Below are 138,711 nucleotides of genomic sequence, written 5' to 3'. Positions count from 1 at the left end.
GTTATTTACAGGTGATCATCTCAGAATATTGCTATTATATTTTATGTAGTACATTTCACTTTATTTGAGTTCATGGAGGATTTTCCAGTTTTTTTTCTGAGATCATCCTGCTCATAATTTCCCATAGAGCAATAATATTCCAGCATAATCACATGCCACAATTTATTCATCTATTCCCCAATTGATGGGCATCTCCCCAATTTCCAAATTTTTGCTCTGAGAAGAGAGCTGCTATAAATATATATATAGGTCCTTTTCCTTTTAAAATAATCTCTTTTGTGATTCATGCCTAGGAGTAGTATGAATGAATCTTTAGCCCTTTGGGTATAAAGTACATCTTTTAATCTTTTATTTTTTATAACTTTGACTTAGTTCCCTCTATATTTAAGAAATGAGACTTTATCAGAAAAACTTACTTAAAAATTCTTTTTACAATTACTATTGCTAACTATACTCCCACACACACTTATTCTATTCTCTTTCTCTTCTTTCACCCTATCCCTCCTTCAAAGTATTTTGCTATTGACCATTCCCTTCCCCAATATGCCCTCTCTTTTATCACCCTCTCCTTTTCCTATTTCCCTCCTACTTTCCTGAAGTATAAGATAGAATTCTACATTCATATTGAGAGTATATTTTATTTCCTCTTTGAGCCAATTCTGATGAGAACAAAGTTCATTCACCCACCTTCTCTTCCTCTTCTTCTCCTCCACTGTAAAAGCTTTTTTCTTGCCTCTCTTTTATGGCAGATAATTTACACCATTCCACTACTCTCTTTTTCTTTCTCCCACTCCTTAATTTCATTTTTAAAAATAGTATCCCTTCATATTCAACTCACACCTGTGTCCTCTTTCTATATATAATCCTTCTAACAGCCATAATAATGAAAAAGTTCTAGTGAATTACAAATATTATCCTCTAATGTAGTGATGTAAATAGATAAGCCTTATTAAGTCCCTTATGATATTGCTTTCCCAATTACCTCCTTATGTTTCTCCTGAGTCCTGTATTTGAAAATCAAATTTTCCATTCACCTCTGGTCTTTTCATCACAAAGGCTTGAAAATCCATTATTTCAGAATTTTCACCTTTTCTCAAAATTATACTCAGTTTTGCTGGGAAAGTGATTCTTGATTATAATCCTAGCTCCATTGCTCTCCACAATATCATTCCAAACCCTCTGGTTTCTTTAATGTAGAAGCTATTAAATATTGTGTTATCCGGACTGTAGCTCTACTATCTTCAAATTATTTCCTTCTGGATGCTTGAAATGTTTTCTCTTTAACTTCAGAGTTCTGGAATTTGGCTATAATATTCCTTGGAGTTTTAATTTGGGGATTTCTTTCAGAAGGTGATCAGTGGATTCTTTCAATACCTATTTATCCTCTGGTTCTAGAATATGAGGACAGTTTTCCTTGATAATTTCTTGAAAAATAATGTCCAGGCACTTTTTTTATTGTGACTTTTCAAGTAAACCCAATAATTTTAAAATTATCTCTCCTAAGATCTATTTTCAGGTCAGTTTTTTTCCAATGAGATATTTCACATTTTTTTCTATTTTGTCTATTTTTTTTGTTTTGCTTTATTGCATCATCTTGATTTCTCAGAAAATCATTAGCTTCCATTTGCTCGATTCTAATTTTTAAGGGATTATTTTCCTCTTTGAGTCTCATTTGGCCGATTTTGCTTTTTAAGGCATTCTTCTCATTAGCTTTTTGTATTTCCTTTTGTACCACTCTCAATTCTTTTCCTAATTTTTCCTCTCTCTCTTGATTTCAAAATCCCTTTTGAGCTTTTCTGCAGCCTGAGACCAATTCTTATTTTTCTTTGAGACTTTGGATGTAGGAGCTTTGACTTTGTTATCTTCTTCTGAATATGTTTTGATTTTCCTTATCTCCATAGTGACATTCTATGGTCAGAAACTTTTTATGTTGCCTGCTCATTTTCTTAGTCTATTACTCAGCTTTTAACTCTTTGTTAAAGTAGGGCTCTGTTTCCAGGGTAGAGAGTGCATTTAGGGGGATTTTTGCAGCTATTTTTAGAGATCCACCACCAACACTGCCCATGGCCACTTTTAGTTTACTGACTTCGCAAGATCCTCTCATTCCACTGACAAACCTTTCCTGCTGACTTTGCTGTCATCTTTGGTGTCTCTGGGCTGAGAAGTCTAGAAACTACCAATGTTACTACTGATTCAGAAGTCTCTAGACCTGTTCCTACTTTACTATCATGGTTAGGGCTGGAGCAGGAGCTGAGGCTATGCCAGGATTATGAGCTGCTCCCACCCTGATTCTACAGATGTTTTCCGCTGGCCTTCCAAGTCATTTTTGCTGTCTCTGGGCTGAGAGGTCTAGAAACTACCAGTACTGATGCTGATTCAGAAATTCCTAGACCAGTTCCTGTTTTACTGGCCTGGGGCTGGGGCTGGGGTTAGGAGCTGGGCTGTTCTGTCCCAGTCTGCACACTGGACTCCCATTATGTCACAGACTTTTTCTGCTGACCTTTTAAAGTGCTTTAACTGTAAAATGTTCTACTCCATCTTTTGGTGTGTTCTGATACTCTAAAATTTGTTTATTGTCATTATTTAAAGGAATTTGGGGAAGAGATTGAATGAGTTCCTGCCTTTACTCTGTCATTTTAGCTCCATTCATTTGTCAATCTTTTTTTTATTATTATTTCATCTTTAATTGGACCTTTGTGAGTCAGTCTGCCAGAGATTCAAATAGACTACCAAATATTAATAGTTGTTGTGGTCAATAAAAATTTTTTGAGAAAGACTGTGAATAAGTATAAATGTTATTCCATGGAAAGTTACCCTCCATTCTCTTTGTGAGACAGAAGCAGAAGGAATTAACTGACATACTTAAGAGTTTGTAAAAGGAGTACAGATGATTTGAGAGAATTATATGTAACTCTAATTCTGCATAAAACACTTTCTATAGAGAAGTAATCTTGAGGGGAAATTCTTAGGAGACCATAACTGTCATCCTTAGAATGTTGAATAATTAGTTTATCCTTCAAGCTCTATAGAAGAGTCAGCAATTGTATTCAGTAGACACAAGTTACTCTGGTTGTAATCCTTCGCATAGCTGATACATTGTTGGAATAGTTCACTTTGCTTCTCTGTATTGCTTGTTTTACTGTTGATACATTATAAAATCAGTAATGTTGATTATTTTGTCTATGAGACCAGAAATTTAGACATGAAAGAAAGAAAGTTAATTTAAAAAAAAGAAACTTATCTAATTTGTATAATTTGGAGTGGGGGATTCAAAGTTGATAAACTGATTAGAAAGATGTAGAAATTTAAGTATTTTGTGAGGAAATATAAGAATATACATTTTGATTGCCTTCAAACCCAATTTGTGATCAGTTAGGTAATAAATCAAATAGTAAGTTATAGTTCCAATATTTTGCCTGTGAGAGCCCCTGAGAGCTCCTGAAAGGTGTGGCTTTTACTTTCTAACACACATTTATACTCTCATTCATGGGACTGGAAAGAATTTGGATGTATATATAAAGGTGTCATTCTTAAGCACTCCTGGTAGAGTAGAGCAAAGTTCATCCTTAACACTACTAGATTATTCATTTGTTCCTATCTCTAATTTTATATTCCTTGATCCATTTCTTTGGATATATATGTATAAACATTATGTATTGGCATATGTATATAGACACATATTTGTGTGTCTATATCTATACATATATGCTACAAAATAATTTTTCAAGAGAAAACATTAGTGTCTAGGAAGATCAGGAAAGGCCTCCAGTAAAGGATAATAAAGTAACAGGAGAATTGGGCTCTCATGTGTAAAGGAGAAGTGAGCAAGAAAGTTGCCAATGAGAGTATTGCCACTGTTCCTATGACCTAAAAAAATATAAGTGAGCAAAGAGTGCATTCTGGGCCTAGAAGAGGCTTGGAGATAGGAGATGGAATGCAGTGTGTGAGAAGCCTCAAGAAGTCCAATTTGCTTCTTTTACTGTAGAAAAAGAGTCCTTCAAGGGACAGATAGATGGTACAGTGGACAGAGTTCAAATCCAGCCTCAAATACTTAACACTTATTAGCTGTGTGATCCCTAGGCAAGTCACGTAATCCCAATTCTGTGTCTCTTTCTCTCCCTCCCTCCCTCCCTCTCTGATCTCTCTGTCTCTGTCTCTGTCTATGTCTCTCTCTCTCCCTCTCTCTCTCTCTCTCTCTCTCTCACACACACACACACACACAAGAAAAAGACTCCTTTCTAGAATAGTTCTGGGAGTTTTAAACCAGGTTTTCATCAAAACTCTATACATATGATTTTTTTCATCAGCAACAGGTTATCTCCTTTGTTCATTTAAATTAACAATCCCACTCTGCTTTTTGCACTGGACTGAAATTGATACTTCCCAATTTGACATTTCCAAAGGGCAGGGAAGAAGTGCAACCAGAGATAGTGCCAGAGACCCTCAGATACATCGGTCTTTAGATAGAAACAGGGAGTCCATTATGGCTTTAACAGGGCTGTCCTAGGAATTAATCCAAGTTTTTCCTAAGACCATCTTCACTCTATGCATTAGAAAAGCTCAAGATCAGGTAGTCCCAGTAGTTTTGTGTGGAACGGTGGTCTCCCATTCAGTAGAATCTAGATTGGTTTGCTATCTCTGCAGTCACAAGAAGTGAGATACCAATCACTGAGGAAATGGAAGCTTTTAGCCTGGAAACTTAGAAGTATAAAAGATATTGACTATGGTAGAGATAGAAGGAAAAGGATAGAAGGGAGGTAATACCAGGCACAGTTGTGGTGTATCCAAGGCAAAGAGAGCTAATTTGTCAGACAGTCTTTGCTTTTGTGGACACTACTGTTCCACACATACTTAATATATACCAGGCACTGTTTTAAGCACTTTATAATTATAACCTCATTTGATCCTCATAACAATCCTGGATGCTATCATCATCCCCATTTAACAGATGAAGAAGTTGCCCAAAGTCAAACAGCTAGTAAGTAGCTAAGACCATATTTGAACCCAGGTTTTCCTGACTAGCGCAGCCCTGTGCTATCAAGTGTGTAATCAAATAGATTACAGACAACTGGTAACATACAGCATACAGAAAAGATATAAAGAAATGCATTGATTTGCTTCCCCACTAGCTGGTCTAGATGTTCATTCTGGTCCAGAGAGATGGAGCAACAGAGTCCCAGGAAACCAGCTCTACTACTGACAAATGCAGGCTGGTCCTAAGTGACTCTCCTCCATTAAGGGAACCATTGTCTTATATCCTATAGAACAATGGAGCTATATGTTTTTACAAATGTAACAATCTAGAATAAGCAGGACCCCAGAACCTTTGAATGCACCAATTATGGGTAGGCCAGATAAGTATGAACACCAAGGTTAGTCAAATCCCTTTGGGATCAATGAATGCACTTCTGGACTCATTTATCATTCTAATAGTTTCTGTTTGTCTGCCTTCCTTCCTCCCCCTGGGAACAGGGACTTCATTTGGCCATCCTTCATAATTGGGATTGCCGCCAAGGGAGCCAAGATGGGAAAAAACATTGTTGAATCTCACCAGAAATATGATAGATGTTTACCTCATGTTCTTTTTCAAATTGTTGACAGCAAAAGGCATTCACTGCATACATAGTATTTTCTTTTAGTCTACATTCTACACTGGGGGCAATAGTTTGGTGGAAAAAAAAGCTTTGAGCTGGGGAGCTGAATCTTTCTCAAATAAGCTACCTCTACTCTGGATACACCCTCTTCTCCTGCCAGGCAGCTCTCCCTATTCTGGAATATGCCATACCTGAAAGGAGTTTGGAGGAAGGGCAAGAGGAGAATGGTTATTCCCACAATGTTGCCTCTCTTTGGATGACTCTCAGTCCCTTCTTGTCCTAATCTCTTGTTCTGAGTTCCATGCTGGCACCATAGTTGTATACAACAATTCTTCTTAAACTGTGGGTCATAATCCCAAAGGGGGCCTCATAACTGAATGTGGAGGCTGGGAAAAATTTGGCAGCAGTAAGAGGGATCAGGACCCATCCTAGAGTCAGAAAGACCTGAATTCCAATGTAGCCTCAGACACTTAACGCTTCCTAGCTATGTGGCAAGTCACTTAGCCCCAATTATCTCTCAAAAATAAATAAATAAATTAGATTTAAGAATGTCTTAATTTTTATTTTTATTTTTTTTGCTGGGGCAATTGGGATTAAGTGACTTGCTACACAGCTAGGAAGTGTTAAGTGTCTGAAACCAGATTTGAACTCAGGTCCTCCTGATCAGGACTGGTCCTCTATCCACTTCCCCACCTAGCTGCGCCTGAAGGATGTCTTAAAAAAAAAAAAAAACAGTAAGAGGTATCAAATATTTCACCAAGATTTATTTATATAAAAATGAACAAACACATCCATCTCATTAATGTGCAAATTCTTAGTGTGCTTTCTACTTTAATAAATGGTAAAATTATGTTTACTAAAAAAAAGTTTTAAATTTCTCTCTGATTTATTATAAGTAAGTGTTTGATTTGTATATCTACTTTATATATACCTCAGTCTATAAGACCTTCAAATCCCGGTGACACCCCAAATTCGCCAAGTTCAAAATCTAACCTAATAGCTTTCCTTTTCAACTTGACCCTCTATCTTACTTCACCTATTACCTAAGTCTCCTATATTTGAAACCTTGAGGCTATGAACTTTCCTCACTTTCCCTTACCTTTCAAATGGAATGGGTTATTAAATATCATTATTTTCATTTCTACAACAGCTCTCATATCCATCCTTCCACTCTCTATTCCCATGGTCATCAACCCAGTCCAAACACCGTGCTTATACAGTTTTTGCATTTTGTCTCTCCTATTCAACTTCAAGCTCCTTGAAAGAAGTAACTATAAGGGGGAAGAGGGGAAAGTGACTTTCTTTGTATCACCAGTGCTTGGCACAGCGCCTGTCACATTGTAGATACTTAATAAATGCTAATTGGCTAACAATGGATCATACTGTTCCTAATGGCTTCCACAATGGTGGATTCTTCTTATACCTTTTAGCCTGAATCAGTTAATGATCATGAAGGCCACCCAAGTCTCCAAAATAATACTGAGTAAAATAAGCAGAATATGCATGACTGTATGCACAATATACATAATGACTACAACAGTCTACATTGAAATTCTGGAAGGTGTTCAGACTCTGATTAGTTGAATTTAAAAGAGGGGATTTGGGTGATCAGAGAGCTGCTTATCAATTTGATGAGGGCCTGATCAATTCAATAGTATTTTAGGGCATACATCTTCACTTGGAGGCATCTGAAAAGCACTTCTCAAAGGACAGCATGAGCATGTTCACTGGCACCTTATTAAAAGAACACAGAGAACTACTAGTTAGGTTTTGGAGACCTGGGCTGCCTCCAAGATCACTGACTAATTCAAGTTCAAGGATAGAGAAAAACTCAACATTGTGCCAGCCATTAAGAACAGCATAGCTTACCATTAGTCAATTAGTATGTATTAAGCCCTTATTATATGCCAGGAATTATGCCAAGTAGTGGGGATACAAAGAAAAATATATAGATAAATAGAAATATTTAGTGAATTCTTTTAAGGAGCTCACGGTTTAATGGTGAGACAAAATGCAAAAACCAAAAAGATATATGTTTTTAATGAGTAGTAATTTCAGAGAGAAGATGCAAAGACCAAGGAGAACAAGGAAAGGCTTCTTAAAGAACACGAGACTTTAGGTGAGGTTTGAAGGAAGCTAGGAAGCAAAGATGATGAGGAAGAGTATTCCAGGTGTAGAAGAGAGCCAGCAAATAGGCTCAATCAGGAAGTGGAGTATCATGTACAAGGAACAGCAAGAAGGTCACTGCCACAAGACACAGACTAAGATATAAGAAGACTGAAAAAAGTAGGAGAGGGCTAGGTTTTAAAATGCTCTAAAAGCCAACTGAGGTTTTATATTTGTTCCTGGAAGCCAGAAGATCAACTGCCAGGATGCTTCAACAGTCCAGGCATGAGGTTTGATGGCCTGTATTACAATGGGTGTAGTCTCAGAAGAGAAAAAAGGAGCATATTTGAGAAATGCTAAGAACTTAGAAATCAAGGGATTTGATAACTAATTGAATGAAGGTGGGGAGGGAAGGAGAGTGAAGAGAATAAGGATGACACCTAGATTTCAAGCTTTGTTAACTAGAAGGATGATGGTACCTTTGACAGAAATAAGAAATTAGGAAAAGAGGAAGGTTTAGGGAGAAAGGTAAAAACGAATCTTTAAGATGTCTACAAGACATTCTATTTGCCATGTATATACTCTGCCTCCTTTTGCTTTCCTCAGGTCAGAAGATAGAATAGCATACACTCATGGCCAAATCTTGCAGAGAGGTAAACTCAGTCTCTCAATCCCAGAACCAGGAATGGCTGTCTAAGAATGCATGGAAGTTTTATGTATATACCAACAAGGCCTGGGAGAAGAGATCCTGAGAATGGATCTTCAAATCAAAGAAAGGCAGCAATCATCAATCTAATAAATTTTCAAGTACATGGAAGAAATAGATACATGCTTGCCTCTATATATCACCAATGTCAGTGGTTAATTGGCAATGTTCATGCATCCTGACCTCTTGTGTAAAGGATTTTGAGTTCCTAGACTGTGAGAGCCTATCCTTCTACCCAAAGGGAGATTTCCAGGAAAGCAAGGACCTTTAGGATTGTATCACTGGAAGACAACACAAAATTTAAGATTTCCTAGGACTGAGAGTTTAAACCCAAGATCGTGTAAAGAAAGAAAAAGATGGAGGCAACTAGTAGATAGAGCACCAGTTCTGAAGTCAGAAGGACTTGAGTTCAAGTCTGGCCCCACTTAATACATCCTACTGTGTGACCCTGGGCAAGTCACTTAACCCCAATTGCCTCAGCCAAAAAAAAAAAAAAAAAGAAAGAAGAGGGGTCACCTACTTAGTCTTTGCAACTAAAGTCAAGTCAGTAAACATTTATTAAGTCCTTACTATGTGCCAAAAATTATAATAAACACTGAAAAACTAAAGGTGTTGTGAAGGAGCAAGACACCTTGTTGAATCTTGGCTCTTGTGTTTTATTACACATGTTGGAACTTGCAGATTCTCATCGTTAGAGTCATTTGGAAGCTGCAGATCCAAAAGGAAGGGAGTTCCTTGTTTCTGAGTTTGTAAATCTGTTTAATGGCTATTATGAGTCTGTTCCTTTTTTTTTTTCATTTTCTGTGAAATAAAATAAAGACATTTTGAACCAGATGTCCATTTTATACCTGGAAAGTCTGTACGGAAGCTGAAGACATCCCATTATTCATATATAAGAAATAGATTAGACTCAAGCTATACCTAAATTATATTTGAATTTCTCCAAAGCAAACTCTAGGGTAAAGGCATGACAAGCCAAAATGGAGAAATTGACCCATTTTGAAGTAAGTTCATAAGAATAGATGCAATCTGATTTACTCAAGATTACTAGAGGTTCCTGGGCTATTGGTTACATAATGACCCACCTTAATCATGGTGAACCTATGATAAAATATATCTTTTTTCCTATTGTGGAAAGTGGAGGGTTTTCTAGATGGCAACTAGAAAATTTGGGAAACAACCATAGCCATAGTACAGGCCAGACGAGTGACAAGAGCTATTTCATGGTGGCCACAGCCTCAGTTCCAAAAAACTTCTTCACTGGCCCCCAAACTACTGTCAACCATTGGGGTGGGGAGAGACAATGTGTGGCAATCACTGGGAGCAACGGTGGTTTTTTGTTCTATCCACAAGCAGGAGGGAATGGAGGGAATAGCAGCAGAAGTGGTGGTACTCTGGGCTTGAGTTGCATCAACTGCTACTTTTTCCTTTCCTCAGTTTCCATGACAACATCTTCCTCATCAGCTGTCATGTAGCAGCCAGCCAGCTTTGGCAAGGATAGAAACCTATGTCTGCACAGAATCTTCTACACCCATAGACTAACAGGATCAATATCAATTTCAGATAAAAATTCTAGAATGTATTATAAGGAAATGATTTGTGTTCTTGTCTCCCAAATAGAATATAAGTTGCCTAAATACAAGAACTCTTTTACTTTATGTATACATTATATACATTCAATGCCTAGCATGGTGCCAGCACATACTAGCCACTTAATAAGTGTTTATTGATTGATCACTTGCCAAGGATAAGCTTCTCAATCTTAGATATTCTAATAAAGTGCTAAGGAAAGACATATAGACTTTTGTAAGCCTAAGTACATCACTTAGTACTTCATCACTAAGTACATATGAAGTCATGTTAGATAAAAAAAGTTAACACAAATTCATCTTTACACATGAGTTACAGGTCTAAAAACATATATACACAAAATAATGATAATCAGAAGATAATGTGAAGCCAAAAGAGTTTAATTTTCATTATTTTTCTTTTTTGTTTTAATAAACTATATATGTATGTATATGTATATAAATATATATGTATATAATAATAATATACTATATATGTATATATACATGTATATATGTGTATATATATAATATGTGTATATATGTATATATAATGTATATATGTATATAATAATAATATAATAAATGTATAAATGTATATAAATATATATTATGCATGTGTTCAGATGTTGTTCAATTGTGTCCAACTTTTTGTGACCCAATGTGCCATAGCACATCAGGTCTTTCTATCTCCCACTATCTCTGGACACTTGTCCACGTTCATATTCATAGTTTCTATGACACTATCCATTTATCTCCACTATTCTCTTTTCTTTTGCCTTCCAGTTTTCCCAATATCAGTGTCTTCCAATGAGTATTTAAACATCAGCTTCAGTACTTGACCTTCCAGTGAATAGCCTGAATTAATTTCCTTAAGTATTTACAGATTTAATCTCCTTGCCATCTAAAGGATTCTCAAAAGTTTTCTCCAACACCACAATTCGAAGTGTCAGTTCTGTAACACTTAGTTTTCTTTATAATCTATCTTTCACAGTCATATATTGGTACTGAAAAAAACCATAGCTTTGAGTATAAAGATCTATTTTTTTTAATAACCTTTTATTTACAGGTTATATGTATGGGTAACTTTACACCATTGATAATTGCCAAATCTTTTGTTCCAGTTTTTCCCCTCTTTCCCCCTGCCCCTACCCCTAGATGGCAGGATGACCAGTAGATGTTAAATATATTAAAGTATAAATTAGATACACAATAAGTATACATGATCAAACCGTTATTTTGCTGTACAAAAAGAATCGGACTCTGAAATATTGTACAATTAGCCTGTGAAGGAAATCCAAAATGCTGGCAGGCAAAAATATAGGGATTGGGAATTCAATGTAATCGTTCTTAGTCATCTCCCAGAGTTTAAAGAACTATTTTTTTAGTATGCTGTCTAGATTTGCTATAGCCTTTCTTCTAGGAAGCAAGCATCTTTTAATTTCATGGCTGGAGTCACCATCTACAGTAATCTTTGAGGTCAATAATACAAAATCTTATAACGCTTCCATTTCTTCCTCCTCTCTTTGCCAGGAAATGATAGGACCAGGAGTCATGGTCTTAGTTTTGTTGCTGTTGTTTTAATGTCAAGCTTCAGGCCAATGAAGTACATATGTATATGTATACTTTATATATATCATATAAAATATATGTGTGTATGGGTATGTGTGTGAGGATATATATACTTAGAAAGAGGGATAGTTACAGTTACAGATATAACCATGGAGCAGCATGGAGCTGTGAAAAGAATGCTAGATCCCGAATCAAAGGATCTCAATTGAAATCCCAGCTCTATTACTTATAAAACAAATAATCCTAAACTTAGATAACCCTACCTCTAGGGTTATCAAACCCTATACAAGCCCCTTCTTCTTGGGGGCCAGGTTTCTTTATGTGCAAAATATATAGAATTAGAAGTTGGACAGTGTGACTTCTAAGGGACTTTTCACTCTAGATAAATGATCCCAATCATTTCATATTTTAAAGCCTGAAAAGGCCATTGGCCATAATCCTGAGTCTGTTATAGGGGATTAACTGTGTGCAGCTGGGACATGGATATGAAGGAGGTAATCAGACCCATGATCATTGTTAGAATCCCATTCTGTTGCTTTGCCTGGGTAAACATAACTCAAGACATTCTAGAATCCATTGAATGTGGTAAGAAATTTCTTTCTGGTGGAGTTGTGAATTGATCCAACCATTTCTGAGAGCAGTTTGGAATTATGTCCAAAGGCTATAAAACTGTACATACCCTTTGATCCAGCAGCATCACCACTAGGTCTGCCATCCAAAAAGATAATAAAAAATGGTAAAGGACCCACATGTACAAAAATGTTTATTGCAGCTCTCTTTGTGGTGGCAAAGACTGGAAATTGAGGGGATGTGCATCAATTGGGGAATAGTTGAACAAATAGTGGTATATGAATGTAATGGAATACTATGTTGTATAAGAAACGGTGAACAGGCAGGTTTCAAAAGACCCTGGAAAAACTTATATGAATTGATGCTGAATGAAGTGAACAGAACGAGGTGAACAGTTTACATAAAAACAACAACATTGTCTGAATGATCAACTTTGATAGACTTTGCTCTTCTTAGTATTATAATTCTAAAAGACTCACAATGGAAAATGCTATCCACATTTAGAGAAAGAACTATGGAGTCTGAATGCAGATTAAAGCATATTATTTTCACTTTTCTGCTTTTTTTCTCTTTTTCATGGTTTTTCCCTTTTGTTCTGATTCTTCTTTCACAACATGACTAATATGGGGTGGGGACAGAGGGAGAGGAAGGGGAAGAGATATCTCTCTTCACCTATCCTTCAAAGGTTGGTTTAGTTCTGCTCAGCCTCTAGAGTGGACTTAGAGAAGTCACACCAGCTCAGTGACTTGGTTCAATTTTATGTTTTCCCTCATCCAAGAGACTCTATAACACCAAGAGACTTCTTTGAAGCTCAGTCCATATTGGATGAAGCAGAGACTCTTGGAAGAAAGCAAACTCTTGATCTGAAAGCAACCCTAAACCCCTAGCCCAAACTCCTAGTGATGGTCTTCAGCTGCATGATGACCTAACAAGGCATCAAGGCTATGAGAACTAAGTGCTAAGGCCCAAAGTGAACCTTTCCCCCCTACTTTGATCTACTCACCTCATAGTAGGATTAGCTCAGGGCTCATTGTCACATTATGGAATATTCTGACCCAATCCTGGTCCTTGAAATTAAATTGACATCCATCTTGCTGGATATGGCTGAATCAGATATTGTAGGGAAGAAATCAGTGACCACAGATTTGTCATAGCAATCTGAGGCCCTTGGCAAGCAAAGAGTTGAGACAGGACCATTTTCTAGAAGGGAAAGTTTCTACCCTAAATCTGAACATTCATCTTAGAAGAGTAAGCCCTGGGTCCAACCCACAGCTTCACTTAAGAAAATCGACAAGTAGATTTCCCCTCACAAATCCAATATGTGGCGGTATCACAAGATGCATCATTCCACTGACCATCTGGCAGCATGAAGCCACAGTCCTCATTGAATCTATTATTGGGCTCCCCTTCTTTCCAGAAGCTAGAGAAAAGAGAGAAGAGTAAAAACAATAAAGATATTCATGTTTAGTGACCTTAAACTTCGGAACTAAATTTTCTTGATGAACACTTCTATCATCTCCTGCTCCAATTTATTCTCCCTAGCTCTTGTCCTTCCTCTGAGTACTGCATAATTCTATCTCAGATCATTTATTCTCTCCTCCCTGAGAAGCACAGTGGTGGTATGATAGACTCCAGGTCAGGAATATCTGAATTCAAATCTTTAGATACTTACTATGTGACTCTAGGCAAGTCGGTTAACATTTATATTTTTAAAGTACTTTGCAAATCTTAAAGTGCTATATAAACACTAGTTATTAGAGCTAAAAGAGATCTGTATCAGCCCAAGGCTGAACAGGAACCCCCTTGTATAATAGTAGTAGTCACACAATTAGTAGTAGTCATGTCGCTTTTGATGATATCCATTGTAGAGTCTAGGAATTTCACCAGACATACCAAGATAATTCATCCCACTTTGGAGCAGTCTAATTGTTAGGAAATTTTCCCTTAATTCAAGTGGAAATCTGTCTATCTCAAACTAATTTATTCTTCCCCCTTCTCCTCCTCCTACTCTTTCTCCTCCCCTAATTCTCTCAAAACATTGCTTCTAGGAAGGATAATTTTTTTAACAAGAAGTCATTGTCAGAACTCCCCTGAGTTTTGGTTGTCTTGAAAGGGTTATCTCCATTCTATTAACCTTATTTAAGTATCTCTTTTGTTCCCAGCTTTGCATCATTCTCTGTGTCAGCAAGGATAATATTGGCTCCTCATTCTGGTATTTAAAGCCTCTCATAATCTGGCTCCAGTCTCAGTTATAATTTCTTCACATTGCTCCCCTTCAGTCAAACTACATACTTTCCCAAATGGGAAGACAAGCCATCATCTGAATTAATCTTGCCTTCTTTAACCTTTCTGTATTTGATACATCCTCCATCCCTGAAATGCACTTCCTACTCAACATATTGATGGACTAATCAACTTTGCAAATATAAAGTCTTTTTATATATACTTTGCATTAACTTATCTGTATATTTGTTTTCCTCAAAATTCTTCTATCCACACAATCTGGCTCCATTGCAGGAGAGGTAGAAACCTTGGAGATAACAGAACTTGCCTTAAAATAAGAGAAGAACCATCCAGCCATTGCCACTTCCCTTCCAGTTCTCTGTCAGTCAGCCCCAGCCAATAGGTTCTGAATGAGCTACGGGCCTGGGTCACAAAGTTCTGGAAGTAGAAATCTGGATGAGCCAAAAGCCAGAGCATTGGATCAAAAGTATTATCCCGTCTTCCCTTCCTGATCCTCTAACCACCTTTATTCATTGGTTCTGTTTTAAGAGAATGCTTTTGAGAATTTCCCAAGCCAGTTTTGGACTCCCCTTAACATAGCAACTCAGCATTGCCAGTAATGCCCTGTACACTCCCTTTTATTCCTCTGTCTATATGATGGATCACAATTCCCTTGGCAGCAACTACACTGGATCCTCCAATTTGTATGGTTTTGTGGTTTCTAACATGTCTCTTGACAATAACAAAAATGAATATGCTTTATTATAACCAGAAGATTGCTTTTGCAGAATCTCAGTCAAAACTGAAGGAGCTTTCAAAGACAAAGGTTCTGTGACTTCAAAATAAGTTTTCATCAAAAGCCTTTACATATGGTTTTTAACTACCAGTGAGTTTCTAACTTTTCTTTTCTTTTTTTAAATTAACCCCAGAAGGCATCTAAAAGATAGTAACTCTGTTCCATACTACTTTAAGGTTGATGAACTATTTTCTTCACAACTATCCCATCAGAATCTAAGAATCATGATTGAAGTTCTGGGTTATGACTCCAAACCCAAAGGTCATTCTTTTACTATTGTTTTTCCTTAACAAGGAGGTAATTAGTACTTACTATCTTTCAGGCATGTGCCTGAAATATTACTTCATTTTATCCTCATGACATTAGGAGATTGATTATTATCCCCTTTTTTACAGATAAGGAAACTGAGAAAATAGTTAAGTGACTTGCTCTGGGTCACACAGCCAGTAAATATATGAGCTAGATTTAAACATAAGCCTTCCTGGTTTCAATGCTTTATTCATTATGCTGCTTTACTAAGGTAGTATAGTGGACTTGATGGGGTGAATGGACTCCAGCAAAATATATGTATGTTTTATATGAAACATATGTTTCATACACACACTATATATAGTATCTAAGTGAGCCCCTATGAGAAACAAATTGATCAGGTGGAATTATCTTGCCCAAACAGAATTATCTTGTATAGACAGAGCTATCCAGTACTGACACAACAATATGGAGGTTAAGCGATAGACCCCACCTCCGAGGCTATCTTATATAAACAGGACAACTATGGCCATGGATGATGCACACAATTAGCAAAGTTAGCACACCTTGCTCTGAGCCCTTTCTCCTAAAAGGTCCCACCCCTCCCCTTATTAATTGTGAGTTCCACTAGAGAACTTGGCCCACCTTATGGCAGCATATTAAAGTTTGACTTGAAGATGGCTTCTTTCTGGAAACTCCTCACCTTCATGACTTCTTGTACCTCATCAGATCCAGACAAAATCTGGGTTTGAATCCCCTACCTGACATTCATGGATGACACTGGGCAAATCATTTAACTTCTTTAAGCCTCAATTTCTCTACTTATAAAATTGGAATAATAGTAACTTCAGGTAGTTTTGGGGCTCAAATAAGATTTTTGTTATCATTTTTCAGTCCTATCCAGTTTTGGGTAACCCCATTTGGGGTTGAGTTGGACAGATTAAATAACTTGTCCAGAATCACCCAATCAATAAAGGTCAGAACAAAAACTGAAATCCACATCTGGTGACTCCCAATCCAGAATTTGTTTCACTATATCAGCATATATGCCCCTGGAGAATCAAAAGGTCTGGTGCCTACCTAAAATACTTCCCTCTTCCCAATTACCCCAGCCTCTGGAATGGCTCACCTGCTCCTCAGTGCTGCTGATGATAAGCAGATGAGAGTAACTCTCCAAGCAAAATATACTGGCAGCATCCCAACTCTTGGTTATTGTTGAGAAGAAGTAGCAGCTGTTCCCAAAAAGAAGCCAGTTCTTTGGACAGGATTTTCTGGTGCAATCTGGAGGACAAGATGTTGCCATAGGTAGGTCATTCTTGAACCCCAGCCAAGGTGGTATCAGTAACAGCACCAGAGGATTTAGAGTGAGGATGGTCCTTAAAGATGAAATTGTCTGATTGTTGGGCCATGGGGAGGGGTCATGCTGTTGTCTCTGAAAGAGCTCAGGTTCACATGGTCTACAATCCAAGCAAGCACACTTATTGTATTTGGAGTGATGCACCTTCAGGCTGTTCTCCTCAAGGGAGGCAGCAGCTACCCAGCAGAGTAAGGTGAGGACTGATATTGAGAAGGGAGAGTGAGAAAGAACAGGAGAATTGGGCAACACAGAAAAAAATTGGATAATCTCAGATTAGATGAGCAAGGGAAAAAAATTCTCTGTGAATAGATATATTTCAGATAGGATGTGCATGGGAAAATGCTTTTGTTCTAATGAAGTTAAAGAGAGAGACAAAGGGGGAGGGAAAGAAGAGAGGAAGGGAAAGAGGGAGAGACAGAGACAGAGACAGAGAGGGAGAGAGGGAAGGCAGGAGAGAGAGAAAAAGAGAGACACAGAGAGAAAGAGAAAGAAAAGAGAGGGGTAGGGGGAAAGAAAAAGAGATGGAGAGAGAGAATCAGATATTGCAACAAGATATTCATGGAAAAAAGGTGAAAAGTCATTTTGTTCTAATAAGGTCCATGAGGGAGAGAGTCAGGTATTGGGCTGGGACAGCAGCTAAGATTCCATCATCATTACCTTATTTTACAGATGAGGAAACAGAAGTCTTGAAGGCCGAGTTGGCACCCTGAATGCCTTAGAAGAAGCCAGAGTCCTTGGTCTTTAGGGGCTGAAGTCGAGGGAATGAACGCAGGAGCTCCACAACCTTCCTTTTCCTCGCCTACCACCAAAATGACTCTGACTTATCTTACTCCAAACCCTAGTCCCTCCTACAATTCTCTATATACACCAAAAGATCGAGCTAACACAGAATAGTGGGAAGGGCCATTTTTTAAGCTTAAGCTAATAGAGTATTGTCCAATGGGTAATTAGCCTTAAGTGCTCAGTTGTCTGAATCCAGTGTACCTACTCAAAGTTTCAGCCCTTTACAAAGGCCCAAAGAAGTAAAGGGACCTTGTACAAGATCACACAATTAATAAGTAAGAGTCTGACCCCAAATACAGAGCCTCTGACCCCTAATCCAGCATTCTTTCTTCTATATCACAATGCTTTCATGCTTCCATCTTTTTTCCCCCTTAAGTTGGTCTCAGCAATCTTTTCTCACCAATTATATCTCGAAGTTCAGTTATGGTTCGGTTGGTGTCATCTTGGATTTGATCAATGTACTTCCTTAGTCCAGCCAGATCCCTTGGTCCAGTCACTGAAAATATGGACAACATTCTGATGAGCAGAGCTTCATACCAAAAACTTTGCATTCCCTTTTTGCCATCCCCACAAAAGGTAATAGATCTCCATCTAGCTCCTTCAAACCCAGTTTTGTTCACTCTCATGGCTTCATATCCTTTTACATAATAATCATCATCCTCATCTCTATAGCACTACAAAGTGTATAAGACATGTTATGTCTCTCTTTTTCACTTAATAGTATTTTGGTTTTTTTCAAATATATGTAAAGATAATCTTCAACATTCATCTTTGTAAGATTTTGAGTTCCAAACTTTTTTCTCTCCTCCCCTTTCCTCCCCTCTCCCCAAGTCATCAGGCAATCCAATATAGATTATACCTGTATAATCATTTTTAACATATTTCCATATCAGGAATGTTTTGAAAGGAAAGTCAGAACACAAGGGAAGAATCACAAGAAAAACAGCAAACAACAAAAAAAGGTGAAAATAGTATGCTTCAACCTTCATTCAGTCTCCATAGTTTTTTCTCTGGATTTGGATAGCACTTTCCATCCAAAGTCTGGAGAACTATCTTGAATCTGTATTGCTGAGAATAGCTAAGTCTGTCTCAGTCGATCATCACACAATTTTGCTGTTACTGTGTACAATGTTCTCCTGATTCTGCTCACTTCACTCAACATCAGTTCATGTAAGTCTTCCCAGGCTTTTCTGAAATCAGCCTGCTCATCATTTCTTATGGAACAATAATATTCCATTATACTTATATACTGAAATGGAAAAGCACCCCAAAATGGGGCTATGAGAAACATAATCTTGAATCTTTGTAGTTAGAAGTTCATTACTAGTTCTTCACTCCCTAATGCAGATGGTATTTTTAACAACCTAAATGTACTGTTTTGAGAGTCTTGAGACCTTGACAACCTGATAAGCTTAAAGAAATGCTGATTGCTGCTGCCTGAGAATGATGCCCTTAGAGTGATAACTTTTTTTGCCTTTTGTTTAGAATAGAAATTCCTTTATTATGACAAATGTATCAAGAAACATTTTGATGTCTCTCTCTTCTTTCTATAAATGTATGTCCCTGAGGCCACTCGTTACTGATTCCTCCAGTGTTGGTGTTGGGGTTCAGTCGCTAGCTAGCAATAAATGCTCTTAAAACTTCATTATTTTGGCTGCCCTGTTTTACAATACCACAACTTATTCCCCAATTGATCCTCTCACTTTCCGATTCCTTACCACCATAAAAAGAGCTACTACAAACATTTTTGCATAGGTGGGACCTTTCCCTTCTTTTATGATCTCTTTGGGGTATAGACCCAGGAGTGAGACTGCTGGATCAGAGGGTATGCAGAGTTTTGTAGTTCTTTGGACATAGTTCCAAATTGCTCTACAGAATGGCTGGCTTAGTTCACAACTCCACCAACAATGCACAAACATCTTATATCTCTAATCTCACATGAACTTCACATTTTCTTGGTGAGGTTTGTAATATATTCCAAAAGCACAGAATGTTGGAAAAGCAAGAGAATTCAGTGGTCAGTCTAACATATACATGGAAAAAAAATCCTCAATTTAACATGCCTGACATCTGGCTTCTGTTGGAAGACCTTGCAGAAGAAAGGGAAAGCAATCCATCTATTTTTGTAGATCTCTAAAATGTTACAAGTTTTTCTTGACATTGTGCCCAAAACTGTCTCTTGGTCACTTCTACCCACTGCCCTGGTTTCCATCCTCTAGGAGGGCAGAATGTGCCTAATCCATATTCTACATTACCACTACTGAAATGTTATTTTCATTCATTTCTCCCCAGAAATGTTATTTCTCTGTTCCAGGTTATTCATCCCCAGTTTCTTCAAATGATTCTCATATGAGGATGATTTTCAGGCTCTTCACTAACTCTCCTGGCTGCCCTCTTCTGGACGTTCTCTGCCTTAACAATGTCCTTCCTAAACTGTAGCACCTAGAACTGAACTCAATACTGTCCCATCCCTCTCTAATGCAACCCAAAAGCACATAACCTTTTCTGATTGCTAAATCATAATTACCTTGAAATTCACTAATCTCCCCCAAAAACCTTTTTCAGACAAACTGCAATCTAACCAGATCTCCTCAACTCTCAATTTACTTAGTTGATTTTCTGAACCCCAGAGTAAGACTTCACATTGATCTCTACTGAATTTGATACTATCAGATTCAGCCTAATGCTCTGGCTCAGCAGTTGTCAGTATAGTCCATGGACTTCTGGGAGTCCTTGACACCTTTTCAGGAGGCCTAAAAGGTCAAACCTATTTTCATATGTTATTTGTCTTTTTCATTCTCAATGTTTTAGGGCAACATGATCAGTGAATTAAAAATGTAACTACCAACAAAAAGACTGAGTTAATATTGCATCTATAGAACCAACTTCTCAAGTTCAAAGAAGAATATCCATAATTATCTGAAGTAACTATTAAAAATACTCCTCTCTTTTCCAACTACATACCTGGTGAGGCTGAATTTTCTTCATATACTTTAACCAGAACACCCTATCACAATAATTTGAATGCAGAACTGATTTGAAAACCCAGCTTTTATTAAGCAGTCATGAAAGAGAATTACAAAAACGTAAATCAATTCCACTCTTCTCAATAAGTTCTTGTTTTAGAAAATATAATTATTTTTTATTTTAAAACATTATTTTAATATATTGGATTTTTGTCATTATTTTAAATGAACTAATATTTTTAAATTTAGCTATTTCAATTTCTACATGACAAATAGTGATAGATATATCTCACATAAACAAAAGTTCTTTGGGGAAGCTCTTTAATTTTTTAAAATATAAATGGGTTCTAATACTAAAAGGTCTGTTAACTACTGCTCTAGCTAGTCAGGAATGCCTTTGTCATATAAGGTATAATCTCTCTCATAAAAAGCAAGACTTGTTATCTGCAAATTTGATGAGCAGGACATCTAACCTATTTTGTAAATGAAGAAACTTAAGTCTGGTTAAGTAGTTTCCTAAAGGCCACAGAGCTAATACAGTACATAGTCAGAATTCTCACTCAACTTTCCCAAATCCCAAGTCCAGTGGTCTTCCATTATATCCACACTGAAGAATACACATCTTCCTTCTTATGGCACATTGATAGTTCAATGGAATGGAAATCAGGAAAATCTGGGTTCAAATCTTGCCTTAGACATTTATTGACCATGATAAGTCAGTTAACTGAGTCCTGGTTTCCTTACATGTAAAATGGGATGAGAAAAGCATGACCTCACAGGTTTGTTATAAGAATCAAATGAAGTTATGTGTGTAAAAGTTCTTAACAAAACAAAAAGTGCTATATAGATGCTAGCTCCTTCTAGAAGGTCCTTCCCCACTCCTTTGTAGCCTCTATAGACAAATGGAACTAGAGCAGAGATAAAGAGCAAAGAACCTTCTCATGACTCTTGCCTTCTCTTTCAGTCATTCCCTTTCTCTTGTTTGTCTAACTGAAGGTATTCCTGGCTCCCAGCTCCCCACCTTCTTCCCTCAATTGTTGTGGTCATTTATTCCCCTTCTAATTAATTATCTTCCGATTAAATGAGGAAAAATAGCCTTATTGAGAGGGGACACACGGCTCAAGACTTTCCAGTTAAGAGGATCACTTCTCTGACTGTAAGCTTGCATTTCTCTTGACCTTGCCTTCTCTGGGTAAGCATCTTCAGCATTGGAAAACAAACAACAGCTTCTGAACATTGACCTGATTCAACTATCACGTCTATGGAGTTGCCTTCAAAATTCCCTGCCATCAGTCCTTTCTTCTCATCTAAGTTCCATACCAATATCTTCAACTCCCTCTAGGATACTTTTCCCCTGGATATCTCCCCCACTGGCACTTCAAACCCAAAATGTCCTAAACTGAGCTCATTATCTTTCCCCCTAGGAAAAAATGAACATATTGCTGGGTCTGGAGTCAGGGAGACCTAAATCCAAATTCCAGCCTTACATACTTATTAGCTGTGACTTTGAACCATTCATCTCACCTTTGTCTGCCTCAGTTTCTTCAACTGCAAAATGGAGTTCATAATAGCATCTGCCTCCCAGAGGTGGATTAAATGAAATATTTGTAAACTGCTTAATGCATTGCCTGATATATAGTAATAAATGCTTTCTTCTTCCTTTCTTCCTTCCTTCTCCTAACCTTATTCTTCTCTCAGTCTTCACCAGTTCTATGAGAAGAAAAGTCATTCATCATCTTTCCCATTTTTAAAGCATCAATGTTAGTAGCTTTTGTTTTTCTCTCTCCCTTATTTCTCATGCCTAGTTAGATCCCAAGTCCTATGAATTCCTTTCTCATTTTTATCCCCTCCTCTCTTCAAAGTCACAATCCTAGTTACTAACCTTCACAAGCCAACTACACAATAATCTCCTAATTGTTACCAAAAGTTGAATCCAATCTCACTTCCTTTGGTTCTTCCTACTTTCATTAGCCTTTATAATCTAACCTTTATAATTCCTTGGAATAATCATCCTTACTCTTAAATGAACTCAAGTTACTGCTTTTCCTAAAATTCTTCAATGGCTCCCCATTGCTTTGCAAGTAAAGGTCAGACTGCTCTGGGATTTACAGTCTATCCCCAGTCTGCCATTTTAGCCTTCCCAAGATTGTTATGAGAATCAAATGAGACAATGTTTTTAAATCACTTATCACAATGCATGATACGTGGTACATAGTTATTTTTGTTTAGTTATTTCAGTCATGTCCAACTCTTTGTGACCCCTTTGGGGAGTCACTGCAATGGTTTGCCATTTCCTTTCCAGCTCATTTTACAGGTGAATAACTGAGGCAGACAAGGTTAAGTGACTTGTCCAAAGTCACAGAACTAGAAGCTGGATTTGAACTCATGAAAATGAGTTCCTGATTCCAAATCCAGTGTGCTCTATCCACTGCATCACCTAGCTGCCCATGATACATATTGGGCATTTCAAAAATGCTTATTTCCTTCCTTCCTTTTCTCACATTATCTTAACTTTTACTCCAGCCAAACTTTGTCCCCCAAACACACTCTATACTCTTTCACTTTTGTGCCTTTGTTAATAATTCCCTGCTTCCCACTCTTCGTCTATTTAACTAGCAGTTATCCTTTAAAGGTCAACTCAAATACCATCTCCTCCAAGAAGCAATGTTCCCCATACACACATATCAACTTTGTTTTGCCCCTCTCAATGACATTTATCATATGATTATGTGTAGTATAGCTCAAAATTCTTTAAACTTTGGGTTATGATCCCACAAGGGGTCAAGTAACTGAAAGTGGAAGTCAGAAAAAAAGTCAGAAGGTCAAAGTGATCAGCGGAGCAACTGAACTTCCTTCCCCCTGACAAATCATTCAATCAAGACTCAGAGAATAGAAGAGAAGGCCAAAGTTAAGTTTCTTAGACAATCTGTAAATCTAGATGGAAATAGGATGGAGGCAACTAAAAGGAAAGTCTGAAGTCACTTCCATCCTTCCAGTCAGTCAAGTTCAAAACCTAAGGGTTATATCAATTTTTTCCATTCCTTCAGACTTGTAACTGTTCAGTTGCCAAATCTCCTCGATTCTGCTTCCATTTTTCCTATACTGTCCTTTTCTCTCCAGTCACACAGTCACCTGAAATCCTTAAGAATCCCTGCCTTAAGTCTTTCTAATCTATCTTTCATGTAGCTGCCAAAGTAATATTTCTAGAGCATAAATTCTCAAACATCTCATTCTGACCAATAAATCCCAGCAGCTCCCTATTATATCTACAGCCAAATATAGATTCTTCTGCTTAGTGTCTAAAGCTCTTTACAATTTAGTTCCAATCTAATTTTCTAATTTTATTACACATTACATCCCTTCACCTATTATAATCTAATCAAACTGATCTTCCCTCTGTTTCTCCATCATAGTACTTTATTTCCATCTCCATAACTTTGCATAGACCATGCCTGGAATGAACTGTCTCCTCACATCAACTTCTTAGAATCCCTAGTTTCATTCAAAACTTACTTCAAATATCACCTAAAAATAACTTTTCCTGAAAGCTTTTTCTGATCCCTCCCCATTTCTACTGATGTCTCTTGCCCTCCCTCTACCACTAATACCATCCTTTTCAAAAAAAATTATCTGATATCTATTTTGTATATATCTGTTTATATTACCTAATATCAACTTTATGTATTTCTACATATTAAACATGTTGTCTTCCCTTACAGAATATAAACTCCTTGCAGGCAGAGGTTGTTTCCTTAATGTCTTTATATGCCCATTGCTTAACATGGTACCTGATTTATAATGCATACTTAAGAAATCCTTAGTGACCAATTGCCTGCTTGACTCATGATCATACATTATCCACTATATCTGTTGAAAGGTTGCTATCTTCAGTTCTTCTAATCATCTGATCTAGGGGAAAAAACTATATGAATTCCGACTCATTACAGAATTTGGAATAGGAGACCTGTATCAGACTACCAAAGGAATCCATCAATGACACATACACAAAAGCTTGCTCTAACTTGTCAATGTCTTTCCTAAAACAAGTCCCAAACTGAACACAACATTCCAAATAAAACCAGAACTATCATCTTCCTTATTCTGGACTCCTCGCCTCTTTTAAAGCAGGATAGAATAGGGGAGGCATTTTTGGTTACCAAATCACAATTGATGACTTATATTAAACTTGCCTTCTACTAAAATCACCAGATATTTTTTTCAGGAAGAAAACTGTTATTTAGCTGTAACTCCCCCATCCTTTGTGAGACTAATTTCTTAAATCCAAGTATAGAATTTTACATTTATCCCTAATGAAAAGGATCTCACTAATTTTGTCCTACTGTTAATGTTGTATCACAGAAAACTATAAAGACTAAATGTGGATCAAAGAATAATTTTTTAACTTTTTGTTGTTATTTGCTTATGGTTTTTTCTTTCTCGTGTTTTTTTTTTTACTTTTGATGTGATGTCATAGCATGACGAATATGGAAATATTTGGAAAAATTGCACATGTTTAACCTATATCAGATTACTTTCTGTCCTGGGGAAGGGGGAAGAAGAGAGGAAGAAAAATTTTAAGATTTTGTAAAGATGAATGTTGAAAACTTATCTTTGCATGTATTTGGAAAAATAAAATACTATTTTTAAAAAGAATCAAATGAAGAATTATATGAAAAAAATTTTGTATCTCAGTTCTGGCATTCAGTGGATTGGCTATCCCTTCCTAGTTTCGTTCAACTCAGTAAGCATGCTAACCATGCCTTCATCCAAATCACTTATAAAAATTAGGGCCTATAATTCCATGATAAAAATAGCATAGGATCCTATGATTTGAAACCATAAAAGATTTTAAAGATCATCATTTTAAACCTTAGGAAACTGAGGCTTAAAAAGGTTAAGTGATTTAGTCAAAACTACACAGACGCAAAGTAGATACAAGAATCAAGCCTAAATCTTATGATTCCGTATCTAATCCTTTCCCCCTTAAACTACATTTTGTTTCTGAGCCTCAGTTTCCATATTTGTAAAACTGGGTTATTGGCATTTGTTCTATCTACCCCACAAAGCTATTGGAAGAAAAACATTTCATAAGCCACAAGTCATTATAAAATATGAGTTGTTGCTATTGTAAATATTCTCTACCGCCCTTGACTCTCACATTCTTCTCTGCTTCTCTGGAATGAGACTAGTTCCCCTGTATTGCATTCAGTCAGCTCTCTATGGTCATGTTACAAATCATACTCACACTTCATCAAGGTCACAGCAAGGCTTGTCACTCCCAGAAGCAATGATATCCCCACCAGTATACAAAGACACACTATCATTTTCTCCTTCCGACTGAACTGGAGGATCTTTCTTTTCTGGCTGGACTCAAGCATCTGGGTGAGTTGGAATCCTTGGCTGAGCTGAGGTTCCTGAGTGAACTGGAACCCTTGATTGGATTGGATCACTTGGCTGGGCTGGGGCATCTGGATGAGCTGGGGTACCTGCCTGGGCTGAAACTCCTGCACGTGCTGGGGATTAGGAGCAGCTGTAAAGAGCAAAAGACACCAAAACTTAAGACAAAGGAGAGATATGATTCCTCAAACCTTTCCTGAAAAGAGAAGGGAGGAATCATAGGATCATATTTATTCCAGAGATAGAAAAGACTTTAGAGACCATCTGATGCAGGACATCTTAACCTGAGATGTCCATACCATAGAGTCCAAAAGCCCTGTGAATAGATTTCGGGGAATTTGTGCACTTAGATTTTTTTAAAATTACACTTTGTTTTTATTGAATTCTAAGTGAAAGTTGGCACTTTCTTCAATTATTAAAAAAAAAAAATACACAGGGTGGACACAATGGCTAGAGCACCAGCCCTGAAGCTGGTGGACCTGCTGAAATCTGGCCTCAGACACTTGACACTTCCTAGCTGTGTGACCCTGGGCAAGTCACTTAACTCCAATTGCCTCAGTTAAAAGCCAAAAAATAAAAATAAAAATAAAAATACACACACAACTATACGTTATATGAAAAAGGATCCCCAGGTTTCACTAAGTGTCAAAGGGGTCCAGGACAGCAAAAAAAAAAAAAAAAAAAAGTTGAAAATTCTTATTTACAAATGAGAAAACTGTAGTCCAAAGAGTTTAAAGAGGTTTCCCTTAGTCATGATATAGATAAGATACCAGAACACAAATGGGTTTAAAAAGAATGCTTGACAGAAGCAAAAGAATGATATGCACAGTGACTACACCACAATGAAAACATCACCTCAAGGCAGCTGGACTCAGATTTTTAAATGCAATGAATCATTTTGCTTCTAGAAAACAGATGACATGACATACATCCCTCTTCTTAGGGGAGAAGTGAGATTACAGCTACAAGATTTGGGCTATATTGTCAGGCTTAGTTGCTTTGCAGGTTTCTTACATTTCACTGATTCTCTGTTATAAGAGAAATCCAATGGGTTTGAATTGATGAGAAGAAATGAGTATCATTTTTTTCAGGCATAATTTTTTGGAATGAAATGTGAAAAGAAATGAGAGTTTGGCAGAGGGAGGTCCTGAACTAATGATTCAAAATGCTCCAATGATATTATATCCTTCCCAAGCAAAAGGGATCCTAAGAGCATCTCTTTCTAGGGAATGACAATTTAGCAGAAAAGGGCAATGACAGGAACTCCCCTTTCCTTGGTTCTGCATCTAGTCTCTGAGGTTCTAGAGCTAAGTCAGCTTTGACTAACTTCTTCATTCAATAAATATTTACTAAGCTTCCACACCGTATTCCAGATAATAGTTCATGACTAAGAATATTGCAATTGATTTCTAGGATCCTTGAGCTTTATAAGTGTTGGGGAAACTCAGGGACTTCATGTGCCAGGTCTTCTGAATGTGGAACAGAGTCCACCAGGAAATCAGGACTCACCCATTTGGGATAGTCGATAGGCAGGGGAATTCAGGTGCAAGCCTATGGAAGAGAAAAGTTCATCCAGGTAACTGTGTCACCCAAGAAAGCAAACCCACACTAAATCCACCTGTCTCCTCCCCCAAACTTTGATTATAGATTTAGAACTTGAAAGTCTAAGCTCTGCATTTTACAAATGAGAAAACTCGGGCCCAGATAAATTAAATGGCTTGCCCATGGTCCCACAAGAAGAATCTGAGAAAGGATTTGAATCCAGATCTTCCTGATTCTGAAGCCAGAGTTATAACGATCATAACATGCTGCTTCGTGATCAGAATGGGCAGAACACAGAGAACAGAGGGCTCTAAAGTGAGGTCAGAGAAGAGCCTAAGGATAGGGGGAAAGGGCAGGGAAGGCCTCAAGGATGTTTCTGATACTTATATACATACTTCTCTGCAGAGACCATTGAGACTTACCCATCTGGGGAAGAGTGGGACAGTTCACAACAGCAGGACCCAAGCCTAGAAAAAAGAGAGTTACCTGGGACAAAGCTTTAAGTGGAAGAGGAGATAGGGGGAAAAAATGGGTCAAGGTCTCACCTGCTGCTTGTGGGGACTTGTTGGGAAGTGCTGGTTTCATTATTTTCTTCCCTGGGCAAGAGACAGACAGATAATAGTAAAATCTGTGAGCTGAAAGAGCACTCAGACCACTAGTCTCATCTACACATATCCTCTCCAGCAAGACTTCTTAAATTTTTTCTACTTGTGATCCCTTTTCACTAGAGAAATTCTTACATGACTCTAGGTATATAAGTATATATATATATATAAATATATAAGTATATGAGACAGGTATTCAAATAAAACATTTACTGATAATAAATCAAAATCATTTTATTTTAAGGCAAGTATTTGGTATGCATATAATTTTATCATTTATTAAAGATGAAAGCAAGTTTGTATACTAATGAGATGGATATGCTTGCTTATATTTACATAAGCAATTAAATCTTGGTGGAATATCTGATACCTTTTACTATTGTCACATTATTGTGACCCCCCTCTCCTTCCCCCTGCAATATGGGATCTTGACCCACAGTTTAAGAAATTTTGCTCTACAGCAAACTAGCTATCCAACCTCCTCTTGAATACATCCAGTGATGGAGAACTGATTACCTCTTGAGGCTGTCTATCCTATTATTAAATAGCTTTCATTGACAGGAAGTACTTTTTATGTGAAACCAAAATCTGTAACCTCACACCATTGCTTCTGATTCTGTCCTCTTGGGCTAAGCAGAATCCTTATCACTCTTCAGTACCAGACCTTTTAATTTTTTTCCTTTTCTTTTTTTTTAACTTGTGAATTCTTGAACACAATGATCATGTTTCCACTAAATTTTCTCTTTTCCAAGATAACAACTTTGGTCCAATGTGTTTGGGTGGTAATTCTTTTCTTGGGTGTGGGTACCTTCTAATTCTGAAATGCTGTGATTCTTTGGTTCTATGAAATGATTATATAGTCTGGTCTCAAGTTCTTTCTTTGGGAATCAAGAAACCAGGACCAGCCCCCTCCTGCTTATCTTGTGTCAGTCTTTGCTGAGTTGCTGAACCCTACCCCCATTCCCAAAACACTTCCCAAATCAACTCACCTGCTCGGGGAGGTCTTGGGGGAACTATTGAACCTAAGGGAGACAGTATAAAGTTATTAGTTTGTCATTTAAGAGGCATCCAGATGAAGAAGTAACTAAAATTTGGAATCAAAAAGACTTGAATTCAAGCCCTGTCTCAGACATTTATTAGCTATGTGATCCTGGACAAGTCATTTTACCTCTTTTGATTTCCATTTCCTCATCTGTAAAATGAGAGGTTGAATTTGATATCCTCTATGGTCTCTTTCAGTTCTAACTCTATAAAACAATCTGATTTGGTCTACCTCCCTATTAGCTTATTTCTTCTCCATTTCCTTCTCCTCAGAGTAGAATTCTCTATTCCCTAAATCAGCCATATCAAAAGGGGGGGGGGGGGAGAGGGGGAGGAAAAGCCACATATGACACTTAAGAGCCCAACCAGATTAAAATGTAATTGGAAAATATTTAGCAAAATCAATAAAACTTTAATAAGACTTAGATAACATTACACTTTAAAAACCAGTCAATATGTAGCTCACTAGAATCCTTATGTACAGATTACTGGCCCCCATTTCTGTTTGAGATTGACACCATTGCCCTAGACCAGCCTCTGCAAGCTTCCTCTGGCCCCAAGACCAAGTATCCAGAGCCAGATCTCCAAAAGTGTGCCCACTGATGTAGGCAGTAGTGTGGGGAAAAAGGGAGCAGGGAAGCCAAGGTTAGAGAGGGGTCTTTAGGTATATCTTCCTCCCTGGGGGTACATGGAGGCCCAGCCTACAAAGATTTCCTCTCCCATTCTCTGATTAGTCCTCAGCTGATCAGTTAATGGAAGAGAAAATTAAGGATTTAAATTCAGATCCCAGCTCTGATAGGTCCTGACTTTGGGAATGGGGCCAATTTCTTCCCCTTTCTAGACATTTTCCCATCTCTAAAGTGAAGGAGTCAGACTAGTTGATTTCCTAGGTCTCTGACAAGCCTAAATTATCTGATTCACTAACAATTGAGGTTGGGATAGGGTGGTGAGAAGTCTTCCTTTCAGACAATACCCCTGTATTCCTTACCTCTTAGCCATCCCAGTCTGCTACCTGGACGTGAAAACTTCCTGGTCCCTGGCTCAGGAGGAAGGTCTTCTTCAGTTGGAGCCATGTTCTCATAATCATCCCCTTCTGTGTTCTCAATTACTCCTTCCAGAAAAAAAAAAAAAAAAGTTTCCACTCATGAATATTGCTCCTCTGACAGCCAGAGCAGATGTGAGAGCTGAGCTGGGACACAACAGTGCTCCAAACTCTCACATCAACTTTTGTCATCCTCAACTTCCCCTCCAAACACTCCTCCCAAGTACCCATCCCCAGATCCCCCTTTTGCCCCATACCCCTATTTCAGATGAAGGCACTATATAGACCAAACTATTGACATAACACCTCCCACAGCCACTGTGTCCCCTAACCTCCACACAAAACCTCCCTGAAAATCATACCTGCTTGTCCCCCGAACAGGAAATTTTTATACATACTAGGGAAAGACATCCTGTCTATAGCCAGGAAAGAGAGGAGCCGGGATACCTCTGCTGCTCAGTTCTTGAGTGGTTCAGACTCAAGTTTCACCTTCCTCACCTTCCGGTTCCCATATAACCACATTCTAAGACCCACCTTTTCTCAGTTCCCTCTTTGTCACAGGGGGGGCAAGAACATGCAAATCCAGTCCCCTGCTAGCCATCCTACGTGTAGGTATTCAATAATCTAGGATCCCAGGGGAAAACTGGGGAACCCAGGGCTGAACATCTGTCGTCATAGGACCCGAGTTGAACCCCAGCTCTGTTTTTTGCTACCTGTGTAACCTCAAGCAAAACACTTAAACTCTGGGATTCATTGCCTTCCCCTATGTCAAGTGGCCATTGAGTTGGCATTTATTAAGCACCTTCTATGTGCCAGGACTGTACTGAACACTAGGAGGAAAAGGAAAGACAAAAAAATAAAATCCTTGCTTTCAAGGAATTCCTGAGTCCAAGAGAATATCAACTACAAGTAAGATGCAAGACTAATTGGGAAGGCTCTAAGATAAAGGGAGACTGGGAAGGATTTCCCACAAAAAGGACTTCTGCTGAGACTTATGGAAAGTCAAGGAAGCCAGGAGATGAGAAGGAAGAAGGATTTTAGACTTGGGGACAGCCAATGAAAACATTCAAAATCATGAATTGAAATGTCATATATAAGGAAAAGCAAAGGAGCTCATGGTTATAGATGACAAAGTACTTGGGGAAGAGGTTTAGATCTATTCCCTACTGAAGACTAAAAAAAAAGGAAAAGTTATAAAGGGTTTTAAAAAAACAAACAGGATTTTACATTCTATCCTGGAGGATAGAGAGATAGAGATAAGAGAACCATAGTTTATTGAATGGAGGAGATGAAGAATAATATGATACTTTCATTAACTTTAGTAATGAAAAAAAAAATCAGTTTCACAGCAGAGAGGAGGATGGACTGGAGTAAAGAGAGACTTATGAAAAGAAGACCAATCATCAGGCTGTTGCAATAATCCAGGTGAAGGAACCAAAGAAAAGAGATTTTGAGAAAGTAAATATAATAAGACTTCATCACAGATATCAGATATAGAAAGTAGGGACTGAGAAAGAGTGGGGATTCAAGGATGACCCCTAAGTTGTAAGCTTCTGTGACTGGAAGAACAGTGATACCTTTGACAGTAGTAGGGAAGTTAAGGAAAGGGAAGGATTAGGGAAGAGGAGAAAGATAATAAGTTCAGTTTTAGATATGTTGTATTTACTATATCTATAGGCCATCCAGTTCCACATGTTTAATAGGTAATTGAAGATCCAATACCTCCTGGAGATTGGCAGAGAGAGGCTGGACAAGTAGATGTAAGAATCTTCTGAATACAGATGATAATTGAAACTATGGGAGTTGACAAGATCACCAAGTGAAGTGTACAGTGTACATAAACATAATGTACAGTAAAAAGAGATGAGGGCTCTAGGCAGAGCCTTGAGGAACCTTTAGAATTAGTAGGTACAGCAATAATGAAGATCTAAAAAAGGAAACAGAAGAGTGGTCAGACAGAGAATCAGGAGACCCAACAGTGTTATGAAAAGAGAATATCAAGAAGAAGGGGGACTGACAGTATAAAAGATTACAGAGGTCAGGAGGAATGAGAACTGAGAAAAAGCCATAAAGTTGGTCGATTAAGAGATCTGGTAACTTTGGAGAGACTTGTTTCAATTGTTTGATGATGTCAGAAAACAGACAAAGTTAAGAAAGGAAAGGAAATGGGTGGTCTTTGTGAAGAGTTTAGTCACAAAAGGGGAAAGAGATATACAAGCATAGCTAGTAGGTATAAAGAGATCAAGAGAAGGTTTTTTTGAGGATGAAAGTTGTGGGCAGTAAGAAAGCCAATAGGCTGGGAGAAACTGATGGTAAATGGGAGAGTAAAGATGATAGTGGGATTCAATCTGCTGGAGAAGATCACTGAATGTAAAGGAGATTGCCTTAGTAAGGGGAAAGGCCACCTATCTGTGTGAAACAGTGGTGATGGAGGAAAACAATGAAGGAAGATATTCATATAAAATAAAGGAGTTGAACTAGTTAAAGGGTAAGATCCCTTCTAGCTCTAAGATTCTCAGTTAGAACATGAAGGGAGAGAGTGAAGTGGTAACTTTGCACAGCCTTCCCTCACTTAAGTCCAATTCAGTTGCAAAGTTAACCATTACTTGAAATGAATTTTGGTAATCTTCTAAAGTAGTCCTTTGGTAGTTTGACAGGTATAAGACTAAATCTGTGAATTACCCCCCGCCTCTTCTAGTCTAACTTGTACTGAACAAAAATCCCCTTGAAAATTTGTTCAACAACAGTCACTTTTGGGTCCATTGCCTAGACTTCAGCTTCCTTCTTTGTAAAATGAGAGGGTGAAGAAAATGAGAAGATGATGTGATGTGGTGGAAAATCTACATACATCATCAGCTTTTCTGTATATCCCAAAGGAATAGAGAGGGAGAAGAATTCCATTAAAAATAACTATAAATCATATTAAATATTTGACAGTTAAGCTATCAGAAGATATTCAGAATTTATATAAATACAACTAAAAAGCACTTTTTACAGAAATGAAGGCACTTTAATAATTTGTGAGTAACCTATTGTTCATTCTAAACAGGCCATGTCAATACAATTAAAATTATGACACCACTACATTGACTCACAGATTTAGTCCTATATCTATCAACTACCAAAAGACTACTATATACTACTACATAAAAGATTAACAAAATTAAACAATGGTCTCTAAAATGGGCACCAAAGCCTCCTCAGAAGCCATAGCATGGTTCCAAGGAGTTTGTGATAAACCAGTAGTGGGTAGGGAAATTGTTTGTCCTTCATTCTTGAAGAGGACCATTAACATCAGGAAGGTGATTCATGACTTGTGAGTGAATTGGACTTATGTGAGGGAGGGTTGTTCTAAGTCACTATTTTACTCTCTCATCTGGAGTCATCTAGGTCCAGTGGCAAGATCAGGACAACTGAAGATGGCCCTAAATGCAGTGAGAGACCTTGGACTTTTTAAGCTAAGGTCTCAGTTTCCCAGATCTCAGTTTGATCAAGGCAACACTCATTCAGTGATAAAGGCTTGGCAAGAAATGAAGCAATAGTCAATCTGGACCAAAAAAATTAATCTGGAAGGAAACGATCCTCGGGATTTCTGGCCAGAAGAGATATAATTGTTATTTTCATTCTGTGAACCATGAGGGCCCAAACAATGGCCAAATGAGGCTTGGATGGAATCTGGAGTTGGTGGGAACATGGGTTGCATCTCACTCTCCCACCAATCATGGGGTTTATCTCTAACACTGCTACATCACCCTTCACTCATTTCAGCCCAATACTTCCTCATTCCACCTCTTCCACTCACCAGGCAAACTCTCAACTTTTCTGTTTTTGAAATGGACACTGGCCCCTCAAGTTAGAAAGATAGCTATGTGTTTATAAAAGACAGGTGTTACATCTACATGATTTGTCTAAATGTATAGACAAAGCTTATAGGCAGCATAGATAGATATAATCAGAGACTTGGCTCATTCTCCCAGGAGAGAATCAAGGGCAATGTCTAAATTCTAGCCAGAGCTTGGGGGTATGGTTTTCAGGAAAGCCACAAGGTCAGGTGTTTTTTTTCTACAGTCTCTGCGGAGGGTATTGGACTGCAATTATTTCTCTCTGCCCCTCTCATGTAGTTCTAGTTCAGTTTAGAGAAAGAGTGTTTAGAGGTTCAGAAGAAAAGCTACTTAGCTTAGATTCACCAGCTTATTTCCTTCCCACCAAATAATGCTCACACCAAAAAAAAAAAAATAATAATAATAATAATAATCACAAATAGCAAATAGAGAGTAAACCCATTTATCCAAGCAAAACAACAAATAGAACTGAAAAAATTCAACAGATTAGAATATGCCAGAAAAATACACAAAGATTATGGAATTCTCCATCTGGGAGTGAGATAATATCTCAGCTCAAATCAGGAAAGAAAGAACTCTCATCCAAAGAAGGTTCATTTCAGCAACCTCTAAAACTTCAAGCGAGTCCCAAACATATAACCAACTTCTAAGCATATCTGCTGTTTGCAAGTATTTTTCTTTCACCTCCTTGGTCCAAGTTTCTCTAGATAAGCCCTGGAACTAATTCCCTAAGGTCCTTACACAAATGTTAGTATTTTCTCCACCAATTTACAGTCATTATTTCCTACAAATGTAACTATACTCAAAACATCCTGGGTTTGGATTATAGCCCACTTACATAACCTAATCATAACCAGACAGGCCTAACAGCAGCTGCATAAGTACTATTGGGAAAATCCCCACCCTCAACATATCCTCCCCACCCTCAACATTTCCTCTCTTAGTCCCCCTGATTTCCTTATACTTCAATACATTCCTCAAAGGGTGACTCTCTAATTTGGATTAGTGATCCTGCTCTCCCCTTTTCCCTTTTGTAGCCACATGCATCAGAATTGATCATTGTATAATCTTCTTGTTGCTGTGTACAACGACTGCCTCGTTCTGCTCATTTCACTTAGCATGTAAGTCTTTCCAGGCCTCTCTGAAATCATTCTGTTTATCTTTTCTTACAGAACTATAATATTCTATAATATTCATATACCATAATTTATTCAGCCATTCTCCAATTGATGGGCATCCATTCAGTTTCTAGTTTCTTGCCACTACAAAAAAGGTTGCCACAAACCCAAAATTGTTTATCTTTATAATGTTGATTCACTGTATAAATTATTTTTATCTCTGCTCTTTTCACTCTATATCTATTCATAGGTCTTCCCACTTTCTTCTGAAACTGTCCATTTCTTCATTTCTTATAGATCAATAACATTCTATTACATTCACATTCTATAATATTTAGCCATTTCTTAGCAAGTGAACAGCCATTTAGTTTCCAGTTCTTTACTACTATGAAAAAAGCTGCTATAAATATTTTAAGCTGATGGATCTTTTTCTTTGATCTCTTTTCTCTTGTCCTTCATTCTCAAAGACACAAATGACATCACCAAGTTAGAGTCGAGTTAAAGTGCATCAAACACCATATCAACTGTTTCTCAGTCCCTTCTGAAGTCATGATAGCTTTAGGGTAGATGACCAACTTCTGGTGAGGAGTTAGCCTATTAAGAAAGACCTGGCAAAAATTTTACCCGCAATAACTAAAAGAGAGATTCCCCTGTGGTTGTCACAAGTAAATCTATTTCCTTTATCTTTGTAAAGATGGCATCCTTGAACTCCTGGAGGATGATTCCCTCTTACCATATAACACAGAAAATTTCAGTCAACTTTTGAATAAGCAATGGATCGTCCCCACCCCTTCCAAACCTTGTAAAACTCAGCTGGAATAGAATCAACGTCAGATGCTTTGCCACCTAAAAGGAGTCTAATGGCATTGAACTCTTCTTCAGTTGGAACTTCAGCTAGGGAGGAACTGACTTCAATCTGAGATAAAGTTAATGGCTTCAGCATTGATTGATGATAGTCTGTTGAGAACACTATGGAAGTATTCAGCTCATCTTTCTAGGATCATGTTCTTATCACTAATCAATGTGGCTCTATCAGTACTGAGTATTTGAGATGCACCATAGATCTTTGGCTCATAAATAACCTTGAGGCTTTATAAAAAGCACTTTGGATTATTACTATCAGCATAAAACTGAATTTCATATGCCTTCTTACTGAGCCAAGAATCCTGCATCCCTCTAAGCTTTACTTTTGATGGAATTAAATGCTACCTTCTTAAAGATGGATGAACTATCCTGCTGGTACACCCTATGGAATTCTCATTTTTTCATTAACAGCTTGTGAATGTTGCAATCATTTTCATCAAATCAATCTTGATGCTTGTGAATGTTCTGACTCAGATGAGCAACTGCAGTGCTATATACCAAATCTCTGGAAGCTGCCCACTCCTTTTCTGCTCCACTATTGCCAAATGTGTTTTGGCTCAATTTTTCCTCCAAGTTGGCAACAAACTGTTCTGGCTCATAGAAGCACTCTAATCTATTAAGATTAAGTCTTGCAATAGTCATCTTGCTTTAAGATTGCTGCTTTTGTTGAATGCAAATATTTATCTTGGAAAGGATAAACCTATGATCAGTCTAGTATTCTGTACTATATATTTCCTTTGTCACTCTCAAATCCTATCTGTATTCTCTCATAATCACAGTCTATTGAATGCCAATGGCTGCTGAGAGGATTCAATCATGAAGTTTCATTACGTTTAGGTAAATGGAAGACAGTGTTGGTAATGATCATGAGATGCACAAATCTTCAGTAGTAAGTTACCAGTGCTTCCAGTGAGAAGACAAACCTACGGGCTGGGCCACCTGTGTGCAGGATTATAATTATAGCTCCCAATGTATCTGCAACTGCTTCATCACTTGCCCATTGAAAAACAACTGGAAAATATACCCAAATATACAATATCAGAATCATTGTGAAGCAAATTGTGTCCCCCTTGACTTTTGGGAGTAGCAATGGGAGTGAACTCTGAGAAACTCTCCTCTGACAGAGACCCAACCTTCAGGGCAGTTAAGTGATCTCATTCTGTTGGAAATCTTGGCAGGGACTAGTTGTACCCTCTATTGAATTGAAGATTAGCCTGGGACCACTCCAAGTTGCTCAGACTCCCAGTTAAGTGATTTTATTCAATTGGAGATCTCAACCTGATATTTCTATTGAGTGTCTCAAAACTCCAAGATAAGTACTCTCTTTTCAACTGGAAATCTAGGCCTGGAGGCATTGACAATATTGAGGGATTCTCATTCAATTTTGAATGGAAATCCTAGCCTCAGATTGCTAATAAAAGACAATTCTGAACTCCAAATCTCTGCAGAAGTCTGAAACAGAAATTTGCTTTGCCAATGGAGCTCTCTTCTTGGCAAAGCTGCCTGCCAGGATTCCTGCCCGCTGTGAATATATCCTCTTCTCAGTGTTAACCTTTGTTATTTCTCTGACAGGACTTTGCCACTGAAGAGTCTGTCTTCCTAGCAAAGCTGACTTCTCAGTGTCAATAAAATTTCCTTTTGCCTCAGACTTTCAGGGTTCATGAATTCTTTCACATTGAAGCTGCCTCGACCAGAAAGGATTTCCCACCCCAATTCTCACACCATTAGCACCACAATCAATTGGACTACCTGAAAGTCATAATTAAAATGAGGACTTGGACAGCATCTTTCAAGAAATTATCGAGGAAAACTGCCCTGATATCCTGGAATCAGAGGGCAAAATAAAAATTGAAAAACTCAATCAATTGCCTCAGGAAAGAAATCTCAAGATGAAAATTCCAAGTAACATTATAAGCAAATTGCAGAACTATCAGGTCAAGGAAAAAATACTGCAAATGGCCAGAAAGAAACAATTCAAATATCAGGGAGTCACACAGAACTTAGCAGATGCAATGTTAAAGAACTGGAAGTCACAAAACATGACATTCCAGAAGGCAAAGGTGCTAAGACTACAACCCAAAATCACCTATCTGGTGGAATTAAGCATAATACTTTTTTCTTTAAAGAATGTGAATTCATTTATTGATTTTATTTATAATTTGTTTAATAAAATAAGTCCATCATAAGTTATGCCATAACTTATAAAACCACAGATGCCTACAGACACACTCAAAATTTAGTGAAATTAAATTCTTTTAACATGTGCCTAAAAATCCATGTGTGGCATGTTTGCATAAATTAAGTTTTAATATGATAGGGATAGACTTTTTCAGTATCTAAGTTTTTATTATGGTTCAGACAAAAATATTTGTCTAAAGGAACCTAATCTAACTTCTAATATATTAATTACCTTCTTATCTGCTAAAATAACTTCAGTATAACTGTATTGAACTAGTATAGAAGACTTTAAGGACAATGATGATGTTTCAAAGGTTTTGTTTCTTTATCTTTATTCTGGATAAAAATAGGGGTTAGAAATTCTGGAAGTGAGTCTGTTAAAAAAGGAAGTAAAAGTAGTCTTGTTGAGGGGTAAGATACCCTAACAGCAATGGAGGGCTCCAGGCCAGTGTCACAGGTTTTGCAAAAGAATCCACAATCCCAATTTCCAAGCAAGCTTTTGGCAAAAAAAATGGATTTATTTTCACTGAGCAGCTCTCTCAGAGAGCCACTTCCTGATTAGGAAGATATTAAAGATTGGGATACAAAGTCTTGATTTTATTTAGCTTTCTATGGCTTGGGGCTAGGGAACAATCTCCAGATGAATTGAGGGACTAATTCCAGGTCAATAAAGGATGCTGATTGTTTCCCAGACCAAAGTGATTCCCAGACCAATTGGAGGTGGGAGTTTCCTGTGGGAACCAGGTAGAAAGGTGGGGATGCTCCTAGAGGCCAGGAAGGGTTGAGATTCAAGTTTTTTACACGATCCAAAAGATCAGGGGGATACAGAATCCTATAACATCAGTTTTAAGTTTTAGAACTACTCTTTGTATAAATATTTGAATTCATATAGAATAGATATTTTAGGGAGAAATGACATGAAAAAAACTTTTTTTTAACAGTTTTTCAACTAGACAGATTTTTTGATAGCAGTTTTAAAAATTAAAGTGACTGCGATAATTCATGAACTAATAATGTGGATCAGAAAACATAGATAGCATAACATGATTGTAGAAGAGAACAATTAAAGCCTAACATCTATTTTAAGATAGTATATACTAAGATATTCTGTGAACCAGCCTGACCCAAGTAAATGCTGAGCTAACAGGATGTGCAGTTTTAAATTTTCTCTTCTGATTTGCTTGCATACTATTGGAAATCTTGGGAGATTCTGTTAGTCATAAAAGTTATAGTCCAACAAAAAATGAAGAGAAAATTTAAAATTTGCTTCTTCATGATACACAGGGGAAAATGGGGATAAGAGAGAGAAAATCATTTATCCTTAAACTTTAATATGTATTCATTTATAGTTTTTAAATGATAATATTGAATTTTCTTGGTCCTGCTAATCTGTATATGACATAACTTATGATGGACTTATTTTATTAAACAAATTATAAATAAAATCAATAAATGAATTCACATTCTTTAAAGAAAAAAGTTTTAATTAAGTGAAAGAGGGCTACACTGGATGCAAAAAGAAAGGAAAGTTATGATGGAGTAAAATATTTCATCTGAAGATTCATGAAAAACCTATTACATTGGAAGAAAAGATGGGAAAGTATGTGATGGGCATCACTTGAACCTTACTTTTATCAGAATTGGCTCAAAGAGGGAATAGTATATACAATCAGTTGAAAATAGAAATCTATTTTACCTGACAAGAAAGTAGGAGGGAGGAGATTAAGTAAAGGGGAGGAGGGAAGTGACAGAAAAGAAGTCAAATCTGGGGAAGAGGTAGTCGTAAGCAAAACACTGGCAAAGAGAAAGAGTGAACAAAAGGAAAGAACAAACAGGAGGGAAAATAGGATGGAAGGAAACACACAGTAATTACAACTGTTAAGCGAATGGGATAAACTCTCTCTTAAAATGAAAGCAGATAGCAGAGTGGATTAAAAATCAGAATTCTACAATATGTTGTTTATAAGAAACACATTTGAATCAGAGAGACACACACAGAGTAAAAGTAAGGGATTGGAGCAGAATCTATTATTCTTCAAATGAAGTTAAAAAAAAAAAAAAAAGCAGAGGTAGCGATCTTGATCTCAGACAGCAAAAGCAAAAATAGACCTAAATTTAAAAAGATGAGACAGGATACTACACTTTGCTAAAAGGTACCACAGATAATGAAGTAATAGCAATACTAAATATTTATGCACCAAGTCCTTGCATCCAAATTCTTAAAAGAGAAGTTAAGTGAGTTACAGGAAGAAATAGCAAAATTATCCTAGTGGGGGCCCTCAACTGACCCTTCTAAGAACTTGTTAGAAGAAAGAATTCATATCAAACAAAAGATAGAGTAAGCATTACAAATTTTAAAATAGATAATTCTGGTTATGTTAAATTTTAAAAATTTTGCACAAACACCAATGCAACCAAGATTAGAAGGAAAAGCAGAATAATGGGAAAACAACCTTTGTAGAAAGTGTCTCTGATAAAACCCTCATTTCTCAAAAATATAGAGAACTGAGTCAAACATAAAAATACTAGCCATTCCCCAACTGATAATAATCAAAGAATATGAACAGGCAGTTTTCAAATGAAGAAATCAAAATTATCTGTAGGAATATGAAAAAGTGCACTAAATAATTTTTGATCAGAGAAATACAAATTAAAACAATCTCCCTCCTTTCAGAAAATGATAATTGTTGGAGGTATGTGGCAAAATTGGAAGATTAAAGTACTTTTGGTTAAACCAACCATTTTGAAGAACAATTTAGAACTATTCCCAAAGATTAACCAAGTTGCACATACCCTTTTGATCCAGCAATATCACTACTTGATTTATATCCCAAAGAGATAATAAAAGGGGAAAGGACCTACAGGTATAAAAATTTTATAGCAGCCCTTTTCATGGTGGCAAAATATTGGGAATTGAATAGATATCCATCAATTGGGGAATGACTGAACAAGCTTGGTGTATAAATCTAATGGAATATTATTGTATAATGAGAAATGATGAACAGGCAGACTTCAGAAAAATCTGGAAAGGCTTGTACAAACTGATGCAAAGTAAAATAAGCAGAACCAGGAAAACATTGTACACAATATTAACAACATTTTGTAAAGATCAACTATAAATGACTCAGCTCTTTTCAACAAAACAATGATCCAAAAAAGTACAAAGGACTCAAAAAATAAAATTCTATCTACATCCAGATACAGAACTGATAGATTGAATGAAGATCAAAGCATACTTTTTCGTTTATTTTATTTTTTCCATAGTTTTTTTTCCTTTTGTTCTGTTTCTTCTTTCCCAACTATTACTAATATGTAATTATGTTTTACATGATAGCACATGTATAATTTATATCAAATTGACCTCCATTTTAGGAAGAAGGGAAGGAAGTAAGGGGGGGAGGGAGGGAGAAAATTTTGGAACTCAATTTCTTGTAAAAATGAATGCTAAAAATTTTCTTGACATATAATTGAAAAAAAAGTGCTCTTTTTTGAAAAGTAGATTGCTTAATTAAGATAACTCTGAGATACCACTTCATAGCTCTCAAATTGGCTAAGATAACAGGAAAAGATAATGATAAATGTTGGAAGGATGTGGGGAAACTGAGGCACTAATGCATTGTTGGTGGAGAGCAATTTGGAACTTTGCCTAAAGGACTAACAAATTGTGCATACCCTTTGATCCAGCAGTGTCTCTACTTCAAGGATGGGAGCATTACAGATTTTAAAATATCAATAATATGGCATATTTTGTTCATTTTGAATATAATAACCATGAGACCAATAAAATAAAAAATGACTATCAAAAAAAATTTTTTAATAAAATTAAGCTTTGGACATGTAATTTCTGTTCTCAAAGAAATCCTCTAACATAATCAGACCTATCTGAGACAAATCAGTCTGAAAAACTAATCCTCCAGTTTTCTACATTAAATACCTAGCAGAGTGAGGAGCTTGCTCTATGATAGCTAACTGAAGAAAAAAAGATTTCTAATAGAGTTCTAATAGAGCCTTTGTAGATATCCCTAACCCTTCTTCCTCTAGATAGCTCAGTGAGTCTGATCACATTTAGTAGAACAGGATAGGTTCCCAAATAGAGCTATGAAGGAATCTCAAACATCTATATTTTTTGAGGACTTGACTGCAAAGCAAAGGCAAGACATGTTGGTTTTAATAATCCAACTAGTTGTGCCTGCTCAGCAAACAATTCTTGTTCAATCACAGGAATAACATTTTATTCTAAGCACATAAAATTGACATGAACCTGACATCTCTCCTTAGGGAAATTACAAGAGGATTCATACCGAATAACTCATGGGAAAAGACAGATACTTGTAAATCATTGATGTTTTGTCTGTTGCTATTGTATTGCTGGAGAGCACTTTTCTAAAAACCAGAGCCAGAAGACCAGGCATGGTAATCAGAGATGAATTAAAAGTTCCCCTTCATTCCAATGAACATTGTATTTTAAAAGCATCCACGCACTATGAGACGCTTGCTAATTGCACAGTCACAAATGATCACTGCATTGATTTTTGTCTGTGTTTTTGACCAAACTGGTCTTTTTGGAGATAAAATGTTGTACAAATATTACAGATGGTTGTTGTGAGAGAAAGAAGTTTCTTCAATACATCTCTTTTCAAGCAGACAATCTATTTTTACATGGTGAATGTTGTTAGAAAAAGTCACATGATTATTCTGAGTCCAATACAAATTTATGTAATCCAATCTCACGTGGGTTCTCACTGTTGTATGGCAGTCTTCTTATTCTTCTCTGATTTGCTATACATCCTAGTGCACTGGGACATCCATTCTAAATCTTCCCTTCTTTCCTCAAGTGACCTCTACCATCTCTTTTCAAAAGAGAAGCTCCTGTCACACATACTAGGGGGGGAAATATAAGGCCATCCATTGGCTTTCCCAATTCTATATCTCAAATACTCTCAACATTCTCTTCTCCTTTGCTCAAGTTTCAAAGGAAGAAATGTCTCTTCTTCTTGCCAAAACCAACCCCTGTATTTATGCTCTAAATTTCATCCTCCCCCATTCCTCTCTGACATTTTGATCCTTCAATCATTTTCTCCACTTCTCTAATTATCAATCTCTCCCTATCCACTAACTTCTTCCCTGCTCCCTATAAATAAGGCTAAATTCCCCTATCATTAAAAATTAAAAATTTTTCCTATGTCTCTATGTCTTCAAGCTATCTCCTCTCATTTACAACCAAAATACTAGGAGAAAAAACTGTCTATACTTCTTTACTTCCCATTCACTTCTCAGCCCCTTGCAATTGGACTTCAGACTCATCTACTGCACTAAAATTGTTCTATCTAAAGTCACTCGTGATCTCTTTTTTGCTAACTCCACTGGTCTTTTCCTAGTCCTTTCTGACCTCTCTACAGTGTTTGATTCTTGACTATCCCCTCCTAGATACTTTCTCACAGCTAGTTTCCATGATAGTGCTCTTTCCTGGTTCTTCTGCTAAAATGCTATTTTTTTCTCAGGCTCTTTTGCAGCAAAAGTATCTATATCCCATACCATAGGTGTAGCTGTATACCAAGTGCTCTGTCTTGGTTCCTCTCCCTGTTTCTCTCTACACTCCTTTTTAGTATGCTCATCAGCTCCTGTAAATTCAATTATCTTTTTATAGATGATTCCCAGATCTTTTACAAACAGTTTAGTTCCAAGTTTCCTGATTTCCAACTCCACCCCCAACCCCAACTGACTATTGAGTATTTCAAACTGGATATCCTACAGCCATCTCAAATTCAATATTCTCAAAATAAAATCAATATTCCCCTGAACATCCACCTTTTTTTTGAACTTCCCCATTTCTATTAGTGCCTTCCTTCTGTTGGTTATCTCCACTTTATCCAGTTTGTATCTTATTTGTACATAGTTGCTTTCACGTTATCTTCTTCATTAGAGTTTGAACATACTGTGTTTTGCCTTTGTATGCCATTGTTTAGCACAGTGCCTGACATATAGTAGGTATTTAATAAATTTAATAAATGTTTGTTGACTTACTATCAAGAGCACCATTATCCTTCCATTCAACCAGATTTGTGACCTTGGTATCATCTCAACTCCTCACTTTCTCTTACCATAACCTATATCCAACTAGTTTCTGAGTCTTTTCAATTCATCCCTTCCTTTCCTCTCAATAAATACCTTCCAGGTTCAAGCCCTCATCACCCTACCTGGACTACTAAAATAACCTCTTAATCAGTCTCTATTCCCGTTCTCTCTCCATCCTCCACACAGCTACCAAATTGATATTCTTAAAATACAGGTCACAAGTCACTGGCTTACTCAATACACTCCAAAAACTTTCTATTATCTCCAGGATCAAATGCCAACTCTACAGCAGCATTTTACAATAAAAGATTTTTATAGTCTGACTCCAAGCTACCTTTCCAAATTTATTACCCATCCTTTCCCTTCATACACATTTGAGTCCAGCAAAATTTTCCTAGTTGATATTTCTGTAAAGTTGATTGCCATGCCTAAAATACACTTTTCCTTACATCCACCTTTTAGAATTACTAAGAATCACCTTCTACATAGGGCCTTTTCTGATCCCTCCAGTTGCTAATGCCTTCCCTCCTCTTGCCAAAAAGAAAATTACTTTATATTTATCTTTTATGTTTAAGTGCTGCTTCCCCTGATAAAATGTAAGCTCTTTGAAGACAAAAATTAGTCTCTTCCCATCACCTAGCATAGTGCCTATCACATCGAAGGTGTCTAAAAATGATTATTTATTTATTGGTTGAAAAGTACTTGGCTTTTGAATTGAGCAAAGTTTCAACTTGATAAACAACTTAGATATTTCATTCCCTTGTCGGACTTTATAGTGTCTTTATACAATAATATCTTTCTTTAGATTCAAAGAAAAATGTACTTGAGTCAATTTAGGCTCTTTATTACAGCACCCCAAGAATCACTTAGATTACCTATCCTGTGCACACAAATCCCAGAGACATTATATAAATACAATTCAGAGCATGCTAACTCACTGTTTGTATGAATGCAATGGACAGGGAACTGAGAAAATAAAACTAAAATGGGTTGGGCTCTAAGATAGCTATAGACACCAGATTTAATATGAGAAATAATGGAAATAATATGAGAAATAATATGAAAAATATGCGGCATGAGACATTTTTGGACACAGCTAATATGGGAATTTGTTTTGTTTGAATATACTTATTACAAGAATTTGTTTTTCTTTCTCCCTCTTTCCCCCCAATCAGGAGAAAAGTGAGGGGAAAATAAGTGCTTATTTGTTAAAAAAAATTAATTAATTAATTAATTAATTAATAACATTTGAAGCTATATTCCATTTAATACCTTAGATTAATTTGGATCTGGCCATCAAGGCATTAATCAAATCCAAGAAAAAAAATGAATGAATGAACAAACAAATGAACCAAAGAAGAAAATTCTCAGGATATACAAGAAGATATACAAGCTTCCGTTCCTCTGGTGGCCATCAAGGATACTTCAGCCTCTTGGGAGAATGCTATCTTCCACACGAGCCAGAAAAAGTAAGTTATAGCACTTAGGTAGGGTTTAAATACATTACCACTCAATATCCAGTTCTGATATTGCAATTCCTTGTTAGATAATTAAAATTATGGCATAGTACCTTTCTGCAGGATCCATAACCAAAGTATACCATATGGGGGGAAGAGAGAAGGAAGAAGAGAAAGAAAAAAAAACAAAAAATGAATGAATGAACAAACAAATGAACAAAAGAAGAAAATTCTCAGGATATACAAGAAAAGTTCAAATGAAGTATAAAAGTAGAGGCTTTGGTCTTGGCAAAAATAGAAAGTGAAATGATATTGAGGTTATTTGAAACATAAAACAAGAGAAAAGAGTTTTGACAAATGTTAATTAATTATAGATGGATTTCTCAAGAAGTTTTGCTGAAAAAGGAGACCTAAAATAATAATTTGACAAGATAATAGGATTTGAAAATAGTTTGAAAGGATAGTGAAAATTTTAAGAATGGGGAAAGACTTTAGTGCATTGTAGGTAGTAAGGAAGGAGCAAATAGGGAGAGGGTAAAGATTAAGAGGGCTGATTAATGAGGGTAATGTGTTGTGGAAGACAGTACAAAATGTAAAGAAGTTGGATTTGGAAATAGAAAGGGCCACTGTTTCATCAGAAAATCAAGAAGGAAATAGTGGAGTATGAAATCAGTGCATTAAGAGGAAGAAAAAATAATAATAGCTAATAATAGTCAACATTTATATAATGCCCGGTACTGTCTGCCAGGGACTGTTAAACACTTTTAAAATATTGTCTCATTTGATCCTCACAACAAACCTAGGAAATAGGTACTATTATTATCATTCCTATTTTACGGATGAGGAAACTGAGGCAAACAGAATTTAAGTAATTTACCTAGAGTCACATAGCTAGTGTCCAAAGCTGGCTTCAAGCCCTGAGTTCTATCTATTGTCCTACCTAGCTGCCCTGGTTTGTGGCAAAGGGTCTTAATATTTTTTAAAAGTATGAGCTAATGTGTAAAAGATTTTATATATATAAAAATATATGTGTATGTGATATTAGATATTTCTATTTGTATTATATTATTATTTATAATATATTATGTTATTATAATATTTATACTATTATTTAGATTGTGTATTTTAAAGTTCATATTCTCTTTTCATTTCCCCTTTTCAAAAACATTTGCCATTTCTAATTTTAAATATCACCTAATCCAACTTTGTAAATTTGGAGTTGGGATTCAAATTTCAATCTGAGTATGATAACCCAAATCCAGGGCTTTCCCCCCGATAATTTATTTTTCCTATTGCCTGATTTTTTTTCTTCAAACATAGGCACCATATTTCTTTGTATAATCTTCTAGGTACTTATTTATTTTATAAATACCTAGCTTTGTAAATAGTGTCCCTTCCCATAGCCCACTCCTCCACTGAAAGTATTTCTACATCTGTGATGCTAGTAGTATGTTAAGCCAGGAACCCATTTCTCGTCTCAAGAAGGAGTGTTAAATTTTCAATGGAAGCATTTACCACCTCAGAAATATACAATCAGGTACTGACTTGTTAAATTGACTGCTAGATTTAAGAAAGTTAATAATTTAGACTAAACTTAAAAGTATTTGATCAGGGGCAGTTAGGTGGCGCAGTGGATAGAGCACCAGCCCTGAGTTCAAATGTGGTCTCAGACACTTAACACTTCCTAGCTGTGTGACTCTGGGCAAGTCACTTAATCCCAACTGCCTCAGCAAAAAAAAAAAAAAAGTCTTCTGTGCATACATTTTCGCCCCGCCCCTGCCCCGCCCCCAATCCCACAGAGACAGCCCATTTACTAGCACATCCCAGTTTTGAGCAGTAGAACGCACAGGGAATGAATCTGTAACCCGATTGGATGTTATTAAAAATGACTGCTCTAAGGTTTGCAAAATGCTTTACATCTCACCAGAGTTTCACAAAACCGCTAATCATAGCCATCATTTTGTCTCTCTGATAGAATGTAAGGTCCAAGAGCAGGAGTCGCGCGCGTACACACACTCACACACTCTGCTTTTGAATGCTGGATGATTCTTTAATTACTTATTTACATACTGGGCAGTTCCCAGCGGGATCCAAGCTGATGGAGAGCAGGGGTTGATGCAGTGTTGTCTGTCCGGAGCAGCTCGCACAGAGGATGGGCTTAAGAAATGTGTGTTTAGGGACAGCTAGGTGGCGCAGTGGAGAGAGCACCAGCCTTGAATTCAGGAGACACCATTTCCTAGCTGTGTGACCCTGGGCAAGTCACTTAAAAAAATGAGGAAAGGCAAGACTAGAGTCAGGCCTTCTGTCTCTCTTAATCTCCTACTCTCCACCCCTACTCCCCTCCCCTCCGCCACTACGAGGAAGATGTTTACTTGCTTCCTCACTCTATAGTTAACTATCCTTGCTTGTGCTTGTGCTTGAGCTTGCGCTAAAGCCTGTCCTCATCCCTGCTTTTCTCTCGAGATTCTCAACTGCAGCCTTCCAGAGGTCCCGCAAGAGGGCGCAAGCGGAAAGCACTCTATCGTCGGCAGCGAACAAGGACAGACTGTCCCGGAAGTGGTAGCTCTCCGGAGCCAAGAGCTTCCGGGGTGGGAGGGAAGGCTGAGGTGACCCCAGGAGCCGAAACTGAGGCTGAGGCTGAGGCCGAGGCCTCAGAGACGGCAGCAGCAATGGGTGCGCACCTGGCTCGGAGGCACTTTTTGGACTCGGAGGTGGAGCCCGACCCGTTGCAGATGCCCACTTTTCCCCCGGATTATGGCTTCCATGGACGCAAGGAGCGAGGTGAGGGCATCGGCTTGGGGCTAGGAAAAATTAGGGGGACGAAGATCTGAGGGAGAAAAAAAGCCTCCCGGCGTCCAGTGCGTAAACGCCGGCGGAGAAAGGGTCTGGGACCCCCTGAGGAAGTCTGGTGCAGCTGGGAGCTGATGAAGGGAAGGAGGTGCCTGAAAGCCGCGGGTAATCCCGGCTCTAAGGCTTCTACTTTTGTGACCTTGGGCAAATCGCTCTCCTGCTTTAGTTTAACAGTCACCTTCGCCTGTAAAATGAGAGGCGGGGACTCACTCGCCCCCAAGGTCTGGGATCCATCCGTGCACAGCTCTGAGTGTTAACAAGCATGCTAACTTCCACCCGTAGCTTCCAACTCGGGAAGTCTCCATCTTCCCTCCGATGGCCGTCTATTGAAGGCTTATTATGCACCGGGCACTGTGGGGAAGGGAATGGAATAAGCTCTTACATGGCACATAGCTAACAAAGCTGTGTGCCGGGCTTTGTGGGAAAGGAGGAACGAAGTAAGCATTTATATGACACCTACAGTGTGCCAGGCACCGTGGGGAAGGAGGACGGAGTAAGCATTTATATGACACCTCCTGTGTGCTAGACACTGGGGAAGGGAAACAGTAAGTATTTATGTAGCACCTGTTATGTACCATGCGCTGTGGGGGAAGGGGGATGGAGTAAACATTTATATAGCACCTACTATGTGCCAGGTACTATGCTCGCAAAGCACTTTTTACAATGATCTCATTTGCCTGTTATGACAACTCTGAGAGGTAAGTGCTATTATTGGCTACAGCTGAAGGAGGTTTATGTGACATGCCCAGAATCATAGAGCTAATAATTAGAATAGTTGACAGCTAAAATGTCCTATGTGGATAAACCTTCTCTTTTCCGGACTAAACATCCTCTGTCCCTTCAACTAGTCTGAATAGCTTTACATGGTCTGTTCCACTTTCCAGTTTCTGTGTTTCCTAAAACTTGCCCAGAATAGTTTTGATAATTCATATGTAGATGGTGCTTTATATAAATTATCTCATTTGATCCTCACAGAGACCTTGTGGAAAGGTGAAAGATCATTGGTTTTTCTTGTTCTTATTTCAGATGAAGAAACTTAGATTTATAGGGATTAAATGGAGGGTTAGAGATAGTATTCAAATCCAGCAAAACTAAACACAATATCCCAGAAGTGGTTTAAAAAGACCCAGTGAGGGACACTAATGCATTGTTGGTGGAGTTGTGAACGAATCCAACCATTCTGGAGAGCAATCTGGAATTATGCCCAAAAAATTATCAAATTGTGCACACCCTTTGATCCAGCAGTGTTTCTATTGGGCTTATATCCCAAAGAAATACTAAAGAAGGGAAAGGGACCTGTATGTGCCAAAATGGTTGTGGCAGCCCTATTTGTAGTGGCTAGAAACTGGAAAATGAATGGATGCCCATCAATTGGAGAATGGCTGGGTAAATTGTGGTATATGAATGTTATGGAATATTATTGTTCTGTAAGAAATGACCAGCAGGATGAATACAGAGAGGCTTGGAGAGACCTACATGAACTGATGCTAAGTGAAATGAGCAGAACCAGGAGATCATTATATACTTCGACAACGATATTGTATGAGGACATATTTTGATGGAAGTGGATTTCTTTGACAAAGAGACCTAACTAAGTTTCAATTGATAAATGACGGACAAAAGCAGCTACACCCAAAGAACGAACACTGGGAAACGAATGTGAACTATCTGCATTTTTGTTTTTCTTCCCGGGTTATTTATACCTTCTGAATCCAATTCTCCCTATGCAACAAGAGAACTGTTCGGTTCTGCAAACATATATTGTATCTAGGATATACTGCAACATATCCAACATATAAAGGACTGCTTGCCATCTAGGGGAGGGGGTGGAGGGAGGGGGAAAAAAATCGGAAAAGAAAAGAGTGCAAGGAATAATGTTGTCAATATAAAGTAATCATTAAATAAAAAATAAAAAGACCCAGTGATCCAGGCAAAGATAGTCCAGTGGGTCCATTACTCTTATTGCAACATAAAGGGGTTTTTGGGTTTGTTTTGGTTTTTTGCTTTCCATATTAATTTTCTCCCTATCTAGCCAATTCTCTCCAGACTTATATTTTTTAAGTTGAGTGGTCTTGAATCTAGATATAAAGTTTTTGTATTTAGCTTTATTAAATTCTATTTTATTACATATAGCCTAACCTGATAGAGATTTTTTGGAAGTCAGCTGTTATCCAGCTTGTTAACTATCTCCCCTAGTTTTGTGTCATCCACATAGTTTTGAAGAGTATACTTCTATCCAAATTATTGATAGAAACTTTTAACAAGAATAGAGGCCCTTTATATCGATCCCCTTAATACAATTCCAAGACCACCAGAGTATCTGGTGTCACATACCTAATTTTTATCTTTCACAAGGATGGTATCAGAGATGTTGTCAGCTCAAACCTGAGTAGATTTCCTTGAAAGCTTTCCCTTGAGATGAGATTATTTTTCATTCTTTACCCCTTTTTATATGTTCCAGAATTTTCCCACCACCCTAAGTTTTTTATACTTTTATTCTTTTTGGAAAATTATATTTGCACTTAAGTCCTGTAGCGTTTCTCTTGTCCTCCAAGGACTTCTAAAGTTGACCAACAGCAGTTCAGAAATTTAACTGGTAGTTTTGTGTATCCTGGGATGTAGAATGATGCTCCATTATCATGAAGTCTTTGAAGGCAGCTAATCAATAGTCCTTTTAACTATTTTGGGTTTGTTCTGGGTGTAAAAGATCAATTGTTATCAGTCCCACCCACCACAACTCATGAACCTTCTTTAATATTTCTCTCCACTAAGGTAACTTTTTTTTTAACACGTTTTCAGCTTTTAATTTAATATGGACATTTTTGTGAGTTCAAATACATGAATTTCCTTTTTTTTTTATTATAGTTTTTTATTTACAAGATATATGCATTGATAATTTGTCAGCATTGACAATTGCAAGACCTTTTGTTCCAACTTTTCCCCTCCTTCCCCCAGATGGCAGGTTGACCAATACATGTTAAATATGTTGAAGTATAAGTTAAATACAATATATGTATACATGTCCAAAAAGTTATTTTGCTGTACAAAAAGAATTGGACTTTGAAATAGTGTACAATTAGCCTGTGAAGGAAATCAAAAGTGCAGGTGGACAAAAATAGAGGGATTGGGAATTCTGTGTAGTGGTTCAGTCATCTCCCAGAGTTCTTTCTCTTGGTGTAGCTGGTTCAGTTCATTACTGCTTTATTGGAATTATTTGGTTCATCTCATTGTTGAAGAGGACCACGTCCATCAGAATTGATCATCATATTGTATTGTTGTTGAAGTATATAATGATCTCCTGGTCCTGCCTATTTCACTCAGCATCAGTTCATCTAAGTCTCTCCAGGCCTTTCTGAAATCATCCTGCTGGTCATTTCTTATAGAATAATAATATTCCATAATATTCATATACCTCAATTTATTCAACCATTCTCCAATTGATGAGCATCCTCTCAATTTCCAGTTTCTGGCTACTACAAACAAGACTGCCACAAACATTTTTTCACGTGTGGGTCCCTTTCCCTCCTCTAAGATCTCTTTGGGATATAAGCCCAGTAGTAGCACTGCTGGATCAAAGGGTATGCACAGTTTGAGAACTTTTTGAGCATAGTTCAAATTGTTCTCCAGAATGGCTGGATGTATTCACAATTCCACCAACAATGTATTAGTGTCCCACTTTTCCCACTTCCCCGCCAACATTCCACATTATCTTTCCCTGTCTAACCAATCTGACAGATGTGTAGTGGTATCTCAGAGTTGTCTTAATTTGCATTTCTCTGATTAATGATGACTTGGAGCATCTTTTCATATGGCTAGAAATAGTTTAAATTTGTTCATCTGAGAATTGTCTGTTCATATCCTTTGACCATTTATCAATTGGAGAATGGCTTGATTTCTTATAGAGTCAGTTCTCTATATATTTTGGAAATGAGGCCTTTATCAGAACCTTTGACTGTAAAACCTGTTTTCCCAGTTTATTGCTTCTAAGGTAATTTTTTGAAAGTCCTCTTTTGCTCTGCTATCCATTACCAGTTTCAGTGTATTTTGAGTTTTACCTCTACTGACACTGTTCTAAGAGTATTATATCATTTTGTTTATTCATCTATCCCATCCTTGGTTCTATCTTATTTATCTTTTATTTTAAAAAAAAATTTTTTTTTTGATCCATTGTGGTCTCTTTAAATAGCTCCTACTTTGTTCTTCCTCAGATCTCCTTTAAAATGTTTACCCAACATCTGAAGAATATCTAGCTTTTTCTGCCTTATGATTCTGTGGCAATCACTTCCCCCCGTCTCCATCATTTCTACTTCTACAGTTGGTTCTTACTTGTTGCTCAGAATTAGGTATAAAACAGTTCTCCTTGCCACTTTTTTTTTGCAAGGAGACAGATTCCTATTTGCTCTCTTGAGTGAGGGAGATCAATGGTATATGAGCAGCATTGTCAGGGAAGTTCCTTGAAGGAAATGGAGGAAGAGGGCCTTGGGTAAGGAATTGAGAGAATGGGGCAAGACTCCAAGCTAAAGCCTTTGTCCTGGTTCTCTCATGGGTACAGTGATGGTGGCCACACAGCAGGAAATGAATGATGCACAGCTACTGCTGAAACAGCGGGATTACTGCGCACACCATCTCATCCGACTACTCAAGTGTAAGCGGGACAGTTTTCCAAATTTCCTGGCCTGCGGCCATGAGAAGCACATCTGGGACCTCTGCGAGCATCAAGAGTAAGCATCATCACTGTTGTACCGCAAGCCCACCACCTTCATCTCCTATTTGTCCCTTCTTGGGCCAACTTAGTCTCTCTACTCCCCAACCCCACCCCTACGCACTGTCCATACTGGAAACAAAGGTCCAGGTTATATTCCCGTATCACCAAATACCATGAGTAAGGCCTCATTCCATCTTTCCCACCATACACTAAGCAAAGACAGCTCTTGTCCCTCCTTCCCACTTCCTTTCCCCCACCCTCAAACCCTGAACACCAGGAAAAAATCCATAGCTACCTGCCCTACTCCCTACCCTACCTCCTATCCCCCGTGAGAAATAATATAAGGAAGAGGAGAAATCACTGAAATCAACTTGACAAGCACAGAGGAAATAGTAGATGAAGCTTGAGAAAGGGAAGTGGAGGCTAGATTGTGAAGGACCCCTCACTATCAGCCTTATAGATTTGAATCTGATCTTTAGACTAATGAGAGCGATTCCTGCCCAGAGGAGTGATGTGATCATAACTGTGATTTAGGAAGGTGGCTGAAGGTGTATGTTGGAGAGGCACTGGAGTTGGGGAGACTGGTTATAATGGAAATTTTTTTCAATAGCTCAGGTGAGGGATGAGGCCCTGTTGAAAATTAATGTATACAAATAATTCTAAAAATAACCAATACTTCAAGTCCCAAGATGGGACCATTATCAGAAATCTGCTAATTTAAAGTTGGAAGATGAGGAATTCACCTTTGTCCATATTAAGTTTCGACTTTGGCAGAATCCTAGAAATGTCCAGGAGATAATTGGAAATTCAAGTCCCAAACATGAAGTTAAGGCTGGACGTTAAGAGACTGAGAAAGCTTTGGGAATGGTAGACTCATCATTTTCCATTTCTAGTAGATCTAGCCTTAAAAAGGTGACATGCTTGATACTCTCTCCCCAGCACATAGAACCTGTGCTCAGGGATGGGTAGGAAGACACTGCCTAACCAAGGAAATCCTAGAACAGCTTTTGGGAGCCCAGGCTATGCCAAACTTAGGTGAGGTTAGATCCAATAGAAAGGAAAGGGTGGCTCCTTGGAAATGAGAGCGATCTGCTTTGGATTGGCACCCTTGAGCCTTGGTCTTAAAACTCCTAAGGAATTGTAAACTAGAGTCAGTGAACCAACCTAAAAAGTAGGTACTAAAAAGTTGTTCCTTCTGCCCTTAACAGCCTTTTCTTGTTTCAAAAATTAGTATTTCAAGAATACTAATTGATTGGTTTCTGAATTACTCCACATACCCCAGAGTGGCTGTCTTATGAGGGAGAGCCGCTGCTGCTGTTTGACAGACCTCAAAGGGGAGGGATCATCCTTTCCTGCTTCCCAAGATGGTGGTGTGGGGTGTGGAGGCATAACATGTCAGCAGGGAACATTGGCAGTTTATGAGCCTGAAGGTGAAGCACCCTTGATAACAAGTCTGACCCATTCCCATCTGTCTCCTAGCTATGTGGGCCGCATGAAAGAGTTTGAGCGGGAACGGCGTTTGCTGGCACGACAGAAGCGGCAGGCGAAGAGCAAATCTTCAGAGTGAAAATAACCACGATTATACTAAGACCCCAGCTCTGTCCCCATAATCATGTACCAGCTGGATAAATAAATACTGTTTTGAACTTCCAGGCCCCTTCAAAGGCCTGTATTTGCCATCACAAGCACTACCTATCTGTATACTGGGGCCTCAGGGTCTTCTTTGACTAGCTCCCAACTCTCTTACTCCCCTCTCCCCATTTTGGCTCCCTCTGGTGCTTGAGGCATTTTGGGAAGAGCAGAGATACCCAGGTAGGGTACGCATGACACCCCTGAAGTCTGCACTCTACCTAATGACTGTCTTGAATTTTACAAGATTTCTCTGCTTTCAATTATACCGTGATTGGAGGAGCCTTCCAGCCAGCACCCATGTTTACCCATTTGTGTCTCTTAACTTCCTCAAGCTGGGTAGGCATCCTAATATTTATTTTTTTTGCTACACAAGGGAAACGCCTCCAGTGAGCTGGATGAGGCTTCTGTGTAATTTGTATAAACATAGACTGCAGTCACACAAGATCAGGTGTCTGTAAGTACCCTCAACAGTTAAGCTATTAAAAGTGTATTTCCAGGTTTGGGATTATGCTTGCCTCAGCACTAAGGCTATAGGTTCCTATCCAGTCTCTTCCACAGTGGCTTCCAGCAAAGAATCACTCAGAGCTCCTGGAATTAGAATGTGTTTTATTCCTGTAGCCAGAAAACAAGACCCTCTAAGAACATTATCCCTCCTGCAGAGCCCATGTTATGTTCGAGTCAGGAAAAGCGGGGAGGACCAAGCCCTCTGCCCAGGCAACAGCTAAACTGGCTCCCAGGGTCAGGGGAGGGGTTAGGAAGAGAGGGTGGGAGTCCTGGGCCCCTCTCTCACCCTGGGCACAGAAGCAGGGGCCAAGAAGCTGCCCAATAATCACAAAGGGAAGAGGTCACTCCAGGGAGGTGGGTTAGAGAAGGAAGGGGATGATGGGAGAGCGGAGTGGGGGATAATCGCGGAACTCTTTCAGGTAGCTTCGATGCTTCCCTTTGGCCCAGATGGTCATTTGGATGAAGCCCACGAGGGAGAAGAGAGCCACTGTTGAGGAGAGAATGAGAGGCAAAAGTAAATAGGATATTATTTTGAATTTTGTAAGAGGGAGGCTTTTGGTTCTGCCTATCTGGTCCAGCCCCTTCATTTCACAGATGAGAAAATAGGGCACCAATAACACAAAGGCAGTAAGAGTTCTTGAAGCCCAGATCCCCTGACTCCTCAATCTAGTGGTTGCTACCTTGCTGGAGTAAAGAATTCCTTTGCTTCCCAGTTCTAGCCTAAGTTTATTAAAGGGGTTAAAAAAAAAAATAAAATAAGTCTCACCTGGGAGGCACTGGGTCATGATGGCAAACCCAATCCAGGACCCCACCTATGAAAGAAAAAAGGATACAGTTAAGACCTGGTATCCTTGCCCAACACATGATCCTTATAGACCCACCCACTCTAAAGTAACTAGAGACTTATGATCTAGGTGAGAAAATAACCTGGAGCTCTTGGTTTCTAGTGCAGGCCAGAAAGTCTTGGCCTGATTAAGGCCACAGGAAAGAAGGGGAATAGATACTGTTTGTTCTTGACTTAGTGACCTAAGTGTCTCACTCCTGCGACCTCTGAGATGCCCCATTCTACAATCCAGAGAGATAACCTAAGGCTGGCAGAAGAGAATCCTGAGTCTTAACAAACCACAGAGAGCAAATACAGAAATTGAAGGGGAGAGGATTATACCTCATATGTGTAATTGGGACATGACACCAGCAGGAAAAGCCACGTAAAGGGGTTCTTGGTTGGATAAGGTATCTTCCGGGTCTTGGAACCTGTAAGAGAGTATAGACATAATATCAGCCCTAGATGTAAAACTTGAAGGGGCCCTTAGAGATCATTTAGCCCAGCTCCATTTAGTTTACAGATGTGGGAGAGGGGCTCACAAAGGTTATGTGATTTATCTAAACTCATTCACATCCCCAGCAAATAGAACCTGGTGCACTTAGCAAGCACCTACTGTATGCAGACAACCAGCACTCACCTGCTGGGCGCAGATTCCTCAGAGCGATGTGAATGGAGAAGTTACCAAGCTGGCAGAGCTGGGAGAGGGCAATAATTAGACAAGATTCTGGCCTCCAAAATACCCCTTCCCGATGAATTCCATATACCCCCCCCACTGCATCCCCACCAAACACACACACACTCTCTCCATATCACTTGCTATACCCAAGAGCTCCCTTACCACAAAAATGCCAAGTGCTAGTTTCACCTGCTGACCACCATATGCTTGAGAGGGAGGAAACAATAGAAGAAAAAGGGTGAATGTCAGCTGAAAGGGCCAGCAGATTCCCAAGAGTTCCCCGGGATAGAGCAGAAACTGGGCCACTCACTTGGGGGAGTGTAGAGAGGGTGGTTGATATAATAGGCCATCCAGGCAGCAAAGCCCCAGTAGTAGGTACAGTTCTGAAAAAAGGAAGAGAAACAACTGGGTAAGAGCATTTGGAACTTCAATTTTATAAATCTCAATTCATCTATAAAATAGGAATGATAATTGTACTATCTCATGTCATTGTGGAAAAAACTATAAAGCTTTAGAGAAGTAAAAGAAAGAAGTAAAGGACACAATTAAGTGTCAGAATTAATGATTGTCTCCATTGTCAACCAGACCTCAAGAGCCACTTGGCTGTTTCCAAGAATCCCTGTCCCCACTCTGCTGCACAATGTGCTCATCCACCTTGTAGAAAGATGCCCCCAGCACCCTTAGAAGCAGCCCCTTCTCAAACTCTCAGGACACTGACACCAAGTTCTAAGAAGCTCCTTTGAAGCTTCCCCTCATTACTCTTGATTTTCCCTGTAAGGCTCAACAGAAACCAGTCTGATTTTTCTGCATGAAAACCCTTCCAATACTAGAAGACATTTAGCTTATACCTAAGTCTTCTCTTCACTCTTACTAGCCCCCATCCCTTGAAACTCATTTTTATATTCTAGGCCCATAGACATGTTAGTTGCATAACATTGTATATGAGAGGTGACCCAGTGAATGGATAAATGAGACTATCACCTCATTTTTGAAAGTTATGTTTCTGTTAATGCAATCCTAGATTATAATAGCTTTTGGCAACCATACTAGCTCACCAGGGTTATTAGCCAGGTGACATAGCAGATAGAACAAGGAGCAAGGAAGATTCATCTTCCCATTTAAATCTGGCCTCACTTACTACTAGCTGTATGACCCTAGGGCAAGTCCTTTAACCCAGTTTGCCTGTTTCCTCATCTTGTCAAATTAACTGGAGAAGGAAATAGCAAACCATTCTAGTATCTGCTATTAAAAAAAAAAAAAAACAAATGGGGTCACAAGTCATCAAACATGGATAAAACAACAGCAACAATGACCAACAAATTATTGACTCATGTTGAGCTTAGAATCCTCTAAATTCCTTGCTTTATTTCTATAGGTTCTCACCCACATCTTATGCTTGTAAAATTAACCACAACATCCTGCTTTTTTCTCCCCCCCCCACCATACCCCCCAAAAAAAAGAAAGAAAAGAGAAAAGAAATAATGCTCACTATTGGTGCAGTTTTTAAGTACACTTTCCTCACAATACCTCTGTAAGATAGATAGCTTCTAGTATTATAAACATTTTATAGATAAAGAACTAGAGGCTGTGACTTCCTACAACAAATACATATCAGAGCCAGGATTAAAACTATACTTCTCCTGATTCAACTACTTTATTTTGCATTAATGCAGCCCCTCTAATAAATCCCAAACTGGCCTCCGTCTAGGGAAGTGAATACAAGAGTGAAAAGAAAAGGAAGCAGGCAAGCTGACTGATGGCCTCATCTCCAACTAAAAGATATAAGGAGTCAGCAAAGCAATCCTGTCGTGAGTCTGAGGAGAGATAAGGGCAAGTTTCCCCTAAGGAGTTCTGACAAGGTCTACAATAAAGTTTCAGCTTTTAATGAACATGATCAGCAGCACTGAAGCCTCTGTGAGCTTCAGGGCAATATCTAGTCACCAAATTGCTAAGACCACAGCCAACTGACAGGATGTTCTCCAACACGGCAGGACCCTAACAAAATTCCATACCTCAAGGCCAACAAATCCCAACTTGGCCACGGGAAAACAAAGTCTTCTCATGTAGGACAGAATCAAGGTATAGTCTCAGCGCTTGCTCCCTTCCCTCTACCCACCAAGGACTAACCTTAAAGATGTTGCGCAGGGGCATTGTTCCATGAGAGAAACGATGAACAAACAGTGTCTCCAGTAAGCGCTTGATGTAGTGGAATGAGTGACAAATACAGGCAAGACTAAGGGAGGAGGAAGAGAAAAGAGGATTACCTCATAACTATGGGATCCCACACCCCATTCCACCCCCAGGCTCTGCTAATCATAAGAGAAGGAAATCACTGAATTGGAATCTGTGAAGTCAAGAATTAAAAGATCAGAGGTAGACTGAATCTTAAGAGATTTCAAGTCTAACCCCCACAATTTATAGAAGAGGCTCTGAGGCCCCAAAAGGATGAAAGATTTGCCCAACATCCCAAAAGTGGCAGTAAGTAGGAGAGCCAGGCCTGGAAGCCAAGCCTAATTCCAAACCCATTCCACCACCTGGTCTCGCCAATGACACCATCCAGACTGACCTGTTCTTGAGCAGGAGTCTCTTTATCCCACTGCTCTTTATCATCCAGACCCTCCAATGATGGGGTAGGAAACCAGGGACAAGAGGGAAGTGGCAGGGCTGGAAACACAGGCTTGAGTTGGCCCATTCCCCTGCCCAAAAACCATACTCACTGAACCACAGTGTGCCGGCTAGATGTGAAGTCATATTTGTGACCATAGATGAAGGGTACCCGGAAGTAGAAGAGTAGATAAATGAGGAGAGGGCCAGCATACTCTGTCAGGAATACCTGGGCAGTAAGGAACGTAAGTAAATGATAGGAAGGGGAAGAAGGCCACATATTGGGGCAGGACCTCCAGAGGGAAAGAGCATGAATCTCACCGTAACCCAGCTGATTTGGGCTCCCAGATCCCGGAAGTAAAGTGTGGCTGTGGTCCCCACAGGCAGGTTTTGCAGAATGTCCTCATCCTTCAAGGACTTGCCCTCTGTATGAGAAAAGGGGAGAAGAGAACCAATAAAGAAGGTAAGAGGGGGGACCCACAAGGATGAGTTCTCACAAGTACTTGATGATACCTCTACTTCAAAGGCACTGTGATGGATGGTCAGGGGAAGAAGATGGGTTCTCTATAAAAGCATTTACTTACTAGGATCCAGCCTCAGGGACTGCCGGGCAGCATACCACTGGGGATCTAGGGAAAGAGAAGCAGAGAAGATAGAAGACCCTGTCCTGGTAATTTTATCACTTCAAGGAACATGGCCTTAGGGTGGCCCACCAAACCTTTTAACAACCCTAAACATCCCACACACCCCAGCCAAGTGGCCAAGCTCTCTGCCCTCTGTGGCTTAAACTCCAGAGATACTCTCATATCAGCAAAATATGCCCTAACGGGAAAAAAGTAAATTATTCCTTTTTTGAACAAGTCCTAATTCCAACTCATCAATGATTTATCTTTGCTTAAAAATTGGAGTATTTCAAGTCAATCTACCAAGTATTTTGAGGATTAATACATTCATTTCTGTATTTACTTAATGAATGTTATTCTACCACACAGTGACTATCATGAAAGCAAGAAATGTCTTTAAAATAACACTGCAATATTACAAACCACATAGGAGGGAATTCTCATCAACCAACAGCAAAAATTCTCACAGCAAGACTAGGACTTTAGTTTTTTTTTTTTTTTTCTTTCATTACTTTGCTCTTTTTTTCATGACAGTGGTATATTCTGACTTCTGTTCTTGGTTCCCAATTCCAGCCTAGCCTGCATGCCCCCAAAATAAGTAGTATCTACTCCATCACTACCAACAAAGGGAAGCTTAACAAAGACCAAAGAGAAGCAGTAAACCACAAAGTTTTAACCCAGTGCCTCCCCATCATTGCTACTCCTCTGGAGTCAGTCTCTGGAGGGTCTTGGTTTCCTCATCTGTAAAATGAGGAGTCTGAACTAGAAGACCATGAGGGCCCCATCCAGCTCTGACAGTTATTCTGTGAGACTCCTGAGAGGTCCAGTGCCCCCCTCTAGGGCCAAGATACATACGTGATTTTGTGAAGAGGTTCTTGATCTCAGCAATGGTGGCATTGGGTTCCACCTGGGAAGAAGTGCACCAGGGGAAGCGTTAGCTCTGGCATGAGGGTAGTCCCAGGAGCCAGGATCTCACACCTCTTCTTAGGGGTGTTGGAGGTGGGGAAAGGGTAAGATAAAGGGACTTCTCTATGCAGGAAGAAAGGATCAAAGCAGACAGCCAGGCAAAGGGAATGTCTCCTGGAGGAAGGGTGCCAGCTCAAGCCACTACCATTACTACCCCAACCCATCCCCAGGGTCTTGCTACTAGTTCTATAGCAAAGTATAAGAGTGCCTTGCCCTCGTCAAGGAAGCAAAAGCTAAATGGGAAAAATCATAAGCCTCAAAACAAAACTCAGGAAATAATGCTTATAAGATGGCAACAGGTCTATTGAGGAACAGTAAAAGACCATGAACAGATGGAAACCCCAGCTCTAAGAGAAAATTTGAACACTTCTGTTCCCCATCCCAGGTTCTGCCTCAGCTACTCTGGCACTAGAGCCATCTTAAGTTTCGCCCACTCAGCTTTCTCTCACAAAGGTAAGAGGAAGCACAGAGAATCTTATTTTCCCAAACTGCAAGCTGGGGGAAGAGGAGTAAGTAGAGGGAGATTCCCATTAGACTTTTCTTGCCTTAAGCAAAGGTATATTCACTATTACATCCAATAGTGTAAGAAAGAGAAAATTTCTCTTCCAAGGGCATAGACCCTCAAAGATATCAGGAACAGATAACAAACACCTGCAGGTGGCACTCTTGCCATAGACAGGAATATTAGATTGGCAAAGAAGTCCTAAACCCTTCAACCAACAGGGAAAATCTGTCTAAGTCACAGCTGTCAGAAGGGATTTAAAGGTGTGAAAGCTCTGGGTGAAGGCTGATAGAGAGGGCTAAACACCTCAGGGGACATGTACCTTCTTATATCTGACAGAAAAATAGAAACTAAGTTAAGATTCAAGAAGCTGGGTTTTCTCTGAGAAGATCCAGATCACTATGTGAGCTTTTAACCTATACTTAAAAGTATTTCCTCTTCCTCCTGACAAGTAACAGGTATCAATCAAACCAAACCCTTACTCAAGGCTTAAAGGACAAGATGGAACTGAATACCTGTATTTTGGGGCTCATCCTCTTTCCCAGAGTTCAAAAGAACTTCAGGGACAATTCATACACCATCACATGCATCATCACTAGGGGTTTGGACCTGTCCATTTTCCAGATAGGAAATGGGAGGCAGAGCTGGTCCCCCATTCACCCGTCTCTCGGAATGGCCAAACTTACTAAATATTCTCTAGTGACATTGATGGGTACTGCAGCCAACAGATATTAAGTACCCACAATTGCAAAAGCCCACAGTAGAAGAAGACAGAAAAGTCAGTTTGGAGAGGCAAACATGGCATAGGGGAAAGATGATGAGGTCAAAAGAACAGGGTGGAAATTCTGGCTGTGCTACAAAATACCAGTAATCTTGGAAAAAGCACTTATCTACTCATCTATAAAATAAAGGGATTGGACTAGATGATCTATGAAATTCTCCAGCTTTAAATTCCATGATTCTGTGGCTTGTCTGTACCCCACCTTCTTCACTCCCACCTCTCAAAGGCCATGCATATATCTCAAGTGAACTACATTCTCTCCACCTCGGAGTATGGCATGATTTCCAGAAATAAGACAAAAGTGAGAAATCATGCATTTGTAGTTCCACTTAAACTGTACCCTCTATAAAATTCTCCCCTTCCTCTCTGCCCCACCCACTGTCTTGGGAGACAGGCCGCTTACTAGTCAGTACACAGATTGGGAAACGAGGGTTGAAGAGGAAGGTATGAGAAAAATAAGAAAAGGTGTTGAGGGATGTGCTGCAGCCATGGCTGAGCCAGAGTTCCCAAGGTTCCCAAAACACCCACCAAATAGGTCCCAGAAGTCACTCAAGAAAAAGGAGTCTTTACCTTATCCAGGAAACACAGCTTCTCCCGTGTCTTGGCATCCAGAATCTCCACCTCAAAGAAGAGAACAGCCTTTTTGGGTTTCTTAGTGGCTTTTGGTGGAACAGGTCGGGGGAGGCTGTTTATGCTGGGGACCATCCCCTGACTGGCCTCTCGGGCCACCAGGTTCATATCCATGCTGTCAAGCCTCTCCACTCTCTGCCACTGGGGAGTGCTCTTAAGCAGATCCACTTCCAAGAATATTGGGGAAGGGGTTGAGGTGTGACTCCAACTGCTAAACCCAAATACCAATCAGCTTTTCAAATCAGCCCCCAAACCAATTTTCCTTGCGCAGAAATGCCTGTATGACCCAACCCCTAGAGTCCGATCAAATTCTGCCACGGTGCTGGGAAGAGAGCAGGTCCCTGATCCCAGCACTGCCAACTCTCCTCCCAGATGTAATCTGATCACGCTTAGACATGGACCATTACTGTTTTCAGCTAAATATAAAACGAAGTCCTGATAAGCTCCAAGGTCCTCTTTTTGAGGGAACCCCAAAAAAGGACCCATGGCAAGATGGTTCCTATGTCTCCCATGGGCACCAGAGCAAGGAGCCTTTGGACGTAAGGGACAGGTAGGAAAAAGGTACCACAGAATCCAAATGTGCCATCAGCCTACTCTTTTCTGAGTTGTCAAAGCAAGTCCTATTGTGTCCAGTCCCTATTGTATGAGGACACAGGTACTTTAAAAAGCACTATTCTTGCCTTGCCAAATGGTAGCTACCACATCCCAACTAAACAGGAAAATTAGAGTCAAATGCACAAATACAATACCTGGGCCAGTAGAAAGACATCTAGATGTGGAGTAAGACACTCCTCTCCCCCCACCCCCACCCTCACTTCCTAGCTACATTATCTTAAACAAAACACTTAACTTCTCAGTTTCTTCATCTCTAAAATGAAGAGTCAGACAAGAAGATCTGTATAAATCTATTATCTTATGATCTCTGGAACACATTTGGAACTTGACACATTGCCTGCTCTCAACCCCAGACTCTTTGCCAACCTAACACCCCAGTTTTTTTTTTTTCTCATGGCAATTTATGGGATCAGGACTCAATCAATTTCAGGGTTACACAGGGTTGGGAAGCTAAAGCATGAGCCAGGGCTCTACCAGCTGCTGAGAAATCCCAGCTATTCTGAGAATCTTTGAGATGCCAGCATCCATTTCCCCTTCAGCTCCAGACACTTTGGATTATTTTCCTTGAGTATTTATGCTCCCAAGAAGGTGACAAATTCCTGCAATCTCGGGTCAGAGACACATAAAGGAAAAACTAGGAAATGTCATACATAGATCAAGTCTAAGCAAGTTAACTCAAAAATCAATATCCTTCCTTAAAAAAAAAAAAAAACTAAAAAAGTCTATAGTCAAAAGCAATATGAGTGAAGCAAAAAGTATCCTGGACTTTTAAGTCAGAACGGACCTGAGTTTAAATACCATCTCTGACATTTACCAGTTATGAGGCTGTGATCAAGTCATTTAACTTCTTTGAGGCTGTTTTCTCATTGGGAAAAATGGCAATTACATCAATCATTTGCTCTACCGAACTTCATAGGTTCCCTGTAGGTAAACTTAGCCCTTTTGTTAATTTATAAACACTACATAATTGTGAGCTTACAACTACTAGAAAGACTGCTTTCAACAAAAAATATCAAGCGCTCACCAAGACCTGTGGGAAAAGAACCAACTTTTTATCCAGGCACTCAAGCCCTCCTACCTCTATCCAATCTCAGGGTCTAAAAAAGGAACTTAGAGCCCAAGTCATATTTGAGTAGGAATCTCCTGAAAAATGATATCCTCAAGTTCTGGGAATTCAAACTCCACTTGTCTCCTATTGCACTGTTCTTCATTCTTTCTTTCCACTCCAGCCACCATTCTCTTCCCTGACTCCCCTCAAAAAACTTGCATTTTCACACTTCCATGCTTTTGTTTAGATCAATCTTTCTCTTCCATCTTCTCTCAAAATCCTAGAAGTCTTTCAAGACAAAGCACAAATAAAAATGTTTATTTTGTGGAGGCAAAAAATTGGAAATTGAGTGGATGCCCATCAACTGAGGAATGGCAGAATAAGATATAGTATATGAATGTAATGGTATTGTTCTATAAGAAATGATGAACAGATTGATTTAAGAAACTGATGCTGATGAAGTGAGCAGAACCAAGAGAACATTGTACACAGTAAGAGCAACATTGTATGATGATCAACTATAAGACTTAGCTCTTCTCAGTAATACAATGATCCAAGACAATTCCAAAAGACTTGGAATAGAAAATTCCTTTCACATCTAGAGAGAACTATGGTGACTGAATGAAGTTCAAAAATAATATTTTCTTGTTGTTTGCTCTTTTTTCCTCATGTTTTTTTTTCTTTTGTTTTGTTTTTTCTTTCACATGACTAATACAGAAATAGGCTCTAATAGGTTTTATAGGTATAACCTATATTAGATTGCTTGCTGTCTTGGAAAGGGGGAGGTAAAGGAAGACAATTCACAATCTTAACAAAAATGAATGTTGAGAACTAATTTTACATTTAATTGGAAAAATATTATTGAAATTTTTAAAAAAAGATAAAAGCATAAATCTGACTTCTTCTAGGGAGATTCCATCTCAGTCCACAGTAATTTGTCTCTTTTATGAATTCCTTTAGCCCTAGCTACTGTTCTGCTCACTAAGAATCTGTCACATAATCAATTGATAAATATTAAGCACTTATGTGCCAGGGACTGTCTTTAACTATGGGAATACACAAGGCAAAAGACAATCCTCTGCCCCAAGGAACTTATAATCTAATAGGAGAGATGATAAGCAAACAAATATATATAAGGCAAGTTATATACAGAATAAATACAAAATAATTACTAGGAGGAAGGCATTGGCATTAATAAGGGCAGGGGAAAGGCTTCCTGCAGAAAGTGAGATTTTTAGCTGAGAATTAAAGGAAGCCAGGAAGGTCAATAGTAAGAGGAAAAAGGAAAGCTTTGGGGAAAAATTAATGCCTGAAGCTGAGAGATGGAATGTCTTGTTCATGAAAGTCAGCAAGCGAGATTAAGGACTACATGTTGGGGAGTAAGATTTAAGAAGACAGAACTATTAAGAGGGGGTTAGGCTATGAAGGGATTTGAATTCCAAATAGCATTCTGTATTTGATATTGAAGGCAACAGGAAGCTACTAGCCTATTGCATTGGGGGAGGGGGGGGGAAAGAGGGAAGTTTGGTGTAATATGATTGTACCTGTGCTTTAAGAAAAATCATTTTTAGTGGATGAATGGAGGATGGACTGGAAAGGGGAGACACTTGAGATAGGCAGACCCAGCAGTAGATTATTGCAATAATCCAGACCCGAGTTCATGAAAGTCTACACCAAAGTGATGACAGTATCAGGAGAGAAGAGGGTGTATTCTAGAGATGTTGTAAAGGTGAAATCAACAGGCCTTGGCAACAAATTAGTTATTGACTATATAAATGTTTATTGAGTCATTGTGTGACAAATTCTTAATAAGCAAAGCAGGAGTTAGACTAGAGGAACTCCTTGTTTTTGTTTTTGTTTTTTTGTTTTCTGAGAGGCAATTAGGGTTAAGTGACTTTCCAGGGTTACAGAGCTAATAAGTGGTAAGTGTGTGAAATTACATTTGAACTCAGGTCTCCTGATTTCAGGACTAGTGCTCTATTCACTGTGCCATTGAGAGGATGAGACAAGAAGAATTCCTAAGAAAGAGAGATCACTATAGAATGAGATTGGGTCTTCCTGAAGAGGTCAAACTTGTGCTTTATCTTGAAAAACTTCTAGATTTTTGAAAGATGGAAACATGCCTTTTGAGGAGGAGCAGTAGAGACAGTGATAATGAGGAATCCAGGGTGATTACTCAATTTGAGGGACTGAGAAGATGATGTTGCCCTCTACAGGAATAGGGAAAAGTGGGGAATGAGTACAGTTTTAAATATATTGAGTTTAAAATGACTACAGGACATTCAAGTTGAGGCAGCTGGAGATGTGAGATTAGAGGTCAGCAAAGAGATTAGATCAGGGCAAGAAATGTGGATTTGAGAATCATCAGCATAGAAATGTAAATTAAATCCACAGGAGCTGATGATGGTAAAGTAATACAGAGGGAGAAAAGGAAAGCCCAAGACAGAATCCCAAGAGCCACCTACAATAAGAGGGTGTAAACTGGAAGGGGATCCAGCAAAGGAGAGAGAAGAGAACAGAGAGCCAGAAAAAGTGATATCTCCAAAACCTAGAGAGAAGAGTGTAATATTCTCTCTAAAATGTAATATTCTCTGTTGAGATTTTCTTGGGGTCTCTGGGAGCAGCCTTCGTTTCAATTCAGTAATCACCAGGAGAACAGCCAAGGATTAAGGTCCAGAATTTTCTCTTTTTCTCTTTCCAAGTCTTGTCTCCTTTCCTGGGCCTCTGTTAGCTTTCTTAGAGACTTATCTCTCTCCTTGGTTCTGAGAGCTTAAGCTCCTGCTGCCAGTCCTTTGTCTTCTCTGCTTCTGCCAGCTTTTTGAGGTTCTCTTGAATGTGTCTTGGTTTCTGTGGAGGAGGCAGGAGGACTGCCACCACTTCTCTGGTCTTCCCTAGTTCTGATCCTGGCTGAGTTTGTTCGAGCTTATATCCTCTAATCAAAGGGGTAAATCTTGTAAAACTATAGTAAGTACTAAACTTACTGAACTAGAGAACTGTTAAGCACCATGCTAAAGAACCATTGTCTCTATCAATTCTACTTAGCACCTTGTTTCAAGTTCTGGCGCATAACAGAAGAATATAAAGGAATAAAAGAATGATCAACAGTATTAAAGGCTGCTGAAAGATCAAGAAGAATGAAGACTGAGAAAAGGCCTTGGATATGGCAACTGGAGACCATTAGTAACTTTGGTCAAGCATGGCTAGCTTTCACATGTATAATGTCTCAATATCTCAATTATGTGGCAAATTCTATGCTTCTATATTTTTTCATCCAAGTAGTAGTTGCTGACTGTCTTTTTTTTTTTTTTTTCCTTTAATCAAAATGCACTCTGGCTCAAAGTACTTTGAGACACAAGGGAGAAAAGGAAAGTCAAAATAAAGTCATTTAAACTCATACAGCTTGTTCCTATGCTGAGAGTCTATCTGAAAAAAATCTGAATTTGAGAAAACCAACAGAAAAGAGAGCTTCAACAAGGCTCTATAGGCCCCAATAGCACAGTGAGTACCATTTCTGGAAGGGTTAGAAAAAACTATCACACTTGTAGAATCAAAGATTCTTGGAATTGGAAAGGAACTCCAAGGACATCTTAGTCCAACTAACATTGGAATAAAGATTTCTTCCACAAAATCCCCAATAAATGACTTCAGCCTCTACTTGAAGACCTCTAGGGATAAAAAGCATGCTACAATCTACGGTAGCCTTTCCATATTGAGACATCTAAAAGTAAAAAAAATTTCTTTATGTTAACTTTAAATGTCTCTTTGTATTTTTAATGCACTGTTCCTGCTTCTGCCCTTTGAATTGTTCTTCCACTTCCTCAAAAGCCACCTATCTAGCACAACCTAAGAGCTAAGAGCTAGAAAAGATCTTAGAGATCATTTAGTTTAACTCCCTCATTTTACAAATGGAGAAACTAAGGATAGGTTCACACAGGTAAATAAGCAGCAAAACCAAGATTTAAACTCAAGTACAAGGATATCAAAGTCTGTGCTTTTTCTGAAAAATTACATCCTTTAGCCAAATGACTCCGGATTCTGTTTTCCCCTCCTCTTCCCATTTCCACCTTTATCATCACAATATATGTGATACCCTGATATTATTGCCACTCTAAATCTTAAGGGAGGGTCTATTATGCACTTATTCTCATTGGAAAAGCCCTGCCCAGGTATTCAAGGTTTCTTCACACAGCTTATTCATCTTATGTGCTGTCCCTTCAGCAAAAAGTCCAGCCTTGACCACGAAATATATTAATAGTTCCTGGGCTCCTGGGGGAGCTGTGCCCACAAGACACAACAACCTCTCCCCAAAAAATGGAGGGCTCTAAGTTCCTGCTGAGATACTCAATGGCTTAAAATACAATCAGACCTTGTGCCCAGCCAGCTGCTAGGGTGAAATTCAACCCCTGCCTGGCATGATACCCTGGCGCCAGGTGGGAAATCGCAGGACAGCCAAAATCCAAGCTTGTGAGGAGGAGCCCAGCACACAGGAAACAGCTTGCTAGCCCACTCACTCATAGCGTCTTACCATCCAGCAGGGAGGGAGCAGCCCTGTAAGAAGCCCCAGCTCACCAAAAAGGACGGCAGGAACCCTGAGAGCAGCAGAATTTAATGACAACATGAGGTAAGGAAAGAATCATGGCATGGTGGAAAATACTGAATTTGGAGTCAGAAATCCTGGGTTCAAATCCTGGCTCAGCTACTTACTACTCATATAACTCAGCTACTTATTCTTCATAATAAATGTTTTTTCAGTAATTGATAAAGACTTCAGACAAAATACAATCACTGGACCTTTATTTAATCTCTAAAGTGAAGGGATTGAACTAGGTTGTAAGATTAAAAATTAGAAAAGCTCTTAGAGATCAGCTCATTTAATCCCCTCATTTTACAGTCCAAGAGAGTCTATTCATTTGGCAGATGGGAAAACTGAGGGTCAGTGAGAAGGGCCTCTTCCAAAAATCACACAGCTAGCAAATAGCCGCTCTTCTACCTATAAAAAGCCCTATGATTCTAAGTCCCTGTGACACCTCTGCTCAAGGCTGAAGCCAGCCCCAGTGATTTAGCTGCTACAAGCTTCCTAAAGGTATCTCCATTCTGCTCTCTACCCACCCAGAGCTGGGGAAAATAGAGCTGTTATCTTTGGGGCAGTAAGCAGGGAAGAGTACTTCTGAGGATCCTTCATTTTCCATGGCCAAACCCTCAGACAAAGTAAATGCTTTCTCCCTGGGGAAAGAGGGATAGGCTCATGACTAAGAGACAAAGTGTGAAAAGGTACACCCAAAGTCCCTTTAGCAAGAAAAGTATAAAACACTGCTACAATCCCAACTAGCCAGTCCCACTACAGTCCAGGAACTGCCTAACAGAACAGTGTGTTTCATGGAATAACCTTTCAGAAAAGGAAAAGCAGCAATAAGAAAATCTGGTAGAGACCCATTATGTCCCAGAAAAATGTGAGATTATCTATAGGATAGTCCTGCTACCTTGAAGACCTCAGTATGCCAGTTACAGGATAAAAGTCTCTCTAACTCTCCCCAGGGATTGGTCCCAGTGAGATAGGCTCAACCCAGAGTAAAATGCATACATCTCTGTCTCCCTCATTTAGCTAAGCATTCAAAGTGAAGAAACAGAAGACAGACTGTAGCAGAAAGAGCCCCAAGAGCCAGAAGACTGGTGTTAGTCTATTACGAATATAGTACCTTCCACTCCAAGGGCACTGGGTCCTAAAGATCTTTCCAACTCTAGTGTAATCTGTCATTCTTTAGCTCCCTAGGAGATACCTGAGGACACGAAACTAAATGTCCAAAATGACATCAAACTAAGGCCACCAATGAGTTCTGTCGAGAACTATTAGACACAACTGAGGGTCAGATGAGAAAATAACCAGAAGGAGGGTTTTTGATGGGGAGGACCCCATATAAGCAAAGCAGGCAGAGAACATAGACAATCTCTTCTCCTTTTGGATGCTGGTAGAGTATATCCACTAGCCTTTTGTTGGATAAGATGAAGGCAGAAAAGACAAGGACAGTCCTGGAGCAGTCCTGGCCTGTGGGTAAGGGGTGTCTACTTGATGACAGTTCCAGTAGCCTGGAAGGAATTCTCACTTGAAAGGCCTAACATTCCAGTGTCTAGCCAAAGCGAACTCGTGCTAGCACAGAACTCCAGGCAGCATTTAAATTCATGGGACTGTTAGCAGCTGATCTTCTGTAAGAACCCCAAGAGAAAATTCATCTCTATGACAGAGCTTTCTGCGCCCAATAGCTTAATAAGGTCAAAAATTCACATCTCTATCACCACCACATGTGATGTTTCATTAACAGCAGTAGCTTCTAGCCATGACTGAAGACACCTGGATCTTAGAACTGTGCTTCAGACTGCCTAGCCCAATCCCCCAAAGAGTTAGGAGGGAAGGGGGTGGGAGAGGAAAAGCAGCAAGGCAGAGGTGTGGCCCATTTTGCTAACAGCTGTAGCACTCCAAGAAGGTCCTGGCGGGAATGAATGCCCAACTCAAATTACCCTGTGATCCTTGGCAAGATGTTCACACAATCTTCCCCAGGACCTTCTCCCTTAGACTTTGGAGTGACACAATACAAGGGAAAATAGACCAGGCCAGGGAGAGGGATAAAGCCCACAGCAGCTGATGGGAGGGTGATGACAGCTCCCCAAACCCACCACCGGCCCCAAGTTAGCAAGGAGTCCTCTCTGAAGGCCAAAGGTGATCCGTGTCACACCAGAGAGCTGACTATCCTTCCCTCTGCTGCCACCCACAGGTGTGGACCAGCCTCGACAGCCCCTTTAAGGAAATGGAGACAAAAATAAAATCCAAGGAGATCTCGGGCAGGTTCTGTTGGCACCTCCAAAGAAAAGATGAGGTTACATGTGTATGCAGGTATAGGCATGTGCATGATATGCAGTTCTTCTATACATATTTCCACAATTATGTTGCACAAGAAAAATCAGATCAAAAAGAGAAAAAAAGACAAAAAAACAAGCAATAGCTATAACTAAGATATGAAAATACTATGTTGTAATCCACATTCAGTCCCCACAAAATCTTCTGGGTGCAGATGGCTCTCTCCATCACAAGACCACTGGAATTGCTGATAGCCTTTCTAAAAGAATAGCAGGGTTAATGAGACCAAAGGAAAGGAGGTTTTAGGATTTCTTTAGAACTTGTCCTAGTTAATCAGTTTATGTGCTAAAAGGAAGGGTCCTTTTTTTTTTTCCTTTTGGCATTCATTTGGTATCCTGAATGAGGGAGGTGATAGTTGTGATGAACTGGTCAGTTTTCCTTTCAATTATGGTAGTTAATGTTTTAGGAAAGACATTGGTAAAATTGAACAGCTCAAGAGGAGGACTACCAGGTTGCTCGAAAGGACTGGAGATTCTGTCATACAAAGATTGGTTAAAGAAATGGGGGAGGCTTAAGCTGGAGAATGTGAGTAGATAGACTTGGAGGACAGGGATTAGACATTAGGTGTCTTTGGGTTTTTCAAGGACTGTTAACAAAGAATGAGGATCAGACTTGTTCTTGTTGTTCCTTCTAGGACTTTTTGATCTTCCTATAATGCATCCATACACACAATATTAAGGCACCACCTTGGAGACTACAGAATCTAGAGCATAAAGGAAATCCAGATTTATAGGTATGTGTTGGACTAGATAGTCACAAAGGACCCTCTCAAGTCCAAAATTCTGTAAGTCTTAGAAACAAGCTATTAGCAGAGTAAAAGATCTAATGTAAGAAATCATTCTGATAACTGCTGGCTCTGTTTTCCCTTTTTTAGATCTATAAAAAAGATCTCACATCTTCCCCTAAACTCTAAGTTCTGGGCAAGCAGAAGGGATTGAAATCTCCATGTGACAAGAGCAAGTTTTGAATCTCAAAATGAAAAATGACACTTTGGTCTAGTTATTATGCTGAGGGTATTCTTTGAATAGAATAGGTAGTCAAGATAGGACTAAGAAAGTAGTAGTAAATACACAACAGAAATAGAGAATTCTTTCTATGTGGAATACTGCCTTCCTCACATGCTGACATCATTTATGTATTTATTAGAGGAGGGGGAGAAAGTTACACATTGATATGTAACCCTTTGGGGGATTTTTAGCCTTACTGTGATTTCATCATTATCAGTCAACTCCATCATGAAAATTCCCTTCACCAATACAGATCAGTAACATATAATTTAGTCTAGGAGAATTGAGAAATCAAGTGACATGCCTATGATCTGTGTACACTAGTGTAAGAAGCAAATCCTGAAAACACTGACTCCAAAGTCATTCTTTTATCCTACATTATATGCTGCTTAAAAGAATATTTACTGTTTAAGAAAATAAATACAATTGTTTCTAATATAACTTTAAATTTATAAGTTGTTATTCTCATACAGAGTAAGTAATAGGTAATATATTTTTGCAAAGAGGCTTATTTGCCAAGGATCTGGCAAGATCAGAACCCAGGTATCCTGACTCTAAAGCCAATATTCTCTCTATAATCCTGCACTGACATAGCCTCTACATCCCCAACTCTCATTAGATAGTCACCCCTGCTCAAACAAATAAATTCTAGCTCCTGAGTCTACACTACCCGTTTAATTCTCAGCTGGTTACCAGCTGAGTACCTTAAACAAAATTCTTTGCAAATAAACTATATTGCAAATAGTGAGCTGAAACTTTTTTTTTTTAAAGAAGGTCTCAACCCTTGCATGTTTTTTCCTGGTCAAACTCTAAACAAAGGAAGTAAAGGAAATCAGACTGCCTCAATTCATGAAGTTAGGAAGATTTTGCTGCTTAGTTCACTATATAATACTCTATAATATACTTTTCCTCCAGGAATTCCCCCCAAAATGGAGGCTCTGATCCACAAAAGACAAGGTGAAATCTCACCTAAGGGCAGAGGAAAACTTCACAAAACAAAAGAAACTGTGATTGACCCAGTGAGACCAACAGAGGGCCCAGCTGCCTACCAGGGGATGGCCACATCCAGTTATCTTTCCAGCTCAGGAAAACTATTCTAGTGAAGGTGAAGCATCTAGATTGCAAGAAAGAGCAAAGCTAAAATTCAGGCCCTTCCCAAAAAGAGAGTGTCCTAATTAGTAGGATTATGAACATGAAAGCCAACAACTGATGTGTTCATTATAATAACCAAATTTAGCACCCAAAGTCCAGAAACTGTATCTCCCACCCTTCACTGGAAGATATAGTTATGGAGCATTGCATACTGTATGTATACAATCAGACAATGCCAACAAGTTGTTTGCTTTTTCCCTTTCATTTTTAATCTCTGTTACAAGAAATGACTTTCAGGGGACAAATATTTAGAAATAAATGTACCATCAGTTAAAAAATAAAGAGAAAGAATCCAACAGGTGGACCTAAATAAAACTTGAAGGAGTAGGTGGCTAGGGAGTACAATGGATAAAGTACTACGCCCAAAGTCAGAAAGTCTTTTCCCAAATTCAAATCTGGCCTCAGACACTTACTAGCTAGGTGGTGATCCTGGGCAAATTATTAACCCTGCAGTAATGGGCTGAAACTCTTAAAGCATTCATTGCATTAAGGCCCCAAGCACTTGACGTTGATTAGCAATTGGACAATACTCTATTAATATATGCTTGGAGAAAGAATGGCCCCGCCTACTCTCTGTGCAAGTTGGGTGTGTTGTATAGGAGATTGCAGAAGATTTGGTGGATGGAGCGAGAGAGGCAGGGGCATTGGTGGCTGGGTTTTGTCGCGACTGCTCTCACTTCGTATCACCATTCCCTTTCACCTCTGCAAAGAATAAAGATCAAGGATTTTCCTTTATTCTGACTCCGGCTGATTTTAATATACTCTGGGTGCCTAACGTGGTCATCACACCCTATCTGCCTCAGTTTCCTCATCTGTCAAGCTGGAGAAGATATTGATCTTTGCCAAGAAAACCCTAAATGAAGTCACAAAAAATAGGACATAATCGAAACAACCAAACAACAAACTAGACTAGATTGACTAACAATAAACTAGAGTGACTAACCCAAGGTCATACATTTATTCAATACAGCAGAGTCAGGACAAAACCAGATTTATTGACTCAACACATTCCATTACACTGAGGAATGATAGTTTCTCTCTTGGATTAATAACTAATTATTGAAAAAATAACTAAAAATAAATAAATAAATAAATGACATTGTAATTTGAGTGGAGTAGAAGTAGTTCCAAGCTCTTGTGATGATCAATCTGAATTTACAGGAAATAAATTTGGAGAGAGAGAGAGAGAGAGAGAGAGAGAGAGAGAGAGAGAGAGAGAGAGAAAGAGAGAAAGAAAGAAAGAAAGAAAGAAAGAAAGAGAGAGAGAGAGAGAGAAAGAAAGAAAGAAAGAAAGAAAGAAAGAAAGAAAGAAAGAAAGAAAGAAAGAAAGAAAAAGAAAAATAATTTTTTACCATTTTCTACTTTTCCATCCATATATCAAGCAGCCAATTCTGAAAGACTTACTTACCCAGGAAAGATGGCTAAAATCTAAGATAGTAAAAGACAGTAAAGAAATTCTCAGTTTAGATAAATGGGTAAATTCCTACTCACTTTATTTCTTCTGATAAAGTCTGGGAAAATGTGAATTCTCTTTTTTTTCAGGTGATATGGAAACTGATAAAGTTTCTAGCCAAAAGTTGAGATCCAAATGACAGTATTCCCATCTTTATAAAATAGCCCACCTTTCATTATGACATTCATTCTCTACTAATTACCTGTTAACCAATCAAAGTTGATTTTCACTCTCAGGTGTATTATCAAAAAACCAAAAATACCTAAAGGTTCCACAGGATCAAGTCTCTTAGGTTATTGTTTTGTTGATTGCTTTCTAGATGTAGTCAATAAAACTGATTTTAATTTACCCAGAAACTCTAGTCTTTCACAAAGTTTTAATTTCATAACACCAAACTGCCTCCTTAAAGAATCCTCCATCTGAATTCCCCTTCTGCTCCTTGCTGGCTACCTATCTCTCTCTGAGCTGAGGTGATGCATTTTCTTGTTAAGCTTCAGCGAAGTGAAGAGGTTGAACCAATGATCTCTAAAACAATCTAATTCTATGACATACAAAAGAAGCTACAATTCCTGCCTTGGTCAAACCTCTTCTGGAATATTGTTCAGTTTAAATTTCACACTGTACATCACATTCTCAGTAATGTTACTTTTTGCTCATTCTCTTCCTAACAAATCAATCTCCACAACTCCTTTGGAAGATCTTTATCCAAGTCTCCCCCTCTATGATGAATGTAACCCAGCGTTCCATCCCAAACTTTTTTTATTGCTCTAAATTTGCGACTTTACTAATCCATCACCTCTGAGCTGAAAATCCACATAACCAGTATCTCTGTTTCCCTCCCTTTTTACCTTTTTCCTCCCTTCTCTCCCGTTTTCAAGTTTCATCCAGTTCTGTCTCTCTATCTACTGGATGTTACAACTGGATATTGGTCATTTCAAACCCAACATATTCAAAACAGCATTCATTATCTTTTTTTTTTTGCTGAGGCAATAGGGGTTAAGTGACTTGCACAGGGTCACACAGCCAGGAAGTGCTAAGTGTCTGGGATCATATTTGAACTCAGGTCTCCTGACTGCACAGCTGGTGCTCAACTCCACTGCGCCACCTAGCTGCCCCCAGAATTCATTACATTTTCCCACAAACTTACTCCACCTCCTATCTTCTCTGTTTCTTTCAATAGTCATCAGGCTTCAGTTTCAAAACCCAGGGGTCACCCTGTACTCAATCCCAATCAAATGAGTGCAGAACAGAAGAGGATGGCTATGGGGTCAAGAGATCAGCTACACCTCCTTCCTCTGTATGGCACTGGGCAAGCAGGCCCTCCCTAGGCTTGTTTCCTGGATCAGATAACCTCTAAAGTCCCTCCCAGCTAATCTTATGATCCACTCTGATTCTTTAGGTATATCTGCCAGGGTTCAGCGGCGTTTGGTCAAGAGGAATAGCAAAGGGCTCTCCAATTCAAACAAAAACCAACCCTTTATTTAAAAAGACAAAAACAAGCACCTTTCAGCCTCAGAGCTATCCAACTATAGATGAAGTTTGCTTTGTGTTAACAGCTTTGGGAAGGCTCAATTTTCTAAAGTAGTTAGAATAGAGGTTAGCCCTCAAGTTGTTCCCCTTCCCATTTGTCACTAATATTTTCTCTCGGCTCTGGAACCTGCCAGGGACACCAAAGAGATGAGAACATCTGCCTAGTTACAAACACTGTTCCTTCAATGGCTTTTCATGAAAGACTTGATTTCTCCATCATCCCCTGAAGTGCAGTTACAACAGATTTATACGGGTGCTGTATTAGGAACAGAGTGTTACTATGGCTAGAGGTAAGGGTTTGGAAAGTCTCTAGCCACCTACATCAAACACTCCCAATTACCAGGCCCTGGACAGGTCTATTCTTGTATTTGACCCCAAATCCCAAAATTTAGGTTAATGAATTCAAACACAAACTCATATTACTTATTAATGCAGAACAACTCCAGTCTGGATCACTGATACATGGAAATTCTAGCAAAATTTCAATTAGTCTAGAGCAAAAAGACCCAACCATTTTTTTCTACAGAAATTCCTGATTTTTAGGAAGGTTTTCTTCCACCTAAGATTTGTCAGTTAAGTAGCCACTTCTTCCACTTAAGTCCCCTTCGGAGATCCCTCATTGTAGTAAAGCACATGTTCTGGCAGATCCTACCAAATTAAAGACCAAATATGGTCCCAGCAAGAAACCTTATCCTTATCATCCAAGGACCAGTCTAAACTACATTTGCAGATATTTTCAGACAGCTGGCAACTAGGAAATGAGTATTTTTCGCTACAGAAATTCAGTTTGGCAACCAATTCCTAAGGCATTCTGTATTACACCATATTGCCTCTCAATGAGCCACACCCAAGAAATCATAGACCTTTGGCAGAAAAAGATATAGAAATTTTAGTCACCTATCAATTAATAAGCATTTATTAACAATTTAATAAATGCCATACACTACTGAGAACAGTTCTGCCTTCAAGGAATTAACATCTAGCAGAGACAATCTACATACATGCTTATACACACATATACATACAATATGCACATACATATTTAAGCACAGTATACATTCATACAATTTACATATGTATACATGTGTATACATACACAAGATAAGGACAGTTTTGATTACATAAGGTTAAAAAGGTTTTGCACCAAAAAAAAAAAAAAAAAAAGGTAGCTAAAAGTAAAATAGATGAGAAAAAAATAGTTGCTGCAAGTTCCTTTGACAAATCATATATCCATGTATCCCTAATATACAAGGAATTGATAGATCATCTATTACAAGAGATCTTAACTTGGGATCCATGATCTTATTTTTTTTATGTTTTGATAAATATATTTAGTTCAACATAACTGCTTTCCTTCATAATCCTATCTGCTTTATTGTATATATTTTAAAACATTGTGCTGAAAAGGAATCTACAGATTACAGACTGCAAAAGGGTTCTATAACAAAAAAAAAGTTAAGAACTGCTAATCTAGTCCAATCCCCATCCAAATCTCCAATTTACAATTTAATTTCAAAGTCATACAGATAATAACATAGCAATAAGTAAAATCCAGGTCTTCCAACTCCAAATCTAGTGTTCACATTACTATATCTCAATGGAGATTTTCACAGTCCCATTTTATCAAACTTTTATCAAATTTTATCAAACTGAAGTTGGCTTTAGTGTTCCCCCTCTCATCTTCCACTTGGTGCCAAGTTAAAACTGTTTTAAAAAGTCAATACTTGGCACAAGTTTAATATTATAGTGACAACTGTTCAAATGACCCAAGATCAAAAGAGCTAGAAATGGTCCATCAAAAAATAAACAGGATGACATCCACTAGCCAGCACTATTAATGTAGTAAAATAATGGTAGAACTTTCAAACTCACAAAGAACTTTTCTCATAACACTAGGAGATTATCTTCATTTTGCAAAAGAAAACTCAATCTGGAAGGTGAAATGACTTGACCGAGGTCACATCACCATTAAGGAACAGGATCATCCTATCCCTTTCACAGCCAACCACTCACAAAGTGTCTATAACCGTTATTCCACCTCCTCGCGTCAAATCCACTTCCCAATTCTTAGCAATTTGGCTTCTGACCTGATTACTCAACTAAAATGGCACTTTCTGAGGTCACCAATCATCTATTAATTAACAAATTCAATGGTTTTTCAATCTTTACCCTTCTTTTGTCCTGTCTGCCCTATTTGCTAGTGCGGGCAATCTCCTCCTCCTCCTAAACATTCTGCTGGTTTTTCTTCTCTAAATCTGGATATTCCTTAATCTCCTCTGCTAGATTATTATCTTTGTCCCATCCCCTCATATCTAGGTATACCCTGAGAAACTTGCACCCACTTGCTTTCTCATTAGTTTCCACGGATTCAGCCATCACCTCATGTACATAATTCCCATATCTTTATACACAATCCTACTATTTTTCCTGAGCTCAACTTCCACATCCACATCTATTGGACATCTCCAAAAGGATATTCTATTGGCTTCTCAAATGAATGCATGAATGAAAAAATATTTACTGAGCACTTACAATGTGCTATCCAAATAGAAAAGCAAAGAAGTTCCTGCTCTAGGTTCACATTATAATGGAGAGAGACAATATATTTAGATTTTAGCTGAAAATTAAATGGAAAAATCCGGTAGTCTATATTGAAGTAACAAAACAGCTGATAAGGCATCATTTTAAAATAATTCCCATTGATGAGTATCAATTTCTGATACAAATTCATTTCAAAGTGTCAAGGGCTTTTGTAGTTAGAATTTTCTTTTGTTTAGTAGCTATGGCAGTTGACAGAATTCAACTCCACAAGAATTGTTTCTTTAGATGATGGTTTTGGGGACCGAGCTGGTAATATTAGTGGTCTGAAGAAGACTGCTGTTGTTCCCAAGGTTCTTGAGCTTACTTGTCCAATGATGATAACTGCTTAGTGGATGCACAGATGGCAAGTCCCTGCTCCCTGCTGTGGGAGGCACTGCAATTTCTGTGGTTCTTGAGCTCTGAATCCTGGCCTTTCTCCAGAAGTTTAAAAGGGAGTGGTGGGTGAGGGTAGTGGTAGAGGTGGGTGAGGGTAGTAGTAGGGGTGGCTTGGTATCTCAAACTTAACAAGCCCAAAGCAACTCAGTAGTTTTTCACCAACAAAGCATTCTCCTCTTCTTCCTAACTTTCTTATGTCTGTTGAGAGCACCTCCATCTTTCTAGTCACCTAGATTCACAATCTTGGCAAGATTTTCTATTCTTTGCTCTCCTTCCATCCCCTTTCTCTCTATTCACAGCCTCATCAGCTCACACCCAGACTATTGCAATACCCTTTAAACCATTCACATATAGCTGCCTATATATCACTATCCTGCTCAAGAAGCTCCTGCCACTCCTTTTAAACTCCTTTGACTTTTAAAATTTCACAAACTGCCTTTGGCATAGTTTTCTGGACTTAATATACATTACTTTCCTCCTTCACCTACAGTGCATCCCAGCCAAACTGGCCTGCTTGCTCTTGATCATCCCTATCATTTTATCTCCTATCCCCATACCTCATGCCTGGAGGGTATATCCTCCCATTCTGTATATATTTTGTACTTAATGTTCTGTTAACAATGTTCTGTAACATGTTGTCTTTCTCCAAAAGAGGGAAAGATAGGGACGTTGGTGTCTGAGTATTCCCAATGCCCAATTCCCAATGCCAGTAACTGACATAATAGTAAGGTATTTACTAAGTACCTGGTAAATGAAATGTCAGGGTCAAGATTTGTACCTAGGTATTTTTAATTCCAGTTTCAGTGTCCACTCCCTCAACATGCCATCTTTGTTTTCTCTTTAGAAAAATAAACTTTCTAAACAGCTGTAAACACTTAAGAAAAACATGCTCAGCAACAAGATAAATGACTTGAAATCCACAAATGCCTAAAAAGAGGAGAGGAGAAAAGGATACCTGGGAGACCCTGACTAAGGTGGCTTTCCAAAAAACTGACAACCCAATTGACCCAATGCCTCTTTCCCTTTAGTCAAAGGAAGTTGCATCAGTCAAAGTTTGCAATACAAAGACCACATAAAATTATCTATATGTCCTTAGATAGATTTAGATCTAAAAGTCCTTTCAAGTCATGAAGTAGTTGACAAAACTGAGGGGACCGAGCCCCATCAATAGACAGTACACAAACCAAGTCTTAAATCTGAGAAACTTCCAAAGTAGATTTAATTATACAACTGAAATAATTGAGGGAAAAGTAAAAGATTCATACTCAAATTATTCATGTACCAAATTTCCATTGCCTTAAAGTAATAAAAGCAAGTGAACTTAATAGATCTGGAAGCTGTATTTCCTTCTGTTGTTGTTTTTTCTTTTATGTTTTTGTTCAAATTCTTTGGTTTTTTCTTCCTTGAAATGTATACTTTCAGTATTTTTTGCCCTTAAAAAAAATTCATTTCTTGCTTCCTACCTTCTGATTATAGTTTCCTTAGGAGCTGTATTTCAAAGGGTCTCCTCCCATGCTGGGTTCACTAAATGCATGGTTCACTAAACTATGTCTCTTTCTTCAAGTGACTTTTGGGTGGTTAGACCTGGCCCCAACTGATGCTGTGCTCTTCCCTTATACTTGATAGAGTGTTGAAAAGCCTCCATGTGCAGTTTTCTGTCCTGGTGAGCTATCCCTCAGTTTTTCAGGTCTCTGGGCTGACAAAGTCAGTTCAGAATCTACTTTACTCAACTTCAGCAGTAGAGAACTTCACAGCGCAGGTGCTTCCAGGTTGCTTCCATGGACAAGCTTTTGTTCTTGAAACACTCTAGCCAACCTGGCTATGAAGGCCTAAATAAACTTTCACAGCCTGTAGCCAGTTACTTCATGACACTATAAAGAGGGAAGGGAAAACCAAGGTTCAGGGGATAGTTTTGATATAAGTCTATGTCCTGTTTTGATTATGCTTGTGCAATCTCACTGCCAGTAGCATGAGATGTACAGAAAGGTGTACTGATTTATAATTTTAAATGATTGTGCTGTTTGTTCATAATGGGGATGTGTGTGTGTATGTATGTAGGTGCATATATACATCTTTCTCATAGTATCTAAAGTCATGTAAATATTTTGCTGTGAAGAAAAAAATTTCAGAAATTAAAAATAATTTGTTCCCCCAAAAAAAAATACTTTTTAAAGTAATAAAGGCAAGGAAAAACTGGATTATTCAAAATCAAGGTTTAGTCAAGTAAAATTAAATGTAAAGCTCCAATTAATGATGATAGAAACCACCCATGGCATCTCAACAAGTTCTTTGAAAAGTACTTTCACATATATTACCTCAGTTCATCCTCATAACAATCTAAGGTAGATTGCCCCCATTTTACAGATGAGATTACTATAATATATAGAAATTCACAGAATTACAAAGTTGAAAAATATCTAATCTAGACTTAAGTAGGAAATGTCCTCTACAAAATCACCAACAAACAGTGTACAACTAGACAGCTCTAATTGTTAGGACACCTTTATTTTGAGGGGAAATATACCTTTCAGCAAGTAAAAAGTTCAATTTCAGAGTTGCCTTCTGAGACCAAGCAGAGAACAAGTCCACAGGACAATCTTATTAAATACTTAAAGACAGTAATCATGTCTTCTGTAAGTCGTCTTCTTTATAGACCAAACAGCATCTAGTTCCTTCAATCCACACTACAAGGCATAATTCCAATTCTCTCACCATTTCAGTCACCCTCCTCTGTACAAACTTCAGTTTACCAGTGTCATCTCTAAAATGTGGCACCAAGAAGTGGCCACAACAGTCTAGACATTCTAGGAAAGTATGTTTTCCTGACTTTCCAATGCTCATAAAGCTAGTGAGTGAAAAAGTTGTGACATGAATATCAAGATTCTCTGACACAAAGTCAGAGGATCATAGCCATATGAGTTGAAAGCGACCTTAAATATCAAATCTAGTGGCTTTTTTCACCCTTTTGACTACAATTAAAAGACATGCTCTTAATTGTCCAATTTATCCAACACTTTTAAAGTATTCCTAAGCAAACTGCCTAAAGAGTCACTTACTGACAAAAGACTTTTAACACAGAACCTTCTCCTATTTCTGCTACTGTACTACAAATGACACCCTATATCCACATGGCAACCTATTTCCCTACTACAAGAAGTCTGAGTATTAGAGTAACCTCAGTGGGAAATTTTCAGTTGCCTGTGTCAGTACTAACAAGAAAGTGTTAAGTCCATATCTAAGTTTCCTAAGGAGAGCTGGACTTTATAATCTCTAAAGTCCTTTCCAGTTTTAGCATTCTATGACAATGATCTGACAAAGGCCTTCCTGAAGTACTCAATTTCTGTGCTAAAAGTATTGGGATTCTTTAGGCTGTGACAACCTGCCAGAGTTGAAATCCCCATTCCTAAAAACAAACCATATTCATGCATCAAATACCTTCTTCTACCTCTGTCTGATGTTTTGATAATTGAAAATGTTATTTACTAAGAAGGACTATTGAGCTTGCTGGTGCAGCAAGTCTGGAGATTGCAATATTAATATCCCAGCATATATCTCCTTACAGAGTCAGTGACAGGTGCAAATGTCCTGCAATGTCTGCTCTGAATAGTACCTTCAATTGCACTGGCTCCCCTGAGCTACTTGCAAGCAGCAGGACACATCCTTCTTAACCTAGGGTCCTTAGATCAGAACATATTACCTTCCCAACCCTAAGGGAGCCTCTGACATCACACACATTGTTCATAGAAGAGGGAGATTTTTAGAAATGGAAGGGTTTTAAGAGTTTGTGGACATCAACTTCTTCCTTGAGAGGATCCTGCGGCCCAAAGAGGTGAAGAGACTTGTTTCATAACCTCTTCACAAAGCAACCAACCCTCACTGCTTCTTCCTGATCCAACAATATCATTCTCTACCATCTACTATCTGCCAAAAAGCCCTAAAGAGACTAGCTTCATGAGTTGGGCTGGTCACTTGAGGCTCAGTTTCCTTATGGGTTAAATTACCTCCTTCCAGCTTCTAACAGTGGAACTCTAAATGCTGACAATAAGGAAGATGAGGGGTCGAATCTCTAGTTTTAATACTAATAATCTTCAAGACAGAGAGAAAAACTTCCCCTTAATGGCAGAGAAGTACAAGTCCTAAAACAGACCACTAAATACCATCAGGCAGATCAGTAGATCAGTAGTTTTACATGTGGCAGGGAGATTTCACTAGAGGGAGAGAAGTGTGGTTTTTTTTTCCCCTCACAATTTATGTAAAAATGAAAAACTATAAAATTGTCACTTTGTTTTAAAAGGAAAATAAAAAGGGATCAGAGTAAGATTTGGTTGAATCTCTACTTCTTTCCAGAAAGAACTTTGAAAGACTATTACAGAAACAAGTTATGGTTTAGTAAAGATTGGAAGGTGACAGATAAAGGTTTAACTTTAGTTGAAAAGGGCCTATGTGTTCAGTTGTTTCAATCATCTCCAATTTTTTGTTAATTCTTTTGGGGTCTTCTTAGCAAAAATAGTGTTTTGCCATTTCCTTCTCCAGCTCATTTTACAGATGAAGAATTGAGGCAAATAGAATTAAGTGACTTACCCAGGGCCACAGTAGTTAACAAGGGTCTGAGACTACATTTGAACTGACTCCAGGCCTGACCCTCTGACCAGTGCACCACCTAGCTGCCTACCTCAAGTGAATTGTAGCAAGAAATGACAATCATAGTTTGGGCTAAAGAAAACAGAGGGACTGAGCTTCCCAAAATTGTTTAGAGATGATCATGGGCTCAGTGACAAGATGTAGCAAGCTGTTTTTCCAATTAATCCTAAATTTTATTCCCCATTTGTAGAGGGGGAAGAGCAATTTTTAAAAGGCAATTACTTTCAGTGTGAGAAACTAACACTTTCACTCTATATTTTTATCCTAAGGTAACTCTAAACCCAGTTCTAGCTTTCAAGGAGTTCACTCTCAAGAAGATACACACAAAGATCAAAGCACATCCCAATCTAGTCCACATTTATCATGCAATAATAATAAAAAGGAGACGAGAGAGAAGGGAGAAACACCAAACATTTACATAGTACTTCAAAGTTTATAAAGCATTTTTCTCCAAAACAACCATGAGTTAGATAGTTCAGGTAATTAGTCCACTTTTTTATAAATAGGATATAGGATCATACAGCTACTGAAAAAACTGCACCATGAATACAAGATTTCCTGACTCCAAATAAAGCACTCATACAAGACTGGCTTTCTAACATTTGGTTTATGCCACTGAACAATTAATGACTCTTTGTTGGCCCCAAATAATAATCTGCATGAGGAATTACAATCAATCCATTACATACAATAGGAATCCATACTAGTTCTTACTTGAACCACTATAAATAACATGATATAATGGAAAGCAATTGTTCTGGCAATCCTAATAATCATGTTACCTCAAGCAAGTCACTCTCTATATATGAAATGAAGAAGCTGATCTAAATTGTCACTTTCCAAACTGTGATCAGACATTAACCACTACTGCTAAAGATGATCCATATTATTGTTCAAACTCTCTATCAGAAATTTACTTGGCAAAAAGGTCTTCCAGTCTCTGCTAGTTCTGCCAACCATTCTTCCATACAACAGCCCTTCAAAATTTAAAGAAAGCAGCTCCTGGATAAGTCTTCTCTTCTCTTCTCCAAGATAATTACCCCTAGTCCTTTCAAAAGATTCTCTCACAGCAGTCTCCAGTCACCTCATGTCATATTTACCTCATAATGAGCTTTCATAGAAATACTCATTCCTTCAATAAGCATTTATTAAGTTCCTGCTCTGCTAAGCATTAGAACTATTAAACTGAGTAAAAAAAATTTTTGAAGCAATTTTTGTTTGAAAATAGGCTTATTTTCCCCTACTTTGCTCTAAAATTTCCTCAATCTCTACATTATCCCAGGAATAAAGCATGATAGACAAAATGAGGATTAGAAGAGGATGCTCTTCCCAGCTCAGCTTCTTATTTGCTGTGATACCTTAGAAGTTACTTAACGTCTTGGGCCTAAAGTGTCTTCAGCTGTAAGATATGGGGAGACTTCTATGATTCTATCCAACTCTAACAGCTCTGAGCTGCTTTAAATGTTGCATGTTCTCTATGCTATAATCCTTTGGATTTATAAATTCTATCAAGAGCTGACCCCAAATTGTTCCACAGCCAAATCTGTCTAGGAAAGCCTCGCTCTAACATTTTGGTTCTATAGTTGCCAACTTAAGGTACTGGTGATTCATATGCTACTCTATAAACTATAACTTGAAGAGTGCTATCCCCTCTCTCTGCAGGGAAGAACACATTCACAGATGTTAATTACTAATAAATAATGATATTTTCCTCCCAGGTCCGGTCAAGGTTCAGTCATTGTGAACAATGGATACAAAGCAACCTCTTTCTTAAAAGAACCAAGAGATCTTTTATTGTTAGAATACAGAATTGGAGTTATCTGCACGTGAGTACAATGTCTTCTGTGTGATATAACCTGTGTGGGGGAAACTATTTTAATTTCAATGGTATTAAATACAACAAAATCCAAAAACACTTGGGCACATATAAATCCTACATAGCAAATCAAACTTTACTTTTTTACAAATGTTAGAACAAGGGCAAGGAAAAGGAAAAGGAGATTATTTTAGAAAGTCACAGCAAGCATAAAGTTAAAAAGTGAACTTTGAGATCTGATTCATTTGTTTCAGGGATGTCCAACTCTTTGTGACCTCTTTTAGGATTTTCTTGGCAGAGATGCTGGAGTAGTTTGCCATTTCCTTCTCCAGCTCATTTTACAGATGAGGAAACTTATGGAAAGAGATTAAGTCACTTACCCAGGGCCATACTGCCTAATTAGTGTCTAAGGCTGGATTAGTACTCAGGTCTTCCTGCCTCTTGGAAGCTCTACTTACTTCACCACTTAGCTGCCTTTAATTTTACCCAACAAATAAAAAATTGGTTAAGGTCCTATAGGAAAGATTCTCACAAAACCCTTTTTAAAAGGGAAAAAGACAGCAGTCTCCCAAAAAATAAAGGCATAATACAGAGAGTGGATACAACACTGGACTTGTAGTCAGAAAGACGCAGACTCAGTTTTGTTAATCTCTCCCAAGCCCCGATGAAAAGGGTTAAATTGGATGAACTCCACGGTCTCTTCCAAATACCAATGATTCTACAATCCATTAGACTGACATGATGATGACACAAAAGTCCCAGACTGAGTAATCAAGAAATAGGATATGGAGTTAAAAGAAACCTGGAGGTTTGGGATCTGTTTTACTACTCGTGTTAACTCAGGCCTCGGTTTCCTACAAAACAAAGGAATGAGATTACATGATCTCTAAGAGCCCGTCATGATCCTATGAACTGGGAAAGTTCTGATGGCATCCCTTGTAGTAACTTCAGCCTAATGGAACCCAAATTGCAAGCTAAATTACAAACTACTTCCCACTATGAGCCTCATTTTTATCAATTGTGAAATGGGCAGATTGGCCTGACTGATATGGTGAAATTTCAAGATCACCAAGAAATCTTATCAACTGTACTGATCATCCGGGACAAGTCTAGAGATGCTGCTACCAAGGCTTGCTACCACAGCAAGTTGCACAGCTCAAAGCTCACGAGGAGGGATAAAGAAAAGGTGTACAAAGGTCAAACAGGTGAAAGGTGACGCTGGAAGCCCCTTCCCGAAAAGAGCAGCAGGCTTGGAGCAAATTCTCCTCCCTCCCATCCTCCATCAGGATCGGGAGACCGGGACCTCTTCCTAACGAGGAGTAGGATCGATCAATCAATCCAGTGCCATGACGAACCAGAGCTGCAAAGGTACTGGGGAAAGTGGGTTCAGGACACCTCGACCCAAACCCTAGACTCGTCCCTCATTAGCACTATGATCTATGGCAAGTTTTTCCCTTTTCTGGGCCTCAATTTTTCCTTCTTTACAAAAAGAGACCCTTCCAGCTCGGAGAATTAAAACCTGCTCTTTGCACACAAACAGAGATGGGATCCTTCCCCTCCCTCCGGTCGCCAGGCTCTATTTCCAGGTCGTAAATACCGCCCCCCACCTTCCCCAACATGCGCACTGAGACCTAGCAGGGGCCGGAGGCAATTCATGCTCTAACTGCGCCTGCGTGTCTCCCGCAGCCATAGAGCATGGGGCTGTTTGGGGTTGAGGGTCACGGGGCTATTTAAGGTTTGCGCTGAGTAGTTAATTTTTTTAATGGCAGGGGTCTTTTCCTCAATGCAAAGTAGAGTTCCCCCTATGTCGGTGACGTCCCTCCCCGTCTCCTTGTTTTCCTCCCCCTCCTCTCCGCAGCTATAGGGGTCTGTTTCTCCTTACCTCATAGTGCTTCATGGCTCCCTCTTACTCGCGGGCCACAGCCACTTCCCAGCTCGCGACAATCACTACTACTGAGAGCCTCGCTCCCCTGCCTCGGCGACCAACGACGCCCGCCCACCAGCCCCCTGCCCCTCCCCCTCCCGCCTCGTGCGCGCGCCCGGCCGACCAATCAACGCCGAGTAGGAAGAGACGGCGCGGAGCGGGGATAGGGGAGGGAAGGAGGGAAGCTCTCCCACCTTTGACCTAGACCCGCGGCAAGAGCCTCCGCTGGACCTTAGCGGGCTACCTCCACGCGCCACACCGAGGACCAATGAGCTCGTGGAACCGGCGGCCGCTGGGGGGTAGTGAGACTGGGTGGGGGGGAGACAGCCTATCAGAAAAGGGAATTTGCTCTATCCTTGCCTCACCCCCACGCTTCCCTATGGAAACCGAAGGCAGCGACGGTTATTGGGGGCGGGGAAAGGAGCGGTTGAGTGACAGGAGGGTGGGACGAGCTGAAGGAGGAGCAAACATGGCGGGTGGGGGAACCCAGGTGCGAGAATAATAGGTGGGCGTCTCCGGACCCCAGCGCAGAGATGTTTTTATGACTTAGAGACCCGCCCCAGGAGGATTAGGACTGGCTGGCCGGGCGGGCTGAAGGGCCTCGGGGGAGCGTAGTGCCCACTGGGCCGCAGGGGAAGGGACCCCTAGAGGCCTCCCCATCTCTACGGGTTTTAGTGGGGGAGGGGGAGGAACTGCATGGCCCCTAACTCCTACAGGTAATCATATACACAGTTATAATTTGTTGTTAAGTCGTGTCCGACCCGTTTGTGACCCAAATTGAGGTTTTCTTGGCAAAGATGCTGGAATGGTTTACCTTTACTTCTCCAGCTCATTTTACAGATAAGGAAACTGAGGCAAACAGGGTTAAGTGACTTGGACGGTTTCATACAGCTAATGAGTGTCTGAAGTTGGATTTGAATTCAGGAGCATGACTCCTGGACTCCGGACTCGGTATTCTATCACTGAGCCACCTAGCTACTCCTCTATATGTGGGAATGGTGTACATGTATGTGTATCTATCTATTTATACATATTTTTAAAAATATATTCATCTGTCTGCTTACTAGTATTCAATTGGGAATCCCCTAAGGCTTAGCCAGGAATATATTGGACTATCAAAATTACAGGGCCAAATTTACAGATGAGGAAATTTACTGAAGGGATGATTGTTGCATGGAATTGGATGAAGCCTACATCCTTTCTTATCTGGACAGTCAGTCCTACCTTGGTCCATAATAGTAAGAATCAGCTCTAACTGGAAGACATTCCAGCAAGCCTCTCTGTAGCAGTTCTAAGACATGAAAGACAGCTGGATCAAAAAGGAGAAAGCAGAGTGCAGGCATCAAAAGGCCAGACATGATCTTGAACATGATATATCCTAGGAACTCATTGTGGATTGGGTTCTCTTTCAATTCCCAAAGATCAATAGGAAATGGCCAACTCCTAAAGAGAAGGGAGCCCCTCTTTTGGTAGGGATCTGGCAAAATCCAGAGCAAAGAGAACTACAACTGGAGCCACAAGTCTTGGGTTTAAATTTCACTTCAGTTATTTATTATGTGTAACTTTGGTGAAGCCTGCAAAATGTCTGCATAGGATTGGATGGGTCTCTAAAGTCCCTTCTAGCTCAGATTCATCAACTATATAACATGGTTTGGATCTTAGAAAGCTGAGAATGGCATCTGTTTCCTCCTAAGTTTAACTAGGGGGGACCACACCTGTAGAATGTTCAGAAGATCACATTTTTTCACCTTTTTCATTATTCTTTCCTCCAATGACAGTATCCAGCCACTTATCAGCATTGAACTACTCAGCTTCTGGTAGTTGAATCAAACTTGCCAGCAACTTCGACCTGGATTGAAGGCATGGGCAGACACAGAAATCAGCAAAGGTAACCTCCTGATTTAATATAGAAACAGGGCTTCAGGCACATTCTAGGTCAGTGAGTCATCCTGGTCTAGTCTTCTGAAAAACATGATTTTCCATTACCTTTTAGTATATTTTTATTGGGAAGTCATATGTCATAGCAATTTATCACCCTTTTGCTTATTTTCCAGAGGGAAGTAATCAATAAGTTTTCTGGTCCTGGTCCCACAAAGCTGTTAATAGAGCTCTAAAAGAGATAGCAGTGAGTGTGGAGTAGAAAATTGGCCTTGGAGCCCAAATGAACTGAGTTTAGGGTTTACCTGTGACACATACAGGGTGTGGAACACTGAGCAAGACACTTAAATGAATGTCCTAGGCAGTAAGACAATTAGTTGAGAAGATGCTGACCCTACATAGAGAGAGGGCGTTTTCTCTTCCAAGAATTACCTATATTGGTGAAATCATTGGTCTAGTCCCTGTCCTTGTCAAGTAGAAAGCACTAAAATTAAGAATGACCAGAAGCAATATGATTTAATTTTTCTAAGCCTGTTTTCTCTTGTATCTTTCATAAAGATTAATGAGTTGGCATGTCTAAAAACAATTTTTTTTAATTACTGGATATCTAGTATTTTGATCTTAGGTAGGCCATCTATGTGATAGTCATCCAACAGGGAAAAGCTTTCCAGCTTGGTGGGGACCTGTTAGAGTCTGTGTTCATTTAACAGAGGCTCTGAGAACCAGCATGACTCACCTGCAGGCTAGAATGAGACAGTGGTACAAAATTTCAGTGAAAATTTGAATCTGTGATAAAGAGATAATATTAAGTTAGTTACTCGATGTTAGAGTGAAAAGAGCACAGGATTTGGAATCAAGAAACCTGACTGTATCCCTGGGGACTTATTAACTTTTCTTGGCAAGTCATTTATCTCTGAGCTCATTTTCTTTATCCACAGAACAGCAATAACAATGTATTATCTACATCACAGATGTGTCTTGAAGAAAGCGATCTAATATTGATGTTTTTTTAATTTATTGACATATATTTCATTTTTGTTTCACCTACATTTCTTTAACAAATCCCTCCCCCTGTGTTCAGAGAGCAAAAAAATTTTAAATAAGGGGAAAAACAGTTTAGCAAAACTACAATATTGAGAAGACTAATATTATGTGTGGTGTTCCAGGCCCAGAGCCCCATGTCTTTGAAAACAAAGGCTGAGGTGTTTTCCCATATCTCTTTCTTGGAGCTGCATTTGGCCATTATAATTTCCTAGCATTTAGTTTCACTGGTTTTGTTTCCATTTGTATTGTAATAATCATTATGTGTATTATTTTTTCTGTTTTGGCTTACTTTGTATCAATTCACTAGTCTTTCTCTCCGTGATTCTTTGTATTCATTTATCATTTTTCATAATATTCCACTACATTTCAAAATCACAATTTGTTAAGCTCTTCCCCAGTCAACAGATGGCTATTTCATTTATTGCCACTCCAAAAAATATTACAAATATTTTGGTATAGAAAGAACCTTTCTTTTTGTCATTGACCTCTCTGGTCAATATGTAAAGGAATTGGAGGAAGAGGCAGAGCTGGCAGGGTTAAAAGGGGAAGTGAATAGAATGCTGAGATGATTACTTGAATTCAAATCCAGCCTCTGATACTTACTAGTTATGTGATCTTTGGCAAGTCACTTAACCCTATTTGCCTCAGTTTCTTCTTCTGTAAAATAGGGATAATAACAACTACTTTCCATGGTGGTTGTGAGGATCAGATAAGATAATTGTAGAGCACTTACCACATGCCTGATGCATAAGTTTTATTTATATGTGTGTGTATATATATATATGTTTATGTATATTATAGATGATCAAATAACATTTTTATAACTTTCTTTGCATAATTCAGAATTGCTTTTCAGAGTGGCTAAACCTATTCTATGCTCCAGTGCATTATAGTGTGCCATCTTTCCATAGCCCCTTCTACATTGATTTTTCCTATCTTTTCTAATTTGCTGAATACGAGATAAAATCTCAGTTGCTTCAATTTGCATTTCTCTTTTTAGTGACTTGGAACATTATTTTATATTGGAATGAGCTATTAATGATTTACAATTCTTTTTAGAACAATTTGGTAGTATATTTTGACCATTTATCTATTGGAAATATTTTTATTTTGAATATTTTAGTTGCATATACAAGGAGTCCCAAAAATCTTAGTGCAGTCTTAAGCTAAGCTACAAGACTTTTTGTTTATTTTTAGTTTGTTTTTTTATTAAAAGATTTTTATTTTTCAAAACATATACATGGATAATTCTTCAACATTAACCCTTGAAAAACCTTGTGTTCCAATTTTCTCTCCCCTCCCCTAGATGGCAAGTAGTCCATTATATGTTAAACATGGTAGAAATATGTTTATAGTTAGAAATATGTTAAATCCAACATATGCATATATATTTATACAATTGTATTGCTGTATAAGAAAAATCAAATCAAACAAGAAAAAAATTGAGAAAGAAAATCAAATGCAAGCAAACAACAAAAAGAGTGAAAATACTATGTTGTGAACCACACTCAGTTCCCACAGTCCTCTCTCTGGGTGTAGATGGCTCTCTTCATCACAAAATCATTGGAACTAGTCTGAATCATCTCATTGTTGAAGAGAGCCACATCGATCAGAATTGATCACTTAATCTTGTTGTACAACAAAACTTTTACAGGTGACTATATCTTGGATATCAGACCTTTGTCAGGGATATTTAATATAAAACTTTTTCCCCAGTCAATCACTTTTATTCCAGTTGTATTCATATTGTTTGTTTAGAAATTCTTTTCAATTTTCTGTAATTAAAATGATCTATTTTATCTTTTATGGTTGTCTCTATATCTCATTAGACTTCACACATTAATCTATACTGTGAAAAGTTTCCAATATGGTGGTCCTCTATTCTTTTTATGCTGTGATCTTTAACAGGCAGGTCACATACCCATTTTTAATTTATTGTGAAATATGAAGTGATATATTAGCCTAAAACAAATTTTTTAAAGTTTCTTCCAGTTTTCCTATCAATTCATGTTAAATAGAAATCCTCCAGATAATTTGAATTTATTAAACATCAGATTTTTGAGTTCATTTGTTCCATTTGTGGTTTGTTTCTGACTCTTGTCTAATCTTTCCCTGATGTATTTTTCTACTTTTTTTAGCCAATACCAAATAGTTTTTTATTGTTAGTACTTTATATAATTTAAGGTCTGTTGGCAGGCAACAAACATTTGTTAAGCACTTACTACTGTGCTAAATACTAGGGATACATAGGCAAAAGACAGTCCACTACTTTCAAGGAGCTCACAGACTAATGGGGAAGATACAACATGTAAACAACTATGTGCAATTAAGCTAAATACAGAATAAATTGCAGCTCAATAAAAGGGAGGTACTAGAAGTGAGAGATATTGGAAAAGACTGTAGAAAATGTGATTTTAGCTGAAATTTGAAGGAAACCAGGTGGCAGAGATGAAAAGGGAGAGAATCCCAGGCATGGGAGGATACCCAGTAAAAATGCCCAACATCAGGAAATACTAGGATCAAAGGGTATGGGGGAGATGTAGGGTATAATAAGAATAGAATTGGGGAATAAGGGAGAAAATTATGAAGGACGGAGCACTCCAGAAAGAATTTTTTATTTATTTGATCTTGATAGGGAGCCACTGGAAGTGGCTAGAGAATTGATAGACTTGCACTTTTGGAAGATAACTTTGGCAGAAGAATGGAGGATGGACTGAGAGAGATTTGAGGCAGAAGACCAAGCAGAAGACTATTGAAATTATCCTGGTGTAGGGTCAATGTCAGAAGAGCAAGAGAGATTATATAACAAGAGGTGTTAGGAAGGCACAATATTGCAAACAGGCCTTTTAAATAAATTGATATGAGAGGGGAGAGAATAAGGAGTTGAGGTTGATACCTACATTGTGAGCTGGATGGCTGGAAGGATGATGGTATCCTCAACAATAGTAGAAAAATTAGGAAAGGGCAATGATTTAGATGGCAAGGAGTCCTCAAACTACAGCCCTCGGGCCAGATGCGGCAGTTGAGGATGGTTATCCCCCTCACCGAGAGCTATGAAGTTTCTTTATTTAAAGACCCACAAAACAAAGTTTTTGTTTTTACTATAATCCTGCCCTCCTACAGTCTTGAGGGACAGTGAACTGGCCCCCTATTTAAAAAGTTTGAGGACCCCTGGAGGGAAAAACAAAGAGTTCTGTTTTGTAGATGTTGCGTTTGAGCTCTCCAGTTAAGATATCCAATAGAAAGTTAAAGATGCAAAATTAAAGGTCATAGTAGAGATAAATTAGGGCTGGATAAGTAGATTTGAGAATGAACATAGATATGATAAATGAATCCATAGGAGATGATGAGTTCACTAAATGAAGTAGAGAAAGAACAGAATCCTGTGGAACATCCATAATTAGTGAGAATGTTATGGATAAAAATTCAATAAAGGAAACTGAGAAGGATCAGTCAAAGAGTAAGCAGAGAATCAGGCAAGAAGAATTTCATGCAAAACTAGAGAGGAGAGAGAATATCAAGGAAAAGAGAGTACTGAAGTCAATCAACAAACCTGAGAGATCAAAGAGAATGAAGATTGACCATAAGATTTGGCAATAATGAAATTGTTAGTCACTTTGGAGAGAGCAGTTTAGCTCTACTTAATTCATTGTTTCACTTGATATTATAGATCTTTTATAGTCAGTCAAAAAGCAATTATTTAGGGTTATAGTTTATACCAGGCATTATGCTAATTGTTTGATACAAAGAAAGGCAAAACAATCATCACCCTCAAGAAATTCACATTCTGTGGAAGAAGCAAGATGAAAATAACTAGCTACATTAAAAAATATATAGCCTTAGAGAAGAAGGCAATAGCAGAATGTGAACTTCCTGCAAAAGATGGGTTTGAGCTGACTCACTGGAAGCAAGAGATTCTAAAGAACTGAGCTAGGGGAACAATAGCAAATGCAAAGATGCAGAGACAGGCGATAGAGAAAGGAAGGAAGTCAGTACTTAAGTATGAGGGAAAATAAAATTCAGGAGTGGAAATATAGTAAGGAACTAGATTATAAAGTACTTTAATGTAACACAGAAGATTTATTTGATCCTAGAAGTAATAAAGAGCCAGTAGAATATATCAGATGAGGAGAATAACAAGGTCAGACTTTAGGAAGGTCATTTTGGTAACTGTGTAGGACATAAATTGGAGTAAAAAAAGACTTAGGCAGAGCAATCAATTGGAAGGCTATGGCAATTTTGATTTTATGAGGTGCTGAGAATCCAAAATATGGTGGGGGCTCTGTGAGAAGAAATAAAGGGACACATATGAAAGAGGTTTTGACAACAGACTAGACACAGAGTGAGTGAGGAATTAAGGAGGTCCCGAGGTTTTGGGCCCGAGTGACTAAGAAAAAATGGTAGTGCTTAAAATATTAATAAGGAAGTTTAAAAAAACAAAGGGAGGGGGATATTTTATACATGCTGAGCTTGATATGACTGCAAGATATCCTATTTCAAGATATCTAGAAGACTTGGTATGAGAGTTGAGACTATAGTCCAGTCTAAACACCACCTATCACTGTACAGATCTGGAGATCATCTTTTGAGAGATGGATTTTGTTCTGACTTTGTCTTGCTCTATAAAGAAGCCCCCTGGCAGTTTGGTGTCGGGCTAAATCTGTAGGTCATAGAAACAGTGTCATCAGTTTTATTGTATCTGCCTGGATTTTTCACTAATGATTGTGACAACCCTCAAATCTTAAATTCCATAGAAGTGTTCATTATTTGCTAATCCCTAAATCAAAGGGGTGATTTCAGGATTCGATAAAAGTCAAAATTCTTTAAAGAAAATATAAAGTACAGCATAGAAGTAAAATGATAGTAAAAAACATGACAGGACAAGTTACCGGGCTGGTCTTGGAGTGGTGATAACCAAAATTCAAGTTGTATTTCTGCATATGTAGTTACTGTGACCTTAGATAATTACCCAGCCTCTTAAAGATCCCCTGGAGACTCAAAGACTATTACAATGTGCAACAACTGCTGGATCTGCATTGATAACGTTTGTTCAGTCCTTAGAAATAAAATCACAGGTAACATAGTGTTCCTATGGCGCCTACATTTCTCCTTAGCTGCTTTCCATCCACAGCTTAAACTGCTGCTTTTCTACAGCTCCTAGGAAATTCCTCTGCTCTCTTTGGCCTCAGGTAGTTCCTCTCTGTCAAGCCATAATCATTTAATAAGCACTTAACCAGACACTGTGTAGGTGCTAAGCATGCAAATACAAAAGTGAGAAAAATCTCTGTCTCCAAATAATTTGTAATTTACTAGGAGGAATGGTATTCAAAGATGAGTACATGTGGGATATATGCAAAATAATTACACAGAAGAAAGCAACACTGAAGCTGAGTCCCTGGAACAAAGAATTCCTAGGGGTGAAAATAAGCAGGGAGAGACTCCCTCCTCTGGCAGGAGAAAGAAGCTCAAAGGCCCTGAGAACAGTAAGTAAGCCATTCTGGCTAGAGGGAGAGGAATGAAGTTTTCAGGCTAGAAAAAGTCAGTTAAGCCAATTTGTGAAGGACCTTAAATGCTGAACCCAGGAGTTCACTTTTTGTCCTAAAAGCAATGGAAAGCCAATAATGCTTGTTGAGCAGAAAAGTAACATAGGCAGACCTGTGCTTTAGGAACATTAGTTTGACAGTGTGTGGAACATAAGATTACAAAGGCAGCCAGCATTGAGGAGGCCATTGCAACAATCCTGGCTAGAGATGAGGAGGAACTAAACCACAGCAGTGACATATTAGAGAGAAGGAAAAAGATAAAAATGATGTCATGGAGATAGAAATGATGAATAAGTGGAATGAGGAATAGTAATGAGTTGAAGAAAAGTGATTCCAAGATTGTGAACTTAAATGACAGGAAAGATGGTAGGACCCTCAACAGAAATAGAGAAATTCAGAAGAGGGGCTGGTTTGAGGGAAAAGGTGATGAATTTTGTTGGATATTGGAGATGCCTACATCTCCAAATGCCCAGTAGGCTGTTGGTAATGTGGGACAGGTCATCAAAAGGGAGACTATGGCTAAATATACAAACATTGACTTTGGAAGTTGCTAAAGATGGACTGCTAAGCTTGGAGTTAGGAAAACCTGAGTTTAAATCCTATCTCATACACCATGCATTTGCCACTTGTTAATGTGAATCAAATAAGAAAATGTGGAAAGTGCAAACCTTAAAATGCTATATAAATACTGTTGTTGTTTATAGATCAGTGAGTCATTTACACAAAAATAATCATTGAATTATAAAGTCACCCAAGAAGGGAAATGTTAAAAAAAAAAAAAAAAAAGATAATAATGGGGCCCAGGACAGAGCTTTGACTGATGACCCACAGTTAGTGAGTATGAACTAAATGATGATTTCTTTAAGGTAAATAAGAAGGAGCAGGTCACACAGAATAACTAAGAGATAATAGAGTTAAGAAAACCAAGAGAGGTAAAAGTGCTGTCAAGAAGTCAGGAAAGACGAAGGAGAAGAAAATGGTATCAGATTTGGCGATCAAGAGCTTTTAATTTTTGGAGTAGTTTCCATTGAATGATGAGGGAAGAGGAAGCTCTTCTCCCAGCAAACAATGTTAATTATCATTAATTGAGAGAGTGGGAGGAGAGTGGTGCTATGGGAAGCTTAAAATGAGAAAACTGAAAGTGCAATACTGAGCTGGTTAAGGCAGGTCCCTAGGTAAGATAGAACAAAGTGGAGCCAGAGTAAAGATAATAGCTTGTGAGAGAGTACTGAGAGGGAATGAAGTGAGAACAAAACCGATGCGTGAAGCATAAGGTGGCTCTGTGTAGATGAAAGAAATTCTGTTCACAGAAGTGGAAATTGTGTGGTTAATGGCCAGTGAAGGGATTGATTATGGTAAGAGTAGCACTGTAAATCTTGGTAATTGAGATAGAAGAATTGGGAAGCTAGAGTATTTGAGGGAAATTGATGTACATTTTGAAATACCCCAGTAAAAGGGCAGGATTAGAGATAGAAGGGGATTCTGTGAAAACAAGTACTGAATCCTTTGGAAAAAAAGAGGGAGAATGACTTGGGGTTGATTGATAATTACCACCCAAATCTGGATTGGGTGATATATTTGGATAGTGTGACCTTTGATGGAACTGCAGATACCGTATTTCCCCAATAATAAGACCTATCCCGAAAATAAGCCCTCCCCTTACTGTATAAGATTCCTCTAAAATAAGCCTCCCCCAAAATAAGCCCTATTGAGATTGCTACTGTAGTGAAGGTGATCCCCTGCACTACACGCTACATTACAGTACCCTCTGTATGCACCGTCCCCCCACCCCAATCCCCACCCCCCGGTGAAACGCACACCGCGCTCTGAGCTGCATCCAATCAGAGCTGCAGCAGTGAGCGCATCGTCCTGTTCTTTTTTTTTTTTTTTTAATAACTTTTTACTGATAGAATCCATATCAGGGTAATTTTTTACAGCATTATCCCTTGCATTCACTTTTGTTCTGATTTTTCCCCTCCCTCCCTCCACCCCCTCCCCCAGATGGCAAGCAGTCCTTTACATGTTGAATAAGTTACAGTATATCCTAGATACAATATATGTGTGCAGAACCGAACAGTTCTCTTGTTGCACAGGGAGAATTGGATTCAGAAGGTATAAATAATCCGGGAGGAAAAAAAAAATGCAAGCAGTTTATATTCATTTCCCAGTGTTCTTTCTTTGGGTGTAGCTGCTTCTGTCCATCTTTGATCTATTGAAACTGAATTAGCTCTCTTTATCGAAGAGATCCACTTCCATCAGAATGCATCCTCAAACAGTATCATTGTTGAGGCATATAATGATCTCCTGGTTCTGCTCATTTCACTTAGCATCAGTTCATGTAAGTCTCGCCAGTCCTCTCTGTATTCATCCTGCTGGTCATTCCTTACAGAACAATAATATTCCATACCATTCATATACCACAATTTACTCAACCATTCTCCAATTGATGGGCGTCAATTCATTTCCATTTTTAGCCACTACAAACAGGGCTGCCACAAATTGGGGTATAAGCCCTCTAGAAACACTGCTGGATCAAAGCATCCTGTTCTTCCCCAGTGATTTGCTTGCTGGTGCCATTGAGAGCAGTGCCGCGGAGAAGAACTGAGGCAGGACAACATAAAAACCCGGTATGTAAGCGGGAGTGAGGGTGCATGACGGAGGATAAAAGGGGCATGATGGAGGATAAAAGAAGAACTCAAGGGGCATGATGGAGGATAGAAGAAGAACTCAGCCAGCACTCACCGCACTAAAGAAATGAAGAACTTCCTTGCAGAGAGAAGAATAGATCAAGTAATGATTTCTGCAGGAATGACTGCCTATCTCCAGACCCTTGATATTGCAATAAACAAGCCATTCAAGGACTATTTGCACATGGAAGTCAATGACTACATTGAAAATAGAATGGAAAGAAATCAGCGTGGAAACTTTGTAAAGCCCTGTCTGCAAGAAGTCATGACTTGGATGAAGAAGTCATGGGATAAAATTACTGACAGCTGTGTCGCCAAGGCACTACGAGCAGGTTACCTGGACAAGACATGTTCATTTAAAGAGAGCTATATTGCTGGACATGACAGATTGGGTCCACTTCTTCTGAAGGAAATAGAGGCGCAAGACATCCAGGACGGAATTCAGGGTATGGACACTTAGGACAATGTTGTTGAAGAAGATGACATGATCATTATTGAATAAAGGTACTTTTTTTTGTTCACATTTACCTGTTTATTAAAATTGCTGTCAATGTTCATTAAAATAAGCCCTCCTCTGAAAATAAGCCCTCTGGTGTTTTCTGTCCAAAAAAAATAATAAGACAGTGTCGTCTTATCGGGGAAACACGGTAGAGAAGTTACTAAGGAATGACAGCAGAGAGAGATTTTGGAAATAGTTAACTTCCAGGACAGTAAAGCGAAGCTTCTTAAACTGTGGATCTCAATTGTAGTGGGCTGGAACACTGGAGAAGTATACTTGAAACAAGGTGTTAACTCAGTGGAATTGATGAGATGATGATTCTCTAGTTCACATACTTAGTATGGTGATGTAATGGTTCTCTAAATTCACATATAATTAGTATGCTGTAATGATGTAATATATATATATAAGGTATATAAGAGATAAGAAGGAGCAGAAGATAGACTTTCTATCTATGACCAGCCTCATGGTGGTTCTCCTGCCTCCTTCACTCCTCCATTAAGACCAAGGACTCAAGCTGATCCTGAGGCCCTCCAGAGAGCTAGTCCGGACTTTACATTTGGTGCCCAAATGTGGGCTCTAGGTGAGGTTCTATACAAATCAGCTCGATTTTAATCAGAAACACAGGGCCTTGCAAAGCAGGGCACTCTCAATTCCATATGGATTCTCATAACTGAATATGGGAGTCACAAAATTATGATTTATCAGTAAATGTTTGATTTGCGTATTTTAAATACTCAGAGTCATGCAAAAATTTCTCAGATAAAAAGAGGGTCAAGAGTGAAAAAAATTTAAGCCTTATTTAAAGGAGGGTCAAGGGCACATTGTCTTTCAGAGGAAGGTAGGTTTCCATGAGTATTAAAGATGTAAAATATATGATTATATAGTTCATATGTATATACACATACACGTATATAAAATATATGAGGATGAGGTATTTATAAAAAAATATACATACACTAAATACAATATATGCATTATAAATTGTAGTTGGTTGTCTTTTGTCCTCAAAGACATTTCTCTATTAGAGTCAAGTTAGTATGTCTGATTATTGCTGATCAGACCAATACAACTCAGAATGCTCTGCTATAGGTTAGACACAAGTAATCCTTGTGAACATTTGGGGTGGACTCTCAAATTTTGCGCATCTTACATTTCTGAACTAATTCAATTCTGCTTTGTTCATAGTGCACAGCACCTTCTCTGATGACGGCATGCCATGGGCAGACATGCCAGTGTCTCCCATATCATACAATTAGCTCTAGAGTTCTTAAAAGAGATCTTGAAAGTGTCCTTCTATCTATCACTTTTTCTGAGCACTCTGGGAACAACTTGTCCTGTGTGAGTTCTCCATAAAATACTTTTTTGGCAAGCATATACTTGGCATTCAAACAATGTGGTCAGTCTAAGAGGGTTGTGCTCTCTGCAGTAGAGTTGGAGTGCTTACCAGTTTGGTTCAAGAAAGGACCTCAGTGTCTGGTATCTCATCCTGCCAAATGATCTTCAGAATCTTCCTAAGACAATTTTAATAGAAGCCATTCAGTTTCCTGGCATAGTGCTGATACACTGTCCAGGTTTCCCAACACACAACAATGAGGTCAGCACAAACAGCTCTGTAGACCTTCAGTTTGGTAGTCAATCTAATACCTCTCCTCTCCCATACTTTCTTCAGAGCTTTCCAAACACTGAGCTAGCTCTGCCAAAGATTGTGTCAACCTCATTATCATATATTCATCCCTGGAAAGTATATTGCCAATGTAAGTGAACTGAATCCACAGCATTCAGACTTCTCCATTTGCTGTAATGATAATTCCACATATAGATGCTGTGGTGTCATCTGATGGACCACATGTGTTTTCTTGGTGTTGATTATTAAATTAGTACAAACAACAGAGAATCCATACTTTATTGCATCTCTGTTTTGAAGGCTACATTGAGTACACAACATCTGCCAACATAAAGTCATGCACCAACACTCCCTCCACTTTAGTTTTGGCTTATAGTCTTTTCAAGTTGAAGAATTTACCATCAATGTGATAGCTGACCGTGATGTTATATTTGTCCTCATTGAAGACATCAAAACATCATGCTAAAAAACATGAGAGCAAGCACACAGCCTTGTTTCACTCCATTGGTGACTTGGAAAGTGGAAGAACATTGTCCATTGTCCAGAAACCCGGGCAAGTATGTCATCATGAAATGCATTTACTATACTAATGAACTTCTCTGACCAATTTCTGGGTATAGGATGTGGTCAGGGAAAACTAGTTTGTCTGAGATGAGGGCTGCCAAATCCTTTACAGGGCCGATTTGGTATCCACCTGATCTAACTAACTCTTACCTGTGGCTTTAAGAAACTGTAGCATGCACAGCATCTCAATAAATCGTTTCAGCAGACAGGCTAAATGAGATTGAGAGTAACCAAGGAGTCTCAAACCCTACAGTGAGCGAATACATGTGAAGGCTTCCAGAATGGGCAAATAACAATTTGTTCCCATGGCCATGAAGGCAAGTGAAGCAGGTGCTGTGGAGTGCCTAGAATTTGGTTAGATGTAGAAAACACCAAGGTTATCTTTTGACTCTGTTCTACCACTGGAAGAGAGCATAAAGCCTGATGACTTTGTGCAGCAATGCCTCATCTAAATCCAATTTACACAAGAATCAAGAAACACCACCATACCATTTCTACCAATCTTAAAGTCCTGTGATGATGGGCGAGTGATGAAATAGTAGGTACAGAAATACTGGGAGTTGTAGTGAAACCTTGCACACAGGCAGCTCAGGCCATAAGGTCATCATCACCCTGGAAGCAGCAGTGGGATTTAGCAGCCCCCAGGTGTCTTGAGAAGCCTTATAAATGTTAAAGCTTTGTTATCAGTCACTGTAGGACAGTTTTGATACATTTATTCTTTTTTTTAAGTATAATTTATTTTTATTTATTTTTTAATAACTTTTTATTGATAGAACTCATGCCAGGATAATTTTTTACATTATCCCTTGCATTCACTTCTGTTCCGATTTTTCCCCTCCCTCCCTCCCCCAGATGGCAATCTTTTGCATGTTGAATAGGTTACAGTATATCCTGGATACAATATATGTGTGCAGAACCAAACAGTTTTCTTGTTGCACAGGGAGAATTGGATTCAGAAGGTATAAATAATCCGGGAAGAAAAACAAAAATGCAAGCAGTTTATATTCATCTCCCAGTGTTCTTTCTTTGGGTGTAGCTGCTTCTGCCCATCTTTGATCAATTAAGGTTCTCTTTATCGAAGAGATCCACTTCCATCAGAATACATCCTCAAACAGTATCGTTGTTGAGGTATATAATGATCTCCTGGTTCTGCTCATTTCACTTAGCATCAGTTCATGTAAGTCTCGCCAGTCCTCTCTGTATTCATCCTGCTGGTCATTCCTTACATAACAATAATATTCCATAACGTTCATATACCACAATTTACTCAACCATTCTCCAATTGATGGGCATCCATTCATTTTCCAGCTTCTAGCCACTACAAACAGGGGTGCCACAAACATTTTGGCACATACAGGTCCCTTTCCCTTCTTTAGTATCTCTTTGGGGTATAAGCCCAGTAGAAACACTGCTGGGGTATGCACAGATTGATAACTTTTTGAGCATAGTTCCAAATTGCTCTCCAGAATGGCTGGATGTGGTCACAATTCCACCAACAATGTATCAGTGTCTCTGTTTTCCCACATCCCCTCCAACATTGTACATTATCTTTCCCTGTCACTTTAGCCAATCTGACAGGTGTGTAGTGGTATCTCAGAGTTGTCTTAATTTGCATTTCTCTGATTAATAATGATTTGGAGCATATTTTCATATGTCTATAAATAGTTTCAATTTCTTCGTCTGAGAATTGTCTGTTTATATCCTTTGACCATTTATCAATTGGAGAATAGTTTGATTTCTTATAAATTAGAGTCAATTCTCTATATATTTTGGAAATGAGGCCTTTATCAGAACCTTTGATTTGATACATTTATTCTTGGAACAACCTAAGAAGATTGAGAAGACCTCTTCATAGGCTATAAAAGTTATAAAACTTAGTTTTCTTAAACAAACACAAAACATTCCAAGCTTGAGGGCAACATTTTCTCCAATACATATTTTCTTGATGTGACTATTCTCTATACCAGAACAAATTGTTCTTGTAAATTTCTGGAACCAAAAAATCATCCCTTGGTAGCTAAAGTTTAGCTAGACTAAATCTTGGCAAGAACACTTTTCCCAGGTTTATAATAATAATTATTCAGACTGGATAGGATCTGACAGAGATGATGATCCAGTAGCAGAGCCTTAGAGAATTCAGAGTTATAACAATACCAAAGGACCAGTAATGAAACATGCTACCCACTTCTTCACAGAGGAATGACAGACTTCAGATGCAGAATGAGACACCTTTTTAAGACACCTGGCCACTTGGCCAATGTGGACATTTGTTTTGATTGGCTATGCTTATTTACCAAAAAGGTTTTTCTTTTTTTTTTTTCTTTTTTTGGTTTTAGGGAGAGGAAAGAATAAAAGGGGGAAAGGAATTAACAATACAATTCTTAAACAAAAATATAAAAAAATTGAAGGAATCACCATCAAGCAGGATAGATTTAAAATGTTATATCTTGAACTTATTTTGAAAAACAAGCTGTATCTACTAATAGAGATTCCCATTTCTGTTCTACAAGTAGACAGAAATGTTCATTTTATTTGGGTGTTTTTTGTTTGTTTGTTTGTTTTTGCTGAGGCAATTGGGGTTAAGTGATTTGCCCAGAGTCACACAGCCAGGAAATATTAAGTGTCTGAAGTCAGATTTGAACTCAGATCCTCCTGACTTCAGGGCTGATGTTCTATCCACTGTGCTACCTAGCTACAGGGTTGTTTCCATGTCACAATGACTTGTCAAGAGGACATCTTTAAAAATTAAATTTAAAAGAACTTACTTGTTCTATACAATGAAATCTTTTTATTTTGACCATTTTGGTTGAAAATCTTTGAAAAACATACCACACAGTCTTTGCCTCTGGGTTTGTTTGTTGTTGTTGTTGTTGTTGTTTTTTGATTGGTTGGTTTTTTGATGAGGCAGTTGGAGTTAAGTGACTTGCCCAGGATCACAAAGCTAGTAAATGTCTGAGGCTAAATTTGAATGCAGGTCCTCCTGATTTGGGAGCTGGTGCTCTATCCACTGTACCATATAGTGCTCCCCTTACTCTTCGCCTTTGTAAAGCAAACATACCAAACATAATTTAACCTTTTCTCAATGATTCACAATTCGGTTATAAACATAAATTATCACACTTTACTGATAGAAAACCACACAAAAAAAAGCCTTATTTAAATGTGTAGAATTTTTTGCTTGATACATTCATTTTATGGTCCCAAACTGCGATGCTTTTTAAGTTTAAAAGCCTGTTTTTTCTGGTCCTGCTCAATGGACTATATAATTTGTCTGATGACCAGACCTCCTAAGTTCAAAACAATCATCAGGCTTTTTGCTGAGTGATTTTTAGTCACAGCTATTCTCAAGGATTATTTAATAAGTTACATAATGAGAAACTTAAAAAAAAAAGTTATAGAAGGGCAGCTAGTTGGTGTAATGGATAACAGTACCAGTCCTGAAGGTTCAAATCTGACCTCAGACACTTAACACTTCCTGGCTGTGTGACCCTAGGCAAGTCACTTAACCCCAATTGCCTCAAAAAAAAAAAAAAAAAAAAGTTATAGAGAGGTTAGTTTGTATTTGTCAAGGTAGAACCCATGGTAATTTACAGATCTTTGAAATATTGAAGTGTCTCCTTTTTATATATTTTTTGCCTTCTTATTATCAGCTATTTTTCTAACTATGTTAGCAGATTGTCTTACTCTTATAGTTCCCCTTCCCCTTGCTACTTTCAGTTTGTTATAGGTTTATAAACCTAGTAATCATTCAGTCAGTTAATTTGTTATAGAGTTAAAATGTGGTAATTATTCAATCAACAAGTATTTATTGAAAATTTACTCTTTGCCAGAGATGCAAAGAAAAGGCAAAAATAATCTCTATCCTCAGATATCTTAAATTCTAATATAGATATGTTCATAAACAGGTTTATATACGATACAGCATACAAAAAAAGGTAACTAGATAAATCCTGCAACTAGAGGAGATAAGACCTAAAGAAGGTATAGTTGAATTGAGCCTGAGGGAGCCAAGGATACTAACAAGCTGAAGAGGAAAGAATATGGAAAGACTATCAGTGCAAAGACATGGAGACAGAAGCTGATGAGGAATGGTAACTAGTTATAACTATATATAACTATATATATAACTATAACATTATAACTAAGTGTATAGTAATAAGACTAGAAAGATAGGAAAGGCCCAGGATTGGAAGTGCATTAAATGTCGATATAGGAAGCCACTGGAGTTTATTAAGCAGGAAAATAGAATGGTCAGACCTACACTTTACAAAAATCACTTTTCCAACTGAATAGAAATGGTTTGATATATTTGTGAGGAAATGAGTAGAGACTTGAAGCTATTAGATCAATTAGAAACTTATTGCAAGAGTGCAGACAAGATGTAATGAAGTCCTGAACTAGGGTGATGGCTATGTGAGTGGAGTGAAAAGAACATACATAAGAGATGCTGTAAACATAACAAAAGCTAATATAAAGAAGTAGGAAGATAAGCAGCATCATGTGTGATTTTTCACCAGGCATATGTTCCTACTTCTAATAATGTTACTTTTTTGCTATTCCGCACTAAAGTACTCTTCATTGATCCTGTTGTGGAGGTTGCCAATGTTGTATAATTTCTAAAAGGGCCCATCATTCCAAAAAGACTTTTAAGTCATGGTCTGGTGATAAACTTTCAATCTGTGATTGAAGAACAGCGGACCTCCAATTCTGAAAGCCTTATTGCCTGGAAGGTACCATCACTAGTAGACCACTAGTTGACTAAAATGTAGAGTGATACTATGGTTTGCATAGGTAAAGAAACTGTTCATAACAATCCTACATGGGTCCTTTGAAGTTTTGGGAAACTACAAAGGGCTATAGTTGAAAAAATATAGCTCTTTATGTTACCTCACTTGAAAGAAAACAAACCCAGTGGGTGGATAAGATGGGACTTTTCCAGCTTTTCTAGATCATAATTTAATTAGCTAGTTTGGCTGTTTTTCAGCATGTAAGTTAGACTATTCTCAGAACTATATGAAGAGAAGGTGGAGTTAACACAGGACAGGCCAAGGCTAGTGAGGAAGGAATGCTGCGTCAGGATCTGTAAAGGTGTTTCCCCAGCTTTAGTCTGGCTTGCTCTGAAATCCTGTGAAAACTGGCATGGAAATAACAATGGAATTTTCCCAGCTGAAGATTCCTAATAATGAGGCTTATTCCTTTCTGCTGTGGAGATTCCCAGAGCACCCATTTCCTCATGTATATCAATGAGCTTCTCTGTAGGTAAGAAAAGTAGTTTGGAATCACCAAGTTGAGTTCACTTCTTAATAAGTTCAGAACCCATGCTCTAAGGGTCCCAGCATTTTGCTGTTTCTCAGTAATGGGAGAGACTCTAGAACATAAAGAGGAGCCTACACTTCTCAAGTGTGAGCTTAAGATTTGGTCTAAAGTCCATCCCTCTTTGCTTATCTGAGCATTAAAGGTATGAGTAGAGAAGTAAGAAATCCAGATGCCAACAATGTAAGATTTTAGCCTGCTTTAGTTTTACCAAATGTATTCACCAAGGCAAAAAAAAATAGGATTGTCTCTCTCCTTAACACATACTCCTGGTAGTTACCGGTGATTTTTCCCTTTTAGGTTGCCTTTAAGCTAACTTTTTTTTTCTTCTAAATAATGTGTTCCAATTACATGTAAATATAGTTTTCAAGATTCATTTTTGTAAGATTTTGAGTTCCAAATTTTTTCTCTCCCTCCCCAACTTCCTTTCTCTCAAGACAATAAGCAATATGATGTTATACGTTTAGTTACTTTAAACACATTTATGTATTTGTTATGTTGTGAAAGAAAAACTCAGAACAAAAAAAGGAAAAACCATGAGAAAGAAAAGATAAAATAATTTTTTAAAAAGGGTGAAAATAGTATTCTTTTATCCTTACTCAGTCTCGATAGTTCTTTCTCTGGATGAGCATAATACTTTCTAATCCAAATCTGTTGGAATTGTCTTGAATCCCTGAATTGCTGAGGAGAGCTGTCTTATCATAGTTGATCATCACCACATAATCTTGCTTTTAAAATATTCTCCTGGTTCTGCTGACTTCATTCAGCATTAGTTCATGTAAAACTTTCCATCAAGTTTTCCTATATACTAATCATAAGCAGAGGCGGAAGGGGACCTTAGACATCTAGTTCCTTCATTTTACAATTAGGGAAGATGAAGCCAAGAGAAAAGGAAATGATTTATCCAAGGCCACAAAGCTAATTTTAACCTAATTCCGAGACACTGAAAAACGCAAATTAGGTTAAAGTGGTAAAATGGTGTTGAGTATACTTGCAGTAGACTCAAAGAGTAATTCTTGATTTCTTTTTGTTTTTCTTCCTGAGGCAATTGGGGTTAAGTGACTTACCCAGGATCACACAGGTAGGAGGTATTAGGTGTCTGAGATCACATTTGAACTCAGATTCTCCTGACTTCAGGGTTAGTACTCTATCCACTACACCCCTAGCTGCCCCTCAAAGAATAATTCTTGATGGTTCAGTGTTAGCTTAGAATGAATTCTCCAGTGAAGTGCCCCAGGAAATCTGTTCTTGGCCTCCCTTTTTACATTTTTAATCTTTTTATTTTTTCATTTTTATAAATTACCTCCCCCAAGTTCCCCCCCACTATGAGCAGTAAAAAGAAAATTTATATATATATATGCATAATCCAATAAACATTCCTATATTAGTCATGTCCAAAAATGTAGATCTTGGCAAGAAAAAATGTCTTGTTCTACATTTCAAGTCTATCTCCTTAGTAGCAAGAGGTGAGTAGTAGCATGTTTCATTTCAGTTCTCTGGAATCATGGTTTATCATTGCATCAATGAGAATTCTAAAGTCTTTCAAAGTTGTTGGGGTTTTTTTCCCCTTAATTTAATCATCTTATAAATTGTTCATGTAGTTTCTCATTTCACTCTACCTAAATTCAAAGAGGTCTTCTGTTTTTTCTGAAACTATTCCATCATTTCTTATAATATAATAATATTCCATTGTCATCTTATATTATTTCAATATGTATTTAGCTATTCTCAGTAAAGGGGTGTTATTATGTTATGAAAAAACTACTGGAAATATTTTGGTACATATAAGTCCTTCTTTCTTTGCTTATCTTTGCCTAGTAGTAGTAATGCTAAATCATAGTTATGGACAGTTTGTTTAAATTCTCATTAGTGACTTTGGCTTATGTAGTTTACAAATGACACAAATCTGAAAGATAAAACTAGCACACTGCAAAATCCAAAAAGATTTCAATAGACCAAAGCATTAGGCTGCATCCATGGTCAACTAAGTTAGAAGTTATAGAAATGCAAATATAGGCATGAAATAAAGAAAAAGTTTCTAATAACTGGAGGTATCCCTAAGTAGAACTAGCTTTGTGAGCTGATGGTTTACCCTGACTGACTTTCAGGCAGAGAATGTGGATGATTACTTGTTTGATATTTGATTACTTGTTTTTCAGCATGAGTTGGAGTAGATGGCTACTGGCATTCTGTGATTCTAGAATGGACAGTGAGTTTACAATTGGAAAAACTAGTAGAAAAACTCTACTACTTTATTACCCATTTGAATCACTTAACCAGTTCTCAGTTTCCATATGTGAGTTTGTCAAACAAGAAGTTCCCTTCCTAATTTAAAGATAAAAAAAAGTTCTCTTTGTACTTTAAAAGTCATAGATCTTTTAATTGTTTGGAAGTGATCCTGAGTTCTTAAAGATTATTCCAGTGGAACAGAAGCTCTAGCAGGTCCTACCATGGAGGAAAGGCTTCTACCAGGTCATGAAATTTTTTGAGCATTTAAGAAAATTGTCAGCATTTAGAAGGGGTTGCAAATCTTCTTGGTCATGCTTATTTTGAATCATTAAATTCATTTCAACAAATATTAGGCTCCTCCTCTGTGTAAGGTCTTGTGCTCAGTACTAGGAATACAGAGCTGAAAAACAAGACATTTCCTGCACACAGAGCTTAAAACTGAATTGAAAGTGGAGCAAAAATTATGTACATGACACAGTTGGGTGAGAAAGAAGCCTAGACAGTGCTGTCATGTCAACACAATGAGATCAGGGAAGGATGAAGTGGTAAGACCTAACTAGGTTTTCAAGAAAGAGAAAGATTTCAACAGGTGGGCATTGATGTGACAAGTTGAAGGAGAGAAGAGCAAATTTCCCAGAGGCAGGAAACTGAAGAATAAGGTCAGAAAACAGCTTAGCAGTCCAGCTTACCAAGAGTGTACAAGAAGGAGAGGGCCGCTAGATGCAGAATGCATAGAGCATTGGGCATGGAATCAGGAAGTTTCATCTGAGTTCAAATTTGATCTTAGACTCTTACCAACTGGATGACCTTGTGCAAGTCACACTTAAGTCTTTTTGCCTATTTCCTCATCTGTCAAATGATCTGGAGAAGGAAATGGCAAACCACTCCAGTATCTTTTCTAAGAAAACCCTAAATGGAATCATGAAGAGTTGGATACAACTGAACAATAAAAATGGAGAATACCACCATGAAATAAGACCACAAAGGTAGCTTAGAACCAAAACAAAATTTTAAATGCCTAAGCTTCTGAAGGCAAAGCAGGGGAGTGACCTCAGTTGGCCTGTGCTTTAAGATTATTTGACAGCTGTATGAAAGAAGAGAGAAGAATGATTGGCTGAAGACACAGACCAAAGAGGAGTCTACTGCAATAGTTCAGACAAGAGGATTGAACCCAGGGTAATAACAGAAAACAAGTGTTTTTGAAGTCTTAAAAATTTGAAAGGAGAAAGGAAACTATCTAGCAAGCCAAGATAGCCACTGTGTAAGAGAAATAGTAGTAAATACATTTGGAGCTACTTCAGGATTTAAAAGCTTTTTCAGAAGAGAACACTAACATAACTAAAAGCAATAAATCTTTTAATTATTACCAGAGTGAGAAGACTTTAGACATAATTTAGACATCTGCTGAGGAGGTAGAGGCAAAATGAGGTAGCCACATGCAAGAGAAGAAAGATTGAGAACAAAGAATACAACCAGATCTCAGTAAATAAAGTAAGGCACATGGAATGGTATTGGGCCCACAAGTGCTATGATCAGGTATAAGAAGGAAATTTAGAATTGTTTAAGAGGCTGTCTTTTAGATTAGTTTATCCAGGAGACTATAGGGTCTGATTTCACCCCTGCCTCTGATGTCACAGGCAAAGGGGTATCTGGAATTGACTAAAAGGACCCGGTTGAATATAACATGAAACTTCAAGTTGATAACATATAAGATTTGACATAAGGAAGATTCAGGATTCCAGAAAAGAAGTGGCAGAGGGAAGAAGGGGTGTCAGCCATGAAGAGGGATTTCCAAAGCAGAGGCAAACTCATATATAGTCTTAGGAATCTCAAAAAGAACCAAAAACACTAGATATGTTTCAATCTAGCACAGAGACCCAGAAGTTTACAAGAAAGAAAATCTAAGAAATGAACCAGTAATAAAATCCTTAGTTGTATACACACAGTTGCAAAGCATGAGTAATAAAAGATCCTAATTCAAGGAGGCAAATTTGACTTCATAGGTATTACTGAAACTTGGTAGAATGAGAGCCATGACTCATAGTTTATGCAAATACACAGAGATTGATAGGAATATGTAGCCTCAATCAGATTTAGAATCACTAAATCAGGGCACTGACACTGGGGTACCCCAGATTGAGTACTGTATTCCAAAGAAATAAGTACATAAGAGAAAGAAACAGCATAGCGTTTTAAGAAAATATTTTCATGAGGAAATCTAGCAATCAAAGGAGAGAAGCAAAGTGAAGAGCATTTGAATGAAAAGCATTGGGGGGAAGAATCAACATAGAGACCACTTCACTAGAGAAAGAAAAAAAAGGCAGTATTCAAGATATAGCAATTAACCCAGCTACTAAAGTCATTCTCTGACAAAAGCAAAACAGCTAATTATTTCTTGCTTTGCCTTAATCTTCCTTCAAAAGGTACAGCATCCAACAGCAGACTAGAAGATTCTATTCTGGAACTAATCATCAAGGAAGAACAGATGGTTATGATAAAAATAATGAGACCGTTAGGGTAAATGTCAACATTCAACTTTAAAATTTGTAGTAGAGAAGAAAGCTGAACATAGACATTCATTCTAGAATTTGGATGGGCAGATTTCAGAGTTCAGAGACAGGATGAATACATGTTTCAACTCCATTTTCCCAATCATTTTCCTCCTTCAAGCAGTCCCTCCCAAATTCATTTGGGACAACAGGACAATCATCTTCTGTACTGCTTCAAGCTGAATACAGCTTGAAGGGTCGTAGAGCTGTCACTATGTTCAGTGGGGGTTCAGGCCAGAAGGGGGAAGTGTGATATCTGAAGATAACAGCTATTCCGGTCAGGAGATGTGGAGTGTCCCATGATCTTAAGTTGAAGGATAGTTAGAAGTTCACTTAGAGCTTGGAGAAAACAAATCTCAGGAGCAGAGTAAAAGTGAGGTGGCCACCTATCCATGGTGGAGTTGATGATGTTTGGAAATGGGAATGAGGCCTTTGCAAATAATGCATCTGGTTCCATCTGTGGGCTGCCCTGAGGATGCTGATAGCTCACCCAACAATCCTGAATGACCCCGCTGCCCATGGTACTCCCTAGCTGAAAGGCTAAGGAGTTAACTACTAGCAGGCGCCATAGAATGACATCAAGAAAAGCTGGAGAGAAGATGCTAGGAGTAAAGTTCTCATCCTTGGAGTGAGAAAAAGTTACATCGAAGAGTGAGAGAAAGGAGGACACAAGTGAATCTCCCTTGTGGTGTTCTTTACAAAATATGACTGAAACCTCTCTGGATCTATGGACAGCTTGTAGAAGTTGTCGAAATTCTCCTGCATATTTAGTTGAAATCTTTGTTGTCAAAATTCCCTTTTCTTTCCATATAGCCCCATGAGCATGCAAAATATGAAAAACATATTTGGAGTCAGTATAGATATTCACTCTCATTCCCTTCCCCAGTTCCAAAGCTCTGGTTAGGGCAATGAGTTCGGCTTTCTGGACAGAAGTTGCAGGGGAAGTAGCTTAGCCTCCAGAGTGCTATTGAGAATCAACACAGAATATCCTGCCTTTCTTTCCCCATTTTCAAGAAAGCTCGACCCATCTGTAAATCATTCACCATCTGTGTTGTCCCTTAAGTCAGGTTGGCTGGAGTAAACAGAATCTAAAGCTTCCTCACAATTATGAGTGATGTCTCCTGACTGAATGGTGTCAGGGAATAAAGTGGCAGAATTTAGGGAATGGCACACAGAGAGAATCAGGTCAGGGGGTATCTAACAGAAGAGCCTGATATCTAGTAAGCCTCCCACTAGCAAGCCACTGATGCCCTTTGGCTTCTAAAATGCTTTGGTGCCCTGGGGTAAATTTTGAGGCTGCTTCTCTAAGGCACAAGAGCCATTCTAGGGAAACTGAGTATAGTTCCTTTGAGAAATAGGCAATATCAAGATGGATCAAGGGGGAGTTTGACCAAACCCCAAACTCCTGCTAGAAGGCAGGGCATTGGGGATGCAGCTTGTCCCTTGTGTGGGATGTCCCAGTCCTGCTTTTCAGGACTGTATATCGAGATAAGAATGCAGTTAAGTGGCTCCAAATCTCTTAATTCTTTAGTTAAAAGTTTGTGTTTAAGAAATTTCTCAATCCTGAATAAAGCTGGAGTGGCCCAAACAGAGGAATATATTTTCTCCCAGATTTCAGAGGGAATATGGGAGAGCTTTGAGAATAGCACAAAAAGATTTTCTGGAGGTCTGAAAAGAGAAAATTGGGTCCTCAATTTCACCATTAAATCATGCCCCAACAAGGGAGCAGGATAGGAGGGAATAATAAGAAATGAGTGTTTAAATAACAGGTCACCAAACAGGCAAGGAAAAGGGAAAGTCTCCAAACAATTCTTAATTTACCCTGAAATCCCCATTCTATGGGGAGAGGAGCAAGTGAAATCAGAGTACCAGAGCAAAAATAAAGACGTCATAGCAAAAAGAAATTCAATAGTCTTTTTTTTTAATAATTTTTTATTGATAGAATGCATGCCAGGGTAATTTTTTACAGCATTATCCCTTGCATTCACTTCTGTTCCGATTTTTCTCCTCCCTCCCTCCACCCCTTCCCCCAGATGGCAAGAGTCCTTTACATGTTGAATGGGTTGCAGTATATCCTAGATACAATATATGTGTGCAGAACCGAACAGTTTTCTTGTTGCACAGGGAGAATTGAATTCAGAAGGTATAAATAACCCGGGAAGAAAAACATAAATGCAAGCAGTTTATATTCATTTCCAGTGTTCTTTCTCTGGGTGTAGCTGCTTCTGTCCATCTTTGATCAATTAAGGCTCTCTTTATCAAAGAGGTCCACTTCCATCAGAATACATCCTCAAACAGTATCGTTGTTGAGGTATATAATGATCTCCTGGTTCTGCTCATTTCACTCAGCATCAGTTCATGTAAGTCTCGCCAGTCCTCTCTGTATTCATCCTGCTGGTCGTTCCTTATAGAACAATAATATTCCATAACGTTCATATACCACAATTTACTCAACCATTCTCCAATTGATGGACATCCTTTCATTTTAGAAATTCAATACTCTTACAGGACACATCCAAGTGTTGGTCTGTTGGGTATTGGGTTGTGTTGATGATTCGAGGGGGAGTTTGATCAAACCCCAGACTCCTGCTAGAAGGCAGGGCATTGGGGATGCAGCTTGTCCCCTAAAGGCAGCCCTCCTGGTTGAAACCTCTATGGTTCCTGGAAATATCAGCAGCCAAAGGTAGGGGCTGCTCTCCATGTCTCGCTTAACTCTGCCCTCTTTTTCCTCTGCTGCAGTTTGATCTCTATTATTAAAGACTCCAAGAGCTGTTTCTATCTAACAGCAGAGTGGGATAAATTTGAGGGCCCAAAGCTGGCTTCTGCAGCTTTCTCTGTATATCTGGGGAAGATTATTTAATATTAATATCTCTCCAGGAAAGATCAAAGAGGGCATTAGCGTTGGACCCCTCAAAAAATTGGGTGCAGTCCTCAGAGTAATGGCCATGTTTTTCCTTAGTCTGGGAGAGATTTGACATTGAAAGAGGCACCTCTGCTCTGAGTGTCTCTCCCTGAGAGTCTGCTGCTTCTTCCAGGGGGCAGAGGTTAAAAAGGATGACTGAATCCTGAGCATCCTGAGAAGGAGAAAAATGGGTCCCACTCCTTGTATCACAGAGATTGAGGAGTGGAGGCTGGAAAGTCTCAGGATCTGGTTCAGGAGGTGAAGGGGATAGAAGTTAAAAAAATATTGTTGTAGCATTTCCACTCTTTCTATTATTGTTTGCTTGCATTTTTGTTTTCCCTCTCAGGTTTTTTCTTTCTTTCTAGATCTGATTTTTCTTGTGTAGCAAAATAACTGTATAAATATGTATATATATATTGGACTTAACATAAACGGTAACATATTTAACATGTATTAGACTACTTGCCATCTAGGGGAGGGGATGGGGATAAGGAAGATAAAAGTTGGAACAGAAGGTTTTACAAGAGTCAATGTTGAAAAATTACCCATACATATACCCATATACCCATATATTTTGTAAATAAAAAGCTATAATAAAAAAAGAGAAAGAAATATTGTCAGACATAAGGTCCTGTTCTGGAAGGGTTTCAGAAGCCTCCTGATAAGTATTGCATAAAGGTGCAGAGAAGGGATCCTGTGTCCTTAGAGGAGCAGGGAGGAGAGAGTTTGATTTCCCTCTAGCAAATTTAAGTAGAATCCTGCAATGCTGCTTTAATTTAAGCTTTTTAGTTTTGAGATCTTTTAAGCCAAATTTGTCTGTTTTTTAAGAGATTGCCTAAGGAAGAATCCTTAGGGATAGAGACAGAAGTAGATTGTCCCATTTTGCCACAAGCCTTAGATTTCGCCGATTCTATAGCTCCTCATTCTCCTAGGTGTCCCTAGGGAGAGAGAGAGAGAGATGACAAATTGTTCCATGATTAGGGGACTTTTTGTCAGAACGCAAGAATTCCAGTCTGAGCGTCCCCAGACAGAGAATTCTGCTGAGCATGGAGCTCCAAACGACATCAATTTTCCCCAGGAATTTGGGTGTCCTAGCTGTAGAATAGATAACCAGCAAAAAGGGGCTTACCTCAGCCAAACTTTGGGGATCCCCGTACGGGCCACTAAATAATGAGGTGTGAGAATTGAGAATAAGAGATACCCTAACAGCAATGAGATCCCTTTGGTCAGTTGTGCAGGTTTTGTGTAAGAATTCGCAAACCCTAATAAATACAGGTTTGTGGTTAAAAAAAAAAGGGGGGGGGATTTATTTACACTAAGAAGACAGCTTGCTAAAAAGACAACTTTTCTTAGTGAGCAAAGAATCCTGTAAAGATAATTTTGCAAAGATAGGTTTACACTGAGAAGAAAATATCTCCATCAGTAGTCTAAGTCCCAAACTAGCAGACCTTCCTGATTAGGAATTAGCAAAGATGGGTTAACAACCCTTGATTATATATTGGGGGCGGGAAGCAGTTTGAGCCACTCAGTAGAAGACATTGACTATGCCCCAGACTGAGATTTCCAAATAAATGAGATTACTTATCTGGGAGTTGCCTGGGAAAGGTGTGCCCCTCCCAGGATTTGAGAATCGGGAGCACCCTTCCCCACAAAGAGAATACAGTTTACATCAGCCCCCCCCCCAAAAGGTTAAAGAGGATAGAATTTACATCACCATGAATATGGGAATCATTTCATTTTTGACTTTATATTATTCATGGCCTCCCAGAACTCTGGGTTCATTTAGACTAGATCCAATCTTAGGGACTAACCCAAGAAAATGATTATTTTCTCTTTGGCTTTTTTGCCTTCACCCAGAATTTATTCTGGGAAAATCTCCAGATATCACTTGTATCTCTCACCCAAACCCTCAAGATAACAAATGCAAATCAAATATAAGAGGGCCTTTATTTCACCTCACAAAAAGCATAGGTAACCAAGTCTGACCAAGCTACTGAAAACACCTAGAGCATTCACAGTTATCTCTCTATGAAGGAACTGAATTTGAGTCAAAGGGCAATCCTTTGACATTACAATGTATTCCTAATTTTCCTATAATGCTCTGCATAGTTCTTCTAAGATACATAACGTGACCCTGAAGTTTGATCTTCCTCTAGAAAACAAACAGGCTTTGGAGACACTAAGCAGGCAATTTTTATTTATCCTGTTGTCCCATTGGACCTGCATTTTAAAAAATCATATATATATATAGTATTCCTTGCCTCCTTTCTTACCTACGTCTCCTTCTGTGATTGTTCTTTAAGCCAATCTTTGGCAGCAGGGATCACATAAGCAACTGCCGCCTTTCTCTAAAAAGGAATTATCCCTTAATAATTGTTTTTTCAAAAAACATTATTTATTCATCTTAAAAGATTTTTTTGAAATTTTGGGTCCCGATTTTTCTCTCTTCCCTCACTCTTCCCCATCTATTGAGAAGATAAGAAATGTGACAGCAATTATACATGTGAAATCATGCAAAACATATTTCCATATTAGCCATGTTACAAGAAAGAGAAAGAGAGAGATGTGAAAGAAAGGGAGAAAATGGACAAGAAAAATAAAGTGGGGGAAAATATGCCTCAATCTACCCTCAGACTCAATCAGTTTTCTTTTGGGAGGTGTACTGTAATGATCGCGTATTTAAAATCAGCCGGAGTCAGGAACTCAGGTTAAGGGAAAAATCTTCAGCCTTTATTCAAGTGAAGAGGTGAAAAAAGATTGCAATAGCAATATGGGCAAGAAGGATTGCGATAGCAATATGGGCAGCTGCGACAAGAAGCCAGCTAGCAGAGCAAGTGAGGGCTGAGCTCTCCTCCCCTTCCTTTTTCACTCCCCTGCCTCCACCCACCAGAATCATCATTTCCTATACAACACATCAGGACTTGCACAAAGAGTAGGCGGGGGCCATTCTTTCTCCAAGCTTATATATTAATAGAGTATGGTCCAATTACTATTTAGCCTCATGTGCTTGGGACCTCAGTGCTTGGGACCAACTCAAGCCTCAGCCCATTACATCTCCCGCTTTCTTTTGTTTTTGAATACAGGTGATCATGCCATCCCTGACTCCTCAAGGAGGTCAGAGCTCCCAAGGGGAGGTGATCACATCCTCCCTGACCGAAAAGGAGGTGATCACGACCCCCCTGACTTCTCAGGAAGGGAGGTGAAAGCACTAAAAAGGAGATAATCACGCCCTCCCTGACATCTCAGGAAGGGAGATGAAAAGCACCAAAGGGAAGTGGGGGTTGCTAGCAGGTTTCTGGGCTCAAGGGTCTTATTATGCACAAACCCATCAGCATGGGAAGTATTACACAAGCACATAGCAACAATGCAGAGGCTATTAGTGATGACTCTCCCCACAGTCAGTGCAGACTTGATGTGGTGTAACAAACATGAATTATTCACCCAATTAACGGTATAACAAACAATATGAATCAACATTGTGTTGTAAAAGATTGCCAGAAGTCCTAGAAGGAGAGTATGTAAACAGCAGTCACACATACATCTTCAGCAGCCAAGAGATAGTCCAAAACTAATCTATTGTCCATTGCTTCACATATCAGGGAATCCAATGATGCCCACAAGTTTTTGAAGTCCAGCAAAAGTCTTTTTATGTCTTAGGGAATCCAATGATTCCAGCAGATTTTGAAGTCCTGTAACAGTCATATCATTTCTCAGAGAATCCAATGATTCCTGAGCGCTTTCAAATCTTATGTCTCAAAGAATCCAATGATTCCTGAGGGATTTAAAGTCCTACAACAATCTAATGTCTCAGAGAATCCAATGATTTCTGAGGGTTTTAAAGTCCAATGATTTTCTATGTCCATGAGTCAAACGCTATAACTGCCACACTCTTTCAATGGTGAGCACAATCAGCTACAGAACCACCCGATGTTTCTTGGGTCTTCTCCTTCGTTTCAAGGGTCTGCTCCATCTCTCTGCGATGGACAAGGCGAATACAGCTCGTTGGCACCCATCTGATTTCTTCTCCACCTCTAGAGATACAAGCAAACCCTCTCTCCCAAGCAGTTAGCCTATCTGGTCCCTTCCATTCACCACTTTCTGGGTCTCTCCACATCACCTGGCGATTATCTAAAAATAGTGGAGCTGCTCACACTGGACACTGCCCTTCCAGTGGGTTATAAAACCTGTCTGCCGGAGCCAGTGCATCTTTGTCAAAAATCAAGAAGTTAATAGTATAAAGAGCTAGATTTAGAAGCTCTCTAGGGTTACCTATGGCTCCCCCTTTCTTTTGTTTTTGGAGCAGCGTCTTAATGTCTCTGTTTCTCCTCTCTACTATTGCCTGTCCTTGAGGATTAAAGGGTATGCCAGTGGTGTGTAAAATCTTATACTATGCACAAAAGTGTGCAAAATGTTTGGAGATGTATGCAGGACCATTGTCTGTTTTTATTGCTTGTGGCACTCCCATAATGGCAAAGCTTGCGTGAGGAATTCATTGACCACTCGGGCTGTCTCTTTTGCTGCTGGTATGGCAAAAGTGAATCCTGAAAAGGTGTCTACCACAACGTGGATAAAAGACAGACGACCGAAAGATTTATAATGGGTCACATCCATTTGCCAGATTTCACTGGGTCTCAAACCACGAGGGTTCTTCCCTGGAGGCAGTGTAGGAGCGTGGAAAGGAAGGCAAGCTGTACAGCTTTTTACTATGCTCCTAGCTTCCTCTTTTGTAATCCCAAATTGTAAACGCAAAGCTCGAGCAGCCTGATGGTATTTAAAATGGGATTCCTGGGTCTCCTGAAATAAAGGCGTACTGGCTAACATAGTTAAAAGGCTATCTGCCTTTGAATTCCCATCAAAAATAGGGCCTGGGAGTCCACTATGTGAGTGGACATGCAAGATATAAATCTTACCTGGATGTTTTCTTACTTGCTCCTGAAGTTCCTTAAAGAGCTGATATATATTAGAAGCTGCAAATTTTATTTGGGCTGTAGCAATTCTTTGTACCACACCTACTGAATAGGCTGAATCAGATATTATATTTATGTCGCCTGGGTAATAAGTGAGAGCTAACATGATTGCATATAATTCGTTCTGCTGAGTGGACTGAAAAGGAGTTCTGACTACTCTCTTTATCGTTAAGTCATGAGAGTATATATAGTGCAAATATTGTGTTTGGACGCATCTGTAAAGATAGTTGGTCCTTTAAGAGGAACTTTAGAAACTTCAAGAATCCATCACCAATTATGTAAAAGTCTGGTTATCTTTAATGGAGACCCATGTGTAAAATTTGGAGCCATGGCTAATAAAATTTGCCACTCTGGGATGGTCTCACAACACACATTAATTTGTGTATTGGTGTAAAAGGTATATATCTTATCAGGTCTTGCCCCAGATAATTGTACTGCTCGCTTAATGGCCTTTAACAAAATTCTAGCCACAAGCACTGGGTAAGGAGTAAGGCTTTGTTCTGATTGTGCTGGGAGGTTCACGCACTCTATCACACTGTCTCCTTGATGAAGGACTGCTGTGGGTGCCTCTTGTGTGGCAAAAATTGATATTTCCAGGGGGTTTTGAGTGACTCTTTCAACCACATTGGATAAAGCCAGTTCAACTTCTCTCAAAGCCTCTTGAGCTTCTTTTGTAAGCTGGTGTGGTGAATTTAAAGCACTGTCTCCCCTTAAAATATCATATAATGGTTGTAACTGATAGGTAGTCAAGCCTAATACTGGTCGCATCCATTGGATATCTCCTATCAATTTCTGAAAATCATTTAAGGTGTTTAGCTTCTCTGTTCTTAAGGACAGTTTTTGTACTGTAAGCACCTTAGGGTATACTTCATATCCTAAATATTGAAAAGGAGCATGTCTTTGAATTTTCTCTTCAGCTATGTATAATTTGTAGTATCTTAGTGTTTCTATGATTTTTTATAGACATGCTTCTAGCATTTGTTCCTCAGGTGCACATCCCAATATATCATCCATATAATGTAATAGCATAACTTTTGGAAATGCTTTTCTTATTGGAGCAAGAGCAGCAGCAACATACATTTGACACATAGTGGGGCTGTTTTTCATTCCCTGTGGCAAAACTGTCCATTCATATCTTTTATAAGGCTCAGCTAAGTTAACGATGGGCACTGAAAAGGCAAATCTTTTCATATCCTCCTTATCCAGAGGGATAGAATAGAAACAATCCTTAATATCGATGACCCAAAGAGGCCACTCTCTAGGCAATTGAGTAGGAGATGGAAGTCCAGGCTGAAGAGTTCCCATAGTTTTCATCTGTTCATTCACTTTTCTTAAATCAGTGAGCATCCTCCATTTTCCCGATTTCTTTTTTACAACAAACACTGGGGAATTCCAAGGACTTAGAGAAGGTTGTAAATGCCCTTGTTCAAGCTGCTCCTGTACTATATCTAATAAGGCCTGAATTTTATCGCTACTTAAGGGCCACTGTTCTATCCACACTGGTGTATCAGTTTTCCATTGGATAGGAACAGGTGAAAGTGTTGGCAGGCCTTCAACAGCAGCCCTGCTTAAAAAACCGAAGTACTCATTTTTAACCCCAATTGTTGTAAAACGTCTCTTCCCCACAGATTGATGGGGATTTTTTCAACTATAAGAGGAGTAAAAACTCCTGTTTTGCCTTCAAAAGTCCATCTCATAGGGGCAGCACTAACTTCAGCTGCTATTGATCCTCCTACTCCAGACATATAGGTGTCTGCTTTAATCTTTGGCCAGTGACTGGGCCAACTGGCACCTCTAATAACTGTACGATCTGCACCTGTGTCTACCAATCCTTCCAATGGTAGGCCATTTATATAGATTGTGAGCATAGGTCGATCAGCTGTTACAGCTGCTGTCCAGTATATTTCTGGATTTTGTGGTCTGGAGTCAGAATCTGGGTGACTATCACCAGGTTGCTTATTAGGATTCTGTATGAGTAAATCTGATGCTACTACTTCTCCTGGGTGATAAGTCACACATTGTCTACCTGTATTAGAGACTGGGATATTATCTACACATTCCCCAGTTTCCCACATCAGTGTGTGGATGGACACTGTTTTGTACGTACAAAAAGGAGGTGAAATGGTCAAGCCTACTGTGCCTGGAGGTAAGGGATCCATAGGCTGGAGAGGAACAGATTTCACCTCTCCAGGGGGTATCTCAGTTGTCCCAGCTGCATACAGCTCTATTCTCCCTAATTGTAATTCCTTTCTGCCATCAGGTTGCTTCCTGCCTGGTTGACTGTGTAATCCCCTTCTCCCATCATATGGCTTTCTGGCTGATTGGTCATGTCTGGATACTGGACTTCTAGGCCCTCCCTGGGTGCACCATTGGCTGCCATCATGCCCCAAGTGTTTTTTGCCTTGGGCCCTGGGGCTGGGCCCCTCATCCCGTTTCCCTGAATCTGTCTACATTCTGAGGCCCAATGGAATCCTCTGTTGCATTTTGGACATGGGGTATTGGGTCTTGTTCTCCCACCCTGTTTTCCCATTCTATCTCTATACCAACATTGAGCTTTCAGATGCCCTACTTTTCCACACTGAAAGTATCTACGAGTCTCTCTGGAAGTCCCTTTCCAGGAGGGACTCTGTCTTCTCATGTTTGGATTTTGGGAAATCTGCATCATAGCCTGGCTATAAAAAGCACCTGTGCCCACTGTGGCACAGCATCTTATGATCTCCTCTAAAGGAGCATCCTTGTGCAGTCCTAGTATAATTCTTCTGCAAACCTCATTAGCATTTTCCTTAGCAAGTTGCCTTATCAAAATGTCTGTTACTGCATTTTCTCCATTTGTTCTTGTGATAGCTGTCTGCAAGCGTCCCACAAAGTCAGCAAAGGGTTCATTTGGCCCTTGTGTTATTTTTGTGAAGGCCCACTTTCTCTGCTACCTGGCTTCCTGTTTGTTTCTCTTCTTCTTTTTGCTTTTTTTTTTTTTTTTTTTTTTTTTTTGCTGAGGTAGTTGGAGTTAATTGACTTGCCCATGGTCATACAACCAGGAATTGTTAAGTGTCTGAGGCTGGATTTGAACTCAGGTCCTCTTGACTTCAAGGCTGGTGCTCTATCCACTGAGCCATCTCCTCCCCTTCCTTTTTCACTCCCCTGCCTCCACCCACCAGAATGGTCATTTCCTATACAATACATCAGGACTTGCACAAAGAGTAGGCAGGGGCCATTCTTTCTCCAAGCTTACATATTAATAAGAGTATGGTCCAATTACTATTTAGCCTCATGTGCTTGGGACCTCAGTGCATCAACTCAAGCCTCAGCCCATTACAGTGGACAATATTTTTTTTTATCATAAATCCTTCAGAAATGTCTTGAAAAGCTAAGTCATTGATAATTGATCATAATACAATATTGTGTACACTGTTCTCCTGATTCTGTTCATTTTACTTCATATGAGTTTATATACGTCTTGCTGAACCAAAAAGGACCTTCTAAGTTTCTCATAAGAACCTGAACTTAGCCTCATACACTAGAATAGTGACAAGTATGACCTTAGAGTAATCTTGTCTATTTTTATTCTTCTGCTTTACCTGGGCATCACACCTGTGAAGTGCTTCTGTAGCTAAGATCAGTTATTGTTCCCCAAAAATAATGACTCTGGAAGGTCCCCTTAAGCCCATTCCCATCATTGTATATAGCCTGAGCCCATTCCCATCCTGTTACTCTTATTATTGTGTACATCCCAAACCCAAACCCATTTCCATCATTGAATGCATCCAATTATTACTTTAGCCTGTGAGAAATATAAATTTTTTTCAACAGCTACCTGATGACCTAACTGCATTCTTTTTGCTTCTGTATCACCTGCCTGCTTTGCTATATAAATGCTGTTCCCCAGTCACTCTGGACTGAATGATTTTTGAACATGTGTTAATTCGATTGGCTCGTCTAAACTCTCCACAATTAAAAGATTAAAAACCAATTGCTGTCTTGCCTCAGTTTCTCTGGCATTACAGTCTAACCAGGTTTTTCTGCAACCATCCTGCTCATCATTTCTGATAGCACATTAATATTCCTTCACAATCATGTATTATAATTTGTTCAGCCATTACTAGATTGATGGGCATCCCCTCAGTTTTCAGTAATTTGCCACCACAAAAAGAGCGATTCTAAATATTCTTGCATCTATAGTTTTTTTTTTTCCCTTTGATTTCTTTGGGATATAGATCTAGTAGTAGTATTGCTGGGTCAAAAGGTTTTATAGCCCTTTGACATAGTTCCAAATTGCTCTCTAGAATGATTGAATCAATTAACAATTCTACCAACTGTGCTATAGTGTCCCAATTTTTCCATATCCTCTCCTTTTTTTGTTATGTTAACTAATCTAATAGGTGTTAGGTAGTATCTAAACAGTTGTTTTAATTTGCATTTCTCTAATCAGTAATGATATGGAATATTTTTTTATAAGACTATGAATAGCTTTGATTTCTTATGTAAACTGCCAGTTCATATCCTTTGCAGGTCTCCATACTCTTGAACTTGTGTTTTAACTTGTATTTTACTCATGAGGCAAACCCCAAGAGTGTCAGTGTTACAGTTCCTTTTTCTAACTAGAAATCTAAAATCCAGAATCATGCTACCTGGAAAACCCCCCTTCTCTGACTAGAAGGCCAGATTACAAAATTATGCTGTTCAAGAGGTGGGGGAAGAGGGGCAGAGGAAAAAAAAAACCTTCCTCTACATGGGAAATTGGGATTCAGGAATATTGTATGTCTACTTCTGTTAAGTGCTTCTTTATTTTTTAAATAATAGCTTTCTATTTTTCAAAATACATGAAAAACTAATTTTCAATATTCACCCCTGCAAGACCTTGTGTTCAAAATCTTTCTCCCTCCTTCTTCACCTCCCCCTTCTCTGAACAGCAAGCAATCCAACACAGATTAAATATGTTCAATTTTTCTAAAGATATTTCCACATTTATCATGCTGCACAAGAAAAATCAAATTAAAAGAGGAAAAAATAAGAAAAAAAAACAAGCAAACAACAAAAAAAGATGAAAATACTATGTTATGATCCATGTTCAGCTCTCTTTCTAGATGCAAATGGCTCTCTCCATCACAAGTCTATTGGAATTGGCCTGAACCACCTCATTGTTGAAGAGTCAAATCCACCACAGTTGGTTATCACATCATCTTGTCTGTGTACAATCTTCTCTTGGTTCTACTCACTTCACTTAGCATCAGTTCATGTAAGTCTCTCCAGGTTTTTCTGAAATCAGCCTGCTGATCATTTCTTGTGGAACAATAACATCTATATATTATAACTTATTCAGTCATTCCTCAGTTGATGAGCATCCACTCAATTTTCAGTTCCTTGCCACTACAAAAAGGACTGCTACAAACATTTTTGCACATGTGGGTCCTTTTCCCTTTTTTATGATCTCTTTGGGATACAGATTCAACACAGACATTGCTGTATGAAAGGATATGCACAGTTTGATAGCCCTTTGGGCATAGTTCCAAATAGTTCTCTAGAATGGTTGGATCAGTTCACCAACAACATATTAGTGTTCCAGTTTTCCCACATCCCCTTCAACATTTATCATGATCTTTTCCTGTCATCTTAGCCAATTTGAGAGGTGGAAAGTGGTACTTCAAAGTTGTCTTAATTTGCATTTCTCTAATCAATAGTGATTTAGAGCATTTTTTCATGTGACTAGAAATAACTTGCTTTTGTTTGAAAATTGTTCATGTCCTTGGATCATTTATCACTTGGAGAGTGGTTTGTATTCTTATAAACTTGAGTCTGTTCTCTCTATATTTTAGAAATTTTTGTCAGAACCCTTGGATGTAAAACAAAATTTCCCAGTTTTCTGCTTCTCTTACAATCTGCTCAAGTGCTTCTATATGAACTTTATCGGCTGCCTCTCTTGAGCTAGGAAAGACTCCTCTTAGGCACTCTCAGACTGAGAGAACAGAAAGCTGTAAGGCAATACACAACAACATGTCTTTCTAACCCAGAGCAACTATTATGGGGAAAGGGTGTTCTTTGACACCAGAAAATAGATCTGTGCTATGACTACACTGATCAGTGTAGTCATTGATCTATCTTCTGAATGAGAAAGATAAATAAAAAGGCAAACAATCTGTTGCTATCTTTTATAGGTCTTTTTAAAAAGATGGCTTCTCTAATAAGAGTCCACTCTCCTGAAATACAGCCAACCAATCACCTTGAGGTTTTAGCCTCCACCCCAGAAACTCAATCAGGAACCCTCTCTGTCCTATGAACAAATCACCAAAAGACATGCCCAGTCTCCATGGGGAGCTGCAAGTGTGTCCTTAGACAAAGGTTCTTTCCCTTTGAGTTCATCAAATTGATCAAAGGAACACTCCTGATCAAAATCCATTACATTGGCTCCCTTGCTACTAAAATAACACTTTCCACATTATGGGTGTTATTGAATGATTGAAGCATCAACACTAATTGAGGAAAATAAGGACTACATGTGCCAGAAGAGCCAACCCACCTCACTTCAAATCCTCAATTCAAGTGAAAACAACCTGCCAGTGAAGACCTTGAGCTCAGAAGCTATAGCAGTAGCAACACTGTGCAGGAACCCAACCCTCTTTCCAATCTGATCTTGTATCCCTCATTGAAGTGATCAGCTCTTGAGAAGAAGGAGACCCAACATGCCTGCCATTATCAACTGCCTGCACCAGACAGGAAAGCTCCTAATAGAACTATATGAGAGAGCAGTATACCTTGCCCATTAGACAAAGGATTTTTTTTCCCAATTCAAGGGATGAATAACACTATGGAGATGAAGCCCAAGAATGACTTCTGCAAATGGTGCTGTCCTCACTCGGCAGCTCCTAAAGAATCACAAGATAAAATTCTCACCAGCAGAATTCTTAGAATCTTCAAATGGTTCAATGTTATTGGGCCTTCCCATCCCTACTGAGCTCTTAGATTTGCAACTAAAAGCTCCTATGTGTGTCATTTCTAGAAGGTAAGCTCCTTAAAAGCAGAGATTGCCTTACTTTTCTGCTTAAGTAGAAAATAGTTTCAGCACTTTGAACAGTGTTTTGCATATCATTGGTGCTAAATAATTTTTTTTTCATTGAATAGTTGATTTAAATAGACTAAAATTCCAAAGGGAAAATCAGTCCAAGAAAGCTAGGGAGCTTTCTAGAAATTCTGAAGTCACAAAGAAAAGGAACTCAAATTTGAGGTAAAGGTGCAATTGTCTACATAGAGAGTTCCCTAGCCAACTTTGAGTTTAAAAGCAAAAATGCTGAAGAACCAAGCAAGAACAAGTAGCAAGCAGTATCAATACAAGAGTATGGCATGGTCCATAAAGAGGAAATTGATGGGGAAAACAAAACAACCAAAAGGGAGCTTCAAAGCTATGGAAGGGAGGGGAAATATGAGAAAGAGGTGAGATAACATGAAGGAGGAAAAGATACTGAAAGAGAGAAGTAAGAACTGGCTGTCCCAATGCTTTGAGTTCTATTCTATTAATCAAGGAGAATGTTATGGGAACTGGAAAAAAACAAAACAAAAAATGGACATCAACTTTACATTAGCCAATAGAATTAGGGCAATCATGAAAGAATGCCAACCTGCCCTCAAATTCCCTAAAATTGCTTTATATCCTAGGATTTTCAAAGAACTGGCAGATTTGATCTTTTGAAAGATCAAACTGGAGGTACTGGAGTAGAGACCAAATGTCCCAGTTGTTTTTTTTTTTTTTTTTTAATTAAAGAATAAAGTTTGCAATACAATTCTAGGATGTATTATTAAAGAAATGCTTAGTTAACATGTGGGAAAGGAACAAATGATCACAAAATTAAGAATTACTTCATCAGTAGGTTATGCCAGATAAACCTCATTTCCTTTTTTGACAGATTTACTAGATTGGTAGCTTGAGGAATGCTATAGATCTATAGATACAATTAACCTAGATTTTAGCAAAGCATTTGACAAAATTTCTAATGCTATTCAGATCAAAAAGATATAGATTAAACAATAAACTCAGATTTTGAGTTGAAAGGGATCCTAGTGTCACAGATCTAGATTAGGAAAGGATCCCCCCCCCCCCATACCCACAGGTCCTCTTAACAAGTCTCTTTTTAAAGAAGTGAAAGCTGAAGCCTAGAAAAGAGAAGGGGCTTGCCCAAGATCATACACTTAATAAATGACAGAATTGGGATTCAAGTCAAGATCTTGATAGCAGGTCCTACCCTCTCCAGGTTGCCTCTTCCTAACAATTAGGGGATTTGAGCAGTTTGATGGCCAGATCAAAACCCATCATCATGAATGGCTTAGTGTCAACTTAGACAACTCTTGTTAATGGTCCTTAGGATCTATTCTTGGTTTAGTGCTATTTAACTAATGGCTTGGATTAAAATATAGATCTCATGTTTATGAAATTTGTGGATGACAATGCTGAAAGGAATTGTTAACAGTGAATAATACAGAATTCTTAGATTTTGACTGAATCCAATAAAAGTAAATTTGATAAGAGGAAACATGGGAGCAGCTAGGTGGCATAGTGGATAAAATGCTGTCAAAAGGACATGAGTTCAAATTACCTGTCTTACCCTAGGCAAGTCATCTGATCCTGTTTGCTTCAGCTTCCTCTTCTGTAAAATGAATTGGAGAGGGCAACTAGGTGGCACAATGGATAGAGCACCAACCCTGAAGTCAGAAGGACCTGAGTTCAAATCTGACCTCAGGCACTTAAAGACTTCCTAGCTATGTGACTGAGCAAGTCACTTAACCCCACCTGCCTCAGCAAAAAAAAAAAAAAAAAAAAAAAATGGAGTAGATGGCAAATAGTCACATAAGGAGGAATAATCATTTATTCAGTACCTACTATGTGCAGTTATTGTGCTAAGCACCTTATAAATATCTAAGTTAATCCTTACAACAATCCTGGGAGGAGGTAGATGCTATTATAATCTTGACTTTACAGTTAAGGAATCTGAGACAGAGGTTAAATGGCTTTGCCCAGGACCCCACAGCTAGGAAGTATATGAAGCCAAATTTGAACCTAGGCCTTGCTAACTCAAAGATTTCATTAAAATCTCATTCTTGCTTTCATGTACAAAATAGAGAAGGTTTGTCTGGATAATAGTTCATCTTTTAAAAAATCTGGGATTTTAGTGAACCAAAAGCTTGATATAAACTTGATAAAAACTAATGCATTTGTAAGCTTTCTAAAGAGTGACATAATAAGAATTTGCTGCACTCTGCCCTGGTCACACCATATCAAGTATATTGCATTCTATTTTAGGTACCATATTTTAGGAAGGGGATTAAGAAATTGTAAAGCTACTAGAAGAGGGTGATCAGAATGGTGAAGGTCCTCTATTCTCAATTGTATGAGGAGCATTTGAGGATTTATGTGTGTTTATCCTGAAGAAAAGAAGTTTATAAATGTCTGCAAATATTCCTAAGGCTTTTGTGTAAAAGAGAAATTAGATTTGTTTTCTTAGCTCCAGAGGACACTAGAAATGAGTGAAATTCAGAGAGATGTATTAAGGTGCCATATAAGCAAAAACTTCCTACCAATTAGAACTGTCCAAAAGGGGAGCCAAATACTCCCAGAAGTAGTGGATTCCCACTGACTGAAGGTCTTCAAGCAAAAGCTGGAGGGACTTCCTAAGAAAGTTATATCCTCTGGTCTTTCAGATAGTTTCCAATGCTAAGATTCTATGAGTAGATTGGAGGCGTCAAGTGTGAGAAAGATTATAGAGGTAGAATTAACAAAATGTCATAGATGACTCCAGCATTTTGATAGTGGGTACTATCAACAGAATTAGTAGAATAAAAGAAAAAGAAAGGAAGCAAGCAAATTATTTATTTTGTGCATACTATTTGTCAAGCATTATGAGAACTATGATGAGTATTGTATAGTACCTAATTTTGAATTTTAGATGTGAGCAGAACATATAAGTAAAGAATGTTTACTTGGAGAAATGATTGCATTTCAGATTAGAGATTAGGACTATTTGTATAAATACTATTTATAGAAGCATAATGATGATTTTTTCACAGTTTTCAAATACATTATTTTATTTATCAACAACCCTATTCAACCCTAAGTTTGGCAAGTCTCTCCATTTTACAAAGGAGGAAATCAAGGGCTTAAATTACTTATCCACTGTTATGTCTCTCAGGAAAAACAGAGTCAGGACTAGAGAATTCAAGAGTCATGACACTAGGATGTCTTATAATTTTGTAACTTGTGACCCAGAACTGAAGTACTTTGTTTTGCATGGACTAACTTTGACATTAGAAATCTCTTATCCCTTTGATTCTTGCCCCCCATTTATGGATTTCCCTTAAGATTTGGATCATAGTTAGAACTTTTCTCCCTTTTCCCACCAAAAATAAAAGGGAAAAGGCCTACACGGCTTCCTCGAAATCACTGAAGCTAATAAAATTTGGCATATAAGACAGTCTTTGCAAAGGACTTGTACACAAAGCCATGCACAGTCAAAACCATTATCCTTCCCTGTCTAGTATGTTCTACTTTTCTCAGGGATCTATGCACTCTTCCAAATTTATAGTACTACACAGGGGATGAAAACTTCTTTAAAAGCAAAAAGTGTTTAATGTTATTAGGGTACTATTATCTTTACCCAAATCTGTACAATCCACATAATTCACAGTATCAGTGAAGGACAAAATTCATGTCATGGATTTGTCTCTTGCCAAACCTCTGTTTTGGACCCAAAATTGGTCCAAGGAACTTTTCATTGCCCAGGAGCTCCTTCACTGCTCTACCATGCCAGGCTTTCTGCAGCTCTTCATTTAGTCCACGAGCCCCTCATCTGGAACTCCATATCTCTAATGCTGCAAAGTTCCCCAGAGAATAGGTTTCTTTGAAAGGGTTACATAGTTGCATTAACTTTATTTCAGGGAACTGGGTATGTGTCCACCCAATTTATCTCCCCACTCCAATATCTGTCCAGTTCTTCAGACTCTTTTTTTAGAGGCCAAGTCCAAAGATTAGCCTATATGAAACTATCTGAAGGAGAAGTCATCCTTGATAGAGTGTAAAAGAGTAAAAACTAACCTTTTCTAGAGCTAAGACTTCAATGAGGAGGCACATTTTAAAGATGACTTGGTGAACAGAGCACTGGACCTGGGATCAGGAAGATCTGAATTCAAACGTGACATCAAATACTTGTGTGACACCTAACTTCTGCCCCAACTTCTTCATCTGTAAAATGAGGATAATCATAGCATCTGCTTCAAGAGACTTATTTTGAAGATCAAATGAGATAATAGATGTATTTTGACAAGGCTTAAAAGTAATTTACAAAGTCCTGCTGCTATCATTGTTGTTCTTATTCTGTTGAGTATATCTTTACACTTAAGAAGGGTAAATACCTCTAAATTGGAGTTTAGAAAGATCCCAGATTTTTATTTTTTACTTACTTTTATAAGCTTGAATAAGTCATTCATACTCTCTGGACCTCAGGTTTCTCATCTTTAGAAGTTTCTAAATACTATAATCCTCTTGATTCTTCAATAAATTCAGAAAAGCAGCTTTGGAGCAAAGTACCCTGGTTCAGATGTGTCCCAGTTGAATAGACCAAATACTTTTACAACTCTTCGAAGAGAAAAAATCAGGTTCATAGAAGTGGAACTGAGTGCTCTGATGGGACTGGGAGAATCAAGGAAATCGGCTCTCCCTCAAATGTTTAATGAATGGGAATCATAGGTAGTTTATCCAAGTCACTCCCATTCTCAACTCTCACAGTTACTCTTAATTCTTTCCCTCTTTCATCCTCCATATTCAATAAATTGCAGATATGGATTACTTCTAGATTCATACAAGCTACAAGCTGCATGTGCATTACCACATGCCTGCCTACTTTAGTAATTGCTTAATTGCTCTCCCTTTCTTTTCTCCTTTTTCCAATTCTTTCTCCACACTATTGCCAAATTGCTATTCTTGATGAACAACAGGTCTGACCATGTCCCTTCCCTACTGGAGAAAGTTCAGTGGCTCCCTATTGCTACAGAATAAAATGTAGACTCCTCTGGCTCTTCACAGTTTGGCTCCAACTTTTATTTCTAGACTGATTTCATAGCGCCGTGCACACATGCACACACGCACACACACACATACTACATTCTAACCAAACCTGATACTTATAATATAGCCTCTTTACAGACATATCTACTTTGCTGCTTCTGCAACAAAATCACTTCCCAATAAGAAATTCTGTCCTTTTGTCCCATCTTCATTTAAGAATCCCTGAATCCCTTCAGTGCTCAGCTTCAGTGCCACTTTTCACACACACACACACACACACACACACACACACAAAACCCTTTTCTAAAGGCCCCCCCCAATTTGCATATATTTTGTATTTACTTCTTTGCCTTATTCTCTTCACTTTCCCCTCAATAGAATGTAAGTTCCAAGAGGACAGATATTTTCTTTTTTGGCACACAATAAGCGTTTAATAAGTCACAAGCATTTATTAAAGGACTATATGCCAGGCACTGTGGTAAGTGCTGGTGATGCAAAAACAGGTCCTGCTCTCAAGAAATTCACAGTCTAATGGAGGAGAGACAACATGTAAACTAATATATTGAAAAAGTGTAGATAATAGAGGGAAAGTACTAGTGTTAAAGGGGATTGGGAAAGGCTTCCATTAGAAGATGGAATTTTAATTAGGACTTGAAAGAAACCAGGGGAGCCAGGAGAGAAGAGGGAGAGTAGTCCAGGCTGGGGAGACAGCCAGAGAAAATGCCTGAACTGAGAAATGGAGTGTCTTGTTTGTGGAACAGGCCAGCTTCCCTGGATCTAAGAGAGTATAGGAGGCATAAGTGTTTAAAAAAAAAAAAACCAGATTATGAAGGACTTTGAATGCCAGAGGAGTTTGTATTTGATTCTGAAAATGATAAGTGTGTGACACTATCAGATCTGAGCTTTAGGCAGATTTTTTGCTGCTGAACTAAGTGAAGATGGACTGGAGGCAGACAGGTGATGAGCCTGCACCTGGGCTGTGACAGTGTCACTGGAGAAAAATGTGGAGCTAAACTAAATCCTATAGGGAAAAGCAACGAATTTGGAATTGAAAACAACAGATCCTTCCTTCTGCCACTTACTAGTCGTTCAAGAAGCAAATATTTAAAGGCTTGTCTGTTAGGTAGAGACAAAAAGGAAATAAGTCCAGAATGTGTGCCTTCCCTTCTCCAAAACTCAATTTCTTTTTTTGTTCAAAGAGATCAGATCTCCAGTCCCTTTGAATTGTCTAAGCCAGGATCTATCCTTGAGATCCAGATGAGGGGGTGGGGCTTGCTCTGATTCCCCAGGTGTGGGCAGGGCACGGAGGCTGAGTCTTCGACGCTCCGGAAGAATAGAAATTCGAGGAGGGCGGAGCCAAGGGGTGGAGCTTGTTGAACTAGGTGGAGGTCCCAGAAGGCCCCGGGAGAACTGACTCGCGCCCCGCGGGGGATGGGGGCGTTGCAAAAGGGAGGAGCAAAGAAGGCGGAGGAGTGCGTCTCGAGCCCGCAACCGTTGGCAATCCTACCCCGCCCCCATGATCACGTGTTGAAACTCGGGCGCCCGGGATTGGGCAGTGCGGCGCGAGGGGCGGAGCGGAAGGTTCTGGAGAGGGCTGGCGGGCTCTGGAAGCTTCCGCCGGGCGGGTATATAGCGTCCGGGCCGGGGCGGCGGCGGAGCCGTAGGGACGGCGGCGGGAGGGTGGGGGCCATGGGTAAGGATTACTACCAGACGCTGGGCCTGGCCCGGGGCGCCTCGGACGAAGAGATCAAGCGAGCCTACCGCCGGCAAGCGCTACGCTACCACCCGGACAAGAACAAGGAGCCTGGCGCCGAGGAGAAGTTCAAGGAGATCGCCGAGGCCTATGACGTGCTCAGCGACCCGCGCAAAAGGGACATCTTCGACCGCTACGGGGAGGAGGGTGAGTCCGGGGCCCGCGGAAGCGGGAGCGGGGTCAGCTGGGAGAGGCCCGGGCGGCGCTGCAAGAGGCCGCTCCCGGAAAACCAGGCGTCTCCTTGAGGTCGGAGTCATTGGGCCCCGGGCACGGCGCTCGCGGCGAGGCCGGGCCCCTGCGAGCCTGCGCCGTCCTCCTGGAGCCTTCCTGCCGGGGGATGGGGCATCTCTGACGTTTGCTCGGCCCCTGTTCGCCCCCGAGTCCTGATGTGGTTTTTGCAATAAACAAGAGTTACTTTTACCCCTCTAACCCGTTGGGGCTGCTGGCCCCCGACCCCGGTGCCCATTGGCTGTGCTGTTCTGCATTCCGATTGGCAGCTTTTGGATGAGAGGTGGAGACCTGGCTGGCTCAGCAGCTGGCTGTCATGTCTGTAGAAGCTTCTAGCATGTTTGTTAGTCATTCCCCGAGAGAAGTTAGACTGGAGATAGGGAGATTGTCAGGTTTTACTGCGGGCTTCCCCAGCCTTTGGGTGTGGACTGGAGTATACTGGTACATTAGGCGGGGTCTGCTTTTCATCTTCCCCACTCTTGAGCAGACTTGTTTGATGACTCCCCTCATCTCCATTTTCCTGCAGGATATATATTGGAAATTCACCTAGATGCTTTCATATGAGAATATTAATGATAGTTTAAGCTGTCTTCTGAATCCAGCAGTTAATCTGGGGCTTTTCTCTACCTCATTCCAGTAAGAGAAAGATATAGATGTCTTGGATATGAAGTATTTCAGTGGGGAGTTGCAGAACTGCAAGATGCTATAACTAGTTAAACTTTGCTTTGAAAAAAGGAGGGGAGATTAATTTTTTTCCCCAGCTTCAAGTAAAATAATATCTTTAATTTCTAAGCTTCTTACAGACCTTGAAGGTCTGTAAGAGAAAAATCTAAAAGGACTGATCTGTCAGTCAAAGTTGAAAGAGCATGGGGATAAAACAATAACCCTTCTTTTAAAGGGTTAACTATAAATAACTGGAAATTGCATTTTTTTGCCATTTAGAAAAAAAGGATCTTCTACAGGATGCAACAGAAGTCTTTATAAAATTTAACCTTATAAAGCTTAAAACTGCAATAAAACTTTTGGGGATGGCTTTTATATCTTGACCTCAAAGAGTAACCAGCTGAAATCTAGGTTGGAGAATAGAAGTCAATAATAAGCTGTTAAATTCTCAATCTTTATTGCTCAGGCTAGCATTATATTATATTCTAGCAATTTCCCTCACAGGCTTAGCAGTTCAAGGCTAGGATGCAAAAAACCTAGCAATTTCTTCCTCCTCTTTATAGATAAGACTGTTTCTCTGTCCTGAAACAAGGTTGTTTCTAAATGGGAAAAACGATCAAAGTGGAGCATAAAAGCAATGCTTTTTAATTCTCTAATGACGTTCAGATGTTCCTCTTTCTTTAGTTGGTGGGGAAAAAAGGAGTCCTAGAGCAAGAAGAGCTGTTTTATTTGACCAACATTTTGAATTTTTGGTGTTTTTTTTCCTTTCTTTTTCAGGACTGAAGGGTGGTGGCCCTAGTAGTGGTAGCAGTACTGGTCCTAACGGTGCCTCCTTCAGCTACACTTTCCATGGGGACCCTCATGCTATGTTTGCTGAGTTCTTTGGTGGCCGCAATCCTTTTGACACCTTTTTTGGTCAACGAAACGGGGAAGAAGGCATGGACATTGATGACCCATTTTCTGGCTTCCCAGTGGGCATGGGTGGCTTTACCAATATGAACTTTAGTCGACCCCGCCCCACCCAGGAACACAGCCGCCGAAAACAGGATCCCCCTGTCACCCATGACCTGCGGGTCTCACTTGAGGAGATCTATAGTGGTTGTACCAAAAAGATGAAGATCTCCCACAAGCGGCTTAACCCCGATGGGAAGAGCATCCGCAATGAGGACAAGATCCTGACCATTGAAGTGAAAAGAGGGTGGAAAGAGGGGACCAAGATTACCTTCCCAAAAGAGGGGGACCAAACCTCTACCAACATTCCAGCTGACATTGTCTTTGTTTTAAAGGACAAGCCACACAATATATTTAAGAGAGACGGGTCTGATGTGATTTACCCTGCAAGGATCTCCCTCCGTGAGGTAAGACAAGACCTATATAGTGGTCCACAGCTGTGATTTATAGTCATAGGATTCTGGGCTTTAATGATCTTAGAGAATTTGACTTTGGAGTCTGAAAGTGACCACCAGTAATGAAACGCGGGTCCGGATCTTTTGATTCTATACTACATTGCCTTACTGGAGACATAACACTCAGCACAATTTAGAGGAATTCTATATTTTGAATGTTCATGTGTAGTTAGCCATGCAGATCTGTGCAAAGTATGCCACACTTTCTAGAACCGGTACCAGGGGTTCCTGTAAAACAAGTTGAAGTGAAAGCATAAGTTACTAACATTGGTAGAGAGTTAATCCCTACTCAATCTAAAAGTCTTTGTTTAAGGTCCTATAAGCTGCCTTAGAGAAGAACTCTCTCCTCCTTAGTTGTTCATCTATTTAATCATATGCCTTTGCTTTTAGGCCCTGTGTGGCTGTACAGTGAATGTCCCAACGCTGGATGGCAGGACCATACCCATAGTGTTCAAGGATGTCATCAGGCCCGGAATGAGGCGGAAGGTTCCTGGAGAAGGCCTTCCCCTCCCCAAAACACCAGAAAAACGTGGGGACCTCATTATTGAATTTGAAGTGAATTTCCCTGACAGAATTCCCCCGTCTTCAAGAACCGTCCTGGAGCAGATCCTGCCTATATAGCAATCTCTGCTCCTCAAGGACTGAACCAAGGACATTTCCAAAGCTCAAGGTTTTCTGGACCATCTCCAACAGTTGTGGGCCCCCAGGGTGGGAGGGACCACAGAGGGTTTTCATATGCTGAATGTTTCCAGAGAATATATTACAATCTTTCAAAGTCTTGCATTAGGCTTCAGTGGTTTTTCAAACAATAGGTTCACAGGTAATGGGGTAGCACAAAAGCATTCCAAGGAATTTGACCCTCTTTAATGGTGCCAGTATAACTAATCTCCTCCCCCTTTTCCCAGAAACAATTAAGTTTTCTGTCATCTCCAGCTCAGACCCTGAGTTGTATCAACTACCCTTGAATATACACACTCCCTCCTTTAGATGGAAAGCATTATACCACATAATTGGACTCTGCTGTTCTTTAGCATTTTTGGCTCTTACTCTTAGTTGATGTCTGCCTGGAGTACAGTCCTGGTTACAAGACCATTTCTGCTCCTCATTGCTGTTTGTGGTGTTACTGATATGTATTTTATTCCAACTTTGTCTTCACGTGTCTCATTTTTGCTTCTGAAAATAATTACATCCTTTCTTGCTGTCCCAGAATGAAACCTTATAATTTACCTTGAGAATTGCCTTGATGGTGTCCAAAAGCCAACAAAAAGGGAGGCTTGGGTAACCAGTGGGGCATTCTAAAATTCTTTCTCTATAGTCATTTCTTTATAGCCCATTCATAGGCTGGGGTCCATTATTGTCTTTTCCTCTTATTGGCTCACCTGGGATGTACAGGATATCGCATTAACCCTTCGAATCCCTTAACCCCTGACCCAATCTGAAGAAATGGACTCTGGACTCTTATCAAAGGGATCCAATCCTTTTGAATTTAGCACAGCCCTAGTTATAATCCCTTTTGATAAAAGGGTCTTTGCTTCTGATACAGGAGCACCATGGATCTTCTGTAAATAATTTTTGTATAAATCTGTATAAATTTGGTGTGCACTTACAAAAAACCCAATGCATTACAGCTGCTGCTCTCTGTATGGGGCCATATTGGAATTAAAATGAAATTTTTGGGGTTGTTTTTTTTGGAACAACTTTGTCTCTTCCCTGGAAATGGGTCTGGTACTCAGGCCTATAGATTTAATTGTAAGGTTGCTGCTGCAGACACGAGACCAAAGCATATGACTTGTCAATGTGCAGTACGTCAGGATTAAAGACTGATGCTAAACACAGGAAAGCCTTCCCACGACTCTGTTTGGGGGGTATTCTAGATCTGGAGGGGTGGGACTACTTGGGCTGGGGTGGGCTGGGAATGCAGGGAAGTGACCAGGTGACCTTTTTTCTTAAGGCCTGAAGACTTAGTTGTGGATAAAAGACTCTCCGATTTTTCCAGACATTCTTGAGGGTTTTTGATTGCCATAGAACCAGTTCTACAGTGGTTCTTAGCACCACTTCCTTGAAAGGCAGATACACAGTTCAAATATTAAAAACAAAGTAGTCAGGTTTGAGAAGCAATGGTTAAACCTGAGTTATTAACTAAAGCCACTGTTAACTACTTCCTCCTGAGGAATCTACCCAGAGAGTAACCCTTCTGAAAACTTACTAGATTTTTTTTTTCCCTAGAGTAAATAGTTGCTGTTTTGCTGGTTTAGGGCTGACCTAAGAATATTTTTTTTTGGTATCTACACCTATTAAATCAAACCCTGAATCTGACCAATTTATTGTATGACATGGTCTACTTCCTGGGTAAAGACTTCAACCAAAAATAACAAGCAAATTGTCAAACATCTACCATGTTCTAAACTATAGGGATACAAAAAATAAACTATCCTCAAGGAGTTGACATACTGAAGAGGAACTTAAGAATTCTTGAAGCCCCTCTAACACAGCTACCCATCACCCTCCTTTCTAAAGACAAGCATCGCTATATATCAGTCCTGAAATGAGTGAAAAAGAGCTTTGTTTAAAGGCCAAAAAAAAAAAAGGTGACCTTAAAAGACAACGTGATAGGATCAGAAGTGTGACTTCCTTGACGTGGGAGGGCTTAAAGGTAGTTTTCTGTTGGAAGTTGAAGGTATTTTGAGTAGGAAATCCTTTCCAATCAACTACTTTATTCAGCTGTCTTGCTGAGTGGAAGGTGATTTACATGTAGAAGTATGGCATACTAGAAAGACCAAATTTAAGAGAGACCTTG

General features: G+C 38.9%; 4 protein-coding genes and 1 long non-coding RNA gene across 6 annotated transcripts; 3 read left to right on the top strand and 2 right to left on the bottom strand.

Annotated features, from left to right (window-relative positions):
• Positions 1-17,895: 17,895 nt before the first annotated feature.
• On the bottom strand, positions 17,896-30,595 carry CLEC17A (C-type lectin domain containing 17A). The gene is made up of 8 exons (XM_051975351.1): positions 30,516-30,595; positions 30,064-30,186; positions 29,024-29,056; positions 27,975-28,025; positions 27,852-27,896; positions 27,397-27,438; positions 25,736-26,020; positions 17,896-18,020 (listed from the first exon to the last, which is right to left on the bottom strand). The coding sequence occupies exons 1-8, from the start codon at positions 30,526-30,528 to the stop codon at positions 17,896-17,898; spliced, it is 717 nt and encodes a 238-aa protein (XP_051831311.1). The 5' UTR covers positions 30,529-30,595.
• Positions 30,596-48,233: 17,638 nt separating this feature from the next.
• On the top strand, positions 48,234-54,856 carry NDUFB7 (NADH:ubiquinone oxidoreductase subunit B7). The gene is made up of 3 exons (XM_051971724.1): positions 48,234-48,432; positions 53,054-53,222; positions 54,686-54,856. Exons 1-3 carry the CDS (start codon positions 48,321-48,323, stop codon positions 54,771-54,773), a joined length of 369 nt encoding a protein of 122 aa, XP_051827684.1. The 5' UTR covers positions 48,234-48,320; the 3' UTR covers positions 54,774-54,856.
• A 571-nt stretch (positions 54,857-55,427) lies between these two features.
• Positions 55,428-88,083, bottom strand: TECR (trans-2,3-enoyl-CoA reductase). Its single transcript, XM_051971723.1, has 13 exons — positions 87,981-88,083; positions 62,891-62,941; positions 60,927-60,978; positions 60,033-60,077; positions 59,770-59,873; positions 59,562-59,677; positions 58,972-59,077; positions 57,155-57,227; positions 57,007-57,050; positions 56,806-56,863; positions 56,508-56,596; positions 56,109-56,154; positions 55,428-55,829 (listed from the first exon to the last, which is right to left on the bottom strand). The coding sequence occupies exons 1-13, from the start codon at positions 87,993-87,995 to the stop codon at positions 55,702-55,704; spliced, it is 927 nt and encodes a 308-aa protein (XP_051827683.1). The 5' UTR covers positions 87,996-88,083; the 3' UTR covers positions 55,428-55,701.
• Positions 69,056-74,417, top strand: LOC127544855 (uncharacterized). Its single transcript, XR_007949543.1, has 4 exons — positions 69,056-69,234; positions 71,381-71,499; positions 72,158-72,256; positions 73,446-74,417. It is a non-coding gene; the product is annotated as an uncharacterized LOC127544855 (long non-coding RNA).
• A 1,614-nt stretch (positions 88,084-89,697) lies between the features above and the next one.
• On the top strand, positions 89,698-137,754 carry DNAJB1 (DnaJ heat shock protein family (Hsp40) member B1). 2 transcript variants are annotated; one of them, XM_051971717.1, is made up of 3 exons: positions 89,698-89,910; positions 135,286-135,866; positions 136,305-137,754. In XM_051971717.1, the coding sequence occupies exons 2-3, from the start codon at positions 135,375-135,377 to the stop codon at positions 136,533-136,535; spliced, it is 723 nt and encodes a 240-aa protein (XP_051827677.1). In that variant the 5' UTR covers positions 89,698-89,910; positions 135,286-135,374; the 3' UTR covers positions 136,536-137,754. The 2 variants fall into 2 exon arrangements, with proteins under 2 accessions (XP_051827677.1, XP_051827676.1); XM_051971716.1 differs by lacking the exon at positions 89,698-89,910 and adding an exon at positions 132,276-133,764.
• The last annotated feature ends 957 nt before the right edge of the window (positions 137,755-138,711 follow it).

The sequence above is a fragment of the Antechinus flavipes genome, chromosome 1 (assembly GCF_016432865.1).
Source record: "Antechinus flavipes isolate AdamAnt ecotype Samford, QLD, Australia chromosome 1, AdamAnt_v2, whole genome shotgun sequence".
Classification (NCBI taxonomy): Eukaryota; Metazoa; Chordata; class Mammalia; order Dasyuromorphia; family Dasyuridae; genus Antechinus; species Antechinus flavipes.
The sequence above is the reverse complement of the archived record's forward strand: the minus strand, read 5'-3'. Positions and strand labels throughout refer to the sequence as shown.

What these genes read in the sequence shown, in the direction of transcription:
- CLEC17A (XM_051975351.1), bottom strand. An exon ending in CAGACTGGGATGGCTAAGAG is followed by an intron (nt 29,057 to 30,063) that starts GTAAGGAATACA and finishes TGTCTCCCTTAG; the next exon opens with GTTCAATAGTTCCCCCAAGA. An exon ending in CCCAAGACCTCCCCGAGCAG is followed by an intron (nt 28,026 to 29,023) that starts GTGAGTTGATTT and finishes TCTCTTGCCCAG; the next exon opens with GGAAGAAAATAATGAAACCA.
- NDUFB7 (XM_051971724.1), top strand. Translation starts at nt 48,321, where the DNA reads ATGGGTGCGCACCTGGCTCGGAGGCACTTTTTGGACTCGGAGGTGGAG. An exon ending in CCATGGACGCAAGGAGCGAG is followed by an intron (nt 48,433 to 53,053) that starts GTGAGGGCATCG and finishes TCATGGGTACAG; the next exon opens with TGATGGTGGCCACACAGCAG. An exon ending in GACCTCTGCGAGCATCAAGA is followed by an intron (nt 53,223 to 54,685) that starts GTAAGCATCATC and finishes TCTGTCTCCTAG; the next exon opens with CTATGTGGGCCGCATGAAAG.
- TECR (XM_051971723.1), bottom strand. An exon ending in GAACCTCTTCACAAAATCAC is followed by an intron (nt 60,078 to 60,926) that starts GTATGTATCTTG and finishes CTCTTTCCCTAG; the next exon opens with ATCCCCAGTGGTATGCTGCC. An exon ending in CATGACCCAGTGCCTCCCAG is followed by an intron (nt 55,830 to 56,108) that starts GTGAGACTTATT and finishes TCTCCTCAACAG; the next exon opens with TGGCTCTCTTCTCCCTCGTG.
- DNAJB1 (XM_051971716.1), top strand. Translation starts at nt 133,296, where the DNA reads ATGGGGGCGTTGCAAAAGGGAGGAGCAAAGAAGGCGGAGGAGTGCGTC. An exon ending in CGACCGCTACGGGGAGGAGG is followed by an intron (nt 133,765 to 135,285) that starts GTGAGTCCGGGG and finishes TTTCTTTTTCAG; the next exon opens with GACTGAAGGGTGGTGGCCCT. An exon ending in CAAGGATCTCCCTCCGTGAG is followed by an intron (nt 135,867 to 136,304) that starts GTAAGACAAGAC and finishes CTTTGCTTTTAG; the next exon opens with GCCCTGTGTGGCTGTACAGT.